Here is a 144,179-nt window from a genome sequence, read left to right as displayed (position 1 = left end):
ACAAATTAGGAACAGAAACATTAAGTCTCTTGGAGGCTACCTGTTTGATTTGTACAGAAAATTGCTGGATATTGACAAGGTGTGTATAGTTTTTGCAGTTGTAAATCATACCAAGTGTGACAATAGAATCATTTTAGGCAGGAATGTTGTTAAGCATGTCAAATCCCGAAAATAGAAGTGTTTGTAACATTTTTTTTTTCTTTTTGATTTGAATGAATGATTTTATACAGAAGCAGTCTGGACAAAAGCAGCAGCAACACTACCAAACACTTTACAAGCTGCACAGGAGTAACAGCAAAGAAGGTTCGAAAGAGCAAACCACTAAGCAATCAACCTTTACAAGGGGAACCAGCTGACACTAGACAATATTGAAGCTAGTGTCATACAAGATTGAAAGCTCTAGGCAGTAGACAATTTGGAATGTGCTATGGCAGTCGCTACAAGGTGATATATGAAATGAGATGGCCATGGATCCAGGTCAATTCTGGTTTTGGATCTCGACCAGATATCTGCATTTCTTCAGCTCTAATTTGGGATGCTTTGTCGCCTCCCAGTTGGGCTGAAGCAGACCTATGGGTTTTGTACCTTCCTCTACAATAGTAAATATAATTCGTTTTAGATGGAAGGATTACTTCTTTTGTGGATGGATCATTTTTTCTGGTTTAATTGGGATTGTATAGTAGTTTGTGTCACCAAGGTTTACGCTTGCTAGCTTGTGTTCGTAATGCATTAATAATCTGTTTATATATAAAATTTGGTTGTCCATTTCTTTCAGAAAAGGTACGGAGCTCATTGTGTTTGGCATAAACTTCAAGACTGTAATAGTGCTCTGATATTTGATTTACTTGTGTCCATTAGAGTCATGATCATCTACTTGATTATTCCCACAATTATATTGCTGAGGAGATGTGAATTCTCCAAGGGAAGGAATAAGATTACAAGACATAAAATTGAGTAACGCACAAGCCATTAATACTTTCGATCATCAATTCTTTGAAATCTCATTCAACAGAGACATGCAATGACAGGACCCGCCCTGGATTTCACCCCAAAATCCGAAGTGGCTCTGCAGGGCCCATCTTAGAAGAAATTCTACTAAAAATTTGGCGGAACTTCCCCTAAAAATAGTCTACCCAAAACTTGTAGAAAAACATTTACACTTTTAAACCATCCATCCTTATTCTCCTGGAGCCACCCTGCTCCCCATATCACAACATTCTCCAATTCACATTACACAATTCCCAACTCAATAACGTAATTCCACGGTTATCAGAGCAATTGTGAAATGAAGGGTATAACAGAATAAAAAGTAAAGAGGGTAAAGGATCAATAAATCCTACAATGCGGAAGCAGTGACAACTATGCCTCAACTCCATGTACGCCCGACCCCAACTAATCTAGCCTGCAAACTGGGCATTTGAAACCGAAGGGCCCAGGGGAAAAGTATTGAAAAAACACGTTAGTGTGAGTGGACAAAAATAAATAATTAAGATGATTTAAATGAAGCAAACTTGAATACTCTCCCACTTATTTAAATTGATAAAATTCAATGCATGCAACGTTTATAAAACATATTTCTTTAAACTCAAAATCTCGTGAAAACATACTAGCCCCGCTGGTTAAGAGAAATCGGACTAGCCCCGCTAGTCAAGTAATAAAAGGATATGGTGAAGAAATATCACCATACGGGTAAAGGAGCCCCTCAGGCTCTACCCTCGACTGCCACTCACACATAGATTGTGTGAGGAGGAGAACTAATAACCTCGACTACCACTCACGTGAGGAGGAGAATCCTCGACTGCCACTCACAAACACAAAGTAAGTGAGGAGGAGACACTAACCGAATGACCCGAGTATGGTGAGGAAAAACAATCGATAACCAGTAAATCCATAAATCCATAAAGCTTCCCCAATATCTCACGAGAAAATAAGTATATTCCAATGACGTCGCCCCGCACGCCAAAACATTCTCGAAGTCATAAACAAATAGGTGAGAAATAATAAATATAACAATCCTTACAAAAACTTCGAGTCCGATAATATGGTAGAAATCTCAAAATCGACGAATAAAATATATTACTAAATTCCGGAAATCACCTCGGAAAATAATTCGTCGAAAAATCATTATAAATCGTAAATTCAAATTCGAGCGTAGAAAACTCTCGTTCTAAAATTAGGATTTCACTTAAAATCGTATATCAGAGATAAACTATCGAAGGCTCAAAATCCGTTTCCGAAACATAATTGAAATAAATCATAATTAATCTCCGAAAAATTAACTCATATTCCCAAAAATAAATCATAAGTCCCAATCCGAGTATAAGAGTTTCATATCCAAAATTCATATGGAAAACAATGCCAAAATTATAATCCAAAGCAAAATATTATGCTCGATAAATAAAATGATAAATAAATTATTATTTCGGAAAAAAAATAATTGCATGAATCATTCTTTGAAAATAAAAGTCCACTCACAGTACTATATAGGCGACCACGCATACGAGTTTCCTTTGTCGAGCAGTAACTCGGTATAGCGCCCTATACACAATTATATTCCGTGAATAACAATTCGGTAATTAAATACGATTCCCAAAATCAATCCTCTTAAGCCAACATCTCTATTTCCTTCTCCGATTCAACCCAAACTTTACCACTAACACCATTCCATTAATTTACAAGTTCTACGCAGATTCGAGAGAAATCCGACGGTCGGATTCTCATAAATCGATAATCAAAATTCTAAATCTTCAAAAATTAGAAATCAATTCAAAACTTCTCCAATCTTCATCAAATTCACATATATAAGCTCTAGATCAAAAACAAGATTTAACTAGCTAAAACAGAACTCATAACATTGCCATACGCGCCTCCACGCACGACCTACAGTGGCCGCGCATGGGCCCCACGCGCCGTCGGCCAACTTCACCTCCGACTACCAAATTTCAGCCACAACATCTACTCAACAAGCCTAATACTTTTCTCAACTACAACAAGTTCCAATTTTACCTTGAAGTGCTCGAATTTGGCCGGTGAAAAATTTCCAGAAATTTCAAAACCCTAGAATCGGGTTTTTGCTTGATTATTCCTCTGCAATGCAAATCTATGCTTGAAGCTTGAGGGGAAATGTCAAATGGCTCGAGGCACTCCTATTGGACTTGGTTTGGTGACCGGAGATGGCCGGAATTGGAAGAATTGGCTAGAAACACCGAATTGCTTCAGTAAGGGTTTTTGCTTCGAATTGGGGTTTTCCGGCCAAATCGTCGTAACCCACGACAACTAGTGTGTAGAGGAGGGAGAGGCGCTCCTAGGATGGCCGGTTGCACACCGTTTGGTGGCCGGACAGCAGTGAATTGAAGGGAAGAAGGAAGAGGCCTCTGAGAGAGAAGTCGGGGTAGGTTTCCGGAAATGGAAACCTACCACAATAACTTTCTATATAGGGAAAATTACTGGTCCCCCCTTTAACTTTTGGTGCGTCAACAGTTCAGTCCCTGTTATTCCAATTTTAACAGATAACTCCCCAAACATTCAAATTTCACACAATTTGATCCAAAATTACCATTTTACCCCACTTATTTTTTTTTTTTTTTTTTATTCTTCTCTCTCTCTCTCTCTCTTTTATACATATGTATATATGTGTGTGTGTGTGTGTGTATTTTTTATTCTTCTCTCTCTCTTTATATATATATATATATATATATATATATGTATGTGTGTGTGTGTGTGAGTATATATGTATGTATGTATGTATGTATGTATGTATGTATATGTGTGTGTATATTTTTATTCTTCTCTCTCTCTTTTTATATATATTTATATGTATGTATGTGTGTGTGTACATATACATATGCAGATACACACACACACACACACACACACACACACACATATATATATATATATATATATATATATATGTATGTATACATATATATCTAATGTGTTTATGTATTTGGTAAGTCTATATACTATGTTTATGTTTCATATTATAAAAAAAATTCACAACTTTTATATATCTAATGTGTGTGTGTGTGTGTGTATATATATATATATATATATATGTATATGTATATGTAGATATATAAATATATGTATAATTTTATACATATGTGTGTGTATATATATAATGTATATGTGTGTGTGTGTGTGTGTGTGTGTGTGTGTGTATATGTATGTATGTATGTATATGTAGATATATGTATATATGTGTGTGCGTGTGTGAAAAAAGGAAGTGAGGGGTAAAATGGTAATTTTGGATCAAATTGTGTGAAATTTGAATGTTTGGGGAGTTATCTGTTAAAATTGGAATAACATGGACTGAACTGTCGACGCACCAAAAGTTAAAGGGGGAACCAGTAATTTCCCCTTCTATATATATAAAAAGTTACTGTGAACAGTAACTTCCACATTTTAGGCCATAACTTTCGCATGCCAACTCCGATTTTTACGTACCACATATGCACGCACTCGGTTTAACGTTCTCTACAACTTTCATGAAGAACATTTTCTCAAATTTTGACCCGAATAAAAAGTCAACTTTTAGGGCCACTAAAAGTATCAAAACAAAGTAAAAAGTGAAAGTAATTGCCGTTTACCATTCAAATGACTAGTAAACCGGTAAATTTAGGTTCGGGACGTAACATGCAAGAAGCCCTTCATCAAAGAATTCCTTCTGCGGGCCGGCCTTTTCTTGGTTAGTTCACCAATACTTTTATGATTCCCCTGCTTAAACAACTATTGCTTAGTTGTGCTTGCAACAAAAGGACCAAAAAAAGCCTAGATATGATTCACCTATTTGAGTGGAAGAGTATTCCTAAATTATTCAAAAGCAGAAAGAGTGCAAATTAACAGAGAGATAGGAATTAGATGATGATGAAACGGTAAGTTTAAAATTATTACTAAACACCTTTAGAACTCCAATATCTTTGAGATTTTTCAATTTCATTAATAGGCCACAATGCAAGGACAATTTGTACACTAGCATCACAACACACTAGGAACTCTTTTAATTTCATATAATGCTTAGTTTGTTGCACCTTCCAATCTCCTTATATTGTTTAAGATAAGCTTGCAAGCTGCTGTATAAAGTGGCAAGTCCAAAACTAAACCTGAGAAAAGATTGTCAATCATAAGCCTACTAACAGGATATCAATAGAAAATTTTTCATTTTTTTCCTCATCTATTTTCAGGTTTTGAACTCGGGTGCGGTCTGACTTTTCAGACATCTTGTAGTTCTCTAATAGAGTTAACAAAACTACTGTTGCAAAACTCGGCAGCAGGAAAGATCTATTGATTGGTGCAAACTTTGCTGATTAGAACCACTATTAGTTCTGTTCTTTTACATGACATGTCCAACTCTTTCGAGAAAAATTGACATTTCCACTAAAACATGATTACTTTTGTCACAGAATTTACACGCCTACCAGGAGTACCAGCGGTGAAGGAGTTGTCATTGCATCCAATCTATGTAATGGATACTCAGTGTATGGGTTGCCCTCCCAAGTAAAATCATTTCATTTTGGCTCATAGAACGATCTCAAATTGCAAAACCTTTTGCAACCACACTTATGGTTGCTTATGGAGTTATGGTAATATATGGTAATAAACAAAATTTCTACGGATGATCAAGTCAGTATAAACCCAGAACAGTGGGCTAAATTTGGGTAGAATTTGTTACCAGAGTTGATGCATTGCGCCTCCTTATATAAGAGATTGCATGTCGGGGTAAGATGTTCTTTCCATAATCTAACCCTGGGTAGGTTTACTTGTCCTTCAAGTATAGGAGAGTTTGAATCCTACTTTCCTTACTTAGGCTGTGTTTGGGGGAGCTTTTCAGCTCCTGTGCTTATAAGCCCCATTCAAAATGGCGTTTGGTAACTGAGCTTCGTGGCAGCTTTTTTCAGAAGCTGCTGTGGCTTCCTTAGATAAGCAGAAGTTGAAGAATGCAGCTTCCAGAAGCCACCGAAATACTGTAGCGGTAGTTACTGTAGATTAATGAAACCTCCAAAATGCCGAAAATTGCCCTTCCAAGCTGAAACAATTTCAGCTCAACCATTTTCGTCACTGTTCCCCATCTCTCTCCCTCATCACACCCGCAGCATCACAGCTCCCCTGCTCCCCCATCTCTCTCCCTCATCACAGTTCAACAAATCTATCAAGGGTACCCAGAAGTACAGAACCTCAATTTTACCTTTTGGGGTAGAATTTGCAGATGAAACCTCGATGACGAAGAACAGGAGATAGCCTAGTCAACGCCGAGTTGATCAACTCCGTCCTACAAGCTCGACCGGTAATGGAGTTCGACGTTTGCAACCCAGCAGGTTCGTGGCTTTCTACTCCAATTGTGGCCAGCTTCCTCCTACTGATGCAACCAAGCCAAAATGAAGCCGGGAAGAGCTCGGAAAGCTGCCGGCGTCGAGGAACCGCGATGGAGGCAAAAGCAAACCAGAAACAAATTCGTCAAAACTTGATTAAATCGGAAAACTAATCATACTGGGGTGTTGAGCATGACGAGTAGGTGGGTTTCCATACCAAATTCAGCTTAATCGGTCTCCGGAAGTTGCAGTGGTGGCCGGAGAAAGTTCGGGGCTTCTCGTCGTCGATTCTCCATCTCCGTTCAATGCATGAACGATCTAAGGACAGAGGGCTGCTGGCGACGGCGAGACGAAGACGATGGTGTATGAGCGCCAACCGGAGGTGACCTGACGGTGGAGCGCCAGCCGGGTCGCGGTGCGTCTCGGGCCAGAGAACTCTGGTTCTCTCCCTCTCTCGATCCTTCTAGTGTTTCCACTGATCAAGGCTCATATATATAGATTGGTGCAATTAACAATGGATGACCCTGATCAAGCGGTGGAGGAAATGGATGGCCAGGATTGCTCTAATGAAATTTATACAAATATTAATCATTTACCAAATAATTAATGCAAAATAATCTCTAATGTCCAATTTGGTCATTCCACAAATAAAAAGCACAAGCCAGTTTAGTTTACCAAACACTTTGTCATTGCTTTTGCCACTGACAGCACTTCTAAAAAGCCAGTTTACCAAACACTCAGCAGCTTTGCTTTTCAGCCACTTATTCTCAGAAATAAGCAGAAGCCAGCTTTTTCTCAAAGAACAGCCATACCAAACATAGCCTTAGGCTCTTCGAGATTCACTCAAATACCACAAGCCTTCAATTTAGGCTAAAAGAGACCCAACCCATTGATATTCTCGAGATGTCGTTCGGGGTATTAATATTGCATTTATGATTTATTTTCGCTTTCGGGTTATTGCATCCAATACTTACAGTATCCAGCCTGTGAATCCCTCTCTTTGGGCTTCCTCATAGGGGATCCTTGCTTGTCATGGGCTTTAAGCCCTTTGTGTATTCTGCTTCAAGCTACCTTCTTCATGTATATTGACCAGCCTTTGCTGGTATCCCATCTATAAAATCCATGCTCACACACACATACCACTTGAGAGCCTTCCTTGAAAGGCTTGAGTGAAACATCCGGCACAACCAAGCATCATCTTTGATCCATGCCGCCATAGCTCCTTGGTAATTTCGCACATAAGCATGGGGGCATGATCCCTTATTGTACTTCTAGAACCTCGGCATATTGAACTATTCCAGAGGATCCGCCAGCCTTTATCCTCATACACAAAGGGTCCTTCGACATCTTGGTGGCATGCTTCTTGGCTCTCTTTTTTCTTAAATCCTGCTGCACCTCCCTTACCAAGGCTGCTTGAGCGTGTCGCCATCCCCTTGGCTCCTCCTCAAGCTCCGGGGACCTCTCTGTTGAATAATAAAAAAAATACCCACAATGTACAAAGCATGTAGCTGTCGCAATTATTCAAAAAAAAAAAAAAAAAAAACAGAGAGAGATGAGGATAATGACAGCAGTTAAACAAATATTTATTTACAAATTATCTCTTTCTCAAATTCAAACAAGTTGAATGGATTGACCAAGCTTGGGCGGGGATAAGCTACGAAAAAGAAAAAGAAAAAAAAAAAACAGAAGCAGAAGAAAGCATTCAAATTGTGATTCAAATATCTCAAAGTGAGATAAGAACAAAGTGGCAGAAGGCGTCCAAGTTCAATCTCAAAGTCAAAGACGAAGTCTCCGATCAACAGCTTATCTTCGTGAGCTTCGGGAGATTCAAATTTCAAACAAATGTTTATCCAGCCCTCTAGAATCTTCACTGCCCCCTATATAAGAAACACAAGGCTGCATAAGAAAGGGGACGGAGAAAAATAGAGAGAAGAGTGAGCCAAGTTTCTGCATCAGAGTAAGGCAGCGATTAGAGGAGAAGAGAGAGTGAAAAGTTGCTACTTACCTGGAAACAACAATCCAATAACGCGAGAGCTTCATTCAGGTATCTTGCTGGTCATCTTCTTCATGGTCTTCCTCGCTACTTTTTCTTTATCATTGCTGATATCTCCATATGAGTGCAGAAAGGCTTGCTTCTTATTTCCATATAGGCTCTATAACCCCTCCTAAATAGCTCCGAAAATGAACCACTCCAACCAAATATACCAACAACAAGGCCATAGCTCACAAAACCCCAAAAACTCTACTGTTGCCCACCAGAAATCAGAAGGACAGAAAACAACAACCAGAAAACATTTTCGAAATACCTTTTATGTTGACGACAAGTGCAGGTTCAGAGAATGAAAGAAGCACGTGCAAAGAGAAGGGATTTCGACAGCTTTCTGATGGCAAAAGAAGAGAAACAAAGGGGTTCACTGCATTTGTTTTTGATGCCTGTATCGCGGTGCGTCCTGCATATGGGTGGCAAAAATGAGTGTCAAGTGAATGCCCGGGGGCTGCCAGTTCACACCAAGTACGATTCTGCGAAGTTCCCGAGTTTCACTACACTTGTCTTTGATGCCTGTATTGCGGTGCGTCCTGCATATGGGTGGCAAGGATGAGTGTCAAGTGAAAGCCTCGGGCTGTTGGTTCACGCCAAGGACAAATCTGCGAAGTTCTGTTCACAATAGTGGGGAAGCTGCTCCAAGACGATCCCTGTGCAGAGTTTCGGCCCCAAGTTATCCACCTGCATCAAAGTCATCATCAAAATGTTGCCTTGAAAGTGAAGTGGCCATCTCTCTATAAAAGGGTGCCTACCTCCAGCCACAAATCTGCAGAATGCTTGGTTTAGCTCACCTTCAATCACAAATCAGCAGCGTGTTCTACTTGGCTCACCTGTTATCACAAAACTGCAGAAAACACAAAGTGGAGGAATTATGGGAATTGTCTCATACTTACAACAAGCACATAAATGCAGAAGCATGCAAGAGTTGCTAGATCAAATTCAAGTGATCAATACAGCAAATTGTACAGGGGAAGCAGTCATGACAGCCTTGGAACATCATGGTGCTACCTTCTTCTAGGATTCCTCAGTACGCATCGAGGATTGAACTCATGTAATCAATCCTAAGACCATCTGAACCATCTGAAGGCCACCTAACAGACTGGAATGAAGCTTGGATGTTTCCTGCAAAATGTAAAACAAGGCAAAGAGATATGTGAATCTTTTCCAAGAAAAGTAATAGTCGTACTCTTGTGGTCAGATTCTCTTACCTCAAAGTCACAAGCACCAAAATACTGGGATGGTTATGTTTTCTTCAAAAGATGTGGTACCTGCAACAGTTTTGATAATTAAAGAGTCAATACCCAGATGACAAGCAAACATGTCTTGACGGTGGAAAATTAATCTATGGTGCTGGTGTAACTTTGATTGGGAATTAAAGACAAAGAGCTTTGAGATATGTGTATATATGTATATTCAAATTGTCATTGTCAAAATTTGCTGCAATTTGTTTTAGCTCTGACCATGAGTCAAACAACAAAGACCAAAAGGCTTTGGAGAATCATAAGTCTAATTATGCTTTGATTCATGTCTCTCTGTGACCTTGAAACGGTGGGATAATGGTTTAAAAATATAAGAAGACTAAAAGTGATGATCACATCTTCCATTAAAGCCTGGCGGTGGGAAACTTATCATCACACTTCAAGATAAAGTTTCTTATGCATAATTATAAGGCCATGGTGCTACTATAGCTCTGAACTAAATACAAAAAGCTCTCAAGCCATGCAACTGGTCAAACATGCAGCAATGCTCCTTTTGAAATGCAATTTAACAGAGGAGCAATCGGTGGTGTTGTCAGCAAATCATAAAGAATTAGATTAAAATTCCCTGGGATGGCAGCTGGTTACCTCGAGGAGAAGCCACGACCAGTTCAACTCGAGATGCCTGCACAAAAAAAAAAAAAAAAGCCTCAGTTTGATATCGGGGTTCATATGTGAGCTGGTAGCTACAAGACAAATGCAATCACTAGTTACCCAGTAAAAATCACAGCAGAGACAAAAGGGGGAAGAACAAGGAGGCCCCAAATTTGCGATATAGAGGGTGGATAAATTAAAGAGATTTACTACTAGAAAATTATTTCTTTGAGTCAGAGAAGCCTTACCCAATGCACGTTCTTGATGGAGAATGCAAAATCAAGTGATGGGTACTCCTATTTATACAGAACCCGGAGTCCAGACTCCTTCTCCAAAGTGAAATATAAGAACCAAGCTTCATCCTAAATGTCATCTTTATCACAAGTTGATGATCACGCCAAGATGTTATCCGAAGGATGCGAAGCTTATCAAGTTGGCCAAGAGGGGAGATTACGTCTGGCTTCTGGAATTTTAGATGGGGGAAGACACCAACTGAGTTTCAAATTGGATGAGTTCAGATCGATACTCACGATGTGAAGGCTTTTTGGGCTCTGTTGGGTGCAAAAGTAAATTAATGGGTGTCCAGATCAATCTATGCACCGCAGTTTTTGGGCTCTATTAAATCACTTGCCCACAAGTTTCGAAGCTCTACGAGGCCCACTCCAAGTCAATCCGAGTCAGCTGAGTTATCCAGCGACAAGTAAAAAGTGGCACAAAATCCAGGGCCCATTACGAAGCTCGGCACATTCGGGTGCCCAATCAGTGGACACTCTACTAAAATGGGGTGCTCACCAAAATATGCTTTCTCGACGAGTTCAAAATACATACCCGTCGAGTAAATATTGGTACAAAACCGAAAAAACCAAAACATTGAACTACAGTGGTTTGATCCCTTCACAGGGTATGTAGGCAGTCTAGATTTAACTCTGGATGCAACCGCGACCTTAACCGAATCCCTGGTTTTCTCTAGACCAAATTCACCAAATCCTTGTGACCACAAAAGTCATCCAAATTTCCTTATTCAAATGACCCTAAAGTCACCCAAACACTTAGCCAAAATTCTTTGGTGGGTCATTTACCTATCAAAGCATCCAAACCTTCCCAAAAATTTGAACTACGAGTGGCTTGATCCCTTCTGGGGTACGTAGGCAGCCTGACAAACACTCCGGGTGCAGCCGCAAAATAAAACAAACACACTCCTCTCCATGGAATTTTTGTCTTCGTTTTTTTGGAATCAAAGGGTCTTCCCTTGCAGCAAGGGATTGTAATTAAGAGATGTTCAGTCTCGAATGGGTCCGAACTTAACATAATAAGAACTCTATTTCTATTTCCGTTAATGAAATAGAGTGAGATTGTGTTGAGTATATTTATTTACTATTTTTGCTCAACACTCTCGGACCTCGAAAACCAAACTTGGTAGTCATCTATACTAGGGTTGAGGATCTCCTAGACCTTGATCGAGTATCCTCCCGATTTTGGGTGATTACTAATTTCAATCTTCTACTAGTATGCTGGCTACTCCTAATGTCACCTAGAGTCATGGGTTCCTAAATGCGTGGATCATTCGTACACTAGTGCCGAGAAAGAGACCCATCCTCAGTGCTAGGCCGGGCTCCAAACGGCTGTGTTGCCAGAGTCGTCACAAGTCTACTAGCTCTGATGGTGACATGTGCCACCAACGCCTCCATGGCAGTCTGCAACTGATCCACGGACTTCTTCAGACCTCTCATATCATGGCTTAAAGATAGCGTGCGGTCTTGAAACTAGAATTTATTATGCTTTAACTGTTGGAGTTGCTGGGCTTGGTTTTGATATCGTCTGTTTCCAAGTCCGCCAAGGTGAAGTTAACTCTTAGGTTCCAAAGGATACTTAGAGCCATGTTGGCACCGTGCTCAGTTTGGTAATCTGGGGTCTCTGCAAGGGGACCTGAGTTAGTCTCTACCCCTTACCGCCCTGTGCCGGGAGTCTCCACCATTGCGTTGTCCTCCTGATGCTTTATCAAAAGTGATTGTTCTTTATTGTTAACCTCCATCACAAGAGTTAATCTCTGAGCTCTGCTCTTAGTGAAAGCACCAATTTGTAAGAGATCAAAACTTCTTCCTCTGTAGCCGGTCACGAACAACCTGCAAAATAAATCTAGGCCAGGTGTGGTACCGGACAAAGACTCTCCGACGATCAAGTCAATATAAACTCAGAACAGTGGGCTAGAGTTGCTTAGAATTCATTACCAGAGTTGATTAAGCATGCCTCCTTATATAGGAGATTGCATGTCGAAGTAAGATGGTCTTTTTCGTAACCTAACTCTAGGTATGTTACTTGTCTTTTAAGTAAATAAAATATAGTTTGATTCTATCTTCCTTAGTTAGGCTATTCAAGATATACTCAAATACCACAAGCCTTTAATTAGCCATATAGAGGCCCAACCTATCTATATTCTCGAAGTGCCCTTCAGGGTATTAATATATTCCTGTGAGATTTTTTTCTCTTTTAGGGGCAATGTATTCAATATTTTCACAGTATCCGAGTTTCGTATCTCTCTTCAGGCTTCATTTTGTAAGGATTCTCGCCATATACGGGCTTACCCTTGGGCCTAAACCCTTTGCGTGTATTCTGCTTTACGTTACCTTCGTTAGGTATAATGATCGTCTGTGCCAATATCCCATCTATAAAAACCAAGCTTCCACACTTACCTCTTGTAAGAAAAGGCACAACCACTACACTGGGCAATATGATAGCAATTTTACTGTTATTAACTAGACTTTATACAAGATAGGAAAATAAATCCCTCTATTATATTAAGACAACTCCCCCTTATAATGGTTAAATTTAACAACTTCATATTATTCCCATACTTTATTTATTTTTAGGATTAAATACTCGTTGCTCCTCATACTTTTGCATGAAAAACAGTTTAGTCCAAATTTTTTAAATTAAACAGTTTAGTCCTTATTCGTTCTAATTCTCACACAACAGGTCCTAAAATGACTATTATACCCCTCACTTTTTATTTCTCTCTCTCTCTCTCTATACACACACACACACACACACACACACATATATATATATATGTGTGTGTGTGTGTGTGTGTGTATAGAGAGAGAGAGAGGCAGAAAAAATAAAAATAAAAAAGAGAGAAAAAAAAAAGTGAGGGGTATAATAGTCATTTTAGGACCTGTTGTGTGAGAAGTAGAAAGAATAATGGCTAAACTGTTTAATTTTAAAATTTTGGACTAAACTGTTTTTCATGCAAAAGTATGAGGAGTAACGAGTATTTAGTCCTTATTTTTATTACATAAACTACTCTTCCATGAGTCAAACTCATGACTTCCCATTTACAAAGCGGGGACTATGTAGACCAAATGGTACTGAGCACCCATAGTTTATTACTGTGCACAAAAAAAAAAATTATTATTATTATTATTTTTATTTTTGAAAGGGCGATGGCATGGTGCGGCTGCCCTCAAGTCTTGATTAATGAAATTGCATAATACAAAAGGGGGACATAGAGCCTGAACCCCAGATTACAATAAGCATAAAGAGAACATCTTGAAATAATACCAAGACTCTCAACAAAATCTATGTATTCTAGCAAGCACCAATTAGCATAGAATGCACGAACGGCTACTTCATTTGCTTTGACATAACGGTGACATACCGGAAATATCACTTTATCACGAAGAAGCATTATTACAAATAGCACAGCTTTCCCACCATGTTGCAGCACATAAATAAATCCGGTGATACTTAACTTCGTCCTGCCACTAGGAGGTTGCATCGATTTGATCAAATAAACGGTTCGCCGCCTCGCTAGGCCAGACAAGGCACATTGAGTGTGCAATCCGGGATAGAGCCCACGTCGCTCTACCAAAAAAAGGTAAGGACTTATTATCGGCATAAAGCCACGTTTAATTAAAGGTAAAAAATAATAAAACATAAAAGTAGATAAGTTTGGGCCCAGAGCCAAAGCCCAAGCCCAAACAATAATAAAACATAAAAGTAAAAAATTATTTTTATCAAAAGAGGATAAAACAGGAAAAACAATTATTGACCACAAAAGACGGGAAAAAAAAAGACATTTACATAACAAAAAGTAAATGTGAAATAGTAAATAAACAATAAAGTAACTTACCTTTTTTGTTACTTTTTATAAGTAAATATGTTTTTTTTTTCTTTTTATTATAATTTATTGTTTATTTACTATTTCACATTTGCACAACAAAAAATGAAAAATCAAATGGAGGAATGACGAAAATCCCCATCAAATTTTAGACGCAGGGTGGTAACCAGGGTCGGGGATCCCAATATTCAATTTTTGAAATCGGGGATGAGGCGGGGATGATAATCATGATATTGCAATCCCCTCCCCACCCAATCGTAATTTTTATTTTTAAATAAAATTATATATTATCTTTATTTAAATATTTAAATATTTTTTTAGAAATATGTGGATAAACAAAACCTTATTAATATATTTCAAAGTCTAATTCTTCAAAATCTAAATGTTTTAATTGTAGTTTCATTTCTAAACTCCAATTATTGTATATTAATTGGTTTTTATAAATGAATTAGCAAGACAAGTTGATGGGACTCAGGGCGGTACAAGAAATTAGTCCCCAACTGGTACGGGGATGTGGAAGTCTCAATATATTATAACAGGGATTAGAGTGGTATGGGGATAGAGAGTGACTTCGTGGACGGGAATGATATTTTGATTAGTAGCCCTTATCCTCTTGATTGTCATCCCTAGTGATATTGCACGCACCAAGTGCGAGTGAAGAGGTTAGTATCCTGTGAGCCCTGGAAATATTTAAGAATCTACAGTGAAATTGTTCGAGATTTAATTTGTAATCTTGGTAAGTGTTAAAGACACTCGGGAAATTCTTTTCTAAATTTTCAAGGAAGTGAAATCTTCAATTTAAGGGTTTAATAATAAAGTACGTGACGCAACGAGTATGAGAGAATTTTCGGTGAATTTTTCGGATACCCGAGCTATTTGTTGTGATTTTCTGAAGTTTCGGGATTATATAAATTATTTAATAGACAAGAAAAACAGAGCGATGCAATCTCACCCGTCATATTATCCAGCAGTTGATCTGGACCGTCGAATTAATTTTGAGTTTGGAGTATAAATACCCCTCAGATCAGATCGACGCATCAGATCATTCCAGAAATCTCCACAGCACGAGACCCAACTTCTCAACCCGACGACCCGCACAGAGACCCGACCCGGACTTCTCCGTCCGGCCTCCTCGAGGCGGCGCACCGACTCCGTTCCGTTTGTCTCCTCATCTTCGATGCCACTAAGGTCTTGGATTGTTCATTCTCTGATCAGGGAAAGAGAATCGAAGCTCGAAAGCTTCGATGTTTCCGGAGCTTTCGACGCGTTTTCCGGCGACTCCAGTCACCGTTGACGATGCATGAGGTATTAAACGTGAACTACTCTTTACGCTCTACATTCTTATATAATTGGTTTTTAAATTCGATCGCGTTTTGATGATTTGTGTTTTCCGGTGTCATCGGGCTTCGTCGGTGTTCATCGTTCACGGCGGCAATTTTGGTGCTTCTGGGTCCATTTCTAATGATGATTCTTGTCCTAGAGAAAGAATTGATGCTTGACTGTGTCAAATTTCTGAACTTGTGAAATGGAATGCAATCTGGGTAGCACAGTAAGAAGTTGAGCGTGAATTCGGGGAATTTGGCCAAGTTTAGTGTAGAAGCTGAAGGGAATGGGTAGAAGGATATTGAATCATGTTCGAACCGAAATCAAGGTAAGGATTCGTTCTCTTCAACTTAGCTATTCGAATTTTTGATCCTTTGATGAGATGCTGGTGCGTGTGGAATGCAGTGGCGTTGTCATTGGACCTGAGTTGAGTATGTGAAGAAGTGTTGAGCAACCACAACGTATATTACTCTGCATCCCATATCAGTTGGATAAGGAACAAGATTTGTCAAATATTGTATTAAGGTAAGCTGCAATCTATTTTAGTGGAGATGGAATTGGTATGTTGTAATTGTGGATTTGCTCATAATGGCTTGCCTTTGGTCTCACACTGTACAGTATAACAGTAAGAGTGTAAGACTATGGAAATTAGAACAAGAATAAATCATGTTTTGGATCACAACCATTGGAAGACATTTAAATTACGGTTCTGTGCATGTTAGATTCATATTCGGAAACTTCTACTGATTATTGATTATTGGATTTGTCAAGGATGAGTACTTGTTGTACTCTTAATTAATTAAGTTGAGTTCCTTGACAAAGGTACTATTCTGGTATGGACTGTTGTACAATTGTGAAGATGTTTGAGAATTAGTTCAATTACTTGTCAGAATTAGCATATGTGCTTAAACCAAATGAATGGGTACAATTGTTGAGAACAATTGATTAGTACATGCTGGGTAGTAATTGAAGCTGTTGATGGGTAGTCTAAGGTTTGGTAGAATTCCATCAATTGGATGCCAAATTTTGTATAGAACAATTAAGGAAATTGTAATATTGGTTAAAGTGAGAGTATGTTAAGTGGGTGTCCAAAGTAAAGGGAAGATCTACACCCAATTAGAAAATGATGTATTTATTTGTCGATGATCAATTGTTAATTTATAAGTTGTTGGTCTGGTGAATTTGGTTAGATTTCAATAAGCGTTGTTATGGAAAATTTTGACAATTAAATATTGTCGGACTGGGACTCCAGTTACCCAGAATGTGAAAAATGGTGGTGTTGGCCTAGAAAAGCAGATGGAGATAAAACAGTGATACTCCTGGTAGGGGATTCTAGACTCGCCTCAATTAGCTAGTGAATTTATGCATATGTTATGTTTGTAAAGATGGATACAGTCAACTTTTGATTTTTCTACGTTTTATTGTTTGATGACCTAAGAGTGAGAGGAGCATAGCAACTATTTTGGGCTTCGATTCCCTAAACCTCCGAATGGGCCGTATGGACGGATTAGTGTCTGACATCCTTTGAGGTGTGACACTACTTCCGGGCGATATGGCATAAGTCGACACTCTCGCTACACATTGCCGGTGTGAACGATATTAATCGTGGTAAGGTTGTGGTTAGCTTTATGATGGATCATTAGGTCTATTTTCTACTTCTAGGCCGTACGTGTAATTTTATAAACGACCAATAGTTGTATGGTTCTGAAACATTTTTATTGATATGCATCGTTTTTCACTCACTTTGCCAGCACCAATGTTTTAAATTGTTTTTACTCCTAGCTGGGGTAGAGTCTTATTGAGCAGCGAGGACGAAAGCTCACCCCTACAACAATTTGTGAATGTAGGTAATGTGTACGAAGACGGGACAGCCGGACGACGCAGGGTGTGGCTTAGTTGCCTTGTATTTTAAATTGTCATCGACGGAGTTAGATTTGTGTGACAGGTTTTCTCATTTCCTTTACTCCAGCATAATTTGTTTATTGAGTTTGACTTGAAACCGGACCGTTACTCATTAAAGGCTTTTTCATGTGTTTGAAGAATTTGAAATTGTTTTAAATGATTTTCAATGATTTTATAGTTTCACCTCATTTTAAATTAAACGCTTCTGCACTTGAGATTTGTAATTTACATTACAAATAAAATTATTATTTTTCTTTTGCCTTGCGGGTTCTTGGGACTTGAGTTAAGAATCTTAGCTTAGGTTTTAAGGACACGCGACATTGTAATGTACCTTGATTTGAAAGGGTGCAAATCGGGCCGTTACATATCCACCATCAGAATTTGTATTATGTGATATTTAATTTAATTAATTGTTTAATTATGCAGTTTAATTTTAAAAACTTCATTACATCAATGACTTATCTTGAAACTTGAAAAATATTATCTATAATATTATTTTGAGAGATATATTTTGTTTCCAATATTACCAAACTTTTTGGTAATACCCTTTTGATCCATGTAGAATAAAGTTATTTATTTATTTTTTTTTTCCGATGGATTACTAGTTCATTGTTTAAAGAAAACTGAAATTAGGAGAGAATTGAGTCGTACTTTCATTGATAATATGAGCCTCTTTATATAGAGGATTACAAGACATAGAATCAGAGTTGTACAAGGAAAGATAATCGTAAAATTAATCGGATATCTATGAATATCTCTGAGAATATCTCTAATTCAAAACCTTATTACAACTAAATCAAGTAACCTAGAGTTTGGGCCAGACACATACTCTGGATTTACTTGAACACTCCCCCTTGTGTCGCCCAAACATGGTGCTCATCTCGTTGCCTCATTAAAAATCTTACCGAGTAACAAAAACCCTATGCGACAAAAATAACCTCGGTCAAAGGGGAAAAAAAGCACAACACACCATTCACATTTCGAGACCATACATGTAGACATCTCCCCTTAATGACAACGGTCATGGGTGTTCGGATAACTTCCGCAAACGATGCTACCAACATGTTTCTCGAAAGTGAAATTTAGGCAATGACTTAGTGACCAAATCTGCCACATTGTCCTCAAATCGAACCTAGTTCACTTTGATCTTGAGGAGAGTCTGTTGTTGCTGATTATGCTTGATGTTGTCGCTTTTGATGTAGTCTTGCTTTATTCGTTCAAAACAAGCAGCATTATCCTAAATGCTCGTAGGCTCATTTGTGGTAGACTTCAAACCACAATTGTTCGAACATGCGTAAATATTGATCCAATCCATATACATTCACGAACCACTTCGTGAAGAGCAATAATGTCCGCATTGTTAGAAGATATTGTTTGGATCCAAAATGAACATTTTGGCCTGACAAGGCATGTGTTGGAGAAATTGAGCCAATGTCAGTGGCTCAAGCCATATATTATCGACAAGCTCGAAATATATATATTTAGAGGCTAAATAAAGCCTACTATAGAAGCATGGAAGCATGAGAAGTTAACTTTAACACATTTTCCTACTTCGGCTAGGAGAAACCGAGCTAAACAAGGAAGGAGGGGCGGAAGACTAACCAAATGAAATCTAAATGAGCTAAAACTTTCCAGATTAACATCAAAACATCTCTAAGATGATCTAAGTTCTCTCTAGAGCAATCTCTCTAAGAACAACTCCTCTCCTTCTCTTTCTCTTACCGGTGATCACACTCCTAGTCCTAGTCTTCTCAGAAGCCGACTTTCAGTGTCACTAAACCCTCTGTCAACGTACTTCGGTCCTAGTCTCCTCGAGAGCCGATTGTAGTACCACGACCAAACACCGACACCAACACACACATTCACAACATCAAAACATCTCTAAGATGATCTAAGTTCTCTCTAGAGCAACCTCTCTAAGAGCAACTCCTCTTTTTCTCTTTCTCTTACCGGTGATCACACTCCTAGTCCTAGTCTTCTCAGAAGTCGACTTTCAGTGCCACCAAACCCTCTGTCAACGTGCTTCGGTCCTAGTCTCCTCGAGAGCCGACGGTAGTGCCGCGACCACAACGGTTACAGAACCAGCCAAGCAAGGGTAACGCCCTAGCAACCCAGCCAAGCTAAAGTCACGCTTTAGCAAGTTCTCCTCACTTCCTAGTGGTTCTCGCTCTGCTCGATCTACAACATCGAGTATCGATTGTGATTTTCAAGAAGCTCAGCAAAAGTCCTCGCCACGAGGCACAAAGAATCCCACGACGAGGTTGGTGCTCTCCTCGTCTACAATCGCTTGATAGAAGTCAGGTCAAAGGACACCCCCGACGACCGCACCCGACGGTGCTGGCACGCCCGCTCAAGAAAAGAGACTGTTGACCAGCTGCAACAAAATTGGAGCCAAACATTTTGGCACGCCCAGTGGGACTACATCTGAAGTTTTTCTCTTGAAGCACATTTAACCACCGGGCTTCAAAACAAACATTTTGGCACACCTGGTGGGACTACATCTGAAGTTTTTCTCTTGAAGCACATTCAACCACCGGGCTTTAAAACAAACATTTTGGCACGCCTAGTGGGACTACACTAGAGTCTTTTTGCATTTGTTAGCCATCATTGAGATGCTAGGGGAAAATCTTTACCAAAAGAAATTCCTAAAGTAAATAGATGGTCAATGTTGCCACCAATGGCGATACTGCCATTAATGATGAGTTTATGCCTATTCCCATCCCAGAGGGGGCAAGCATTGATGAACAGCTAGCGATCATCATGGCCAACATCGAGAGGCATAAAGAAAAGCGAGCCAGGGACATGGCCAGTTTGATCGCAAAAACAAAGCAGAGGTTTCGCGATTGGGACCAACAAATTGAGCAGAACGCTCGAGAAGCTAGAGAACAATTCCATAAGCCTTTCTTGAGCAGTGACAAACAGACCACTCAACATGCTGCGAACATCACATCTGAGTTCACAACCTTACGCGACGAAGGTTCCAGCTTGGCTAATTCGCATCAAGGCGAATTCGAACGTCAAAAACCTGCACGCGAAGAGGTTGTTTTTGAGACTAACTTGCCTATAGGTGGCAATCAACCTAAGGGTCTCACTGGTGAGTCACAGCCTTACACAGAGGCTGTGCATGGAAAAGGTCATCAACAAGATTGTTCTTCTGACAATACAATTGTGTCTGAACAAATATCTAATTTCTCCACTGATCAAGCCAAATACGTGGCTACTGATCAGATGCATGAGGGGCAAGATCTGACCCATGATCATCCCTTTGATCAAGAGAAGACGGCGACAGTTGGCGACAAAGCCGATCTTGGGACACCGTCATCTCCCGAATTGCAAATGAAGATCATGCCTCGTCAACCAACAAAGATACTTGGGAGGCAAGATTACCCTTCTCACTAGCTAAATTCTTCCAAATTCTTCAACGAGAAGTATCTTTGTTCTTTTCCTACAAGCTCTCACAAGAGGGATTTTTACCCTACAAATTGTGATACATCGGAGCTTGGAACGAAGCATAGATGGCCTCCCCCGTGGTCTTCTAGAGGTTAGCCAAACGTGTCGCTGCTAGCTCCTTGCTTTATTGTTAATTTTCAGTCAGTTTTCAGTTTTATATATATATATAAAAAAAAAAAAAAAAGTTGGATTTGGTAAGCGGTTGTGAATCATAACGGAATAGGTGAAGTCTTTTTTGTTAATATTGGCCTAAACTCCTTATTGGTGCCTAGTTCAGGTCCCTTAAGGTTAAGGGCGGCTTTTATTAACACTTGTTGAATTGTCTTCACACTTATGACCTTTCTCATCTTAGTAAGTATAGCCTATGTGAAATGGTGTCTAGAAAGGGAACAATGTTCATGACAAGTTCTTGAATCTAGAAGTGCGTGCAAATGGGCCTAAACCACTATGTGGGAGTAGCTCATGCCAAAATGGATTCTGCCTCTCTTGTTCGCCCTCCCCCACCTGGCCATTTCAGTAAGGTTGCCCAAAGGATTTGAAAGAAAATTTGTGTCTAGACGACTATACTTGGGCCGCATGTCTAAACCTTGATTCACATTGTCTTATTGAATTCAACTACTTATAAGAAAAAAAAAAAAATTAGTGCAATCCATAATTACTGAGGAGTCAAAACACTGAGAGATTAATTTATTAGCTGGGCCAGTGAGTGGCCCTAGTTGATAATTAATGAGTCATTATTCCATCTTGAGAATCGCATCTAAGGCGACAGTGAAGATATTCCACCTTTTTCCTACCACCGCAGGGCCAGCATAGTGGCCTGATGTTTTTTAAATAAAACATGATTAAAACCGATGCGGTTTTAGATACTAAAGTTGCAGCAAAATATGGTGGTTTCACTTGGTCACACGTCATGATGACGATAGCCACGATCCAATCATCCTCTTTGGCATAAGACTCGTGAAGGATTAAATGAAAGCAAACAATTTGCTATTTTGCATCTTATTTCGCCAAGTACTATAGGCCTTGATCTGGCCAGGAAAGCGGCTCCAACACGTACATTTGAGAAAATCAACAGAGAGCCAGCAAACAAGGCAGATACTTGTTGCTATACACATGGCAAAGCTACCACCAAGGAAGAAAAGGATCCTCATCCGCGATCAAAAGCAGTCTCCTTCGCATGGGGGGCACGCTAAAGTTTTGATTGCCTACAACCTGCCCAAGTTTCGCTAGATCCATGGGGGGCAATAAAGCTGGCAAAGGAAGCGTCAGTTCATGACAAAGGCAATTCAGTAGTGGCATTCAAGCTTTATGACCTATTTAGAGGCCTATATGGAAACAGTCAAGCTAATACAAGTGGCTTTGGAACAACGACTTTGAAGCAACGACATTATAAGAGCGGTACTGATTCAAGACCTCTTTAGTCAAGACGAAGACCTTTGACTTCGAGGTCTGGGGGGCAATGTTTGGACCCAAAATGAGCATTTTGGCCTGACAAGGCACGTCTTGGAGAAATTGAGCTAATGTCAGTGGCTCAAGCTATATATTTTCGACAAGCTCGAAATATATATTTAGAGGCTAAATAAAGCCTACTGTGGAAGCATGGAAATGGAAAGTCAACTTTAGCACATTTTCCTACTTCGGCTAGGAGAAACTTAGCTAAACAGAAGGAGCGGCCGCCTAACCAAATGAACTCTAAATGGGCTGAAACTATGCAGATCCATTCTAGACATCCTAAGAAACATTTCTTATAAAGAGTGCAAGAGCTTTTTTTGAGTGGAAGGCCTTCAAACAATCAGTCCAATTTTCTACAGAAGCAAAACTGGAAAACTGGACCTGTAAGAGGTCCAGCAGCATTTCCGGCCCAACCGCACGGAATGAAGCTTTGAAACTTTGTCAGGATGATCTACACTCATAGTGGAACATTTTTTATGAAGAAGTCGAAGGCTCATTCTGAAGTCTTGTTAGAGAAATAATTGAAGGAATAAAGGGGCAGAAACTGACCTAAAACCAGCTCAATATTCACATGTTCATGTTTCCTACCCACATGAAGAAAGCTAGATGCTTTTCTTTTCTTCCTTGGATATATTTCTCTACTACAACCTCTTTAATAGATCATCATCACTTCCATGTTTCTGCACCTTCATGCTTTGCTTTCATTTCATCATTTCTCCATCTTTTCCATATTTTACAAATCACTTTCATACTCCACTTTCATTATTTTTCTTCCACTCATCATTTCACTCTTCTTTTTCTTCTCTATATAAACACCTTCTCCTCTCATTCTAACACACACATTCACAACATCAAAACATCTCTAAGATGATCTAAGTTCTCTCTAGAGCAACCTCTCTAAGAGCAACTCCTTTTTTTCTCTTTCTCTTACCGGTGATCACACTCCTAGTCCTAATCTTCTCAGAAGCCGACTTTCAGTACCACCAAACCCTCTGTCAACGTGCTTCGGTCCTAGTCTCCTCAGGAGTCGACGGTAGTGCCGCGACCACAACGGTTACAGAACCAGCCAAGCAAGGGTAACGCCCTAGCAACCCAGCCAAGCTAAAGTCACGCTTTAGCAAGATCTCAATACTTCCCGGTGATTTCGCTCTGCTCAATCTGCAATATTGAGTATCGACTTGTGAACAAGAAGAAACTTCAGCAAAGTCCTCACCACGAGGCACAAAGAATCCCACGACGAGGTTGGTGCTCTCATCGTCTACAATCGCTTGATAGAAGTCAGGTCAAGGGACACCCCCGACGACCGCACTCGAACGGTGCTAGCACGCCCGCGCAAATAAGAGACTGTTGACCAGCTGCAACAAAATTGGATCCAAACAGATATAGTGACTAGGGTCTGTTCTGTAAACCTCCAAGATATCACGGTCTTACCCATGGTGAACACTTAACCAGTTTGGGAATGACTTTTGTGTGGGTCAGAGAGATACCCAATATCAACAAAACCTTCCAAAACACATGTCGTTTTGGGATGGGGATAAAGGACGCAGGCCAGTGTTGGCAGCGTTCCTAGTGTGTGATGGGTCTGAATCCATCGTCTCTCTGTAGGGATAGAACAAGCCCAATCAATCGTACATCTCAATTACCGAAAGATATATTTTACACCAATCCAGTGGAGTCGCGTTGGCGTAGACCTATACCTTAGCTAACAAGTTCACTGGAAATGAAATGTCCAGTCTTCCGCATTGAGCTAAGTACAATAATTCGCCTTTTGTACTTAAGCAAGACACTTTTGCCTTTAGCACGTCTTCGTCATCATCCTTTGGACGAAGAGGATCCTTTTTAAGATCAAGACTATTGACGATCATGGGGGTGCTTGAATGTTTGACCTTGTCAAAATGCCTAAGCATCTATCAACACGATGCTCAAGTTCCAAACTGAGACATAATCGTGTTCTCCCAAAATCCTTCATCTCAAAATCGGAGTTCAAGTATTCAGCGGTTTCCTTTAACTCTTTAAGGGCTTCCAATGGAGATCATGTCCAACATGAACCACGATGGGATCCGAAACTTGTTATGGAAACGCGTGGGCATATCCCTTTCCAATCAAGTAGTCACTTTAGTGAGCGTTTCAACCTCTTTGTGAAACGTGCTCCGTGGTCTAGAGCTACTTGACTTGGATAAATGAAGTTCACCATGAACCTTCATGTATATTCCATATCTAGATCCTCATAGAGATACGTAGTGACCACATTCGTAAGCTGCATGTTCAGTTATTCGGAAACTACCAAACTGACAGGATAGTGGAGTGCAATGACATCCATTACGAGAGAATATGTCTCATCGTAGTCGATTCTAGGGCCTTTTGTGAGAAGCCTTGCGCCATAAGGCGAGATTACTACCTCTTTTTCTCATCACACTTTCTAATAAAGACCCATTAGTCAACAGGTTTTATGTCAGCAGGTGTTGACATCACTGGCTCAAAAACCTTCCTCTTCGTTAGAGAATCCAACTTAACTTGGATCACATATTTCCATTTAGGCCAAATTTCTCTACGTTGACATTCATTCATCAACGAAGCATGGTTCGATATCATCAGGGGAGAATTTTTCAAATAGTACCTGAACTAAAGGTCACTGTGAATTAACGTTCCTAACTTTACACTAATTACACTTTGGTACCTGGACTATAAATCTCGACCCACTTTTGGTACACACCGTCAGTAACTCCATTAACCTCATGTCATTATTTAATTTTGTAAAGGGTAGTTTGGTATATTCACACACACACACACACTCTTCATTGTCAATCGCCCTAGCCTCTCCAGGCCAAGCCTTGCGCGCAACCACGCCCCAGCCTCCAACCGAGCCTACCCAATTTTTCTCTCTCTTCTTCCTTCATTCCTCTTCTTCTCTCTCTCTCTCTCAAAGTTCTGATCTTCGATCCATGGTTTCTTGACCCAAAAAACTGAATTGATAGCTTGGCTAAAATTGGAGATAAACAAATGAAGAAAAGGCTGAGTCTTTGAATCTCCAAATTGATAGCTCGGCCCCTATGTACAAAACATGAACTCACTCACTGTGCATAAAACCATCATCAAAATCAACACCAAAACAATCTAACTGGGAGTAACAAAAGACTGAAGCTTTTAACAACCCAAAACGCCATCGTAGCAAGCGGAGGAGCAGCATCGAGCTCACTGCGGTTCTTGCTTGGAAGTAGCAGAAAGTTCCACTTTCTCCTTGTCTTTGTCACACTGCCGCACCTCGACAAACAGAGTCTCTCTTCGTCTCTGTCACTGGCATTGACCACCTTCCTGATGATTCTTTCTATTTCAGTCTAATCAATCCAAGCAAGAAATCAACACAGAGGTAGGAGAAGAGGACTCTCCTTAATTTCACACCGGAACTGCCTCGATCCTCACCGCTTTGCTTCTGCTCTTCCCCACCACCGTGAACGGACTCGACCCTCGAACTCGAGGCGGCGATGGCGACTTCGGGTTTGGGTTGGTGACGGACCTCATCGACTCCACAGACTCCATCGTCCTCATGAAGCGCTCCTCCCACTCCATCTCCCACAATCTCTCCTTCGTCCACCACGCCATCATCCACTCCCTCTCTCTTTCTTCCGATTCTTATTCCAATTCCAATTTGGATAAATCTTCGATCCATGGTTTCCCGACCCAAAAACTCAAAGCCAAGACATTTTATTTTCTTTTTTATTTAAAAGAAAATTAGACTTTCCAAAGGTGGATCTACGGTCAAGATCGCACCACCAATTTTTTTTTATTAAAAAAAATTAACTTTTTGAAAGTGGATAGTCAAGTGACAACTTTACCCTTCAAAATATGCGAGGTGGCATGCCAACTAACGGAGTTATTGACGGTGTGTACCAAAAGTGGGTCGAGATTTATAGTCCAGGTACCAAAGTGTAATTAGTGTAAAGTCAGGAACGTTAATTCACAGTGACCTTTAGTTCAGGTACTATTCGAAAAATTCTCCCTATCATTAGACTCAACAAACTCATGAGCAATGAAATGCGTGATTACATGATCAATTATGATGGAGTTTCTATCCCACATCTCATGTACACTAGTGTAATTTTCAAAGAGCTCTATATTCTCAGGAATAGGTTTTGACGTCCAACGATAACCATAATCCGGAAGATTCTCATGAGACGGATTTTGAGTGTCGATGATCCAAGGATTGGTTTGTGCCAAAATATCCTTTGAACCCACGGGCCTCTCACGCATCCTAGCTAGGGCCATGACCTATAACGCCAGAGTGCCACTCTCTTTGGCGTTACCTCCGTGTAGGGTGGCGCTATGTCCTCTTGTAGGGATGTTTTTCCTTGCAGGCATATTTGCAGCAGATATGTGTGATTTCGTCACTTTAACATGGATCGAGATGAGCCATAGTGGGGTCCAACCACGACAATTCCTGTCGTTCCTGCTGAACATTCGTGTTCTTATCTCCTCCTAACGACGCGAAAATTGTCTCATCAAAGTGACACTCCGCAAGACATGCGGGAAAGAGATCGCCTAGCAAGGGCATTAAGTGGCGGATGATTGTTGGAATCTCAAACCCAACGTAGTTGCCCATTCGTCTGTAAGGGCCCATCATAGTGGGCTATGGCGGCGCAATTGGCACATAAATGGCTCACTCAAATGTGCGTAAGTACAAAATACTTGTACCCAGTCACTAGCTGTAACGCAGAGATAGATTGAGTGGCGGAGGGTCGTAGACGAATTAGCATAGTTGCATGCAATATTGCATCACCCCAAACAGATATAAGGAGATTGGTGGGCATTACTAATATTCAGGCTACCATCATAGTCGTTTCCGCGAGACCATTTGGGTGTGTTAATGGGAATATGATGTCCAACATCAGTCCCATTGTAATAACCATCGAAAGTCTTCGATGTAAACTCTCTGGCATTGTTAAATCCAATTGACTGAATAAGATGATCTGGGAAGTGAGCCCGTTGTCATATGATATGTGCTAGGAGTGTAACATAAGCAGCATTACAAGTGGACAATGACACAATACGTGACCAGAGTGTTTGCGTGTCAACCAACATCATGAAATATTTAAGCGTCCGAAAGTTGGTTGAATCAATCCATAGAATCCCCATGGATTCTATGTAAGAACAGAATGAGTATTTTCATATCCTTTGCATAAGACGGTCTCAGTCCTAATTGTTTGGACCCAAAATAAACATTTTGGCCTGACAAGGCATGTGTTGGAGAAATTGAGCCAATGTCAGTGGCTCAAGCTATATATTGTCGACAAGCTCGAAATATATATTTAGAGGCTAAATAAAGCCTACTATGGAAGCATGAAAAGTTAACTTTAGCACATTTTCCTACTTCGGCTAGGAGAAACCGAGCTAAACAAGGAAGGAGAGGCGGCAGACTAACCAAATGAAGTCTAAATGAGCTGAAACTTTCCAGATTAATACTAGACATCCCAAGGATAATTTCTTATGAAGAGTGACAGAGCTAGTTTAGTTGAATACAAGGGTTTTATTTGTTTGTAATACTTCAGTGCTATATTCTCCAAAAAGGAGGTTTATAAAGAGAGAATACAAGAGTAATCCTAATAGGAAAATATCTCCTATAACTATACAGAAATCGTAATCTGTACCTACAAGGAAAGTAAATATTTACAGAATATTCTACACTCCCCCTCAAGTTGGTGCATAGATGTCGATCATGCCCAACTTGCCAATTGAGTTGTCAAACACTTTCCTTAACACTCCTTTCGTAAGAACATCTGCTAATTGATCTTCTGTATACACAAAAGGGAAACGGATAATCTTCCTGTCCAGGTTTTCCTTAATGAAATGCCGATCTACTTCCACGTGCTTAGTTCGATCATGCTGAACAGGATTACAAGCAATTTCAATAGCAGACGTGCTATCACAATGCAAGTCCATAGGTTTCTGGAGTTTAAAACCCAAATCTTTCAACACATTACGAATCCACAACATCTCACAAACTCCATGTGCCATACCTCGAAACTCAGCTTCAGCACTTGATCTAGCGACAACCTTCTGTTTCTTGCTGCGCCAAGTCACAAGGTTTCCTCCAACAAATGTAAAATACCCAGATGTGGATCGTCTGTCTGTCTTATCACCAGCCCAATCTGCATCTGTGTACCCCACAACTTCCAACTCATTCTTCTTTTCAAACAACAAACCTCTTCCAGGTGCCATCTTAAGATATCTCAAAATACGATACACTGCATCCATATGCTCTTCACTGGGACAATGCATAAACTGACTAACCACACTTACAACATATGCAATATCAGGCCTAGTATGAGAAAGATAGATAAGCCTTCCTACTAGACGTTGGTACCTTCCTTTATCAGTTGGAACCTGATCCGGATAGATGGCAAGGTTGTGGTTCATCTCAATCGGTGTCTCAATGGGGTTGCAGTCAAGCATCCCCGTCTCAGCTAACAAGTCAAGTACATACTTACGTTGGGACAAAGAAATCCCCTTCTTAGACCTTGCGACTTCAATTCCAAGAAAGTACTTCAATTGCCCAAGGTCCTTCATCTCAAATTCCTTAGAAAGATACTTCTGTAGGGCTTCCATCTCTTTTAGATCATCCCCTGTGACAATCATATCATCAACATATACTATCAGAGCGGTAATCTTACCCTGACTACGCTTGATGAACAAGGTATGATCCGAGTTGCTTTGTCTATATCCGAACATCCTCATAGACTTGGAGAATCTTCCAAACCAAGCTCTAGGAGACTGTTTCAAACCATACAGAGACTTCTTCAACTTACAAACCTTGCCGGTATCGCAAGGCATATTTTTGACTCCTGGCGGCATGTCCATATACACTTCTTCCTCCAAGATTCCATTGAGAAAGGCATTCTTCACATCAAATTGGTGTAGAGGCCAATCTTTAGTTGCTGCAAGTGAAATCAAGATTCGAACAGTATTGATCTTTGCTACAGGGGCAAATGTCTCTTCATAGTCAATTCCATAGTGATGAGTGTATCCTTTAGCAACTAATCTGGCTTTGTACCTGTCAATGCTCCCATCAGCTTTTAGTTTCACTGTAAATACCCATCGACATCCAACAGTCTTCTTTCCAGCAGGCATAGTCACAATATCCCAAGTCAAGTTTTTCTGCAAGGCCTCTAGTTCTTCATTCATCGCTTGAGTCCATTTAGGATCCGCCAAAGCCTCCTGTACACTACTAGGAATAGATACAGTGGATAATTGATCAACAACAAGTGCATGTGACCCAGACAACCTATGGTTAGACATATAATTAGCTATAGGATACTTAGCTTTGGTTTTGATGTCTGGTTCGTATTGTTTTTTAGGAATACCCTTGGTAACCCTCTGTGATTTTCTAGACTCAATATTACCTACCCCATATGATTCGTTCGAAATTAAAGGTACCTGAGGAGGAGCATTCGCAGCGGATTCTTTAGTTGATGATGTAGAGAGGGGGAAAAACTCTGATAGATGAGAACTCTGAGTAATAATTTCTTCATTAGGTGTATCATGGAGTTCAACGGGTAACTTGTCAGTTTGTGATGTTCCATACATTCCAGGACGCATTGAGGCATCATTGTCAACTTCAAGAGAAGCGTCAATTTCCTGGCGCGTAGCACCTTCTCGGTTTGACAGGTTGAAGTCACTTTGGGAATGCGCATTAAAGTCTTGGTGTGCTGCATCACTTCTTTTTGATAAATCATGACATTGGCTAGTCACATCAACACTAGTCAACTGGTAATGTTGTCGGCTGCTACAGTGTCTATCCTTGCAGAATGGGGGCCCCACTGTTCTGCTGCAGCTTTTGTCCTCACCACATGGGCCGACACCACCGACTGGGCTGTCTTGGCATGCTGCGGACCCCACTGGTCCAATTACTTCTCCACCGACCGGTCCAATTAAGTCACCTTCGCCAGATTGCTTTTCTTTTCCTACGTCCCCATTGTCTTTTCCTACGGCCCCATTGTTTGTGTCGTCTTCAACCGACAGTTGAGAATTCCCAATGCCAAATCTTAATTCCAAAGCTTCTAAATCTTCAAATTCTTCAAAGCTTTCAAATGCAAATAAATCCCGAGGATTCCCTTCACGATCTCTCTCCCCCTGAAGGGAAGACTCCAAAACTCTCCCTGAATAATAAGGGTCGGATTCACGAAACGCAACATCAAGAGAGACATGTATAGTGCCAGTAAGAGGATCATAACATCGATAACCCTTTTGGAATTCAGCATAACCAACAAAGATACACTTACGGGCACGGGGATCAAGCTTGCTGCGGTGAGGCTTGGGAATATGCACAAAGGCTATGCATCCAAACACGCGAGGCTCAAGGTTTGGGAGCGACGGAAGTGAAAGAAGTTTCTGAAGCTGCTGCTGAGGATTTTGAAATTCAATCACTCGAGAAGGAGTACGATTAATAAGGTAGGCAGCGGACTTCACAGCTTCTCCCCAATATGCACGAGGTACATGCATGCCAAACAAAGACGCACGGACAACTTCAAGTAACTGTCGATTCTTCCTTTCTGCCAATCCATTCTGTTGAGGGGTATATGAATTCGAGGTTTGATGTCGAATTCCATGAGATTGCATAAACTCCTGCATAGGACCATTAACATATTCTCCGCCATTATCCGATTGAAAAATTCGAATAGTCTGTTTGTACTGTGTAGACACCATCTTGTGAAAATCCTTGAACATGGAACACACATCACTCTTGTTCTTCAATAGAGACACCCAAGTCATACGAGTACAATCATCAATAAAAGTCACATAATATCGAGCTCCAGAAAGAGAAAGGATCTTGGCAGGACCCCAAACATCAGAATGAATTTTCATAAACGGAACCGGACTTTTATTAAAACTAGGTGAATATGAAATTCGATGACTCTTGGCCAGTTCACATACATCACAACGAAAATCTGAATCACTAACAACTGAAAACAAATGAGGTTGTAGTTTCTTAAGATAGCTAAAAGATAGATGACCCAAACGACGATGCCACAGCCACACTGTTGCCTTAGCATTCTCTACTCCGTTGACCTGATTTACTTGTCCCAACAACTGTTGCTCTCCACTTTCTGTCAGATCCAAGTAGTAGAGTTTTCCCCTTCTAACACCATAACCAAGAATCCGCCGAGTCAGAATGTCCTGAAACACACAGAAAGAGGGATAAAAGGTCACAATACATGCTAGTGCTAGAATAATTTGGCCAACAGAGAGGAGATTATATGCCAATGAAGGAACAACTAACACAGAATCAAGGGTTAATGTGTCAGAAAGGACAACAGAGCCTTCTCCAGTAACCGGAGTTGGAGTACCATCAGCCGTAGAAACAATATTTTGAGAAGAGGGTTTCAACATTTTTAAGAGGCTAGGATCGTTAGTCATATGGTCAGATGCACCTGTATCAATTATCCAAGAACTATTCATAGATATCTTACCCTTCATACCTGACTGTGCTACATTAGCAGAGGCATTAGTTGGTTGCTCTTCTTCTGTAGTAGCTATGGCGGCTTTTCCAAAGTTCTTTCGTGGTTTCTTGGTGAAATCCCACCAATCAGGGTAGCCAATCACTTCATAACACCGTTGCTTGCTATGACCCAACTCTCCACACATTGGACACTTTGTATTCGCATATGGATTTGTTTTACCTGGAGGGCGACGTTGTAAGGGAGTTGAGAAACCTGAGGAGGACCCTTGTTTGCATTGGACAACCATGGCAGAGGATTCAGAGACGTGTCCCATTGCCTGCCTCTCAGAATGCACTTTTCGAACATATGCATAGCTTTGCTCCAAGTTGAATTTCAGATCTTTGCGCAAAATCTCACCACGGACTTGATCATACTCTGAATCGAGTCCACTAAGAAACATGTGAACTCGCATTCGTGCCATGGCAGTGGTTTCTTGAACAATTGCAGCCACTGTATTGTTCTGAGAAGCCATTCGCTGGTTAATTTCCTGAAACATTCCCACCAATTCATTGTAGTAGGTAGGAAGAGTTCGGCCATTCTGTTTTGCTCCAAAGCACTTCTTGTTTAATTCAAAAATCCTGGTTTCATCAGAATCATCATAAAAGGTCTTCTCAACAGCTTCCCACACATCTTTGGCTGTTGGGAGTCGGATATACCGATTCATGAGTGATGGCTCCATAGAATCAATTAGCCAACTCTTCACTTTTTCATTCTCTATGGTCCAAATTTCAAACTCAGCAGAGTCTACATTTGGTGCTGCTCTAGCTCCAGTGAGGTAGCCAACCTTTCCTCGTGCTCCAATCCTCATCTTCATAAGAGGTGCCCATATGGTGTAGTTGGATTCATTCAAGGCAACACCAGTTGGAAACGCTGAGTTATCTTGAGCTGTGGTATGATAATGGTTGATAATTGGAGGCATATTGTGGAGTGCAAGAGTAGCAGCGTCGTCCTCCATTTAGCAGAAGTAGGGGCTTGTACGGAATCAAGACAAAAAACAGTGCAGCAGGGCGTTGCGGCTTGTCAGGCAGCCAAAACAATTATGCAAGTATGTGGTAGTATGACCTGTCCCCACGTGATGCAATTATGCAATTATGCTTGATGTGACGTTGCTATGTATGGTTGACAAAGTTGGCTGTGGCAATTTTGAAATAGTCTTGTGATGGGGTGGAAAAATAAATTTGATTTGGTGGCTGTTCTTTGAGATTCAGGTTTCGGGTTTAAGAGGAATACGGTGCAGGAATGGTGCCTGCTCTGATACCAAGTTGAATACAAGGGTTTTATTTGTTTGTAATACTTCAGTGCTATATTCTCCAAAAAGGAGGTTTATAAAGAAAGAATACAAGAGTAATCCTAATAGGAAAATATCTCCTATAACTATACAGAAATCGTAATCTGTACCTACAAGGAAAGTAAATATTTACAGAATATTCTACAAGTTTTGAGTGGAAGGCCTTCAAACAATCAGTCCAATTTTCTACAGAAGCAAAACTGGAAAACTGGACCTGTAAGAGGTCCAGCAGCATTTCTGGCCCAACCGCACGGAATGAAGCTCTGAAACTTTGTCAGGATAATCTACACTCATAGTGGAACATTTTTTATGAAGAAGTCGAAGGCTCATTCTGAAGTCTTGTTGGATAAATAATTGAAGGAATAAAGGGGCAGAAACTGACCTAAAACCAGCTCAACATTCATCATGTTCATGTTTCCTACCCACATGAAGAAAGCTAGATGCTTTTCTTTTCTTCCTTGGATATATTTCTCTACTACAATCCCTTTAATAGATCATCATCACTTCCATGTTTCTGCACCTTCATGCTTTGCTTTCATTTCATCATTTCTCTATCTTTTCCATATTTTACAAATCACTTTCATACTCCACTTTCATTATTTTTCTTCCACTCATCATTTCACTCTTCTTTTTCTTCCCTATATAAACACCTTCTCCTCTCATTCTAAAGACACACATTCACAGCATCAAAACATCTCTAAGATGATCTAAGTTCTCTCTAGAGCAACCTCTCTAAGAGCAACTCCTCTCCTTCTCTTTCTCTTACCGGTGATCACACTCCTAGTCCTAGTCTTCTCAGAAGCCGACTTTCAGTGCCACCAAACCCTCTGTCAACGTGCTTCGGTCCTAGTCTCCTCGGGAGCCGACGGTAGTGCAGCGACCACAACGGTTACAGAACCAGCCAAGCAAGGGTAACGCCCTAGCAACCCAGCCAAGCTAAAGTCACGCTTTAGCAAGTTCTCCTCACTTCCTAGTGGTTCTCGCTCTGCTCGATCTACAACATCGAGTATCGATTGTGATTTTCAAGAAGCTCAGCAAAAGTCCTCGCCACGAGGCACAAAGAATCCCACGACGAGGTTGGTGCTCTCCTCGTCTACAATCGCTTGATAGAAGTCAGGTCAAGGGACACCCCCGACGACCGCACCCGAACGATGCTGGCACGCCCGCGCAAGAAAAGAGACTGTTGACCAGCTGTAACAAAATTGGAGCCAAACACTAATTTCCCTAAGGAACATGCTTTGTAAAACGAGCGAGAAGCTTTAGAAGCAACCAATAAGGATTTTGGTTGGGCTTGAGAGTCTGAGACACTATTCGAAGCAAAGTTGGTGATTGCAGTATCACCTAGGGCGCCATCACCATGATGGACGCCATCCATGGCGTCATGGATAGGGACTATGCCAGCCCTAGGCTGGTGGTGGACGGCTGCGGCGCTAGTGGCAGCAACCGCAGTCACACTTAGTCCAGGAATCAACTTTTGATTCATGCTTCGTTTCGCTTGAGAGAATAGATATCCGTGTGAAGTCTTTAGTAGACGGATCATCATATCTTGACCAGGATGACCTATCCTGTCATGACAAAGCCAATAAGTGTCTAAATCCAAGAGATCTTCTCTTATAACTTTATTGGAATTAATAGCTCAAATGGTAACATAGAGTCTACTAGAGAGACACATAAACTTCTCTCAGATGAAATCATTAGAGGTATTGCAAAGGAACTCATTTTCGTTCTCTACATGAGTTTCTGCATGGAATCCGTTGGCTATTCATAAGTGCGATTTGCCCTAGGAGCGTAGAGAGTTTCTGTGACAATAATCAATGTGCCATTTAGCAAGGGGACCTTGGGCTATTCTATGTCCTTAAATTAATCATGATGGCCCAACCATCGTAGTCATAAAGAAATATGCTCAGAATCAAAATGGAGTCATGAAAAGAATTCGAAATTTTATTCATAAGCCAATGAAGTACATCATTGTCTCTTAACCATTAAGAGAATCTAATCCAAATGCTAGCTAATGCAAAACAAAGGTAGTCGTTTGACTTCTTTCAGTAACTCCAAAATAAATATGACTAGGTGAGTAGAGAGATGTCAGTGGAGCAAGACTCGCTTAAGTACCATTTATCTCAAAACCTTTCTAGACATCATACTCACTTTGGATGAGCCTATGTGAAGATAACTAAACCAATGACATTTACTACAGAGTATATGGCAATTGCCTATTACATCTCTTGGAAAAATAAAGACTTAAACAGAATTGGCGATCTATTGATCCCAGCCAGATTTGTAGTCTTCAACCCTTCACTCTAGATCATCTTCTTGATCTTCTTGTTCCACATAGTGAGCTTCTCTTGCTTCACAATATGCTTTGTAGGCGGTGACAATTTCTCCACAAGCTCTACAAATGTGTGCCCAATGACCGGATAATCCACATCGAGAACATACATCTCAGTGCTTAGACTCCATTGATTGAGGTGCTTTGAAAGCGTCATATGAATGGCTCTTAGTGTTGGTGGTGCCACCAACATGGCCACAGGCGTTGCCTCCCTCTCTATTTCCATGTTGACCTCTTTGGTTCTGTGTTCGCCTATTTTGGCGGTTACCTTCCTCATTAGAGCGAGAATATGGACCAGAACGTCCAGAATTGTCCCTAAATTTAGGGTTTCGCTTTCCGCTCTCCCTTAGGGGCACGACTATAATTGGACTTTGGAATATACTCTGTTCCCACGGATCTCAAATTATAGTTCTTCACAAGGATGTTGTCATGCTTTTCAGCGACATTCATAGCTCCAATGAGCTCATGAAACCTTGTGATTCGTCCTGCAGTAACATCGATTTGATAGTTCTTTACAACCATCAAAGCAGAGACGGGGAAGGTAGAGAGATTCCTCTCAATCAACATCACATCTGTGATATCTGTTCCACAGAATTCCATTAAGGATTTAATGCGAAGTGCTTCCGAATTGTAGTCAATAACTGACTTGAAATCACAGAAGTGGAGGCTATGCCATCTCACTTCTAGTTCTGGAAGCAGGGAGTCACAGATGTTGCTAAATCTTTCTTCGAGTGAGACCCACAGCTTTCTGGGGTCTTCTTCATTGATTCATTCATATACTCGTCCTGGAGTGAATCATCCATATGACGAGTCATTAGGATGATGGCTTTCGCCTTATTTGCCTCTAAGGCCACTCTATTTGATCCAAAGCTTGAGCTTGCTCAACAGTTAGCACGTCTTGGCTAGGCTCGAGAATCGTATCCAAGATTCCATCGGCTTTGAGATGTGGCGGACATCACAAACCCACTTGTGATATCCAGAGCCAGTTGTTCCTAATGGAGCGAAGTCCAGTCTATTCAGGTTACTCATCCTGAAAGAAAATAAGAAATTAGGGTTAGTTTCGGAGCTTAAAAGGCTACCACGAAAAATATATGAAATTTCTGAGCGTAGTCGCTTCCAAGAAGTTAGGAATTTCCTAGCGTAGTAGCTTCCAAGAAATTTGATTCCAAGAGGGATTGGATTAGATCGAAACAATGATGTTTGTGGTCAATCGTTTCTTCTCAACAAACTCCAAGTTTGGAGGACTCTTCAAGCTCCAAAGTTGGAGTGAGCACGAACCCCCACAGTTTGGCTTAATTAGGGCTCCCCTGTGATAAAGAAAGGGGGGTAGAAGAAGAGAGTTTGCAAGTCCTCGATAAAAAGAAGAGAAATTGAAAAAAAAAAAAAAAACTCAAAAACGAGAACTTTTAGTAAAAAATACCTCGAAATAGTTATCAAAAAGTCGCCGGAAAAGTCGCCGGAGTTGACGTGGCTCTGAAGCTGACGTGGTGTGATCTAATATGGCAGTGGGCCAGGTGCGTCAGTGGACCAGGCTCTATGGGCTTTTGGGTTGCGGGCCTCTCCTTCTCTCTTGGGCTGCGTTTTTTTTTCTTTCTTTCTTCTTCTTTTCTTCTCTCTAGCAGTTCAAGGGTGCAGCTTCTATTGGTGGCCGGTTCACATCCTTTAAGGCCGGTTTCGGGAAAAAATTTTCCGATTCCCAGATCCTGGGATTGAGGCGCTACTGTTGGAAAAATTGGTAGCAATTGGAGGTCCGGAAGGTGGTGAACCGGTGGAATATTTGCTGCGGGTGGTTTGGAGCTTCCGGTGGCCGGTTCGGTAGGTTTCGGCTCGGTTCTAGTCTTTCTGCCTCCGGTTCTGGACTCCTAGTGGAGAGGGCTTCAAGGTGTAATGCGGGGTTTGAAAGGGTTTCAAGGTTTTGTATTCGGATTTAAGGTTTTGGCTAATAGGTTTTAGGGTTAGGGCGTCGTGCTGATAACGTGTTTAAGGAAAACTGAAATTGGGAGAGAATTGAGTCGTACTTTAATTGATAATATGGGCCTCTTTATATAAAGGATTACAAGACATAAAATTAGAGTTGTGCAATGAAAGATAATCGTACAATTAATCGGATATTTATGAATATCTCCGAGAATATCTCTAGTTCAAAACCTTATTACAACTAGGTCAAGTAATCTAGAGTTTGGGCCAGACACATACTCTGGATTTACTTGAACATTCATAAAGTTATTATTAATGAGTTCATGGAATCATTGCCTTATGTTCATAAAGTTTTTTTTTTCCCCCGATGGATTACTAGTTCTTAATGTTATTACTAATAAGCTCATGGAATCATCGCCACAAATGAAGCACACACTCTTATTTTACTTATATTACAGTTATTACTAGTCTTTTAATATTTGTTCCGTACTTGTCAATTGGCTTTAATCTTTATAAAATAAAAAATTGAGAATCATGTTTATATAGGGTGTATCTCACTCCTATATTTGAGGGAACTTCTCCATATTTTGTGCAAGATATTGTTATTTATTTATTTTTAAAATTATTTACTATTGTATTCTGATTACTAATTTTGTTATTGTCAAATAGCTTATTATTAGGTGACGATATTATTGGCTTTCAAAAATTTAATCATGTTAAGGGCAATTGGCTTAGTATATAATATATATCTGTGTGTGTGTGTGTGTACATAGCCCTTTTAGTGAGGATTTTTTTTTCCCCATTTTAAGGGATCGATTATTTGACTAACTTTTTGATCATCTATCGGCATTTCTACCGTTCAGTTTTTAGGTCTATATGAGTAGATTACTTTTAAAATGTTTCAGCCAAATTGATCATCTTTAAGTTGCTCATAACTGTGATATACAATTTTAAGCATGAACAGTTCAAGTTGGACAGATTTGTTCGTCCATTGATTTAATCTAGTTTGATACCCAAACGATCATCAATTTGGATGAAAATGTACAGAAGTGATCTACTTATGAAGGCCTAAGATTTGAAGGTCGATATGTGATAAACAAAAAAAGTGGATCTCACAAGAGATCCCTTTAAATAGCCACCAAAAAAAAAAAAAAAAAAAACAAGATCACTTAGTGGAAGAGCCTGTGTGTGTATTGATTAATATCAGCATAATCACTAGTACATTGTGCAGTCCAGTGGTGTGTGTTCTAACCATGCGGTTTCTTTGTTTATTTTGAAGAGCAAACGATTTGAAGGGACCAAAATGCATATTAATTAATATCAGCATAATGTGTGTGTCTTTGTTTATCTATATGTGTGTGTGTATTAATTAATATCAGCATAATCACTAGTGCATTGTGCAGTCCAATGGTGTTGTTTTTTTTTACCAAAATAGGTCAGCCCTTTTATTAAATTCAGCAAGCAGTACAAGAACGAAACATCTCAATGGGGTCGACATAAAGCAATCGCTCCTTAGAACTAAAATAAACCTTATTCTAGACAAATAGCGTCTCATCTAATCCCTAGTACACCCACCTTTTAGGAAGTTCACGCACCATTATTCTGACAAAAACCAGAAACCTTGAAGTAGGCATAAAAGGTAAACAACTAAGGCACTGATTTTTGCGACCCAAACAACAAAACTAAACTACATCACCCATAGAAGGTGAGTCCTCACCTTCTATCTCGCCCTCTGCACCCGGGGACTCAGAATCACCTTCCCTTACTGGCATAGTTCCATACACATTAACAACCTCATTGGTTGAGTCATCCAGAGTTGACTCAAACGTCAAAGCCTTTCCCCTCCTCTTATACTTGCGGATCTTCTTCTCCTCCTATTCCTTTATAGCCTTCACCTTATTCTTGCTTCCCTTTGGACTTCCAAGCTTTTTCTTCTTAGGTGAGACCAAAAATGTCTCATTCTTGCGCTACACAATCAAGGAGGTATTCTCTCCAACTTCCATCGTCGAATCAGGCAAAGCTAGGAACTTCTTCCCAAACCTACTCAACATTGCCATAACTTTTCGTTTCCTCCCAGTTGGCATCACCGGCATAGAAGAAAACTTCAGTCACTCATTCTTGCCGACCTCAGCCGTTATGGGACTCAAGACCAACGATGCCGAAGCAACATTACGCTGGGTAAGGAGAAAAGGAACACGGGGACTCACTCCCCCTACAGCAGGCAAGTTCGCCAAAACCGGGTTCATCCTAACATGGCCTCCCAGGGTTGTGGAGCTCAATAACTCAAAATTGGTCCCTGTTGCCGTGTGGTCGACTCCACCGCTCAATGCCCCAACACCATGACCCGACGAGCCCAAACCACCCGGCAAACACCCGAGAGCAGTACTCCTCGTGCCCAACTCCGTCTCCATCACAGAGGGCACCACATCCTTCCTCGAAATCAAAGACAACCCTGCCATAGCTGCCACCGATGATCGTGCCAGAATCTCTTCCTTTTCTTTGATCAAAGCTTTATCACAACCCATCGCATCATGAACAAACAAACCACAGTCACGACAATATCCCTTAACCTTCTCATAGATGAATGTTAATTCCGGCTTCACCACCGGAGAAAATTCAATAACTTTCCAGGTACTAATTCGCCGCCTCACATCAAACACGATCTTGATCCGCTGCTCTTCTTCTTTTCTTTTCAAGGCAGTCAAATCCATTCGAACCACATGCCCTAGAGTCGTGCCCACCATAGTGAGCGCCGTCTTATTCCTTAGAGCAAGAGGAAGACCCCTCACCGCGACCCAAGTCTCCATCAAATCCAGAAACACCGTCTCTGGCGGAGCAAACCCGTCATATTCACCCACCACAAGCATCGTGTTACGATAGAACCAGGGTCCCCTATGCAAAATCTGATTACGCACAGCCTCATTCTCAAAATGAAACACGAAGCGCTCACCTGCATCTTGAATGGTCAGGCCTGATCTGATATGCCAGATAGTAGAAATTGTACCCTTCAACCCTAGAAGCCTTGCCTTCCGCGCCAACAGTCGGCCAACCATGTACCAATGATTGTCCTGGAACGCCGCGGCCCCTGCATCCCCGAGAGTCACCAACGACGAGTCCGTCTGACTCAAAGTTTCCACCGAATCATTCACAACCCCAACCATCGACAAAGAAGGAGATCAACTGGGAATAGATGAATTCGAGGAAATTTTAACGATGCGAACTTGCACCGAGAAACCCTAGCAGAGACGGCTAGGTCTATCTTTTAACACATCCCTAAATACTTAATACACATTCTAAGGTTTTTGAAGATTTGTTGTTGCTAACCCTCTGTATTATGTCCATTCAATTTTATGTTACTTTATTTTTCCCAAAAAACAAAAAAAATGGTTGCAAGTTCTCATGTCAGTCCAGTGGTGTTGTGTGTTCTAATCATGCGGAGTCTTTGTTTATTTTATTTTGAAGAGCAAATGATTTGAAGGGACTAAAGTGCCCTTGGTTAGATTTGAAAAATCTAACAGGAATGGGCTTGATCTTTTTTTTTTTTTTTTTGGCAAGGAATGGCTTGATCTTTACACATTAGCAGATAATAAAATTAATTAACAACGATATAAATTTGCGGTATGAAAATAAAAAATTTAATATTAAGGTGTGAGATTGAAAATTTTCCTATAATTCAAGGACTTATTTATAATTAATTTAAACTTATTCGATCTTTCATAACTCATAGGCATGTTCTTCTTCTTCTGTTTTGGCTAATCATGGGCATATTCAATAGCCTTCTTCTTTTTTTGGTAGATTTCAATTTTTTTTTTTTCGATGACGGTAGATTTCATCTTTCTCTTCGGTCAGAATTGCAATAAGCCAATAATTAGTCCACCAATAATGCAACTATGCAAGTCACCAATAATGCAAGTCTTGGTCATGCTGCTTATTGGCTAGTCGCTGTATGCTTTTATTAGTTTATATGACAGGAGTAAAAGCTGTATGCTTATCTCTTTCGGGGTCCAGATGGACAAGAAAAGTAGCTTTGTCTCTTGCGGGGTCAGATGGAAAAGAAAAGTTGTAAAACCCAAGACAGAAACAAGGCCCTCGACAGTAGAAGTAATCACCCCCAAAGTCTATAGTGAGATCTACATATTCTATTCACTCAAGTACTCAAGACTGACCTTTTTCACTTCCATGATCTTCATTATCCCATTCATTCTCTTCTGCTGAATCTCCATAAACTCATTCATCATCTCTTTGTTTGATTTTCTTATTTGCTCTCTGGTTGTTTCAGTCTCCTTGTTTTGGTTTTACTTCTTGTTTACATTTTTTGCTCTACTTCTCAAATTAAAAAGCCAACTCAATATCACAAGGAAAAAAGAAAAATATTAGTACGTCTTAGTAGAGTCATGCCTGCTCTGCAAATGTCATTTGCTTTTAGTTTGCATCTGTTTCCAGAAAGAACATTCTTCTGATTTTACTTCTTGTTTTCATTATTTGCTCTGTTAAAGAAAAAGAAAAAGAAAACGTATTGCATTTGAAGAGTATCCAAGAAAGAAAAAAGAAACATCCTTTTGTGTTTACTGTACTTCTAATTTCCTAGTTTGAAAAGCAAATTACATATCCTCCATTCTTTAAGCTGAGTCTAATTTACCAGATTGATTACCTTCATACTTGGGTCATTCAATTGTAAGCCAAAGGAATTTAAAGAGATAAGCTTCATTCGCAGCACTTAAGAGGTAAAGTATGTCCTTATATTTCATTGATTGATTATAGTTGCCCTGTTTTACCTGTTTCTTGTTTTTGATTTGGTTAAGTACTGAAAGTAGCATGGGGTTTGTTACTACAATTGTTGAAGGATACCTGTTTTAAGTTAGTGTACTCCTGCTTTGTAAATTGTAAATGTTATCGACTTTTACTTTTTATATGTTTCCGAAAAGCACTTTCTCTTGGTTGTTTTTCTTGTTTTAAGTTTGTTGCTTCCTTTTGCTTTTACTGAACATCTGTTTCCAATGTAAAAGAACAGAGAGAGTTGCATGTTCTCTGTTCTTTACAAGCTTAGTTTCGTTTACCAGATGGATTGCATTCTTATTTCTATGCGAGTCAAAAGCGAAGCAATTTCAAGAGCAACTAGCTTGATTTTTACTCCAAGAAGTAAACGTACGTACTTTAGCTTTAGTTTCTTTCTGTGTTTTCAATTGCCCTGTTTTTTGGATTTGGTTTATATTCAATCAACAAAACGAAGCAGATAAAGTTTGTTTTACTTCTTGTTTTGATTGTTCGTTCTGCATCTCAAAAATCATAATTGGCATCCGATTATAAGGTATTCATGACTGTTCTTACAGCCTTCTTTTGCATCTGAAGTACATATTGTAAGCTCAGTCTTCTTGAACAGATGGATTGCATTCACTGGCACTCCAAGTTAATCAGTTTGAAGAGAATCTAGCTTGATTTATAACGTACCAAAAGAGATAAGGTATGTCCTTCAATTTCCTTTATTAGTTCAATTTCCCTTTTTTCCTTGTTTGTATTGTGTTCAACAAAAGCAAGCATGTAAATGAAAAACAGAGTTGTATACTTTTTGTTCTTGAAACTTGTGTTCGTATTCCGTTTTCAGTCAACTCTAATTGAAGGAAGTACTGGTTAGAAGAGCAACCGCTTTATTCATAATCCAAAGCTGTTCAGGTGTTCAGGTATGTACTTTAATTTCCTTTACTAGCTGCTAGAGATAGATTAGTAACTAAACCCTGGCTCTAATTCATGTCGTCCCTTTTCTTTTTAACATAGCTCATCGACCGGAAAGAACAATTTCTTTTGGTTTTGCTTATAAAAAATATGTGCTCTTAATTTTTTATATCTCTATTTTTTCTTTTTTGGCTAATAAGCTTCAATTTCATTTAGCAGATGAATTATATTTGAATACTTCCCCGTCAGTCTGAAGAATTTGAACAACAATTAGCTTGATTCATAGCCAAAAGGAATACGGTGCGTCCTTCAGTATTCACAAATCATTTAGATTGCCCTGTATTCCAATTTTTTATTTTGATTTGCTTATGTTTGGGCGGGGGAAACAGGTAAATAATAGACTGAAAGTTTAATGGACTTTATTACTTCTATTGTCTCTGGAGTTATCGTAAAGATTGCTGAGACTACAGTTGTACCACTTTATCGCCAAGTGGGTTATGTTATTCACTACAAAAGCAACCTTCAAAATCTGAGGGATCAAGTGGAGAACCTAGTTTGTGCTAAAGACAGGAGGCAACACACTCTTGATGATGAAGTCAAAAGAAAAGGTAAAAGAGTTGAACGTGATGTCGAGAACTGGCTCACAAAAGTGGATGAGATTACTCAAGAGGTTGACATTTTCTTGGAAGATGAACGCCATGCAAAGACCAAGTGTTTCCATGGATTTTGTCCTAATCCAATTCTTCGATATCAGCTCAGCAGAAAATCAACAAAATTGGTGCAGAAGGTTGAATTCCATGAAAAGAGAGAATTTACCACTCTTTCATACAGTGTTCCCCCACAAGATATATGCAATATTCAATCCCGAGATTACCTAGCTTTTGAATCAAGGCTTTCGATTGTGAAAGATATCATGGAGAAACTGAGAAATCCGGATACCAACATGATTGGCGTGTATGGAATTGGTGGTGTGGGTAAGACCACACTGGCCAAAGAAGTCTATAGACAAGCTACAGAACAGAAGTTATTTGATGATGTTATTATAGTACTAGATGTAAAACTGATTCCAGACTTGGAAGGAATTCAAAAGCAAATTCTTGAAAAGTTAGGCATGAAGGTTGTTGATGGTCAAAGTATAGCTATAAGAGCGTCTCTTCTATGGGATAGGATAAAAGACAAGAAGGTTCTTATCATTTTAGACGATGTTCCAGAAAGAATTTATTTGGAGACTATGGGAGTTCTGAATGAGCCAAATTGTAATCTAATGTTCACAGCTAGAGATCGAAGAGTTTTATGCTCTGAGATGCGTACACAAGAGGATTTTCGGCTTGATGCTTTGGGAGAAATAGAAACTTGGAATTTGTTTGAGAAGGTGGCTGGTGATATTGTTAAAGAAAACCCTATAAGAACCGTAGCCAAAGAAGTTGCCAAGAAGTGTGGAGGTCTGCCAATTTTAGTGGTCGCTGTTGCAAGTGCCTTGAGAGTTGGTACTTTACATGAGTGGAAGGATGCCTTGAGAAAGTTAAAAAAGTTTGACATGAAAGAATTGGCAGAAAAAGCATGGTTAACTCTAGAGTGGAGTTACAATCAATTAGATGCTGAAGAGCTTAAACCACTCTTCCTCCTTTGTGGAATTTTTGCTTGGGGTAATTATTCGATGGATCTCAATGACTGCTTCAAATATAGTATGGGATTGGGTTTGTTGAAAAAAGTGGACACAATGGAAGAAGCACAAGCTGCATTTCATTCGTTAATTAAAAAGCTTCAAAACTATTGTTTGTTGCCAGATCAGCAAGCCGTTATTGACAATACATTTGTCAGAATGCATGAGCTTGTCCGCAATGTTGCCGTCATGATTGCACGCAGAGATCAACATGTCCTCGTAAGAGAATCTACAGAGCTGTTTAAAGAATGGCCGAATAAAGCTTTTATTGAAAAATGCACTATGATCTTTCTCCGTTTGTCCAATGTTCCCAGACTTCCTGAAGTCCCTAGTCAATGTCAAGAACTAAAACTGTTTGCCTTGGAAAGTAGGGATCAGTCGCTACAAATAGGGTCCAACTTCTTCAAAGACATGAAAGAACTCAAAGTGTTAGATTTGTCCGGGTTTCCTGTGCCATCACTTCCTGCATCTCTTCAGTTCCTAACAAATCTTCAAACGTTGTGTTTAGACCGGTGCGTGTTGGGAGACATAGCCCTAGTTGGACAACTAAGAAGTTTGAAAATTCTTAGCTTGTTGAAATCCAAACTTACACAGTTGCCCGAAGAAATAGGGCAGCTTACCAATCTACAGTTGTTGGATTTGACCGGTTGCTCAAAACTTGTACTGATTCCACCTAATGTTATAGCGAGCTTAAAAAGTCTTGAAGATTTGAGAATGGGAGGAAACAGCTTTAAGCAATGGGAGGCTGAAGGAATCGTGGGTAGCAAAAGAAGAACAAATTCTAGCCTTTCAGAGCTGAAGCAGTTGTCTAAGCTAACCGCATTAGACATCCATATTCCGGATGCTAGAGTTCTTCCATCAGGCTTGTTATTGCACTTGGAAAGATATCATGTATTCATCGGTGAAGAGTGGAAATGGCTTTCTTTTGATAATAGTTTCAACACGCTAAAGCTCAAGCTAGCAACAAGCAATCAATTGGACGGAGGTCTAGAGATGTTGGTGAAGAAATCTGAGCATTTGTACTTGGATGTAATGGAAGGTGTCAATGATATATTTCATCTATTAAATAGTGATGGTTATCAGCAACTGAAACATCTCCAAGTCCAAAACAATGCTGAGATTACATATGTCATCAATCACAACGTCTTCCAGAAATTACAATCTTTGACATTGATGAATCTACCAAAGCTTGTTAGTTTCTCCTCCAACAGCAGAACAGTTGTTGCAATTACAACGACGAATGAGCAATTGAAGACTGATGGAGAGTGTAAAGAAATCATTTTGGAGAATGAGATCGAGAGTCCTGTGCAACTTTTCAAGAATGGAGAGGTATTGCTCAATTTTGACTTCCTTTAATTTGTAGCATTAGGATTGCTTGTTTCTGACCATTTGTTTAATTATGATCAGAATGGCTATTGTAGGCATTCATTTAAAGATCCATGTAATTTTCTTTGCTTTATTTCACTCTTCAGACTTATTCAGTTTTTGTCTAGTCTAGAAAAAGATGAAATACTCCCCACCTATCTAAGATTTGTTTTTTTTTTTTTGAAATAAAAACATGATGCACTTTATCTTTTCAACTAGCCACAAGGATGGATGATAGTTAAGGGATAGGTGGGCTATTTCCTAGCCAATCATATTGATACATGCGTAGATTATGTCCACCAAAAATTTCTACGTAAATACCCAAGCCAATTACAAAATTAATGTATGTAATCTGTTCATAACTCATCCCAATTTTAATTTCCTAAACCGTTAGAGGAAAGTCTAATTATCTCATACTCTTGCCATTCTTATCATTGGTAAAATACTTTTTACTATCAAAAATCTTATATCGGATTTAAATGCAAATTTGAAACTCAGACTCTTTGCGTTTCCCAATCATATTTATCATTTTACTTCTTGTTTAAACCATTCCATCGATCCCGTTCCAATGGTCAGCTGCTGACCATGGAATTTTTGCTCACTCACCGTCCGATTGAAATCGGACGGTTCACAGCTAAGTGATGAGAGAGGAGAAGAGAATTGTGAACCGTCCGATTTCAATCGGACGGTGATTGAGCAAATGATCCCTGGTCAGTTGCTGACCAGGTGATCAGGACTGACCATTCCATTATGTTTAACATTTGTAAACCATTTTACATTTTTTACTCATTCTTTCAGCAATCACATATTGAAATAGTTCATTGAAAAAAAAAAAAAAAGCATTGCCCTTTGAAAAAAAAAAAATTCATAAGATAAATCTAGCTCAGGGTATTTCAAAATCCTAGCTTCGTCCCTGACTAGCTAATGACCACATTCAACACACCTTAGACCAATAACTAATTGGCAGTATTTTGTCCGTTCCTTTTTGTTACTGGGTGAGATTTTTTTTTGGCCCCTGTGCTTATTTTGCTCTTTGCCTGGGTCGTGTTTGTTTAGGGCATTGTCCCATTTTTTCTTAATATACAAGAATATACAAGTTTATTTACAAAAAAAGAAAAGTACGTACGTACCAAACTCTTGTAAGTAGCAGTTTAGCTTTTTGGTCTGTTGCTCTATAGCTTTTGTTTAGTGGACTTCCTTTCTGCTTCTTGTTTAGTGGACTTACATTTTATCAAATTAAAGAAAAGCTGACATGTAAAAATTTGATAAGTAATGTAAAAAATTATCTATAGTTTTTGTAATCCTCAACCAAGCTGTTTCAAGATGTTTGTTTTAGCTTCCGCCTTTCATACCACGTGTGTGTGTGTATTATACAGCTATTAACATTGAATCACCATTTTCTAATATGAATGAATGTCTACTGCAGATTGTGATGCCAAACTTAACAATCTTGATTGTGCATAAATGTGATGGTTTAAGATTCTTGCTATCATCTTCCATGGCTAAGAGTCTTGTACAACTCAAACATCTTGAGGTACACAACTGTCAAATAATGGAAGAGATTATATCAACAAAAGAATCCGGTGAAGAAATGACTACAAAGGACATCTTTTGTAAGCTGAACCATCTTCAACTACAACATCTACCACAACTCACAAGATTCTGCGTAGGAAATTATATTGAATTTCCGTCCTTGGAGATATTGCATTTAGAAGATTGTACTAAACTGGAGACTTTCATCTTTGATCATGCTATGATCAAAAGTGCAGAAACTGATTCAAAGGATAATCTTGAGACTCCTGGACCATATTTTTTGTTTGATGACAAGGTAAATTTCATCTCAAATTTCATCTCATTTCTCTTTGTTTTATGAATTGAACACAATTCTAGTTCTTTTCTAGTAGAATTTGTGGCTTTGATATCACTAATGGAATTTCATACGGAAGAGTCTAGTTGTGATGGGTTAGGACAAATTAGAACCAGAGTGTTAAGAGGAATTTTTGGGAGAAGGTATTTAGGCCAAATTGGTAGTAGGACACTAAATTTGAAATATAGGAGATGAAACAAAGCAGGCCGGAAGAGCTTTGAACTTCTAGCTTTGATTGCTTCACTTCTAGCTTAGTTCATTAACTTGCTTCTACTTTCCATTACAAGAGTTCATACTCATATATATAGGACTTGTTAACTGACTTACAACACCACTAGTACCACTGACCTTGGTTTGTGGTTAATTAACTACAAAACATTAGTTAACACTTCTCTAGACCTTACTACAACTTCTCTAGATTTTACTACATAACATAATTACATGATCATTCTAAAAATGCGCTCTTTAACTTGATCATTTTAGATCATATTCTAGATTACTCTTACTTGATGTAGAATCCTTTAGAATCACAATCAAGGGCGGATCCACTTAAGAGGCTGGTTGGGCTACAGCCTAACCCAAAATCCTTAGAATATTTTACTTACTATTAGTGCTGGTCACCATGAATGTAGGTTTGGTTTAGTTGGCGAGTACGTTGTTGTTTTGCTTCTTTCTTCAGTAAAGACTGAAGTTCGAATATTCTTGTCTCTTGTAATTTTCTCCTCTGTTTTTTTCCCCTTTAGTTACAACATTTCTACAAGTATATCTTTAAATTTTCTCCCCCTTAAAGGCAAATCTAATCTTGCATTTGCCTGTTATTTATTATTATTATTATTTGCCCTTTTCTCATTTTCTTCTTCCTTCTTTCTTTAGTTATAACTTTATCAACTGATAAAAATTTCTTCCAAAAAATCTAATCTAACATTCTTGGAAGTATTATCGACCAAAAAAAAAATTTCTTCTAAGCAAGTGTTAGATTAGCCCAACCCAACTTCATATCCTAGATCCGCCACTGATCACAATGTGCATTACTTTTCAACATTTTCCTTTTTTTCAAATATGTCCACTTCAATTCCGTGCCCAACATAAAAAATGAAAGTTGATTTTTTTTGACAAGTTCTTATGACCATATATGTGCAGGTTGGATTTCCAAGCTTGGAGAGATTGGTCATTTATGACCTTCCTAAGTTGATAACAGTATGGCACAACCAACTTTCTCAGGACTCCTTTTGCAGACTCAGAAAAGTTGACGTAGGAAGATGCCACAATCTAATAAATATCTTTGCTGCTAGTATTATGGGAAGATTGAATGCTCTGGACACCTTACAGATACGTAATTGCAAGTCAATACAGGGGGTATTTGAACTTGAAGGAATCAATGTTGAGAGACATGATGACCCATCAACTACTCAGATGAGGATGTCTTATTGTCAAAATCTCGATCTAATAGAAATAGATTCATGTGAGAGTTTGAAGAATATCCTTCCAGTATCAGTGGCCAAGGGTCTTGAGCAACTAAGGAAGCTGAGTGTGACTAATTGTGATGGAGTGGAGGCAATTGTTGCAAAGGAAGGACAAGAAACCACCCCTAACTTTGTGTTCCCGAAAGCAACGTCTGTGACATTTTATTATCTGCCCAAGATCAAGTGTTTCTATAATGGGAGGCACACTTCCAAGTGGCCGTTGCTCAAAGAATTATGGGTGAATGGATGCCGAAATGTGGATATATTTGGCTCGGAATTTTCAAGATTTCAGGAAAACCTTGGGTCTACACAGCCTTTTTTCTTAATTGAGAAGGTAAATATGCTTGATAATTGAGAAGGTTTTGTTCTTTTCTTGAGAATGAATAGATAAGATTTGATAATGATATTTTTTCTGTAGATTGGATTTATTAAATAAGTTTCTATCTCTTTTTTTTTCTTTTCTTTTTGATAAGCTATCCTATACCGAGAACATTAATTACCTTCCTTCTTTGCTATCTATTAGTTAATATTTATGGGACTACATGTGATAATGTGTTCACTTATTCAGGATTCATTCCCCAACTTGGAATATTTGACTTTGGGAGGCACGGAGATGGAGATTTGGGATGGTCCACTCCCAGCGGAGTTGTTTACCAAGCTGAAGCATCTTGACATTGCATCTTCACACTTCAAGTCATCAGATGCTTTTCTTCAAAAATTACACAACCAGCTTGAAATACTTCAGGTGAATGAATCCCTTTTGGAGGAGATATTTGTCGATCAAGGAAATGGTAGTGGAGAAATACATGCAGGTGGGACCCAGCTCCGACGTCTAAGATCTTTGAAGCTTAGAAAGCTTTCCATGTTGATGCATCTAGGGAAGGAGAACTCCCAACTAGTAGTTATTCCGAAGTTGGAAATTCTTGAAGTGGAGCATTGTGTCAGAGTACAGAACCTGAGGTCATCTGCAATATCCTTTCAGAATCTAACCACTTTGAAAGTAAATGGTTGTCACGGACTGCAATATTTGACATCTTGTTCGATAGCTCAAAGTTTAGTCCAACTCACACACATGGAAGTTAAGGATTGTCAAAACCTTATGGAAATAGTGGCAGGCAACCAAGATGATGCAGGAAGTGAGATTGCATTCACCCGTCTACAACATTTGGAACTTTCTGCTCTACCAAATCTCCGAAGATTCTGCTGTGGAAATTGCTTAGTTAAAATTCCATCCTTGGATACATTAGTTGTGACCGATTGCCTGGTCAAGTTGAGCATTTCTCCTGATCGGGTATTCCTCACTGATTTTGACCCAGAAAGGTTTCTTCAGAATTTTAATAATCTTGATAACCTTGTGCTGCATGGTGATCACAAAGAGATATTTTTCCATGAAGAAAATAGTGGCGATGAAATACATGCAGTTGTGACCCTCCCTCATTTAACATCTTTGAAACTTTCAGAAATGAACATGCTAATGCATCTAGGGAAGGAGAACTCCCAACCAATTATTCCAAATTTGGAAATTCTAGAGGTGTCACTCTGTGGGAAATTAAAGAATCTAAGCTCACCAGCAATATCCTTTCAGAATCTCAAAACTCTGAAAGCAATTGGTTGTCAAGGGCTGGAATATTTGATAACTAGCTCGATTGCCCAGAGTCTAATGCAACTCACACATTTGGAAGTTAAGGATTGTGAAGGACTGGTGCAAATAGTGGGAAGCAGCAGCGAAGATGAGGCAGGAAATGAGATTGCTTTTAACAGGTTGGAGCATTTGGAACTGTCCGGATTGCCCAGTTTGCAACGTTTTTTCTCGGCTAACATGCTTTCTCATCAATTTACAATTTGCGATGAAATTGAAGAGAGTGGTGATACGAAGGAGAATCTTGATGGTGCTGTACAATACTTTCTATTTGACAAAAAGGTGGGTTAATTGTACGTTTCCTTCTCTGTCACAATTTATTTCCAGTCTGTACCCACTTAGTAAAGTTAATTTGTAGTTACAATTTAAATAATATCATGAATACAGACGCAGGTGATTGCTTCACTTCTAGCTTAGTTCATTAACTTGCTTCTAGTACTTACAATTCCAAGAGTTCATACTCATATATACTCATTCTAGATCATATTGTAGATTACTCTTGCTTGATGCAGAATACTTTAGAGTCACAATATGCATTACTTTTCAACATTTTTTTTTCTTTTCAAATATGTCCACTTCAATTCCGTGCCCAAAATAAAAAATGAAAGTTGATCTTTTTGACAAGTTCTTATGACCATATATGTGCAGGTTGGATTTCCAAGCTTGGAGAGATTGGTCATTTATGACCTTCCTAAGTTGATAACAATATGGCACAACCAACTTCCTCAGGACTCTTTCTGCAGACTCAGAAAAGTTGACGTACAAAGATGCCACAATCTAATAAATATCTTTGCTGCTAGTATTATGGGAAGATTGAATGCTCTGGACACCTTACAGATACGTAATTGCAAGTCAATACAGGGGGTATTTGAACTTGAAGGAATCAATGTTGAGAGACATGATGACCCATCAACTACTCAGATGAGGATGTCTTATTGTCAAAATCTCGATCTAATAGAAATAGATTCATGTGAGAGTTTGAAGAATATCCTTCCAGTATCAGTGGCCAAGGGTCTTGAGCAACTAAGGAAGCTGAGTGTGACTAATTGTGATGGAGTGGAGGCAATTGTTGCAAAGGAAGGACAAGAAACCACCCCTAACTTTGTGTTCCCGAAAGCAACGTCTGTGACATTTTATTATCTGCCCAAGATCAAGTGTTTCTATAATGGGAGGCACACTTCCAAGTGGCCGTTGCTCAAAGAATTATGGGTGAATGGATGCCGAAATGTGGATATATTTGGCTCGGAATTTTCAAGATTTCAGGAAAACCTTGGGTCTACACAGCCTTTTTTCTTAATTGAGAAGGTAAATATGCTTGATAATTGAGAAGGTTTTGTTCTTTTCTTGAGAATGAATAGATAAGATTTGATAATGATATTTTTTCTGTAGATTGGATTTATTAAATAAGTTTCTATTGTTGTAGGAGAATAGAATTGTGTTTATCATTGATAATAGGAGCCCTTTAAATAGGGAGTTACAAGGTACCCAAAAAGGTAATAGAATCCGATTACAATTGAATACCTATAGCACATTCCTATTACAACTCTAAACCCTAGTTTGTAGAGGCACACATTATGTCGACATCCTTCAACACTCCCCCTTGTGCCGCTCAAACTTGGCGATGACGCTTTGATTGTTGCCTCGTTAAAAACCTTGCCAGGTAACAAAAACCCAGTGGGACAAAAATAACCCTGGTCGAAGGACAAAAAGAGCACAACACGTCCTTCACTCTTCGAGATCGAACATGTAGACATCATGCCTCCCCCTGATGTCAATATCTCCCCCTGATTGCTACAATCATGGGAGTTCGGATAACTTTCTTAATCCGATGCTCTTCACATGTTTCTCGAAGGTGGATTTTGGTAACGACTTGGTAAATAAGTCCGCTACATTATCCTCAGATCGGATTTGGTTCACTTCAATATTTAGAAGTGCCTGTTGTTGCTGATTGTAAAAGAACTTAGGCGATATATGCTTGGTGTTGTCGCCCTTGATGAAACCTAATTTCATTTGTTCAATACAAGCTGCATTATCCTCATAAATGCATGTAGGTTCATCTGTGGTAGACTTCAAACCACAAGTTCCTCGAATATGTCTAACTATAGACCTTAGCCATATGCATTCTCGCACAGCTTCATGTAGAGCAATGATCTCTGCATGATTTGAGGAAGTAGCAACAAGGGTCTGTTTTGTAGACCTCCAAGATATCGCAGTGCTTCCCATGGTAAAGACATAACCCGTTTGGGAGCGACCTTTGTGAGGATCAGAGAGATACCCTGCATCAGCAAAACCCATCAAGACATCGTTGTCATTTTGATGGAGGGGAGGAGGAGTACGGAAGGTGGCGTTTTGCCTTGTGGAGTCCGATCCCACACTTCCATTATTTCTTCTCTCTCTGTAGGGATAAAGCAAGCCCATATCAATCGTACCTCTTAAGTATCGAAAGATTGTCTTTACACCAATCCAATGGCGGCGTGTTGGCGCAGAACTGTGTCGAGCTAACAAGTTCACTGCGAATGAGATATCCGGTCTTGTGCATTGAGCTAAGTACAATAATGCGCCTATTGCACTTAGATAGGGCACTTCAGCCTCTAGTAAGTCTTCGTCCTCATCCCTTGGACGAAATGGATCTTTTCCGGGCTCAAGACTACGGCCGATCATGGGAGTACTCACAGGCTTTGCTTTATCCTCATTAAAGCGCCTTAGTAATTTTTGAGTATATGCTGACTGATGGATCATAATCCCATCACTACGGTGCTCGAGCTCTAGTCCGAGACAAAACCGTGTTTTCCCAAGATCTTTCATCTCAAATTCGGATTTCAAGTATTGGGCAGTTTCCTTTAACTCATCTAGAGTTCCAATTAGGTTCATGTCGTCGACATAAACTGCTACAATTGCAAATCCGGAACTTGTTCTTTTTATAAACACGCATGGGCATATTTCATTGTTGACATATCCCTTCCCAATCAAGTAGTCACTTAGACGGTTATACCACATCCGTCCGGATTGTTTCAATCCATATAGTGAGCGTCTCAATCTTATTGAAAACGCGCTCCGTGGTTTAGAGCCACTTGATTTGGGTAATTGAAGTCCATCTGGAATCTTCATATATATCTCTGAATCTAGATCCCCATAGAGATATGCAGTAACCACATCCATAAGCTGCATGTCAAGTTTTTCGGAAACTACCAAACTGACAAGGTAGCGGAACGTTATAACGTCCATTACGGGAGAATATGTCTCCTCGTAGTCGATTCCAGGGCGTTGTGAGAAACCTTGCGCCACAAGGCGGGCTTTGTATCTAACAACCTCATTTTTCTCATAACGCTTTCTAACAAAGACCCATTTATGGCCAACAGGCTTTATATTTGGGGGTGTCAGCGTTATAGGCCCAAATACCTGTCTCTTTGTTAGTGAATCCAATTCAACCTGGATCGCATCTTTCCATTTAGGCCAATCTGCCCTTCGTTGACATTCTTCAACAGAGCGAGGTTCGATATCATCGTGTTCTATAATTCCTTGAGCGATAGAGTATGCAAATACATCATGAAGGACAATAGAATCTCGATTCAACGTCTCATGTACACTAATGTAATTCATGGAGATCTCTCTATTCCCTGGAGTTGGTTCTAACATTGGAGCGTCCCCTAATGATGTCTCTTGGACATAACCATAATCCGGGATATCTTCATGAGACGGGTTATTTATGTCGATGATTAATGGATCTTTTTGTGCCAAACTCGCTTTCTTTCTTGGGCGAGAGTCCATCGAACCTTTGGGCCTCCCACGTTTCCTTGCTGGGAGCCCGGCCTGAGCCACATTACCATCACTATTAGTGGTGGCGGTGCCATGCCCAATACCCCTAGGGGTGGCGCCATGTCCATGATTTTTAGGGACATCAATCCTTGCAGGTACGTTTGCAGCAGGTATATGTGATCTTGTCACTTTAGCGATATCAGAAAACGCGTCAGGCATAGAGTCTGCTACGTTCTGAAGATCGAGAATTCTCCGCACTTCAATTTCGGACTGTGCGGTTCGGGGATCAAGATGAGACAAAGTGGGGACAGACCACGACAATTCCTGTCGTTCCTGTTGAACATTATTGTTCTTATCTCCCCCTAACGACGGGAAGACTGTCTCATCAAAGTGACAATCCGCAAATCTAGCGGTAAATAGATCGCCTGTCAAGGGTTCTAAGTAGCGGATAATAGTTGGAGAGTCATATCCAACATAAATGCCTAATCGTCTTTGAGGACCCATTTTGGTGCGCTGTGGCGGCGCAATTGGCACATAAACTGTACACCCAAATATGCGTAAGTGTGAGACGTTAGGCTCATATCCAGTAACCAACTGGGACGCAGAAAATGGTTGAGTGGCAGTAGGCCTCAGACGAATAAGCACAGCTGCATGCAATATTGCATATCCCCAAGCAGAAACAGGGAGATTGGTGCGCATAACCAATGCTCTAGCAACCATTTGAAGTCTTTTAATGGCAGCTTCTGCTAGACCATTTTGGGTGTGAATGTGAGGAACAGGGTGTTCAACCTCAATCCCAATGGACATGCAATAGTCATCAAAAGTTTTTGATGTAAACTCTCCAGCATTGTCAAGACGAATTGACTTAATGGGATGATCAGGGTGGTGAGCCCTTAACTTAATGATTTGTGCTAGGAGTTTAGCAAATGCAGCATTTCGTGTGGACAAAAGCATGACATATGACCAGCGTGTCGATGCATCAACCAACACCATAAAATATCTAAATGGTCCGCAAGTTGGTTGGATAGGTCCACAAATATCACCTTGGATTCTTTGTAAGAATGGTATATTTTCTTTGGTGTCCTTTGCATAGGATGGTTTAGATACTAACTTTGCTAATGAGCAGGCTTTGCAAAACGAATGATGGGCTTTGGAAGCAACCAAGGAAGAATTTGGTTGTACCACGAAGTCACAATTGACTTTAGAAGTCGAAAAAGGAACCAAGGAAGCATTAGTGGTGTCAATGCCACTGTTGGGCCGCAAGGGGTAGGCGGTTTTGGCTCTACCTTGGACCAAATTATGGTTTTGACTTCTTTTCGTTTTTAATAGGAGAATAGAATTGTGTTTATCATTGATAATAGGAGCCCTTTAAATAGGGAGTTACAAGGTACCCAAAAAGGTAATAGAATCCGATTACAATTGAATACCTATAGCACATTCCTATTACAACTCTAAACCCTAGTTTGTAGAGGCACACATTATGTCGACATCCTTCAACATCTATCTCTTTTTTTTTCTTTTCTTTTTGATAAGCTATCCTATACCGAGAACATTAATTACCTTCCTTCTTTGCTATCTATTAGTTAATATTTATGGGACTACATGTGATAATGTGTTCACTTATTCAGGATTCATTCCCCAATTTGGAATATTTGACTTTGGGAGGCACGGAGATGGAGATTTGGGATGGTCCACTCCCAGCGGAGTTGTTTACCAAGCTGAAGCATCTTGACATTGCATCTTCACACTTCAAGTCATCAGATGCTTTTCTTCAAAAATTACACAACCAGCTTGAAATACTTCAGGTGAATGAATCCCTTTTGGAGGAGATATTTGTCGATCAAGGAAATGGTAGTGGAGAAATACATGCAGGTGGGACCCAGCTCCGACGTCTAAGATCTTTGAAGCTTAGAAAGCTTTCCATGTTGATGCATCTAGGGAAGGAGAACTCCCAACTAGTAGTTATTCCGAAGTTGGAAATTCTTGAAGTGGAGCATTGTGTCAGAGTACAGAACCTGAGGTCATCTGCAATATCCTTTCAGAATCTAACCACTTTGAAAGTAAATGGTTGTCACGGACTGCAATATTTGACATCTTGTTCGATAGCTCAAAGTTTAGTCCAACTCACACACATGGAAGTTAAGGATTGTCAAAACCTTATGGAAATAGTGGCAGGCAACCAAGATGATGCAGGAAGTGAGATTGCATTCACCCGTCTACAACATTTGGAACTTTCTGCTCTACCAAGTCTCCGAAGATTCTGCTGTGGAAATTGCTTAGTTAAAATTCCATCCTTGGATACATTAGTTGTGACCGATTGCCTGGTCAAGTTGAGCATTTCTCCTGATCGGGTATTCCTCACTGATTTTGACCCAGAAAGGTTTCTTCAGAATTTTAATAATCTTGATAACCTTGTGCTGCATGGTGATCACAGAGATATTTTTCCATGAAGAAAATAGTGGCGATGAAATACATGCAGTTGTGACCCTCCCTCATTTAACATCTTTGAAACTTTCAGAAATGAACATGCTAATGCATCTAGGGAAGGAGAACTCCCAACCAATTATTCCAAATTTGGAAATTCTAGAGGTGTCACTCTGTGGGAAATTAAAGAATCTAAGCTCACCAGCAATATCCTTTCAGAATCTCAAAACTCTGAAAGCAATTGGTTGTCAAGGGCTGGAATATTTGATAACTAGCTCGATTGCCCAGAGTCTAATGCAACTCACACATTTGGAAGTTAAGGATTGTGAAGGACTGGTGCAAATAGTGGGAAGCAGCAGCGAAGATGAGGCAGGAAATGAGATTGCTTTTAACAGGTTGGAGCATTTGGAACTGTCCGGATTGCCCAGTTTGCAACGTTTTTTCTCGGCTAACATGCTTTCTCATCAATTTACAATTTGCGATGAAATTGAAGAGAGTGGTGATATGAAGGAGAATCTTAATAGTGCTGTACAATACATTCTATTTGACAAAAAGGTGGGTTAATTATACGTCTCCTTCTCTGTCACAATTTATTCCAGTCTGTACCCACTTAATAAAGTTAATTTCTATTGACAACTTAAATAATATCATGAATATAAATGCAGGTGGGATTACCTAGATTGGAAACACTGATCGTCCATGACCTACACAAGTTGATGACAATATGGCACGAACAACTTGCTCCAGACTCCTTTTGTAGGCTCAAAACAGTTGATGTTCAGAGATGCAGCAGTCTAATAAATATCTTTGGGGCCAGTATTCTGGGAAGATTGAATGTTCTCGACGCTTTGAAGCTAAGGCAGTGCCAGTCGCTACGACTGGTATTCGAACACGGAGGAATCAATGCTGAAGAAGAAGATGATACATCAATCACTCCGTCCAAATTGCCTGAATACTGTCAGAATTTGGTTTCAGTGGAAATAGATTCCTGTGAGAGTTTGAGGAATATCTTTCCAGCCTCAGTAGCCAGAGGTCTTCAGCAGCTGAGGAAGCTGAGTGTAAAGAATTGCGTTAGAGTGGAGGAAATTGTTGCGATGGAAGGACTGGGAATGACAACACCTGAGTTTGTGTTCCCAAACGCAACATCTGTGATCTTTCAAAATCTGCCACGACTTTCAAGTTTTTATCCAGGGATGCACGCTTCCGTGTGGCCTCTACTCAAGGAGTTGAGAGTGAAGTTCTGTGATAATGTGGAGATTTTTGCCGTGGGCCTTGTGGGTACAGCTATCAGGCAACCTTTGTTTCTGATCGAGAAGGTAAGTTTACATATATTCCAATTTTTCTTTGAAATTGGATATTTCTAGTTATGTATTAACTTCTCCGTTTACTTGAGGTCCGTTCTACTTTTTTGTGTTGAAACCAATGACCACGCAATTCTGCAGCTATATGTTTTAAAGACCTGAACACAAAAGACAAAAAAAATTGTAAACTAGAAACTAAATGTAGACGGAACAACTTCTCGGGAAATTCTAGTGTACTGGTGGGTATCTCATACCCACATTTACAAAAGTGAGAACAAATTTTGTTGTCAAAGTTGTAATTTGAGTCCTCTTTGTGTAATCTTAGTTCTAATAATGGTAATTACACCTCTTACGACATTTTACAAGTTTTTGAATAAATTTGTTGTCAATGTTGTAATCTTAGTTCTAATAATGGTAATTACACCTCTTACGACATTTTTACAAGCTTTTGAATAAATTCGTTGTCAATGTTATAATTTTTGTTTAACTATATGTAAATAGTGTAAATGAATATGGTAACTTTTGTTCTCAATGTTGTAATTTTGGTTCAAATACTTGTAAATTTTTGTTCAAATAGTTGTAAATGAGGGTATCTCATACCCACCAGTACACTAGCTTGTCTCCAACTTCTCTTAGCTGTGCATGTTGATCAAATTTCAGGGTTCATTCTCCAACTTGGAACTATTGCACTTTTACTCAAAGGTCGGTGCAATGAAGAATTGGTGGAGTCTACTCCCAGCAGAGTTCTTCAGCAAACTAAAATCTCTTTGGTCTCAATCTGGTGTGTTTCAATCTGGTTTCCTTCAGTATTTACCTCATCTTGAAGACCTTGTGCTTTATGGTTTTGAGAAAGAAGTATTTGTCCATGAAGGAATTAGTAGTGGGGAAATTCAGGCAGTTGGGACACTACTCCCGCACTTAAAGCGTTTGACGCTATATATAATGCCGGAGCTGATACATCTAGGGAAGGAAAACTCCCAACTAGTTATTCCAAATTTGGAGTTTCTACGGGTGACACTTTGTGGGAAATTAAAGAATCTAACATCACCTGCAGTATCCTTTCAAAATTTAAAAACTTTGAAAGTCCGTTCCTGCCACGGACTGGAATATTTGACAACTTACTCGATAGCCCAAAGCTTAACGCAACTCACACATATGGAAGTTAAGGATTGTCAAGAACTGACAGAGATAGTGGCAAGTAGCAACCAAGATGATGATGCAGTAAATGAGATTGCATTCATGAGATTACAACGTTTGGAACTTTCTGGTCTACCAAGTCTCCGAAGATTTTGCTCCGGAAATTGTTTAGTTAAAATCCCATCCTTAGGCATTTTAACCGTTACTGAATGCCTGATCGACATGAAGATTTCCCCTGATCAGGTACTCCTGAGCAATTCAAAACCAGAAAGGTTGAAGTTAATAGAGGAAGAGGCAGAATATCATGACAAATCGGTAAGTTTATATTTCGGTTTTTCCAAATTCTTCAAATGTCCTAAACCAGGACAATCGATCCACTGTATCACAATATGACCTTAATTATTTTCTTTCGGTTGCATTCTTTTTTTCTTTTTTTCTTTTTTCTTTTCTCTGCAGGAAGGATCGGGTACAACTAGAACTCAAGCTACATAAGATATGATGCACCTGTCCGAGTGGAAGAGTATTCCTAAATAACAAAACCAGAAATAGTGGAAATAACAGAATCAGATGATGACGGTGATTGATGAACTGGTAAGTTTAATTTTATGACCAAACATCTTTTGAACTCCCTACTCATCTAATAGGAATATATCCATTTTATTCTACGTAATTTAATGTTTAATTTGTTGCACCTTCAAATGTGCTTCTTGCCGCTTCAAGGCACAAATGCTGAACTAAACTTGTACTGAAGGAAGAGATTGTTAATCACAGCTTCACAGGCCTACAGCTGAAAGGTTCGGCAATCACAAGCTTTCTTCAGGTTCTGCCAGTTTGAACGCGGTCTCTTTTTTTCAGACATTTTATGGTTCTCTAATGGCGTTAGCTAAACTAACTACTGCTGTAAGCCTTGCTTTGCTTCTCTCTCACCAGCTTATTTTAGCAGAGAAAAGCACAAAAAGCCTTTTGATTGGTGCTAACTTTGCATCAGCTGGTTCTCGTTATCATGACTCTGCTGGAAAGTTGAATGTAAGATAGCATGCTAACTAGTTAAAACTCTTTCAGAATGATATGATACTTAACAGGTGTATTAATGTAGATATATCGGTGTTGCAGCGTGCAATTCCACTGTGTCAACACTCGAACACTCAGAAGGTGCACTATAAGGTGACTAAAGCCAGTGCTTCATAATGGGGGTTCATGCAATTTACCTCATTAGTCAGAACCAGTACATTAATCATCCAGAATTCTGATGTTCTCCAAATCCTATGAAAAGTTCAGTTAGGTAATTCTTCCTCACACCTTTGAAATAGATTCAAATTTGATCTTGGTTACATCGTACAGTGTGATTTTGGTTCATAGAGTGATGTCAAAATGTCAAGAATTAGCTTACTTAAATACAATGTATCAACCATATTTTGCTGTACTTCACCAGTGGTAACCGAACATTTGAAGAAGCACGAGGGAGATGGATGATAGTATTTGATCACCAAACTGGTAATTCCGCTTCATTTCATGCGGTTTGTTAGTCCTTCTTCGTGAGCTACTGTAAATGACAATAATTTAATTTCCACTTTTGCTGAATAGCAGATGCACAAGATTGAAGAATTCAGGAGAGACCCTTCACATGATGTATCACCCATATGTTGCAGTAACTCACTAGTTGTACCAAACACTGTGGGAGATGATACTATTCACAAATCTACCAGCCCCTCTTCATTTTCAACGAGTTTTCGTCATTCAATGTTAGCGTGCAACAGCTGCAACTATAGATGGTAATGACAACTGAAAATTCAAATTCCATTGTCGCTGAATAACAGACTCACGAGATTGATTGGGGACGCAATGTGGTTCCTTGATTAGCTGAGACACAGAGATCGATTAGTTACACAATTTTTTTCACTATCTATTTGACAAAATGTCAGATTGAATAGCTCATTAGTTTTATGTTTCAAATGATGATCAGGCTCATTATTAAGGTCCATGATTTGGTGCACTCAACCAATTTGGGTGCATTCTTATATGTCATGCTGTTATGCTGTCATCTTCTTCATATAGAACTGGAGACTGATTGAAGTGATCAATTAAGTCTTAGCTTGTAGCCTTCAAAGTTCATTATATCAGCATTTATCTAGCTTTGCAAAACCACTTTGGAATTAGTACATCTAGCTGAAAGCATGAATTTGTGCAAGTCAAACATCAATTGATAGCAATAGAGATGGGGAACTTTTGCAGAGGGTTTTAGTTTTTGGATTCCATGACGTTCAGTCTCAAAGGAAAACAGCATAATATATAAATGTTTACTAGGATTCATTCATCCCTTCACATGATCATCTCCTATCAGTGCCTCAGTGGTGATGCAAGGAAACAGCATACATACATGTATGTTTAGTTATGGTTTGCATACACCATAACACCTACAATAATATCACTCTGCCTAGCTTCCGATTACTTCGTTCCCTAATATGGCTGGTATACAACATCAAATACAGGTACCTCCTATCGTGCCATGAGAAATTGTCTCACCTTTCCTTGCTTCAGAAAAGTAGAAAATATGAAATCAAAAGATCCTTTGGCGTTTTAGGTGCAGTTACGCTCTCTGGCAATGTTGTTCTCACCACTTCTTTCTTGGTCATTGCTCTCGCAATTTGTATTCCTTTATTTGTTGGCGTCAAAAGAAATGGGTTTCTGATATTTTAAGCAAAACATTTCCGTGCTATCATCTATTCTTTGAGGTCCATGTCATGAGAAACTGTAGATGGTACATCTCTGAAAGCAATGCAACAGAGTTAGTCCATGAAACATTAACCACCATCAAATTGAATCTAATATTAACCAAAAATTTAGAACTACATCCCAGACATAACATTTGAATTCCAAATTCATATCACTCTTTATAAAGGCACAGGCCAGCAAGAAAATAAGCAACTATGTCAGATATGCCAAGAAAGTAGGCAACTACGTCAGATATGCAGAAATGATTTCTCAATATCTTCTGGTTTTGTTACCACTAAGCATACACCTGCCTGACTGCCGAGTATGAGCTCTCAAATTTATGATCAGAAATTAGAAGGTACCAAATTCTTGAGGTAGGACCTAATCTCTTTCTGACTCCTCCCCAGACACGTTCACAGTTCTATTCAGCTTGGGTAGAACAGGTCAAAACAATATGTTGTAAGGTAAGGTAACGTGGAAAAAGGAATAATCCATATACTACTCATCTCAATAAGGATGCAAGGACAAAATTGTTAATTCAAATCATTTCCTACAAAATGTTTTTAGTTTGACTTTTGAACTACATTAAACAGAAATCCAGCATTGAATCAAACTGATTTCTTTTTAATAAATATTCTAGCTTGTCCTACTTTTTCAGAATCTCACTGAAACATCTCTTGCGTAATCTCTCACATCCCATGGAAAATGGAAACATCTCATGTTTTACCCTATCAAATGCTCGTGTCAAACAGTGTTCACATATCCTAAATCATAGCTTTATGATATTTCATCTCTCGCCAAATTCTAAGTCAGTGCTTTATAATGTTTCCATCTCTCCTTGAAAGAATGATGCCATGGGATATCCAGATCCTTCACTAAAAAATTTGGAACTACACATGTATTCCATGGACACCTTTATTTTTCTCCCATCAACTACTTACCCAGAACATAGGACGCTAAAGGAAGTGATATAAAGTAAAATTGCTGTTAAGCCAAAAGGGAAAAAAAAAACTAAAAAAGAGGTATTGCGGGAGAAAAGCATTAAACAAAAAAGGAGAATTTACACCAAGATGTATTTGGAAACTCTTAAAAGCATTAAACGAACAAGGGCGAAAGTAAAGACGCTTAGCTTACTCAGAATGTTTGCGGCAGCAATCCAACAATCTATCGATGTTTATATTATTTTCATTCTCCTTGGCATAATCTTTTGAAGCAGTCCACTGGTTTAAAATACTGATGATCCTTCTGAGCTATAGCAAAAGTAAAGGAAAACCGAATATATTGCAAGACAGGACTTGAGAAGTGAAACAGTATTGACCTTAGATATTGCTGGAATAAGATTCAAACTGCCAACTTTATTGCATTTTAACTGCAAATTCAACAAAAAATTCACAGAACAGGATACAGCTGTAGTTCTAGCCTTTAATCCTAAGCCACCTAACTGGCAGTCAAGAAGATCATCTTCAATCACATCAGATTTGCAAACTAGAACCAAAACGTACTTCTGGAGAGTTGATGAGCTCATTTCATTTTCTGGAACTCGAACCAGTAACCTTGCAATGATGTTCCACAGTGCACTCCTTGCTTCTGAGTCATCCGCGGTAAAAGGAAACACATCAAGCAGACCCTGTAAGAAAAGCATATCTGGACGAATACAGGGCGCCACTTTCATTTCATCAAGTGTTATTAAACCAAAAGCAGATGATGCTAAAGAGAAAAAGTGGATAAAGAATTAAAACAATCTACCATGTGATAACTCTGAAGCTAGAGTAGGTACGTCTGAAAGAATATTTGCAACTAGGACTACAGCTGTAACACAAGAGTTTGCAACCTACAATAAAAAAAAAGTTGTTAACCATCTATCACTGTATCACCTTATACCTTTTTGATCTACCATCTGACGAACTGGCGAAGTATTACAAAATACAGCATCAACTTAGCATGTTTCAGTAATTTATTCTTTATGATTTTCTTGGGTTTAACAACATTTGACATCCGCAATTTGAAACACCACACCTCTCTCTAGTTCACAAAACTTTGGCTCCTACTTTGAGAAGGGATTCAGTTATCAAATGGTCATCAACTTCACTAAACATAAGCCACAAACTTTAGTATACCATTTTCTTTATTTTCAAGTACCTTATTTTCTCGTTCATACTCTTATTCAAAAAGATAAATACTGTATACAAGGTTTTTTCTTATTTTGGAAGATAACTACAAATCTTACATATTTGTGGAATCAAACATCAAAGAGAACTCATTGTTGTTGAATATCCTTTTAGAATATATTTTCAAGAAAGGGGAGCTTATAATAACTTATACAAATAGCTAAAAATGTTAATCCTGTATGTTAAAGTTGGAGTACACTATCAAGAATAAAAAAAGTTCAGCAAACTACCAATTGCCATATCATTATCTGGAAGCGCTAAAAGAAAGAGCATCATTAACAACTTCATCACTATGACATTTATAAGTTTACTCACACTTCATATTTCCAAGTGACATAAATTGTACCTCAACTTTATCAGGGAACTTGAGCAAGGCACAAACCAGCTGAAAGAGATCCTTGTCTAAACAGATGTCCTGGGAATGACCATCAATAACAGAAAGAGCTTCAATGGCACGAAGAACTACATCAAGAATTGGGTACCTGGAATTGTAGAGAAATGAATATTTATCATATCAAACTTAACAATTTTTGGGATAGGCTATAGACTTCAATTGCATTTTATATAGAAACATCCACACAAGACCATAAGTTGCTGAATCATGATCATCAAAAGTGTCTAAACTAATGCAAGAAAATGATATCATCAGTGAAAACTGGGAATATTTATTACCAATGGTTAAAATACTGATGTCAGAATATTAATGACATAAATCCAAAAAGAATTGAGACATTCAGCAAATTGCTTCGACAGTGTCTACACACCTTTCAGGAGCTCTTTCACTCATTAATTTGCTTGTTTCAATATCCAAGAGATTTATTAATAGACTTGCTAAGCCCAGCTTCATCAATGGCGGTAAAAGAATATGCGCAACATCCTGCGAACTTTCGATGATCGCTAACAATAGTTCAGCACTCTGTTGAAAGAATAGTTATAATACTATTAAGAAAAATAAATATTGAAAAAAAGGAATGAAAGAAAGTTAGTAACACAGTAAGGACCTTCAACTTCAAGAACAGAGAAGTAAAAAAGTTTGAAAGTGACTCATTTATATGTATTACAGTCTTTAGCCCTCTAATTATTACCATAAAGGAAGTGCTGTTTTCTGTACGATATAGACCCTAGCAATTTTCTTATCGGCTTCAGAATAATCTAGCTAGCTGGTGTGAAGACTTCTGGTACCCTATATTATTTAATATTATAAAAATATGCAATTCATTAAAACTGATATCAATTTCAAAACTTTACACAATTATCAAAAAAATTTTGGTCAATAGTCCATCAGTTAGACAATTTATTGTTCAAAACATCAATTACTGACCTCTGCCAAGTCAAAGAAAATAAATTGTAATAATTACTAATAACTAAAGCCAACTAAAATAACCCACTTTCCAGATTTATTCATCCATATTATGATTAGCAAGCAATCCCAAATTCCCACACCATAAAACAGACTTGGCACTTATCAACGTCATTGTGGTTTGTGAACAGTAATGTAATGGTAATTTTCCATACGCTGTTACTTTATACTCATTAAAGAGAGAAACATCACAAGTGCCAGGAGGAAATTGCAACGGTATAAAAGAAAACTGCCAAATGATTTCACATGGGCTATAAAAAGATATACGCCATTTATATGATAGCTCCTACCTTTTCTATAAGCTGTGTGTTCAAGCTATTTTCTGCAATCCATAAAATGTGGGTCAGATAATGTTCTGACTGCAATGCCTTAGCCCAAGTAACACCTTCACTACTTTGAAGACCCACAGTTAACAGTCTGCATCAATAAAATAACTGTAAGCATGGTTTGTAAGCATACCTGACAGTGAAAGTATGATACAGTACATGTTCGTACATGAAGCATATTTAAGATCTCACCTAAAAATCACTTATCATCTTGCAGGGCATGGAAAAGGTTTATAATATGACAACATGAAGAGATAAAGAGACAGAGATATCATGATCATAACACTAATTAGACCTATAAAACTGTAGACAAATAAGAGTTCACGGTATGCATTCTTAAATCAAAATAACTAGAAATGATTAAAGCATGTGACATTCAGAAGACAAAATGAAAGATAGCTTATGTTTAGTCCTTGCATACCACACAGATAATAGTTTGTAATAATATGAGAAGAAAAGAATTTCGAGGTAAAATTTCCTTGCTGAGCCAACATGTACAAGAAGACGACAGCGGAACTCTGACTATATACACAGGATACCACATAATAGAACATGGATGTATAGTACAAAATATCCAGGCCATATGCCCATTGGTACCAAAAATATAATAAATTCAACAGAAATTATAGATGAAACCTCTATATTACCTGCAGACTTCACATAAGCATTGAGCATCATCCAGAAACATCTGATCCACAATGAATTCAGTTAATCCATTAGAAGAGACTATATGTTTCATGGGAACTTCGTGACAGGCAAGGTTTCCGATGATTCCGAGACCAATTTCCTGGAATATAGCAAATACATCTTGAAAAACTGCCTAGTTATAAGTAACACTAATTTTCACTAAGAGTGGGGGGGGAGGTCGACTCAAAACACCAAAAGGATATCCTAGAAGAAGAGGAATGTGTCTAACCGTAGTACGAACGGATTGTGAAACCATAAGGTTTGCTAACAGCACTTCAAGTACAAGGTTCTGCACCTGCACAGATACGTTTATGTTCTAGCCCAATAAATACAACAGTACAAGTTTAGATAAAATAAAAATAAAAATTAACCAGATAGTTACATGTATAGCTAGGACATCAAATCTGCAATTTCGGAAAACTTAAACATTGTTGCCATTGCATATGATATTCTCTACAAATATCTATCAGTGCTGACCGAGAAGCAAGCCGGAAGCTATGCCAAAAATGATAAACTAGCAATTCACTTCATCATTAACTCGTTGTTAAGTGTCACCAAATATCATGCCATATCAAAATTCATCACTGAGACAACAAAAATTATGGTTACAGTTTCTGGTTACTTCATCTTATGAGCTTATCTTTCTATTACTCGATTCCACTTTATCACAATTGATAATATTGTATCCACAAAAATCGACATAAAAGAACAAAAGATATCAGCAAGGACGACTAAAATCCCACGCACCATGAGTTCTGCATGAGTTTTACTTGCAGAAAGATCCCATAATATGCAACCATACTCTTCCCAAGCCTCTTCTCCCACCGGCACACTATGACCAGGCTGTTCAGCTTCACTTTCTCCTTCATGGGTAGCATTTTCATTAAAATCGTCATTAATTTCCATGCTCTCAGATGTGTCCGTTGATGGGGGTGGAACACCAGAGCGAGTTAGAGCACTTTTTTCCATGTCATCAACATTTAATCCTTGCACGGGGCCACAGGAAACCTCACCGCGAGAGTTGTGATGATTACTGGCATTAGCTGGTAGAAGTTTCCGTATCAGAGAGATCACATAACTCGGATCTACTGTCGTTGAGATGTCGAATAACTGCAATGTATGCACAGAAAACATTTCGATCATTAAACTATGTTTGACGAACTATGTCTGAAATCTAGCTCTTACACAAGCATCGATGCTTTATGCTTCTATATATGTATGTATGCAGGTGCGTGCCCGCAGTATGTGGTTTTCCATCAACACATAATTTCTTGCTTAATCAAATATGACGAGATACACATCGAGACCAGGTTACATGGTAGAATCCCTTTGCCATAAACAAACACCTGGAATTCAAAAATCCACATTCCTATATCTAGTACCGGGCGATTGCTATTTAGTTGACTAAATCAGTTTCTAATCAAAGCCACTAGCTATTTAGCAGTGAACAAATCGAAAAGCCACCTACTATTTGCCCAGCTCGAAGTTTCTTAACAAATTAAACCAATTTTGGATAGCAAGAATCAAACGCCAGACCTCTAAACTAGTCCAATTCAATTTAGATTTCACGGGAACTGCACGGAGTGATTGAAATTAATAGAGAGAGCAGGAAATTTGAAAAGAAACGAGAGAGCGTGGCAGGTTACCTCATCAGGCGGAGCAGATGGGTTGTGTGAAAGTGTGTCGAGGTCTTCCGGTTGTGGTACTTCTTCTTCTTCCTGGTGTTGTAGAGGTGCTGATTTTGAGTCCGGCGCCATTACGGCCGGGTTCAGACGAGCACACAGAGGCTTCCGGCTTAGGTTTTCCGGGCTGATTGTAAGCCCGTATTTGGGTGCTGTAATTGCGGCAACGTTGTAATTGCAGTTTAAGGAATGATATTTCACCTGATTAAAAAAAAAAAAAAAAAACAACTAATTACTAATTTTGTGTGAGTCGAAACACGACATTCCACTTACAAATATGAGATTTATGTCAGTAGACCAAATGATACTGTGCAATTAGTTTAATTTGATCAGTTCATAATTTGTTAATATTTAATTGATAATTTAAATTTCACTATATGATTTTGTTTGATAAAATGATTTTTTTTTTCTTAACCTAAAGTTGACAAAATTCATTTAAAAAATCGTAAGCAAGATTAGGAGAAGCAAAATGTGGTTATTGGGCAAACAATCCTAACACCAGTTGTTGTCTTAAGCAACCAACATATATGCCAAGCAAATTGGTGACTATATAACCTATTAATTACAACACGAAAGGTGACCATAGTACAACTACTTCAAGGAGAAAGATTGTCCCTCTGTCACTGTTTCTGTGAGAGAAAACGAGAATTAAGTAAGAAGCATGATAGGGGGAGAGAGACATGTATAGTGGTTCACCTTGCCCTGTAGGCAAGGCTACGTCCACTTAGATATTTTACTATGAGTGAGGCCATGTAGCCTTTGTAGTGATACAAGTGTGGGGATCATGGATCCCCCCTATTCTAGGAAGGAGTGGTCTCTCTTTTATAGCTAAAGGAAGTGTCCTTCTATTTTACATTTCTGATGTGGGACATAATACACATTTGCTTCTCTTGAAGCCTTTTGGAGAGCATGGGAGGGTGGCCTCCCAGCTAGATACCGGCCGACCTCCACCATAGCGAGGTAGCTTGGGTGTCGGTCTACTGGATGCATGTCATAGGCGGGACTAACCATGTCACGGGGCCCACCTACGAGGTCGTTGCTTATGCTTGGCGGTATGTAATGTAAGTGGTATCAACAAGTCCCCCAAGTCCCCGAGTAAGAGGCGCTTCTTGGTTGGGGAGTTTAAATATGATGCCGCCAAGTATGAGTGACAACCTTGTTGAATGTCATACCCATCCTAGTCCCCCAACTCTGTAAGCAAGAAGGGACTCTTCGAGTCTTGCGAAGTTTCCATGACAGGTTGGTACCACGGGAGCCCATCATCGAGCTAGTACCTGCAAATAAGATATGTACAAAGAGCATATGGATTGCACTAGGGCAACCTAAGTGACAGATGAGTCAAATGCATCGAGGTGCATAAATGGTTGTATGAAATGCATGTTACACATTGTTTGGATGATGGTATTGTTGAGTGTTAATACGACGTATGAGTCTGAAATGTATGTAGTTGTGATAGCATGCAAAGTGCATATGATGCACAAATGGATGATGAACACGATGGCATGTACACAATGATATATAAATTATGATGCACATGTGTTAGGATCGGGAGTGTGGTTTACTCGCCTAGTCCCCCAAGTCACGTAGTTAGTAAAAAAAAAAATTTAGACTTGGGTTAGCCCGAAGATGCCGGTGAGGCTGAGCATAGAGCTCCGGTACCGAAGTAAATATTAGCCATACTAGCGAGACTAGGGTGTGGTCATGATAGTCCCCCAAGTACAGGTTAGAGGAAGGAATTTTAACTTGCTTAACCCGAACGTATAAGTCATAACTTGATTGTTTGGCTTATGTGCGACGGAGTGTAAGAGTTAAAGTTCGCTCATGTCGAGGGGGTGATAGGTTATGTGATTTTGTCCTATGGTCTTATTAATGAAATGTAAAAGGAATTTAATTGTTGCGATCAACAATAGGTGAAAAATTCAATATTTCCATTAATAGACCATAACACTAAACTCACACGTATTGTTAATGCATAAGTGTGATGTTTGCAGATCCCTGAAAAATATGAGCGCAAAGCTCAATGATAATCCTGGTCGGGTACTACCTCCACTTGTGATAAGTGGTACGAATAAGTCCCCCAAGTGTAGAGAACGCTTGAGAGGTGAGATGACTCAAAAGCAAGGGACTGGACCTTGACTTATGTAAAGGAGTTACCCTTTAGTGATCCTGTTAGGATACCTCATTCGAGTAGAGAATAATTTATGAGGGCTTGAGCCTCCTTGACCCAGTGGGGTCGAATGAAGGCCTGTAGGCCTCCTTTATCCAGTGGCGTGGCCCTGGATAGAATGAGGGTTTGTGCCTCGTGACCCGGTGGGGTCACGTGAGGGCTTGAGCCTCCTTAACCCAATGGGGTTGAGGGCTAGTAGGCCTCCTTTACCCGGTGGCGTGGCCCCGAATAGAATGAGGGCTTGTACCTCGTGACCCCGTTGGGGTACCTTGCCTGATTGGGGAGGATTTATGTAAGAATATGACCTTGGCTTACCCCTTGGGGGTACTGCGCTCGGGGCGAGGATTTATGAGATGCATGTTGCATTTATTTAGTGAGTTTCACATGTATATATGTAACAATTTTAATGGGTTGGCAATTAAATAAAGCATGACATAAGCACATAATTAAGCATAATGGATGTGCTACCAAAAATTAACACACTTATAGACATTGGCAATTATAGTAATCGCTATTGAAGCATGTATAGCATAACATTAGCTATAGTTGGAAGAGTATGAATGATGACTTATCTGGACCCAACTGGAAGTAACAAGGAGGATATAGATTGCAAATGTTGCAAAACCCAAATGACGTTGGAGTTGTCCAAGCATGACGCTCCATGTAATTGACTAATGGTCGATAGTTTGCTTGGCCTTTGTATGTACAAGAAGATGCCCGGTTTAGAGTGATTTTGCTTCCTCCAAAGGCAAAACAGAATAAGTGATTAGCAACTTATATGATTTAATTGATAGATCACATATATTTTGCTTGTATGCTTTGAGATGGTATGAGAGATATAATATCTATGTAAAATTGTTTTACATGTGGGCAGAGCACAAGTGATAATGCTTCCCAGAAGGTGCACTGTCATTACTCATAAAGTAAATCCTTGTGGCCTAGTAGCATGTTGCATGGGTGAAGTGATTAATTAAAAAAAAAAAAAAACCTTTTACCATGGCAGCAAGCTTAAAGAGTAGTAACTTGACATATGGTCTATGTGTATTAGAGTCAAGGTTACGTTAAAAGCGAGGCATGTGAATTCACTAATTTGAACAAGCAAGCAAGCTAAGCACATGTTAATCTCGTGATACTGTAGTTTAGTTTATAATGCCCAGAAAATATATATAGCTATTTGCAATGTGCACGGGTGCATGCACATAATGGTTACTGAGAGAAAGTAATTGATGTGTAGTAAAGAGTATTTGTGTCAGTGGGCACATGGGTTCGTGAGAACATTTCAGCATTTTGTCATTCTTCAATGTCTTTGTTACTGCCCATGTCGCTGTACTAGTCACTGGCTATGATCATGTCGCTGTACTAGTCACTGCTTATGTCACTCTCATTAACATGTGCATAACTATGTCACTGATTATGTAACTATCAAAATCACTATTAACTTCTCATTTTCTTAACTGTTTATAGGAATGAGCCAACTAAAAAGAAAACAAAGAGAGGAATCCGAAGAAGCACTATGCCAAAAAGTCCATCAGACGACAGAAGTGTTCTATCATCTGAAGGAACTGAATTCTGTTGTCTAGTACGGTGTCGTGTCTCGGGGGTATCAAACGACAGAACAATTATGTACTGACAGCACTTTTAAAAATATTATTTACCAAACACGAAACTGTTTTAATTCACAGCTGATTATTCTCACAACACAGCAGCAGCAGTTTTTTTTTTTTAAGTCACAGCAATCCCAAACTAGCCCTACGAAGGAGAGAGCGCGCGGGGTGGTGTTTGAGTGTTTAGTCATGGTCGAACTGAGTGAGGAGGAGAGAAAATGACTTGAGTGTCGAGGTCTCTATGTCAAAAAGAACAAGTCAAAATAACTTAGAAAATTTTAAAACAAGCTCCACACTTAGACAACATTTAAATGTTGTCTGAATGTCACAATATTTTCTAGTCAACTAGGGCTTGGCTATTTGAGAGGGAAAAGTACTTAATCAACTTTCGGATATCCCTCCAAATTTGAGATAGGAAATCACAATCTTCTACAACAACAAAAATATGTTGTCTGAATGTTGACCATTTTTTCAAATTTAACGAGTATGGTTTTAGTCTATATTCAGACAACATAAAAAAAAATTGTGTCGTCTAAAAAACTTAGACGACAGAAAACAATGCTTCTGTCGTCTGAAGTGTGTCGTCTGATGGATTTTTTGGCATAGTGAAGAACAATCTGAAGAACAAAGTCCAGAAGAAACAATTGGGGAAAAGTTGAAACTGATAAAATCGAAGAAAGCAAAAGAGAGAAAAAAACGAAAGCAAACAACCAAAGATGAAGAAGAATCTGATGAAAAACAAGTCCGTGGTAAGAATAAGAAGAAGAAGAAGGATAAAAAGAAGAAAACTGGAAAGGAGAAAAGAAGAAACCAGGAAGAAGAATCAACTGAAGATGAAGAAGAATCAACTGAATATGAAGAAAAATCTGATGAAAAACAAGTCCGTGGTAAGAAGAAGAAAAAGGATAAAAAGAAGAAAACTCGAAAGTAGAAAAGAAGAAACCAGGAAGGAACTGAACATGAAGAAGAATCTGATGAAGAACAAGTCCGCGGTAAGAAGAAGAATAAGGATAAAAAGGAGAAAAGAAGAAACAGGGAAGAAACTGAAGATGAAGAAGAATCTGATGAAGAAGAAGTTTGTGCCAAGAAGAAGAAGAAAATGGATAAAAGGAACACAAAAAAAGAGAGTAAAAAGAAGAAGCAAGAAATTGACGAGGAAGAAGATACAAAGGATGATGAAGAGGAAAAAGTCCCTGGGAAAAGGAAAAGATATGTAAAAGAGGGTTATGTGCAGTATCGCTGCACAATGGTCGCTTTTCTGAAAACAATTTCAGAAAACAAAAATAAGCTGACTGAAGGGACTTTAGAGCTGCTGCAGAAAACACCTTTTGCGACACTGATAGATGCATTCCATGGAGGTTCAATTAAAGAAAAGGATGCTAAGAAATCAGATGATTTAATCACGCTTCTACTACAAGCATATGACAGCGACACAGACTTTTTTGTGTTTGGGAACAGGAAATTCAAAATGTCGACAAGTGATATATCTATGATTTTAGGAGTGCCGGGATCCGGGTTATCAGTACCAAAGACCAAAGAATGGGCATACAGTTCTGAGTTCGTGACTAAATACTTTGATAAAAAGCAAAGGATCAACAAGGCGGCTGCAGAGGAAGCTTTGAAGGAGGCATTGGCAGAAACTCCAGAAACAGAGGAAGAAAAAAAGAAACGGGACAGAAATGTTGTTGTATTAGTACTCGATCTTGAACCTTTTCATCAAACTCCTATTTCCAAACTCTGGAGGAACAATATCTTGGGACTATGTAAGAGTCTGTGAAGAGGTGGAAAGTCTGGGAAAATATAGCTGGGCAAAGGAAGTTGGCGACTTCCTTAAAAAATCAATTAAAAGAAAGGCAAAAGAATCTCAAAACATGGCAAGCTGTGTGATATTGGTGATGGTAAGTTCCCGTACCTTGTTAACAATTTGTTTATGCATCATTTTGCTGTCCCATAAATAACTACGTATGCTGTTGTGAGTACAAAAACTAGATCAGTGTCATGTCATTGGTCAGGTCACTGGCCAAGTCACTGTTTATGTTACTGTTAAGTTTATGTCACTATTTATGTATTTACCTATGTCATTGGTTATCTTTGTGATATTCATATTGCTAAGCATTTGTTTGAAAAATAACTAGTTTTCTATTTTTATTTTTTATTTTCCAAACAGTACTGGTTTTGCCACAAGACGGGAGTAGTACCGCCAATCGCTAGAAGGGAAACCAAAAAACACAGAATCAGAAAGTGGCACTTAAAGACCCTGATAGAAAAAAAAAAAAAAAAAAAAAAAAAAGGGATTTCAACACCATGTGGAAGTTGAAGGTATGTTAATTTGATGTAGAAAAACTAGGTCACTGGTCTTGTCATTATTCATGTCACTATCATTCACATGTCATTGGACAAGTCAAGTTGAATGTTATTGTTGTAGCGTTCGAACTGGTTAGGTCACTGAGCATGTCATTGACTATGTCACTGCCCATGTTACTGTTATATGGTCATGTCACAGTGCATGGAACTTTCCGTGTCAATGATTGTGTTGTAGTTTTATTTGTGTAATTGCCTATGTCACTGACAAGTTTTCTAATTTTGTTTCAGAAAATCTTTTATAAAGTTTAAAAAGATGCAGAGGAAGATGATTCTGAGTCTAATACAAACACAGAAAGTCAAGAAAAACATAATGATGAGCAAGAAGAAACTATTGAAAAGAGAACCAGCGGGAACATGGAGAAGGAGAGTGGATGGAATGATAAACAGAAGAAAGAATTAGAGAGAAATCTTCAGAAAAAGGAAGAAGAGCTAAGAGATGTGGAAATAGAGAAAAAGGGCTTGGAAGAAAAAAAAAATTGGAGAAAGAAATGGAAACAAGAGATGTGAAAGAAGAAACCAATGAAAACAGAAACAGTGAGAAGATGGAACAGAGATAGGGAAGAACGATGAAGAGAAAAACGAATTACAAAGAAAGCTGGAGAGAAAGAAAGAAGAGCTATGTGCTTTGAAAAAAGAAGTTTAGGAGAAAGAAAAGGAAATTGGCAGAATAAATGAAGAGAAGGGGGATGTGTTTAGAGGAAAATGAGGTGTTGAAAATTGAGAAAGCCTCCCTGAATTCAAGAGTGAAGCAATTGGAGATCATAGTGATGGCACTTACTAAGAAGTATTAGTCGCCAATAGCACGTCCAGGTGATGACAACTACTCAACTCCTCCTCCCCCACCGCCTAGTTTCCCTCCGCCAAAATCAAAGGCCCCCTGAGGACAAGACAACTGATAGCAAGCACTCCAAAAACACAAAATCTCAAGGTGGTATTCAAGGAACTCAATCACAACCTGCCTACTCCACAGCAAGGGCACCAGAGATGACATCTACAGCACCTCACTCAATCAACCGAGGACATTAGTCACCACTTCAATGCCTTGCCCAAGCAGCTGCATAGATTCATTCACCAACCTCTCCTGAGGTTAAATTGGGAACAACAGAAGATGCTTGCACACCGAATACTGCTTGGATTAATGCATTGTTTGAGTTTCCACTTGCGGCCGCGTTACAATCGCCACCTCCACGAAAAGTCAGTTTGGAAGATATGCAAGCAAACCCGCAGAAGTATCAGATCATTATATCACCAGAGGTTCAGCCTGTTTTTGACATTGAACCAGTCAATTACATTCCTCCTACGGAATAGATGACAAGAGCTGAGTTCACCATGCCAATTTTACAGGACATATCAGGGCAGGACTTAGAATCTATTAGCCTCTATTCTTATGTAGTTAGGATGAAGAGAAAGGAGAGAGTGCAAAAAAAAAAAAAGATATTTTCTGGTGGGACGAGGTGAAAGAGAAAAGGCAGAGGGCAAAAATGACCAGAATCACAGCAGTGAAAAAGAAGAAAGGACAGACATCTGAACAGCAGCCAGAGGAGGAAGTGATACATGATTTGACGATTCATGTGGATAACGAGGAAGAAGCAGAAAAAAAAAAATGAAATTGAAGTGATAGATTGGCAAAAGCTACAACTGTACAAGCTTCTTGACAGCCCAACTAGAAGCAAATTAGAGAAGTACTGGAACAAGGCAGAACAAAGGTAATGTTTCATGTTACAGCTCACCGGCTAGTAACTTCACTAGCCATGTAGCTGGCCTAGTCACTGGCCAAGTCACTGGCAAAGTTACTGGCCAGATCATTGGCAAGTGAAAGTCACTGGCTAAGTCACTGGACTAACACTGCTCTATGTTATGCAGGGTATTATTTTGGGAGGGAAAAGAGGCTGGAAGCGAAATCACAAGGCGGATGTCAAAATGTTCATCAGCGATCAATCAATAGCAAACAACTGGATTGATTGCTATGGGGAAGTGTTGAAGGATGAATTGCAAAATGAAAATTCACAAAGTTTGGGAAGATCAACTTTTATGCATAGCATGTGTTGGGTAAGTATGACGAGCACTTTCTATAAACATTGAATGCTTATCTCTCATTCTTTGTTTATTTATAACTCGTTCTCTGTTTTGTTTATTTTTTTTTAAAATAGTATTCTACAATACATTTAACTGTGAGAAACCTGCATCAATACTTGTGTGAGCCACTATTCCAAAACCTGGGAAAATGCAGCATGCTTTTCTTCCCAATTACCCATAATGAAGAATTTCACCACACGCTCTTGGTCTTTGACAAGGACATACCGCAATGGCTGCATTTTGATTCGATGAAACCAAGAAGAGCAGGAACATGGGAGTGCTTTAAAAATATAAAAAAATTGGTAAGAAACTTCTTATTGAGCATGTAACTAACCATGTAACTATCACTCACTAACCTGTACTGAACAGAGACATAACCAGTGACTACACTGGCAAGCGAGGTCACTGGCAATGTCACTTCGTTTTATCTCTATAATTAATTCAAAGAAAAGGCATTATGCTCATAATGTTGGCCTGTTGAAATGGTAGAGCTGTGGATGAGAGCAGTCAAAGATCAAGCAGACAATATGTTGCGGCAAGGCTGCAGAATGCAATTTGACAAGAAGCAAACCACTCACACAAAATTGAAAATGGTTGAAAGTATTTTGAGTGATGACGAGATAAAAACAATAAGTTGGATAAAGGAAAATTATGAGGGTGGAAGGGTCCCTTTGAACCACGCCAGAATCTACCCCCAACAACAGGAAGGATCATAAGTCTATATTCAAAAATTTAAAATGATAACTTTATTGTTACTAAGTTGGTCAAAATCATTAACTTGAAATTTTTATTTGCCAACAGATTAGATTGCGGACCTTTTGTAATGTATTACTTGGATAGAATGGCGAAAGAGGAGAAGATGCCAAACAAAGTCACCAAAGCTCAGATGCTGAAATTCAAAGCTCAAAGATTCAAAAAATTTGCCGAACATAAGCAGAGTTGGAACTCGGCAAATTAAGAATTTTAGAAATTTGTTTGTTTAGTTCAGAATTTTAGAAATTTGTTGTTTAGTTCAGAATTCAGAATTTTAATTAATGAAACATGACTTGTATGGATCTTTTTATTCAAGTTTAATGCATCTTCTGAATTCATAGGCCAAGTCACTACTGTAAGACTTATGTAACTGCTTAAGTCACTGGCCAAGTAACAGGAAAACTGAATGTCATTGGCCAAGTCACTATGCAAGTTACAGTAAAACTCAAGTAACTGACCAAGTCACTGTAAAAATCAAGTAAAGTTACTGGCCAAGAAACTTTAAAACTCTAAGTCACTAGAGAAGTCACAGCCAAAATGATATTTCTATTTTAGTTTGCAGCGTGCCGCTGCCCATTAACCAACCAAATTTTTTGAGGATACTTCTTTTTTTATTTTTCATTAACATTTGCAGCGTGCCGCTGCACCGCAACGGCAGCGTTCCGCTGCTAATGACCAAATCAATATGTAGCCATCCAACTACAAGTCATTGAACAAATCACTGCCAATATGACTAAAAACTAATGTCAATGGACAAGTCAATGTAAATCTAAAGAAAATGGTTATGTCATTGTACATGTAACTGTTAAAAACCTATAGACACAAAGAATACTGAATGATTTATAAAAGAAGGAAGCAGATACACTGTCTCATAGTAAAAAAAAAAAAATTCCAATGAGTAAGCACCTCTCATTATTTATTGAAAACAAAACAAAATTTCAAACTGTATTGGAGTCACTTGCTATGTCGCTGTGTATTTCACTTGCCATGTCACTGTTAAAGCAATGTAGGCAGACTTGAAACTATATCGGGGCTGTACAACTCTTTCTGTTGTGACCATCACATTTTCCACACCTACCACACTTGATCACCCTGGTTTTCTCACTCCTTTTTCTGAACCTCTTCTTTCATGGCCTTCCAAGTGGTCTTCTAGTCAAAGGCGGCTGCAATATCACCACATCTCTACCAAAATCATGCACTGGCTTTGAAATAGAGGGAAGAGGATTAATTGGGAAAGAATAAGTTTCTCGGTATTTCTCCACCTTGTACAGCTCATTGACATACGAATAGGGAGAAGAACCATGTTGTTGGATCACTACAAGGGCATGGGAACATAGGAAGCCGTACAGCTGTCATTCTCCACACGAACAGAAGCGAGTTTTCAAATTTACCATGCTATTGTACTTCTGGCAGTCGATGTTAATGTTTAAGATTGAGGCAGGGGACAGGTTGAGGTAAGGCACAAGTCGGCGGGATATACTTACCAACGGCACGCGTCAACCGCAGGTCGACCAGCAACTCCCACCCGGTAAGTAGGCGGGATATACTTACCATGTCACTGTAAATGTCACTGACCATGTCGCTGACATAACTGCACATTACTTGACAATGACATAGCCAGGGACATGTCATTCAAATCACAGGACATTTAAGTCACTGAACATGTCACTGACCATGTCAGTAGCTATGAAACTGACCATGTCACTTACATTACAAAAAACAGAACATGGCAGGAAATAGAGAAACAAGAAAAATACAAAACTAGAAATAATGAAGGGGATTCAACCTTGATTGGCGTCCTTTGCCGATGCAGCCATGATCTGCCCCTTGTACTTGTTGGTAATGAATGTAGCATCAATGAAAAGAATAGGTCTACAAGATTGAAAACCCTTCATCCATGCACCATAGGTCACAAACATACGCTGAAACCTGTGTGTTTCTCAATGAAACTCAATCACTATTCTAGAGTCGGGGTTTGACTTCATAACACACTCACTGAACCAAAATAGCTGAGCATAAGAATCAGCTTCATCACCATGTAGGGCTGTTTTTGCCAACTCAGTACCATACCAAACTGTACGATAAGCAACATCCAAACCATAATCACTCTTGATCTCATCAGCTATCCTGTGTGTTTCTCAATGAAACTCAATCACTATTCTAGAGTCGGGGTTTGACTTCATAACACACTCACTGAACCAAAATAGCTGAGCATAAGAATCAGCTTCATCACCATGTAGGGCTGTTTTTGCAACTCAGTACCATACCAAACTGTACGATAAGCAACATCCAAACCATAATCACTCTTGATCTCATCAGCTATATCAATTGCCTTTTTGTTTGGATTGGCACAAATTTTATCAAGAACAATAGACTTGACAACCTTGGATCCCATCATCTTACTCTTCTGCAAACAAATCACACCATGACATGTGTGAACATTAACCAACCTTTTAATCATAAAGAAACCATTAGCCCTGCCTTCACAAGCCAATTGCAGCCCTGAGAATGTTTCTTAGAACACTGAGCAATAACACGAACCTTGTCATTTCTAACAAACTCATATGAAAAGCCAATTTCTATGGCATACTTACGCAGCTTATCCCTAAATTTAACAACCCCACCCTCAAACTTTTGGCCTTCATAATGAATATAACTCTTCCAACCTTTCGTCATATAACTCTTCGGTGCCTCTGCCCTATAACACCCCAAATAATCATTCTCCTCAAGCATGGTATTACAATCCTCACACACTGTATTACTCACCACACTTTCACTACTCGAAGGCAAATCAGTCACAAACACTTCAACAAAACCAGAATTGTAACGAACCAAATTCCTAAAAATCATTCTCATATCAACTTCACTCTCTAGGAAGCATGAAGTAGAATCCGGAGGAATAATGTACCTCAACATGAACTTGCCTTGAATCAAATCTGGAAAACGAGAGCGTATGGAATTGCATAGGTCAAGAAACGACCAATTTTGCAACAATGGAACTGTCGCTGCTTCACCAGAATAAATAAACTTGACAACATAGCTAATATCCATAACAACTGCACAAACATAAAACAAATCACTAGCCATGTCACTACTAAGGAAATCAACAAAATCAACACAAAAAAGTCACTGCCAAAGTAACTGTTAATGCCTGAACAGAAGAACAATATTAAATGTGTTACTAGCAAAATCACTGATAATTCCTGAACAAAAAAACAATATTATAAATGTAACTGGCCATGTCACTACTAAGGAATCAACAGAATAACACAAACAGATCACTGCCAAAGTCACTGTTAATGCCTGAACAGAAGAACAACATCATACTCGCAAAATCAATGATAATTCCTGAACAAAACAGCAGTATTAAAAATGTAACTAGCCATGTAACTCATAAAAGAATCAAAGTATAGAACACATATAGTAACGCAATAGCATAAAACATCATCAACATAGAAGTTAACACAAACAACAACAATAACTGCAAAATCCAAAACGAACAAATTCACAGAGAGAAGGCTAACCGATCAAATCAGAGAAAACCACAGAGAGGAAGAAAGAGAGAGAGACTGTAACTAAGGACTGAGTCGACGAAGAAGAAGAAGACAGTAATGTGATCAAGACGAAGAGCGACGAAGCCAAAGATCGAGAAAAAGAGAAGAGAGCTGCGGAAGCTCCAAAACCACTCAAAAGTGAGATTTCAGATCGTCGCAGGGGCACAAAGCGAAATCGGAAGTTGCCGGCGGAGAAGAAAGAAACTCGGAAAGAGAAGGCAGCGAAGAAAGAAACTCAGAAAGAGATCTCCGATCAAATCCAATCGGAAGCTTTCTGATCAGAAGAGAGAGAAAATTTGAGCTTGCAGATTTTGAAATGGAAGGTTTAATAGTTTATTACCTTAGGGGCAGAATCAGAATCAAAAAAATTAAAAACTGACCTTTTTTTAACATCACCTGATTAATCATAAGAACTAAATTAATATTAATAACAATTCACAATGGACCTTTTTATCAAGTGGGAAACTAGGTGACCTTTTTATCATTTCACTCTCTAAAGTGACATTTTCCATCATTTCCCTAAGATTTACTCCTAGTTTTACACTTGCTGAAAATAATATTCATAACTTTACTAACATTATTCCTCCTATTATTACATAGACTAACAACCATTCCCTACTAACTCCGATTTCTGAAACTGAAATCCATCAAACTGTTCTTCAAATTGGTGCTCTAAAAGCACCAGGCCCTGATGGCTTACATGCACTTTTTTATCATACTTACTGGCTTAGGTTAAGTTTCAGGTAGTGAATTTTGTTCTTGATTTTTTCTCAAATAATTCTAATCTTGACTCTATAAGTTACACTAGTATAGCACTTGTTCCAAAAATAGACTCCCCTGATCAGGTGAATCATTTTTGTCCCATTAGTCTGTGCAATGTTAGCTATAAGATTATTTCTAAAATTCTAGTTCATCGCCTCAAGCCTCTGCTTAAGAAATGTATTTATGAAACTCAAAGGGCTTTTGCTCCAAGCCGTTCAAATTATGATAAAATTCTGATAGCTCATGAGTTATTCCATAATATTGCCAAGAAAAAGAACAAAACTCCATATATGGCTTTAAAAATAGACCTTGAAAAAGCTTATGACTTTCTGGATTGGAACTATATAAGACTGCTTGCTAAATTTTGGTTTTTGTTCTCGGTGGGTTGATATCATAATGAATTGTATTAGCACAGTGAATTTTTCAGTTCTAGCTAGTTAATGGTAAGGCTACTACTTCCTTCAAACCTTTACGTGGAATCCACCAAGGTGATCCTCTCTCACCCTATTTATTTATTCTTTGTTTAGAACCTTTAATTAGACATTTCAATCTTATGGCTTCTAATTCAAAAAATTATATTTGGAATTTTATCCTCCTTAAAGGGCGTCAAAATCTCTAACCTCTTTTTTGTAGATGATTGTCTACTATTTGGTAACGCTTCTCCTACTGCAGCCATTATTCCTTTGCTTACTAGCTTTTCCACAGCTTTAGGACAGCAAATTAATTTTAATAAATCTACTATTTTCATTTCTTGCAATGTTCCCTTTGCCTCTAGACACTCTATTTCCCAGATTCTTGAAGTTCAACACAAGAACACTATTGGCAGCTATCTTGGTGTTAATAATATTGCATGTTTGAAAGATCCCTAAATACTAAAGATATTGTGCAAAAGGTTCACAAGAAGCTAGTTGGCTGGAAATCAAACTCAACCTTGGTCCATTGGAAGCGCCTTGGGACGTAGATGATGCTCCCCAAACCTTTTACAGCGATTTGACGCGAGAAGGAAGAATCGAAGGTTTGAAATTCTGGGTCACTATTCACGAATCGGGTTCAACCTTCTCCTTAATTGTTGAGATACTTCTACTCATTTTCTGACTTTGTCTCAGTTGAGAAAGTTGTTGGGTCTGTTGAGTACGTACTGCTACCAAAGTTTGGTGGCCATCGGAGCTGGTGGCGGTGGCGGCGCCGCCGCCACTGTGGGCGGCGGCTGCGGCGCGTAGGGAAGCTTTTTAATTTTGATTTTTCACCCAATTAAATCCTATATTTGTTGTAGAAGTTGAATATGTGATTTTGGTGAATTTTGGAGATGTTAGACAAGGATTGTGAATTTTCGAAGTTTGGAGTTTTAGATGTTGATTTGTGGAAATCCGACCTTCAGATTTCCCTTATTCCGCTATGGAATGCTTTAATCGACGGATTAATATTAGTAGTGAAGTTTGGCTTGAATCTGGAAAGAATTGGAGATGTTGATTTACGTGGGGTTTTCGGGTTTCGGTTTAGAATCGTATTAAGTGTCGAATGGTTGTTTACGGAATATAATTTTGTACAGGACGAAGTACCCACCCATCGCTCGACGAGGATCCTTACGCTTGGGTGCCACGTTAGCCGTATACTGTGAGTGGACTTTTGATTTTAAGTGATGCATGCAATATTGTTTCGTAATTAATTATTACGTTTATTTATTTAAGAATATAAATTGGTTTATTGATTTGGATTTCGGATTTTGAATTTGATCATGATTTACCTTGGTTATAATTTCAGAATGACTTTTGGCTCTAAGTTTTAAAGGGATATTGCGAATTTCGAAATAAAGTATGATTTGTGATTTATATTGAATTTCGACGAAGTATTTTCCGAGGTGATTTCCGGAATTATTTATATTTTCATTCGACGATTCTGAGATTCTGAAAGGTTTTCGAGAGAATTTTATTCATCTATTATTCCTCGCCTATTGGTTTATGAATTCGAGAATATTTTGGCGTGCGGGGCCACGGTGTTGGAATATGTATTTTTCTATTGAGATATTGGGGAAGCCTTACTGATTTTCAATTTTCGTATGATTTTAACCCACCATACCTGGGTCGTCATATTTATTGCTAGCTAGCCTATTAGTACTCCTCCCTGCTTACTATGTGTTCGTGGGTGAGTAGAGCAGAGCATGGGACGCTCCAGAGTGTGGGACACTCCGACCCGAGCCTGGGAGGCTCCCTTATTTGTATGGTGAGAACATCTTCCCCATATTTGATTGATACCTTCAGCTAGCGGGGCTAGCTCGATTTCTTTTGACCAGCGGGGCTGGAATGTTTTCACGAATTTTCGTGTTGCGAGAAATATGTTTTATCCACGTTGCATGCATCAAGTTTTTTTTAAAAGATGAACATGTGGGAAAGTATTAAAGCTTTACTTTCATTCGAATTATCTTATTTATTTATTTTTGTCCACTCACTCTAACGTGTTTTAAATTACTTTCCCTTGGGCCATTCGGTTTCAAATGCCCAGTTTGCAGGCGAATTAGTGGAGGTCGGGCGTACATGGCATTTGAGGCATAATTGTCACTACTTCCGCATTGTAGGATCCCTTGATCCTTTACTCTTCTTTTTATATCCTTGTGTATTAGTATTGCTCTGATAACCTTTGGGATTAATATTGTTAAGTTGAGTTTTGTGTTTTGTGATAGTGGGGTTGTTGTGATTTGGGGAGCAGGGCGGCTCCAGAAGAATAAAGATGAGTTATTAGAAGTGTGAATGTGTTTTCACAGGTTTTGGGTAGTCCATTTTAGGGGTGACTCTGTCGAAAATTTGGTAGAGTTAGTTCTAAGGTGGGCCCCACAGGGCCACCTCGGATTTCAGGGTGAAATTCGGGGCGGGTCCTGTCAATTTGGTATCAGAGCATTAGGTTGTCAGATTCTGTAGACTTGTTACCGTATATGCTTGATGTTACTCAGTGTCTCACGAGTGATGGCCCGACTGCAGCGGTTCCCCGTCATATACTCTTCGGTACTGTTGTACTCATCAAGTGTGTACGGTACATGTCTAGTTGGTTTTCCTTTAGGTTTTATGCCTCTTGTACGTCGACCTCATAGGGATTTTACTGCGTATCGGATTGTGCACATGTCTTGCACCTTTCCCTGGTAATGGTAGAGTAAGACTACTCTACAGGTTCGAGTTGTGCTACGAAAGGTGATTTGAGGGAATGTTGTGGTTATCTTTTCCTCGATGCCAACAAGGTTGTTGGGGTAGGGTTTAAGGTGCGAAACCAGAGTTCGATTTTGTGCTTGATTGTTTGAGATGAGCGACCATAGTTTTGGGCTATCTCTGGATACTATAGTTGGTTCGGAATCAGGATTGTTGTTGGAAGTAGAACTAGTAGTAGTGGTGGTTCTGACTTTGAACTGGGTTTCGGGAGATGTGTTACATGACGTGAGCGGTTATGTAAGCGACCCTTAAGACATTGTTGGCAGTCGTTGGAGATTACTTGGAGAGATCGTCCCCAGCGTTAGACGAGGGATGTGACGTGCTATCAGTGTGGACATCAGGGTCATTATAGGAGGGATTGCCCTACGTTGACTCAGGGTGTTACTCCAGATGTCAGTCAGGGTTCTAGTCACGCATTGGGGGGGTTCTTCCAGCGACACAAACGAGACTTCATGCCATGTTGCAGCAGGAGGATCACGTTCCTCCAGATACTCTCGACGGTACGATATTCTTTCCCTTGAGTTTTTCTTATATTGTTTCACCGGGGGACGCGTATCCGGTATAGTTGGTTTAGTTAAGCCTTTAGTCGTTTGTGTGAATTTCGAGGGCGAAATTTTTTTAAGGAGGGGAGATTGTAACGTCCCGTATCTTAATTTGCCCGTTTACTAGTCATTTGGACGGTAAACGACAACTACTTTCACTTTTTACGTTGTTTCGATACTTTTAGTGGCCCTAAAAGTTGACTTTTTGTTCGGGTCAAAATTTGAGAAAATTTCCTTCATGAAAGTTGTAGAGGACGTTAAACCGAGCGCGTGCATATGTGGTACGTAAAAATCGGAGTTCTTATGCGAAAGTTATAAGCGAAAAGGTAAAATTACTGTTCATGGTAGATAGTATAAATTTGAAAAAGTTACTGTGGCCGGTAAGTTTTCATTTTCTTCTTCTCTCTCCTTCCTCCCGCGTTTTCTCTCTCTCCTCGGCACTCTCTGCAACTCCGGCACTCTCATTCTTCCGGCCACCTAGTGGCGCAAGGCTAGTACTATTGGACTCGTCTCCTCCTCCTCTCAGCGCTGGCGGTGGTTTCTCACGGCGGCCTGGCCGGAAAATGACGCATCGAGCCTTGAAAGTTTACTGTAGCATTTTGAGTCAACGTCGATTTCTCTCGATTCCGGCCACCTCCGGCCACAAACCTTGGTCCATTGGAAGTGCCTTGGGACGTAGATGATGCTCCCCGAACCTTTTACAGCGATTTGACGCGAGAAGGAAGAATCGAAGGTTTGAAATTCTGGGTCACTATTCACGAATCGGGTTCAACCTTCTCCTTAATTGTTGAGGTACTTCTACTCATTTTCTGACTTTGTCTCGTTGAGAAAGTTGTTGGGTCTGTTGAGTAGGTGCTGCTACCAAAGTTTGGTGGCCAACGGAGCTGGTGGCGGTGCGTAGGGCAGCTTTTTAATTTCGATTTTTCACCCAATTAAATCCTATATTTGTTGTAGAAGTTGAATATGTGATTTTGGTGAATTTTGGAGATGTTAGACATGGATTGTGAATTTTCGAAGTTTGGAGTTTCAGATGTCGATTTGTGGAAATCCGACCTTCGAATTTCCCTTATTCCGCTATGGAATGCTTTAATCGATGGATTAATATTAGTAGTGAAGTTTGGCTTGAATCTGAAAAGAATTGGAGATGTTGATTTACGTGGGGTTTTCGGGTTTCGGTTTAGAATCGTTTTAAGTGTCGAATGGTTGTTTACGGAATATAATTTTGTACAGGACGAAGTACCGACCCATCGCTCGACGAGGATCCTTACGCTTGGGTGCCACGTTAGCCGTATACTGTGAGTGGACTTTTGATTTTAAGTGATGCATGCAATATTGTTTCGTAATTAATTATTACGTTTATTTATTTAAGAATATAAATTGGTTTATTGATTTGGATTTCGGATTTTGAATTTGATCATGATTTACCTAGGTTATAATTTCAGAATGACTTTTGGCTCTAAGTTTTAAAGGGATATTGCGAATTTCGAAATAAAGTATGATTTGTGATTTATATTGAATTTCGATGAAGTATTTTCCGATGTGATTTCCAGAATTATTTATATTTTCATTCGACGATTCTGAGATTCTGAAAGGTTTTCGTGAGAATTTTATTCATCTATTATTCCTCGCCTATTGGTTTATGAATTCGAGAATATTTTGGCGTGCGGGGCCACGTCGATGGAATATGTATTTTTCTATTGAGATATTGGGGAAGCCTTACTGATTTTCGATTTTCGTATGAATTTAACCCACCATTCCTGGGTCGTCATATTTATTGCTAGCTAGCCTATTAGTACTCCTCCCTGCTTACTATGTGTTCGTGGGTGAGTAGAGCAGAGCATGAGACTCTCCAGAGTGTGGGACACTCCGACCCGAGCCTGGGAGGCTCCCTTATTTGTATGGTGAGAACTTCTTCCCCATATTTGATTGATACCTTCAGCTAGTGGGGCTAGCTCGATTTCTTTTGACCAACGGGGCTGGAATGTTTTCACGAATTTTCATGTTGCGAGAAATATGTTTTATCCACGTTGCATGCATCAAGTTTTTTTTAAAAGATGAACATGTGGGAAAGTATTAAAGCTTTACTTTCATTCGAATTATCTTATTGTACATGGCATTTGAGGTATAATTGTCACTACTTCCGTATTGTAGGATCCCTTGATCCTTTACTCTTCTTTTTAGATCCTTGTGTATTAGTATTGCTCTGATAACCTTTGGGATTAGTATTGTTAAGTTGAGTTTTGTGTTTTGTGAAAGTGGAGTTGTTGTGATTTGGGGAGCAGGGCGGCTCCAGAAGAATAAGGATGAGTTATTAGAAGTGTGAATGTGTTTTCACAGGTTTTGGGTAGTCCATTTTAGGGGTGACTCTGTCGAAAATTTGGTAGAGTTATTTCTAAGGTGGGCCCCACAGGGCCACCTCGGATTTCAGGGTGAAATTCGGGGTGGGTCCTGTCACCCTCACTGTTCACCTCTCTCTCTCTCTCTCTCTCTCTCTCATTCTCTATTTGCAATTATGTTTATGTTGAGACTTTAATTCATAAACCTAGACATGTCAAGCATTCATCACCAACTATTTTGATGTCAATCGGAGTCAAAATGAATTTTTGAAAAATTTGTCAAATTGATAGAATGCTGCTAGAATTTTAAGAAAACAGTACAGTTTTTCATCCATCTTTTCCTGTACTTCCCGAACTCCAATTTGCTTGAAATTTTAGTATGTTTTACCTTAACATGTCAACTTTGGATCTGGAAAGTTTTAAGTTCATTGCTCTTAAATTGAATTTTTACTAATTTTCTAAACTTGAGCTGTTCGTACCCTTATATAGCACTTTACCATGTGTTCTTTGATAGTCCTTGATTCTGTTGAATTGGTTTCCTATGGTGAACACCAGTCACCCCATTTAACTCATCTCTCTCCCTTGAAAACAGAACACCGCCACCACTCATTACCATCTTTCAACCTCCCCCATTTTTTCCCTTCTACCTAAACCCAAATCTTTGAGGAAATGATGAAATTTGAGTGAGGAATGAGGATGAATAAATGATAGAAAAGTGAGGGATGAAGAGGTGGTGGTGTGTTCGAAGCTAGAGAGAATGAGAGTGAGGAAGAGGTTTGTTCGCTACTGTTTTTGTGATGGAAGAAAATGGGTGTGGTGAGATGGCTGCACAGAGAATAGGTGAACGAGAAAGATAGGTAATGAAATGACCCAATTACCCTTCATGGTTTGCCACGTGGCTTGAGACTTAACGCCGTTATGGACGGTGTGTACTATTCTTGGGGCGGGCTTCAAACTTGGGGTACCAAAGTGATAGTTTTGCATATCGGGTACTGAAGTTAAGAGTGAGCCTTAGTTCAAATATTATTTGTATAATTTTCTCAACTCATAAGCATATTCTTTTTTTTTTTGGCTAATTACAAGGGTATAATCAGAAGAAGAAATCACCTGTCCCGATTTCCCTATCCTTATTCTGTCACAACCATAATATTTTGACACCCGTCCCTTCCACAAACTTAACTCTGTTAGTTTTCATTCTATTTCAAAAACAACCAAGAGATAGGGAAAAATGCACAGTCAGTGTCTGGAGACTCTGAGGACTGTCAAAATGATATATAAACTTTCAAACGTATCAATGTGATATCTAGACTTATATTTTCTTGTCAACGTAGTAACTACATCAACTTTCCGTCACAGTTCCGTCAATTCGAGTCACGTGTGATGCATGTGAGGTTGAAAATGAGAGCAAAATGGACTTTTTACTCACATCAGCCCCAAAACTCGATTAAAACTTCAAGTCTTGATGTTCATCTTCTTAAAACCAGCAAAAACGCAAAAACAAAAAAAAATCTCAGCAATTGTTCATGTTCTTGAACCCATTCAGTTCAATGAACATCGGTCATCTTCTTGGACTCGACAAACCCATTTTGGAAGAGAAATGGAAGATTCCAAGCCTGCTCTGTTCTCCTCCCACCGCCGCTGGTACACCTCCAAGCCAGTAATGAAGAATCTGGCACAATGGCTTCTGCCTCAACACAAAATATGAATTTCAATTACCCAACAAAAACCCAGAAAGAGAAAACCTTTTCAAGTTCATATTTGAAACAGACAAACCTGAGCTGAAACCATTAGTGGCATCTGAAATTTCTTCAAAGGAGAAGCATTTCCATGTGCGTCTTGGAGAAAGCTCTATTGCTTCAACATTCTTGAGGCTTTCAATGCTCTCTTCAACATTGTAGCACACACTTGGTGGGCTTGCAACTTCTTCCAAGCTTCTGCGTTTTGAGTGAGAATAGCCTTTTCAAGCTTCTACTCATCTCTCCCTCACTGATGGCCGATGGACCCAAAATACCAATTCCTCCAACACTTAACCGAAATTCGAAAATGAACACATAATCGTATAGAACTTGAAGAGTAGATCAGACCTCTTACCTTGGTCTTTGCCGATTGCGACCAAATTCGCTGGAAATTGCAGAAAACCCACCAACAGCTTCGAAGCTTCCAAGATTCGATTCTCTCTCCAGAGTTGACGATCTGAAAAGAAAACACCATATGATCTTCACCTCACCGAGACGAAGCTAACTCTATTAGTCTCGCCAGCAGTCGTGGTCGAAGTCGAAAAATCCGACCGGAAACCGCTATGCACAGTCGAAACTTTCGAGCCTCAGCTTGCCGTCACAGATCGCCCTGTTTGAACCAAAGGGGACAAAGCCCCGCTTCGCGCCGCCTAGACGATTCAAACGTCACTAGTCCGCCGAACAGAGCCCAGAGAATTGAGAGTGAACTCGGAGGCCGAATCGATTATGAAGAACGAGAGAGAAGAATAAATTTATTTAATTCTTCCTTTATTTTTCTTTCTTAATTATGAAATTCATTTAAATTAATTATTTTATTTAATTAAATCATGCTAAGACAAAAAAGCAATTTGAGGGCACATCAGTCATTTTGCCCTCATTTTCAGCCTCAAATGCGTCACACATGACTCGAACTGACGGAGCCGTGAAGGAAAGTTGATGTAGGTACTACGTTGACAAGAAAATATAAGTCCAGATATCACATTGATACATTTGAAAGTTCATGTATCATTTTAAAAGTCCTCAGAGTCTTCAGACACTGACTGTGCATTTTTCCCTAAGAGATAACACCAGTGATTAACCTTTTTTTTTTTCTGGGATCATAGCCATATTCATCTTCTCTCTCATCAACTCATACTAGCCTTCGGAGATTTGCAAATGCCTAATCTATGACCTCTCGCACCATGAAAGAATTTGTCACATTTAATTATACTAACGGTCATTGATAAGAGAAATTAGATCAAAACAATACTCATCACTCGTCTTCTCTTTCTTCGCAAACGCTGGTTGTGGAAAACGAGAGACGGTGGGACGAAACAACAGGAATGAGAAGTGGTGGTGATTGTCAGAAATTGAGAGGAGAGAGGAGAGGCCATGGGACTATGGGAGTCTTGTGCAGAGGTAGAAGGTTCTATCTTAGTTGAATTCTTCTCATCCACACGCGGTTCATCTCCGTGGCCATTTCTCACGCCAATGGTACCTGATGAATTGATCAGAGAGAAGATGAGCATGGCTATGAGCCCAGGAAAAAAAAAATAATAATAATAATTAATCTCATTATCGAAAATTTTGGCTGTTTCTGAAATAGAAGGTAATGAAAACTAACGGTTTCTGTAAGTGAAAGGTTATTGTGGATATGTGACAGAATAGAGATAGGGAAGACGGGGACAGGTGATCTCCTCCCTATAGTATAATCAGCCTTTTTTGTTTTTTTTTTGGGTAGGTGTTTCATGTTTCTGCTAATAAATGCTCCACCAATAACGCAAGTTGGTCCCCTAAAAAAATAACGCGAGTCTTGGTTAAGCTGCTTATTGATTAGTTGCATAGCTGTATATGCTTTATGTCTTGGGGTGTCCAGATGGAAAATAATAGAAAAACCCAAGACAGAACCTAGGCCCTCAACAGCAGAAGTCGTCGCTCTCAAAGTCTCTACTCTCCAGTGAGATCTACATCTTCTATTCGCTCAACACTGACCTGTTTCACATCCATGATTTTCATTCTCTTGTGCTGAATCTCCACAAACTCATTCATCATCTCTTTGTCTGATTTTCTCATTTGCTCTCTCATTGTTTTAGTCTCCTTGTTTTGGGTTTACTTCTCGTTTACATTTTTTGCTCTACTTCTCAAATTAAAAAGCCAACTCAAAATATCACAAGGAAAAAAAAACAAAAATATTAGTCTTAGTAGAGTCATTCCAGCTTTGCAAGTGTCATTTGCTTTTAGTTTGCATCTGTTTCCAGAAAGAACCTTCTTCTGATTTTATTTCTTGATTTCATTATTTGCTTTGCTAAAGAAAAAGAACAAAAAAAAAAAAAAGCGTATTGCATTTGAAGAGTATCCAAGAAAGAAAAAAGAAATACCCTTTAAGATTTCTTGTTTCAGAGTTGTGATTTTAGCCTTCCTTTTGTGTTTATTGTACTTCTAATTTCCTCGTTTGAAAGGCAAGTTACACATCCTCCATTCTTTAAGCTGAGTCTCATTTACCAGACTGATTACCTTCATGCTTGGGTCATTCAATTGTAAGCCAAAGGAATTTAAAGAGACAAGCTTCATTCACAGCACTTAAGAGGTAAAGTTTGTCCTTTTATTTAACTGTTTGATAATAGTTGCCCTGTATGTACCTTTATCATGTTCTTGATTCCGGTACTGAAAGCATGGAGTTTGTTACTACAATTGTTGAAGGATACCAGTTTTAAATTATTGTACTCCTGCTTTGTAATTGTCATCTCTACTTTTACTTTGTATTTGTTTCCTGAAAAAATTCTGTTTGGTTGTGTTTCTTGTTTTCAATTTGTTGCTTACTTCTTAAATAGTGCAGAAGACCCGTTTAGATTTCCTGTACTCATGCTTTGAAATAGTTATATCAAGCCTTCCTTTTGCTTTTACTGAACATCTGTTTCCACCGTAAAAGAACAAAAAGAGTTTCTGTTCTCTCTTCTTTACAAGCTTTAGTTTCTTTCTATGTATTCAATTGCCCTGTTTTTTCAATGTTCCTGATTTTTGGTTTTGGTTTATATTCAATCAACAAAATGAACCAGATAGAGTTTGTTTTACTTCTTGTTTTGATTGTTTTCTCTGCTTCTCAAAAATCATAATTGGCATCCCATTAACCATACCAAAAAAGAAACGATATAACGTATTTGTATTTCTTCGGATGTCCCGTACACATGACTATTCTTTTAGGAGCTTCTTTTAGCTTCCTTTGCATCTGAAGTACATATTGTAATTCACCAAAAAAAGAAGTACATATTGTAAGATAAGTCTTATGTAACAGACGGATTGCATTCCTGGGTACTCCAAGTCGATCAATCTAAGTGAAGGAATTCCAATCAAGCTTGATTCATAACCTACCAAAAAGAGATGAGGTATGTCCGTCATTATTTCAATTTCCCTTTTTGTCCTTATTTGTTTTGTATTCAACAAAAACAAGCATGTAAAGGGAAAACAGAGTTGTATAGCTTTATCTCATTTACTGAAGGACGTGTAATTTGTCTTCATATTCCCTTTTCAGTCAACTCTAAGCAAAGGAATTACTGATTGGACTATTGGAGGAGCAACCAGCTTAATTCATAAATCAAAACGGTTCAGGTGTCCATGTATGTACATTAATTTCCTTCATTAATTGTTATTGCCCTGTTTTAAAGTTTTTTTTTGTTTTTGATTTGGTTTATATGTACTCAATAAGGCAGCATGGAGGTTTTGTCTGCAATTGTGTCTGGGGTTGTAACAAAACTTGTCGAGTACGCAGTTGCACCAGTTGGACGCCAAGTGGGATATGTGATTCAATACAACAGCAATCTTCATAATCTAAGGACTAAAGTGCAAAACTTAAAAGACCGCAGGCAACATATCGTTGATGTAAATAGGTTGACACAGGAAGTGGATGAGCTCACTGGAGAGGTGGACACATTCTTGGAAAATGAAGGCCATGCAAAGACCAAGTGTTTCCACGGGTTTTGTCCTAATCCGGTTCTTTATTATCAGCTAAGCAAGAAAGCAAAAGAGATGGTGCAGAAGATTGAACCCTATGAAAAAACTGAATTTCCCCCACAAGAGATATGTAGTGTACCTTCCCAAGACCACCTGGCTTTTGGATCAAGGATTTCAGTTGTGAAGGAAATCATGAAGGAACTGAGGAATACCAATACCAAGAAGATTGGGGTATGGGGAGTTGGTGGCGTGGGGAAGACCACACTAGCCAAAGAAGTTTACCGACAAGCCAATGAAGAGAAGTTGTTTGCTGGTGTTGTTATTTTAGTAGATGTGAAAAATTATTCCGACTCGGAAAGGATTCAAAAGGAAAAGTACATTGAAAGGATTCAAAATGAAATTGCTGAAAAGTTAGATATTGACATTAGTGAACGTCGAACTGAAAAAGGAAGAGCACGTCATCTTTGGGACAAGTTGAAAGAGAAGAAGATTCTTGTAATTTTAGATGATGTTTGGGAAAGAATTGAATTGGAGGTGGTGGGAATTCCGCCAACATGTAATATATTGTTTACATCTAGAAGTCGAGAAGTGTTATTCTCTAAGATGGATATACAAAAGGAGTTTTGTCTTCATACTTTGCGTCAGGAAGAAAGTTGGATTTTGTTTGAAAAGATGGCAGGTGGTGTGGTTAAAGAAGCGCTTATACGAGAAAAAGCAATCCAACTGTCGAAGAAGTGTGGAGGTTTGCCTATTTTAATTGTCACAGTTGCCAGGGCTTTGAGAAATAGTAGTAGTTTACATGAGTGGAAAGATGCTTTACGACGGCTAAAAAAGCTTGACATGAAAAATTCGGAAGAAAAGCCATTGTTAACTCTAGAGTGGAGCTACAATCAATTGGATAGTGAGGAGCTCAAGTCGCTGTTCCTGGTTTGTGGAATTCTTGCAATGTTAATGTGGCATAATGTTGTACATTTGGATTATTGCTTCAAATATAGTATGGGATTGGGTCTCCTGAAAAACGTGGATACAATGGAAGAAGCACAAGATGCATTTCATTCATTGATAAAAAAACTTCAAAACTATTGTTTGTTAGAGCATCTCGATGGTAAGAACTATGTCAGAATGCATGAGCTTCTCTGCAATGTTGCTATTAGGATTGCACGCAGAGACAAACACGCCCTCTTAAGTGCAGATGAAGAGGAGTTTAAAACATGGCCCGGTAAGGATTTCTTTAGAAAATGCACCCTCATTTGTCTTCGTCAATCCAAAATGCCCAAACTTCCTCAAGTACCTTGGGAATGCAGAGAACTGAAACTGCTGATTTTTGATTGTTATCATGATTCGGTGGCACTGCCATGCAATTTTTTTGAAGATATGAAAAAACTCAGAGTATTGGATTTATCAGCACTCCCAATTCCGTCACTACCATCATCTCTTCAATTCCTAACAAATCTTCAAACTTTGTGTTTAGATCGGTGTGCTTTGGGAGACATATCTCTAGTTGCACAACTAAGAAACTTGGAAATTCTTAGCATTCTGGAGTCCAAAATTAAACAGCTGCCTGAAGAAATAGGGCAATTGACTCATCTAAGATTGTTGGATTTGACGGGCTGCTCAGAACTAGTACTGATTCCACCTAATGTTTTATCAAGCTTGAAAAGTCTTGAAGATCTAAGAATGGGAGGAAACAGCTTTAGGCAATGGGAGGCTGAAGGAATAGATGGTAGCAAAAGAACAACAAATGCTAGCCTTTCAGAGCTGGAGCAGTTGTCTAAGCTAACCGCATTAGACATCCATATTCCAGATGCTAGAGTTCTTCAATCAGGCTTGTTCTTGCACTTGGAAAGATATCATGTATTCATCGGTGAAGAGTGGAAATGGCTTTCTTTTGATAATAGTTTCAACACGCTAAAGCTCAAGCTAGCAACAAGCAATCAATTGGACAGTGGTCTAGAAATGTTGGTGAATAGATCTGAGCATTTGTACTTGGATGTGTTGGAAGGTGTTGATGATATATTTCATCTATTAAATAGTGATGGTTATCAGCAACTGAAACATCTCGAAGTCCAAAACAATGCTGAGATTACATATGTCATCAATCACAACGTCTTCCAGAAATTACAATCTTTGACATTGATGAATCTACCAAAGCTTGTTAGGTTCTCCTCCAACAGCAGAACAGTTGTTGCAACTACACCGACGGATGAGCAATTGAAGACTGATGGAGAGTATAAAGAAATCATTTTGGAGAATGAGATCGGGAGTCCTGTGCAACTTTTCAAGAATGGAGAGGTATTGCTCAATTTTGACTTCCTTTAATTTGTAGCATTAGGGATTGCTTGTTTCTGACCCATTTGTTTAATTATGAGTAGAATGGCTATTGTAGGGATTCATTTAAAGATCCATGTAATTTTCTTCGCTTTATTTTCACTCTTCAGACTTACTCAGTTTTTCTCTAGTCAAGAAAAGATGCAATACTCCCAAGCATCTAAGATTTTATTTATTTATTTTTGAAGCTATGTTTTTGTTATCTTTTAGTTTACTTTTTTTTTTTTTGAAAGGTCTTTTATTTTTGTTTTAGAGAAATTTTAAATACACACCCCTAATTACTTAATACACATCCCTATTATTTTATATTTCAAATCAAATTTTATATATAGGTTAAATGTCCAAAACAGACATCTATATATTAGAAGAAAAAAAAAATTGAATCACGCCTATATTCTTTTTTACGTCTCTTCTTCTAAACCCTAGACGCTGTAATACATCTTTTTTCTCCACACTTCATCATATCAATTTCGACCATTGACATGGATTCTTAAGACCTCGCTCAACAATCTTCAAGTATGTTATGTTTGGATGAAATAATTATTAGCTCTTGAGAAATTTTAAAACGATGGAATCTACCACTCCATGATCTCCATCAATTAGAATTCCGTAAATTGCAATTTCCATTGTTTGGTTGTATTTATTCAGAATTTGGAATGTGTAATAAATTAAGAAGATTTCAAACAAGTTAAAATATTGAAAACGAAAATGACTTTGCTTTGGAAACTAATAAAGTAAGAAAAGTAAACTTTTGTAAGGAAATTCGAAATTATACATATTTTGATAGAAATTGAAGTGAAGAATTCGGACAATCAATTCATTCATTTCTTTCCATAGAGAAATTCATAATTTCCAATTATAGAATGTCGAACGAGATAATTCATATTAAGAAGTTATGAACTGCTTATTTTCATTTTAAATATCATCTCTTTTTCCTTCATCCAAACACACTGTTGAGTGTGTATTCTTCATCTTGTTTATAATTCTCATGTTTAAAGATTTGAAGGGAACGGTAATAAATCTTTAAGGATTTCCCAATATTTAACACAAGTAATCAATATGGGCATTTACAAAACGTCAACCTATACTGATCATACTAAATAGTAGCCTTAATATAGTCAAATAATAGAATATTTCATGATTTTTGAGATTAAGGGTATTTTCGATATTTTGGGTTGTGTATTTAGTGAAATTAGAATAATAAATTAAATGAGTGGTGTATTGAGAATGGGGTGTGTATTAAGTAATTGGGGGTGTGTATTTAAAATTTCTCTTAATTTTATCTTGTCAGGGAGTATTCAACTAGCCTACGAGGACGGATGATAGTTAATGGCTAGGTGGGCTATTTCCTAGCCAATCATATTGATACATGTGTAAATACCCAAGCCAATAAGAAAATTTTGTAAAATAATGTATGTAATTTGTTCATAACTCATCCCTTTAGTTAAAATATTAATTTTAATTTCCTAAACCGTTAGAGGAAAGTCTAATTATCTCACTCTTGCTATTCTTATCATCGGTAAAATATTTTTTACTATCAAATATCTTATATCGGATTTAAATGCAAATTTGGAACTTGGACTCTTTGCGTTTCCCGATCATATTTATCATTTTACTTCTTGTTTAAACCATTCCATTATGTTTAACATTTGTAAACCATTTTACAGTTTTTTACTCATTATTTCACCAATCACATATTGAAATAGTTCAATGGAAAAAAAAAAAAAAACAAGCATTGCCCTTTGAAAAAAAAAATCATAAGATAAATTTAGCCCAGGGTATTTCAAAATCGTGGCTCCGTCCCTGACTAGCTAATGACCTCATTCAACACACTTAGACCAATGACTAATTGGCAGTATTTTGTCGGTTCCTTTTTGTTGCTGGGTGAGATTTTTTTTGCCCCTGTGCATATTTTGCTCTTTGCCTGGGTTGTGTTTGTTTAGGGCTTTGTCCCCTTTTTTTCTTAATATACAAGAATATACAAGTTTATTTACGAAAAAAGAAAAGTGAATATGTCAGTTAGTGACCTTGATATTAATAGTACGTACCAAGCTCTTGTAAGTAGCAGTTGAGCTTTTTGGTCTGTTGTTGCTCTATAGCTTTTGTTTAGTTCCTTTCTGCTTCTTGTTTAGTGGTTACAGCTATTAACATTGAATCATCATTTCCTAATATGAATGAATGTCTACTGCAGATTGTGATGCCAAACTTAACAATCTTGATTGTGCATAAATGTGATGGTTTAAGATTCTTGCTATCATCTTCCATGGCTAAGAGTCTTGTACAACTCAAACATCTTGAGGTACACAACTGTCAAATAATGGAAGAGATTGTATCAACAAAAGAATCCGGTGAAGAAATGACTACAGATGACATCTTTTGTAAGCTGAACCATCTTCAACTACAACATCTACCACAACTCACAAGATTCTGCGTAGGAAATTATATTGAATTCCCGTCCTTGGAGATATTGCATTTAGAAGATTGTACTAAACTGGAGACTTTCATCTTTGATCATGCTATGATCAAAAGTGCAGAAACTGATTCAAAGGATAATCTTGAGACTCCTGGACCATATTTTTTGTTTGATGACAAGGTAAATTTCATCTCATTTCTCTTTGTTTTATGAATTGAACACAATTCTAGTTCTTTTCTAGTAGAATTTGTGGCTTTGATATCACTAATGGAATTTCATAAGGAAGGGTCTAGTTGTGATGGGTTAGGACAAATTAGAACTAGAGTGTTAAGAGGAATTTTTGGGAGAAGGTATTTAGGCCAAATTGGTAGTAGGACACTAAATTTGAAATATAGGAGATGAAACAAAGCAGGCTGGAAGAGCTTTGAACTTCTAGCTTTGATTGCTTCACTTCTAGCTTAGTTCATTAACTTGCTCTACTTTCAATTACAAGAGTTCATACTCATATATATTGGACTTGTTAACTGACTTACAACACCACTAGTACCACTGACCTTGGTTTGTGGTTAATTAACTACAAAACATCAGTTAACACTTCTAGACCTTACTACAACTTCTCTAGATTTTACTACATAACATAATTACTTGATCATTTTAGATCATATTCTAGATTCCTCTTACTTGATGTAGAATCCTTTAGAATCACAATGTGCATTACTTTTCAACATTTTTCTTTTTTTCAAATATGTCCACTTCAATTCCATGCCCAAAATAAAAAACGAAAGTTGAATTTTTTGACAAGTTCTTAACACCATATATGTGCAGGTTGGATTTCCAAGGTTGGAGAGATTGATCATTTATGCCCTTCCTAAGTTGATAACAATATGGCACAACCAACTTCCTCAGGACTCTTTTTGCAGACTCAGAAAAGTTGACGTACAAAGATGCCACAATCTAATAAATATCTTTGCTGCTAGTATTATGAAAAGATTGAATGCTCTGGACACCTTACAGATATGTAATTGCAAGTCAATACAAGTGGTATTTGAACTTGGAGGAATCAATGTTGAGAGACATGATGACCCATCAACTACTCAGATGAGGATGTCTTATTGTCAAAATCTCGATCTAATAGAAATAGATTCATGTGAGAGTTTGAAGAATATCCTTCCAGTATCAGTGGCCAAGGGTCTTGAGCAACTAAGGAAGCTGAGTGTGACTAATTGTGATGGAGTGGAGGCAATTGTTGCAAAGGAAGGACAAGAAACCACCCCTAACTTAGTGTTCCCGAAAGCAACGTCTGTGACATTTTATAGTCTGCTCCAGATCAAGTGTTTCTATAATGGGAGGCACACTTCCAAGTGGCCGTTGCTCAAAGAATTATGGGTGAATGCATGCCCAAATGTGGATATATTTGCCTCGGAATTTTCAAGATTTCAGGAAAACCTTGGGTCTACACAGCCTTTTTTCTTAATTGAGAAGGTAAATATGCTAGATAATTGAGAAGGTTTTGTTCTTTTCTTGAGAATGAATAGATAAGATTTGATAATGATATTTTTTCTATAGATTGGATTTATTAAATAAGTTTCTATCAACTACGTGTGACCTTCTTCCTTTTCTTTTTTTTTCTTTTCTTTTTGATAAGCTATCCTATACCAAGAACATTACCTTCTTTCTTTGCTATCTATTAGTTACTATTTATGGGACTACATGTGATAATATGTTCAATTATTCAGAATTCATTCCCCAATTTGGAATATTTGGGTTTGGGAGGCACGAAGTTGGAGATTTGGGATGGTCCACTGCCAGCGGAGTTGTTTACCAAGCTGAAGCATCTTGCCATTGCATCTTCACACTTCAAGTCATCAGATGCTTTTCTTCAAAAATTACACAACCAGCTTGAAATACTTGAGGTGGAGGAAACCTTTTTGGGGGAAATACATGCAGTTGGGACCCAGCTCCGACGTCTAAGATCTTTGAAGCTTTTTGGGGGAAAGCTTTCCATGTTGATGCATCTAGGGAAGGAGAACTCCCAACTAGTGGTTATTCCGAAGTTGGAAATTCTTGAAGTGGAGCATTGTGTCAGACTACAGAACCTGAGGTCATCTGCAATATCCTTTCAGAATCTAACCACTTTGAAAGTAAATGGTTGTCACGGACTGCAATATTTGACATCTTGTTCGATAGCTCAAAGTTTAGTCCAACTCACACACATGGAAGTTAAGGATTGTCAAAACCTTATGGAAATAGTGGCAGGCAACCAAGATGATGCAGGAAGTGAGATTGCATTCACCCGTCTACAACATTTGGAACTTTCTGCTCTACCAAGTCTCCAAAGATTCTGCTGTGGAAATTGCCTAGTTAAAGTCCCATCCTTGGATACATTAGTCGTGGCTGACTGCCTGGTCAAGTTGAGCATTTCTCCTGATCGGGTACTCCTAACTGATTTTAACCCAGAAAGGTTTCTTCAGAATTTTAATAATCTTGATAACCTTGTGCTGCATGGTGATCACAAAGAGATATTTTTCCATGAAGAAAATAGTGGCGATGAAATACATGCAGTTGTGACCCTCCCGCATTTAACATCTTTGAAACTTTCAGAAATGAACATGCTAATGCATCTAGGGAAGGAGAACTCCCAACCAATTATTCCAAATTTGGAAATTCTAGAGGTGTCACTCTGTGGGAAATTAAAGAATCTAAGCTCACCAGCAATATCCTTTCAGAATCTCAAAACTCTGAAAGCAATTGGTTGTCAAGGGCTGGAATATTTGATAACTAGCTCGATTGCCCGGAGTCTAATGCAACTCACACATTTGGAAGTTAAGGATTGTGAAAGACTGGTGCAAATAGTGGGAAGCAGCAGCGAAGATGAGGCAAGAAATGAGATTGCTTTTAACAAGTTGGAGCATTTGGAACTTTCAGGATTGCCCAGTTTGCAATGTTTTTTCTCGGGTGCCATGCTTTCTCATCAATTTACAATTTGCGATGAAATTGAAGAGAGTGGTGATACGAAGGAGAATCTTGATGGTGCTGTACAATACTTTCTATTTGACAAAAAGGTGGGTTAATTGTACGTTTCCTTCCCTGTCACAATTTATTTCCAGTCTGTACCCACTTAGTAAAGTTAATTTCTATTGACAATTTAAATAATATCATGAATACAAACGCAGGTGGGATTACCTAGATTGGAAACACTGATCGTCCATGACCTACATAAGTTGATGAGAATATGGCACGAACAACTCGCTCCAGACTCCTTTTGTAGACTCAAAACAGTTGATGTTCAGAGATGCAGCAGTCTAATAAATATCTTTGGGGCCAGTATTCTGGGAAGATTGAATGCTCTCGACACTTTAAAGCTAAGGCAGTGCCAGTCGCTACGACTGGTATTCGAACACGTAGGAATCAATGCTGAAGAAGAAGATGATACATCAATCACTCCGTCCAAATTGCCTGAATACTGTCAGAATTTGGTTTCAGTGAAAATAGATTCCTGTGAGAGTTTGAGGAATATCTTTCCAGCCTCAGTAGCCAGAGGTCTTCAGCAGCTGAGGAAGCTGAGTGTAGAGAATTGCGTTAGAGTGGAGGACATTGTTGCGATGGAAGGACTGGGAATGACAACACCTGAGTTTGTGTTCCCAAACGCAACATCTGTGATATTTCAAAATCTGCCACGACTTTCAAGTTTTTATCCAGGGATGCACGCTTCCGTGTGGCCTCTACTCAAGGAGTTGAGAGTGATGTCCTGTGACAATGTGGAGATTTTTGCCCTGTGCTTTGTGGGTACAGCTATCAGGCAACCTTTGTTTCTAATCGAGAAGGTAAGTTTACATCTATTCCAATTTTTTCTTTGAAATTGGATATTTCTAGTTAAGTATTAACTTCTCCGTTTATTGAGGTCCATTCTACTTTTTTGTGTTAGAAACCAATGACTGCGATTTGAGAAGATATATGTTTTAAGACCTGAACACAAAAGACAAAAAAAATTGTAAACTAGAAAGTAAATGTGGACGGAACAACTTCTCTTAGCAGAGTTGTTCAGCAAATTAAATGTTGATCAAATTTCAGGGTTCATTCTCCAACTTGGAAATATTGCACTTTTACTCAAAGGTCGGTACAATGAAGAATTGGTGGAGTCGACTCCCAGCAGAGTTCTTCAGCAAATTAAATTCTCTTGGGTCTCAATCTGCTGTGTTTCAATCTGGTTTCCTTCAGAATTTACCTCATCTTGAATACCTTACGCTTTATGGTTTTGAGAAAGAAGTATTTGTCCATGAAGGAATTAGTAGTGGGCAAATTCAGGCAGTTGGAACACTACTCCCGCACTTAAAAAGTTTGTGGGTATTTGATATGCCCGAGCTGATGCATCTAGGGAAGGAAAACTGCCAATCAGTTATTCCAAATTTGGAGTTTCTGGATGTGTGGAAGTGTGAAAAATTAAAGAATCTAAGGTCATCCGCAATATCCTTTCAGAATCTAAAAACTTTGAAAGTCGAGAAATGCCACGGTCTGGAATATTTGACAACTTACTCAATAGCCCAAAGCTTAACGCAACTCGAAGAGATGGAAGTTAAGGATTGTGAAGGACTGATAGAGATAGTGGCTAGCAATCAAGATGATGATGATGCAGTAAATGAGATTTTATTCATGAGATTACAACGTTTGGAACTTTCTGGTCTACCAAGTCTGCAAGGCTTTTGCTCTGGAAAGTGCATTGTTAATATCCCATTCTTGGACACTTTGACCGTTACTGAATGCCTGATTGAGTTGAAGATTTCTCCTGAAAAGGTACTCCTGAGCAATTCAAAACCGGAAAGGTTGAAGTTAATAGAGGAAGAGGCAAAAGATCATGACAAACCGGTAAGTATAAATTTCGGTTTTTCCAAGTTCTTCAAGTGTCCTAAACCAGGACAATCGATCCACTGTATCACAATATGACCTTAATTATTTTCTTTCGGTTGCATTCTTTTTTTCTTTTTTCTTTTCTCTGCAGGAAGGATCGGGTACAACTAGAACTCAAGCTACATAAGATATGATCCACCTGTCCGAGTGGAAGAGTATTCCTAAATAACAAAACCAGAAATAGTGGAAATAACAGAGGAAGAGGAATCAGATGATGACGGTGATTGATGAACTGGTAAGTTTAATTTTATGACCAAACATCTTTTGAACTCCCTACTCATCTAATAGGAATATATCCATTTTATTCTACGTAATTTAATGTTTAATTTGTTGCACCTTCAAATGTGCTTCTTGCCGCTTCAAGGCACAAATGCTGAACTAAACTTGTACTGAAGGAAGAGATTGTTAATCACAGCTTCACAGGCCTACAGCTGAAAGGTTCGGCAATCACAAGCTTTCTTCAGGTTCTGCCAGTTTGAACGCGGTCTCTTTTTTTCAGACATTTTATGGTTCTCTAATGGCGTTAGCTAAACTAACTACTGCTGTAAACCTTGGTTTGCTTCTCTCTCACCAGCTTATTTTAGCAGAAAAGCACAAAAAGCCTTTTGATTGGTGCTAACTTTGCATCAGCTGGTTCTCGTTATCATGACTCTGCTGGAAAGTTGAATGTAAGATAGCATGCTAACTAGTTAAAACTCTCTTTCAGAATGATATGATACTTAACAGGTGTATTAATGTAGATATCTCGGTGTTGCAGCGTGCAATTCCACTGTGTCAACACTCGAACACTCAGAAGGTGCACTATAAGGTGACTAAAGCCAGTGCTTCATAATGGGGGTTCATGCAATTTACCTCATTAGTCAGAACCAGTACATTAATCATCCAGAATTCTGATGTTCTCCAAATCCTATGAAAAGTTCAGTTAGGTAATTCTTCCTCACACCTTTGAAATAGATTCAAATTTGATCTTGGTTACATCGTACAGTGTGATTTTGGTTCATAGAGTGATGTCAAAATGTCAAGAATTAGCTTACTTAAATACAATGTATCAACCATATTTTGCTGTACTTCACCAGTGGTAACCGAACATTTGAAGAAGCACGAGGGAGATGGATGATAGTATTTGATCACCAAACTGGTAATTCCGCTTCATTTCATGCGGTTTGTTAGTCCTTCTTCGTGAGCTACTGTAAATGACAATAATTTAATTTCCACTTTTGCTGAATAGCAGATGCACAAGATTGAAGAATTCAGGAGAGACCCTTCACATGATGTATCACCCATATGTTGCAGTAACTCACTAGTTGTACCAAACACTGTGGGAGATGATACTATTCACAAATCTACCAGCCCCTCTTCATTTTCAACGAGTTTTCGTCATTCAATGTTAGCGTGCAACAGCTGCAACTATAGATGGTAATGACAACTGAATTCAAATTCCATTGTCGCTGAATAACAGACTCACAAGATTGATTGGGGACGCAATGTGGTTCCTTGATTAGCTGAGACACAGAGATCGATTAGTTACACAATTTTTTTCACTATCTATTTGACAAAATGTCAGATTGAATAGCTCATTAGTTTTATGTTTCGAATGATGATCAGGCTCATTATTAAGGTCCATGATTTGGTGCCCTCAACCAATTTGGGTGCATTATTATATGTCATGCTGTTATGCTGTCATCTTCTTCATATAGAACTGGAGACTGATTGAAGTGATTAATTAAGTCTTAGCTTGTAGCCTTCAAAGTTCATTATATCAGCATTTATCTAGCTTTGCAAAACCACTTTGGAATTGGTACATATGGCTGAAAGCATGGATTTGTGCAAGTCAAACATCAATTGATAGCAATAGAGATGGGGGAACTTTTGCAAAGGGTTTTAGTTTTTGGATTCCATGACGTTCAGTCTCAAAGGAAAACAGCATAATATATAAATGTTTACTAGGATTCATTCATCCCTTCACATGATCATCTCCTATCAGTGCCTCAGTGGTGATGCAAGGAAACAGCATGCATACATGTATGTTTAGTTACGGTTTGCATACACCATAACACCTACAATAATATCACTCTGCCTAGCTTCGATTACTTCGTTCCCTAATATGGCTGGTATACAACATCAGATACAGGTACCTCCTATCATGCCATGAGAAATTGTCTCACCTTTCCTTGCTTCAGAAAAGTAGAAAATATGAAATCAAAAGATCCTTTGGCGTTTGAGGTGCAGTTACGCTCTCTGGCAATGTTGTTCTCACCACTTCTTTCATGGTCATTGCTCTCGCAATTTGTATTCCTTTATTTGCTGGCGTCAAAAGAAATGGGTTTCTGATATTTTAAGCAAAACATCTCCCTGCTATCATCTATTCTTTGAGGTCCATGTCATGAGAAACTGTAGATGGTACATCTCTGAAAGCAATGCAACAGAGTCCATGAAACATTAACCACCATCAAATTGAATCTAATATTAACCAAAAATTTAGAACTACATCCCAGACATAACATTTGAATTCCAAATTCATATCACTCTTTATAAAGGCAAACAGGCCAGCAAGAAAGTAAGCAACTATGTCAGATATGCCAAGAAAGTAGGCAACTACGTCGGATATGCAGAAAATGATTTCTCAATATCTTCTGGTTTTGTTACCACTAAGCATACACCTGCCTGACTGCCAAGTATGAGCTCTCAAATATTATGATCAGAAATTAGAAGGTATCAAATTCTTGAGGTAGGACCTAATCTCTTTCTGACTCCTCCCCAGACATGTTCACAATTCTATTCAGCTTGGGTAGAACAAGTCAAAACAATAGGTTGTAAGGTAAGGTAACGTGGAAAAAGGAATAATCCATATGCTACTCGTCTCACTAAGGATGCAAGGACAAAATTGTTAATTCAAATCATTTCCTACAAAATGTTTTAGTTTGACTTTTGAACTACATTAAACAGAAATCCAACATTGAATCAAACTGATTTCTTTTTAATAAATATTCTAGCTTGTCCTACTATTTCAGAATCTCACTGAAACATCTCTTGCGTAATCTCTCACATCCCATGGAAAATGGAAACATCTCATGCTTTACCATATCAAATGCTCGTGTAAAACAAGTGTTCACAAATCCTAAATCATAGCTTTATAATATTTCATCTCTCGCCAAATTCTAAGTCAGTGCTTTATAATGTTTACATCTCTCCTTGAAAGAATGATGCCATGGGATATCCAGATCCTTCACTAAAAAATTTGGATCTACACATATATTCCATGGACACCTTTATTTTTCTCCCATCAACTACTTACCCAGAACATAGGACGCCAAAGGAAGTGATATAAAGTAAAATTGCTGTTAAGCCAAAAGGGAAAAAAAATTAAAAAAGAGGTATTGCGGGAGAAAAGCATTAAACAAAAAAGGAGAATTTACACCAAGATGTATTTCGAAACTCTTAAAAGCATTAAACAAACAAGGGCGAAAGTAAAGACGCTTAGCTTACTCAGAATGTTTGCGGCAGCAATCCAACAATCTATCGATGTTTATATTATTTTCATTCTCCTTGGCATAATCTTTTGAAGCAGTCCACTGGTTTAAAATACTGATGATCCTTCTGAGCTGTTGCAAAAGTAAAGGAAAACCGAATATATTGCAAGACAGGACTTGAGAAGTGAAACAGTATTGACCTCAGATATTGCTGGAAAAAGATTCAAACTGCCAACTTTATTGCATTTTAACTGCAAGTTCAACAAAAAATTCACAGAACAGGATACAGCTGTAGTTCTAGCCTTTAATCCTAAGCCACCTAACTGGCAGTCAAGAAGATCATCTTCAATCACATCAGATTTGCTAACTAGAACCAAAACGTACTTCTGGAGAGTTGATGAGCTCATTTCATTTTCTGGAACTCGAACCAGTAACCTTGCAATGATGTTCCACAGTGCACTCCTTGCTTCTGAGTCATCCGCGGTAAAAGGAAACACATCAAGCAGACCCTGTAAGAAGAGCATATCTGGACGAATACAGAGCGTCACTTTCATTTCATCAAGTGTTATCAAACCAAAAGCAGATGATGCTAAAGAGAAAAAGTAGATAAAGAATTAAAACAATTTACCATGTGATAACTCTGAAGCTAGAGTAGGTACGTCTGAAAGAATATTTGCAACTAGAACTACAGCTGTAACACAAGAGTTTGCAACCTACAATAAAAAAAAAATTGTTAACCGTCTATCACTGTATCACCTTATACCTTTTTGATCTACCATCTGACGAACTGGTGAAGTAATAGAAAATACAGCATCAACTTAGCATGTTTCGGTAATTTATTCTTTATGATTTTCTTGGTTTAACAACATTTGACATCCGCAATTTGAAACACCACACCTCTCTCTAGTTCACAAAACTTTGGCTCCTACTTTGAGAAGGGATTCAGTTATCAAATGATCATCAACTTCACCAAACATAAGCCAGAATCTTTAGTGTACCATTTTCTTGGTTTAACAACATTTGACATCCGCAATTTGAAACACCACACCTCTCTCTAGTTCACAAAACTTTGGCTCCTACTTTGAGAAGGGATTCAGTTATCAAATGATCATCAACTTCACCAAACATAAGCCAGAATCTTTAGTGTACCATTTTCTTTATTTTCAAGTACCTTATTTTCTCGTTCATACTCTTATTCAAAAAGATAAATACTGTATACAAGGTTTTTTCTTATTTTGGAAGATAACTACAAATCTTACACATTTGTGGAATCAAACATCAAAGAGAACTCATTGTTGTTGAATATCCTTTTAGAATATATTTTCAAGAAAGGGGAGCTTATAATAACTTATACAAATAGCTAAAAATGTTAATCCTGTATGTTAAAGTTGGAGTACACTATCAAGAATAAAAAAAGTTCAGCAAACTACCAATTGCCATATCATTATCTGGAAGCGCTAAAAGAAACAGCATCACTAACAACTTCATCACTATGACATTTATAAGTTTACTCACACTTCATATTTCTGAGTGACATAAATTGTACCTCAACTTTATCAGGGAACTTAAGCAAGGCACAAACCAGCTGAAAGAGATCCTTGTCTAAACAGATGTCCTGGGAATGACCATCAATAACAGAAAGAGCTTCAATGGCACGAAGAACTACATCAAGAATTGGGTACCTGGAATTGTAGAGAAATGAATATTTATCATATCAAACTTAACAATTTTTGGGATAGGCTATAGACTTCAATTACATTTTATATAGAAACATCCACAAAAGACCATAAGTTGCTGAATCATGATCATCAAAAGTGTCTAAACTAATGCAAGACAATGATATCATCAGTGAAAACTGGGAATATTTATTACCAATGGTCAAAATATGTCAGAATATTAATGACATAAATCCAAAAACAATTGAGACATTCAGCAAATTGCTTCGACAGTGTCTACACACCTTTCAGGAGCTCTTTCACTCATTAATTTGCTTGTTTCAATATCCAAGAGATTTATTAATAGACTTGCTAAGCCCAGCTTCATCAATGGTGGTAAGAGAATATGCGCAACATCCTGCGAACTTTCGATGATCGCTAACAATAGTTCAGCACTCTGTTGAAAGAATAGTTATAATAATATTAAGAAAAATAAACATTGAAAAAAAGGAATGAATGAAAGTTAGTAACACAGTAATGACTTTCAACTTCCAGAACAGAGAAGTAAAAAGTTTGAAAGTGACTCATTTATATGCATTACAGTCTTTAGCCCTCTAATTATTACCATAGAGGAAGTGCTGTTTTCTGTACGATATAGACCCTAGAAATTTTCTCATCGGCTTCAGAATAATCTAGCTAGCTGGTGTGAAGACTTCTGGTACCCTATACTAATTAATATTATAAAAATATGCAATTCATTAAAACTGGTATCAATTTCAAAACTTTACACAATTATCAAAAATTGTTTGGTCAATAGTCCATCAGTTAGACAATTTATTGTTCAAAACATCAATTACTGAGCTCTACTAAGTAAAAGAAAATAAATTATAATAATTACTAATAACTAAAGCTAACTAAAATAACCCACTTTCCAGATTTATTCATCCATATTGTGATTAACAAGCAATCCCAAATTCCCACACCATAAAACAGACTTGGCACTTATCAACGTCATTGTGGTTTGTGAACAGTAATGTAATGGTAATCTTCCATACACTGTTACTTTATACTCATTAGAAAGAGAGAAACATCACAAGTGCCAGGAGGAAATTGCAACGGTATAAAAGAAAACGGCCAAATGATTTCACATGGGCTATAAAAAGATATACGCAATTTATATGATAGTTCCTACCTTTTCTATAAGGTGTGTGTTCAAGCTATTTTCTGCAATCCATAAAATGTGAGTCAGATAATGTTCTGACTGCAATGCCTCAGCCCAAGTAACACCTTCACTACTTTGAAGACCCACAGTTAACAGTCTGCATCAATAAAATAACTGTAAGCATACCTGACAGTGAAAGTATGATACAGTACATGTTCGTACATGAAGCATATTTAAGATCTCACCTAAAAAATCACTTATCATCTTGCAAGGCATGGAAATGGTTTATAAAATGACAACATGAAGACAGAGATATCACGATCATAACGCTAATTAGACCTATAAAACTGTAGACAAATAAGAGTTCACGGTATGCATTCTTAGATCAAAATAACTAGAAATAATTAAAGCATGTAACATTCACAAGATGAAATGAAAGATAGCTTATGTTTAGTCCTTGCATACCACACAGATAATAGTTTGTAATACTATGAGAAGAAATGAATTTTGAGGTAAAATTTCCTTGCTGAGCCAACAAGTACCAGAAGACAACAGCGGAACTCTGACTATATACACAGGACACCACATAATAGAACATGGATGTGTAGTACAAAATATCCAGGCCACATGCCCATTGGTACCAAAAATATAATAAATTCAATAGAAATTATAGAAGAAACCTCTATATTACCTGCAGACTTCACATAAGCATTGAGCATCATCCAGAAACATCTGATCCACAATGAATTCAATTAATCCATTAGTAGAGACTATATGTTTCATGGGAACTTCGTGACAGGCAAGGTTTCCGATGATTCCGAGACCAATTTCCTGGAATAAAGCAAATACATCTTGAAAAACTGCCTAGTTATAAGTAACACTAATTTTCACAAAGAGTGAGGGGGAGGTAGACTCAAAACACCAAAAGGATACCCTAGAAGAAGAGAAGAGGAATGTGTCTAACCGTAGTACGAACGGATTGTGAAACCATAAGGTTTGCTAACAGCACTTCAAGTACAAGGTTCTGCACCTGCACAGATACGTTTATGTTCTAGCCCAATAAATAGAACAGTACAAGTTTAGATAAAAATAAAAATTAACCAGATAGTTACATGTATAGCTAGGACGTCAAATCTGCAATTTCAGAAAACTTAAACATTGTTGCCATTGCATATGATATTCTCTACAAATATCTATCAGTGCTGACCGATAAGCAAGCCGGAAGCTATGCCAAAAATGATAAACTAGCAATTGACTTCATCATTAACTCGTTGTTAAGTGTCACCAAATATCATGCCATATCAAGATTCATCACTGAGACAACAAAAATTAAGGTTACAGTTTCTGGTTATTTCATCTGATGAGCTTATCTTCTATTACTAGATTCCACTTTATCACAATTGATAATATTGTATCCACAAAAATAGACAAAAAAGAACAAAAGATATCAGCAAGGACGACTAAAATCCCACGCACCATGAGTTCTGCATGAGTTTTACTTGCAGAAAGATCCCATAATATGCAACCGTACTCTTCCCAAGCGTCTTCTCCCACCGGCACACTATGACCAGGCTGTTCAGCTTCACCTTCTCCTTCATGGGTAGCATTTTCATTAAAATCGTCATTAATTTCCATGCTCTCAGATGTGTCCGTTGATGGGGGTGGAACACCAGAGCGAGTTAGAGCACTTTTTTCCATGTCATCAACATCTAATCCTTGCACGGGACCACAGGAAACCTCACCGCGAGAGTTGTGATGATTACTGGCATTAGCTGGTAGAAGTTTCCGTATCAGAGAGATCACATAACTCGGATCTACTGTCGTTGAGATGTCGAATAACTGCAATGTATGCACAGAAAACATTTCGATCATTAAACTATGTTTGACGAACTATGTCTGAAATCTAGCTCTTACACAAGCATCGATGCTTTATGCTTCTATATATGTATGTATGCAGGTGCGTGCCCGCAGTATGTGGTTTTCCATCAACACATAATTTCTTGCTTAATCAAATATGACGAGATACACATCGAGACCAGGTTACATGGTAGAATCCCTTTGCCATAAACAAACACCTGGAATTCAAAAATCCACATTCCTATATCTAGTACCGGGCGATTGCTATTTAGTTGACTAAATCAGTTTCTAATCAAAGCCACTAGCTATTTAGCAGTGAACAAATCGAAAAGCCACCTACTATTTGCCCAGCTCGAAGTTTCTTAACAAATTAAACCAATTTTGGATAACAAGAATCAAACGCCAGACCTCTAAACTAGTCCAATTCAATTTAGATTTCACAGGAACTGCACGTAGTGATTCAAATTGAGAGAGAGAGAGAGAGAGAGAGAGAGAGAGAGCGAGAAAATTGAAATGAAACAAGGGGGGTGACAGGTTACCTCATCAGGCGGAGCAGAAGGGTTGTGTGAAAGTGTGTCGAGGTCTTCCGGTTGTGGTTCTTCTTCTTCCTGGTGTTGTAGGGGTGCTGATTTTGAGTCCGGCGCCATTACGGCCGGGTTCAGACGAGCACGCAGAGGTTTCCCTCTTTTTTCAAAATGTTTTGGGGATGATTCTTTTTTAAATACATAGTTTTTCTTGAGTCGAAGCACGACCGCCTCTCATTTATAAACGAGAGACTTTTATATCGGTAGATCAAATGATACTAGATAAGTAAATTAATTTGATCATATTCATAATTTGTTGATAATTAACTGATAATTCAAATTTCATGATATGATTTTGTTTGATAAAATAAGTTTTTTTTTTTTTTCCTTAACTTAAGGATGACAAAATTCATTGAAAAATTTTAAACAAGATTAGGAGAAGCAAAATGTAGTTATTGGGCAAAGAACCCCAACACCAATTGCTGTCTTAAGCAACCTAACATGAATGCCTAGCAAATTGGTGATAAAATAACCAATTAAATCCAACACGAAAACTAGCCATAATAAAACTACTCTAAGTACAAAGATTGTCCCTTTGCATATCAAACCAAATGTTATCCCTCTGCATGTCAAACCAAATTATCATGGCTCATCAAACCAAATGACCATGCCAGAGCCAACTGTGGTTCAAAGACCAAACATTTAGCAACGAGATGAGCTCACGACCATTTGGCAAAGCCAGTAACTCGGTGTAGTTCAGCAGGTTGGTTTGTTTATAAGGACATTATTTTGTGATTTTAGTTTATAGTAGTGGAACAAAATGATGTTGGAGAATGCCACTCCACTGCTATGTGGACTTCAATAAGAAGCTGGAAAAAATTAAAGTGCTACTCACTTTAGATTCATTCAATTATGGTAAGCTAGTATAATCAACGGCCTATTTCTTATCTTTGTTTTGGATCCTTATAGAACATAGTATTACTGTTCTGCTACTTAATGCCTTGTACTTAATGCAAAAGTGAATAGCTTGATCAATGGTGGACGTAGGATTATACATGTGAGGGGGCGAAATTTTGTTTCACACACAATGAAATTTTAATGAATGTCAATATTATAGTATGCATACGTCTTATGTCGTATGAATACTTTCTCGCCAAAAACAACATCCATAGATACCCAAAAGCAAAATAAATAAAATTTTCCAAGCAAAAAGGGAAAAATATAAATGAAAATCTTCTATGATATAGCCAATCAACAAACCGTGACAACTAATCTTCAAAAAAAATTTAGCTAATGTAAGTCAATAACTATAGAGATTGTTTAATATATGTGGGCCAAAATTTTGTTTGAGCCTATAGACTTTCATATACAAAGGTCCGCACTTGAATAGAGCTCTAGAGTTAGGGCTTATTATATTGCCTTAAAGTGGGGGCAAGTTATAACTAGAAGTCCAAAACAGTATCAATATTCAGCTAATTTGTTTTTTTAATTGTAGTTTATTTTCTGCTTTCAATAAGTTCCGAACACTACATTGTTTGGAGATGTGGGCTTTGTCCCGGCCTGTGCACCTTGCGTGCCATGTCTGCTCTAGGTAGGTGGCGAGTTCCTTGCTTTGTCAAATGGTCGCAGCCTCCTAGTGGCAGAATGAAACTTAGTGTCACCGGGTTATATTTCCGGTGACAACATACTGGGAAAGCTGATAATATTAGTAACTTATGGCTCCACGTGAGCATTGTCTTTCCAGTTTGTCACCACAATTGTAAAGCGAATGGAGTAGCCTATGGTGCACTCTTTGCTAAATGGTGCATATTATAATGCATTTCCTTAGGTGAGACGACTGTTATTATTTCAGGTGATTCTCTTGGTGATTATTGTAATTTGGGGTTAAGGCACTATGTCCCCCTCATGTATTCTATGGTTTCATTAATGGATAAGGCGTAAGGGCAGACGCACCAACCCTTTTAAAAAAAAAAAAACAAAAAAAACAGTATCAATATGTAAAGAATGTGAAGCTGGTATATCAAAACTAAAAATTACACTTGGGGCAATGACCCTCACTAGGCCTTCACTGCGTCTGCCAGTGAGCTAGCTTGCTCATAAGTGTGAATCTGTAGTGGTTCTAGTATATTAGCTCACTATTTTTGCATTAGTTCTTTAGTATACAATTGTAGAAAGGCAAGCAATATGGGGAAAAAGTCACAAAGAGTGCCTCAACTTAAACTCATTAATTCTACACTTTGGTACCTCATCTTCTAAATAAATCACTTTGGTACCTCTACTTATTACTTCTATATAACATTCATACACGCCGTTACTAACACTGTTAACTCAAATGCCACATGACTTTTTGAGCCTTTTTCTATGGGTGTTTTCGTCTATTTACATTTTCCCCTACCCTTATCTATTAGTCAGTTATTGCTTGGCAACATTCCGAATCATGATTGCAGACTTGCAGTCAATGTAATTTGGAGGGTACAAAATTGTGACCACCACCACTGTTCTGATCCAAATTAAAATGGGAAATGTACATGTTAATTCATTGTTGTTAATTTCATGCTCCATTTTTTTCAAGGTTACCTTCGAGCAATCAAACCAATTTATACATACATTTCCATAACTTTGCACATGTAAAACGTGGAATGAAACATTTGATAGAGAGACATGAGTACATAATCAGAATGTTCCTCTTGTCCAAAATTCTTCCTGATCTAGTGAAAGCTATGAGATTTTTAGAGGGAAAACATTAAAGGACAAAAACACCCATGACAAAAGGTCACATGACACTAGAGTTATCGGTGTTAGTAACGACGTGTATGAATGTTATATAGAAGTAATAAGTTGAGGTACCAAAATGATTTATTTAGAAGATGAGGTACCAAAGTGTAGAATGAGTTTAAGTTAGGGTACTTTTTGTGACTTTTTCCCAGCAATATGCTCAATACTACCATAAGAACTGGACAAATAATAACATAGAATAGTACAATCGAACTGAAAATCGTCAATACATTTATTATAATTTACCATTATGAACATAAATAGTTCCAAATTGCACATATTTAGTTCGTTTAATGATTTACTTTAATATCTTAATAATTTCCAATTTAGCTGAAATTTGTAAAAATAATTTATTAATGGAGATTTAAAAACCTAATAGTCGAAATGCAGATATATAATCGAGATGCTCATTTATCAAATTATGGCATTCAAATCCATCTCAATTTTTTACCCACTACCACCAAAAGATTATAGCAAAGAGAGACTTTAACTCCTAAGGAAATATTGCTTCTAAATTTCTTACCCACTTCCGCCCAAGATTATAGTGACAAGAGATTTAATTAACTCAGGAAACATTGCTTCTGACCAAAATCATAAACCAAAATACACTAATGTAGAGGTGTCATACGAAAACTATCAACATTTAGGTTGTAAACGAAAATATATAAAAAGTAAACCTCCTATATATAAGATACATACCTAAAATCAAATTAACTAGAAAAATTATTATAAGGATCAGGTACCTTATTTACACAAATCTTTTAGGTTGTAATTGAAAATTGTTTGGCTCCAATTTTGTTGCAGCTGGTCAACAGTCTCTTTTCTTGCGCGGGCGTGCCAGCACCGTTCGGGTGCGGTCGTCGGGGGTGTCCCTTGACCTGACTTCTATCAAGCGATTGTAGACGAGGAGAGCACCAACCTCGTCGCGGGATTCTTTATGCCTCGTGGCGAGGACTTTTGCTGAGCTTCTTGAAAATCACAATCGATACTCGATGTTGTAGATCGAGCAGAGCGAGAACCACCGGGAAGTGAGGAGAACTTGCTAAAGCGTGACTTTAGCTTGGCTGGGTTGCTAGGGCGTTATCCTTGCTTGGCTGGTTCTGTAACCGTTGTGGTCGCGGCACTACCGTCAGCTCCTGAGGAGACTAGGACCGAAGCACGTTGACAGAGGGTTTGGTGGCACTGAAAGTCGGCTTCTGAGAAGACTAGGACTAGGAGTGTGATCACCGGTAAGAGAAAGAGAAGGAGAGGAGTTGCTCTTAGAGAGGTTTGCTCTAGAGAGAATTTAGACCATCTTAGAGATGTTGTTGTTGAATGTGAATGTGTGTTTTAGAATGAGAGGAGAAGGTGTTTATATAGGGAAGAAAAAGAAGAGTGAAATGATGAGTGGAAGAAAAATAATGAAAGTGGAGTATGAAAGTGATTTGTAAAATATGGAAAAGATAGAGAAATGATGAAATGAAAGCAAGGCATGAAGGTGCAAAAACATGGAAGTGATGATGATCTATTAAAAAGATTGTAGTAGGAAAATATATCCAAGGAAAAAAAAGAAAAGCATCTAGCTTTCTTCATGTGGGTAGGAAACATGAACATGTGAATATTGAGCTGGTTTTAGGTCAGTTTCTGCCCCTTTATTCCTTCAATTATTTCTCCAACAAGCCTTCAGAATGAGCCTTCGACTTCTTCATAAAAAATGTTCCACTATGATTGTAGATCATCCTGACAAATTTTCAGAGCTTTATTCCATGCGGTTGGGCTGGAAATGCTGCTGGACCTCTTACAGGTCCAGTTTTCCAGTTTTGCTTCTGTAGAAAATTGGACTGATTGTTTGAAGGCCTTCCACTCAAATCTAGCTCTGGCACTCTTCATAAGAAATGATCCTTGGGCTTTCTAGAATTAATCTGGAAAGTTTTAGCTCATTTAGATTTCATTTGGTTAGTCTGCCGCCCCTACTTCCTTGTTTAGCTCGGTTTCTCCTAGCTGAAGTAGGAAAATGTGCTAAAGTTGACTTTTCATGCTTCCATAGTAGGCTTTATTTAGCCTCTAAATATATATTTCGAGCTTGTCGACAATATATAGCTTGAGCCACTGACATTGGCTCAATTTCTCCAACACATGCCTTGTCAGGCCAAAATGTTCATTTTGGGTCCAAACAAAAATAACATGCGTACCTTATTTATAGAATAAATATATATAGGTTAATTAAGTTTCGTGTAATCTAAAAATACCTAGCCGTCTTTCCTAGGGTTGAGAAACACAATTTGTTAAAACTAGGGTTTCGTGCAACATCGTCTTCGATCTGTGATGGCGGAGGACATGGCTTCAAGGTTGGCGGCTGCATTGGCTCTGACGGAGGACGTGGTAGTTGATTTCAGGGCAGTGGGCTCGATGCTGGTGGCGGACGACTACCATTTCTTGGTTGGTCGTCTGATTCAAAGGAAGGAGAGTGATGACAAGGGTCTCCCTGGTACCCTTTCTGCTATTTGGGGTCTGGGAGACCGCCTAGCTATATCGGCGGCTGGAGGAGGTCATTTTCTGTTCCAAATTCAATGCAAGGAAGAGTGCAATAAGATTCTGATAGGGGTCCTTGGTTTTTCAATGGTCATATGGTCCTCCTAGGGGAGTACGACGGTTTGTCTAAGATTGATGGAATCCAGTTGCAATATTTGGAAACTTGGGTGACAGTACAGCCTTTGTCGCCGCATTTACAGATGAATGAATCGCTGATCCTAATTGGATCATCGATGGGTCGTTTCCTCCGCTCTGATCAGACTACCCTGCAACGCTCTTCCCCTGTGCAGTGGTTCCGGGTGCTCCTTTGACCTGGCAATCTGCACAAAAGTTTGTGCTCAATTTAAAACCCTATCAATGTAGTAAGAGCAAGTAGGGTATCGTTCTCAACCGGGGATTAGGGACTTTATTAATTCCTGCAAAATAAAATGTTCGACAAAATAAAACAAAGAATATATACATTATTTACGATTTACATAGAATGGGGATTTTAGGATTTTAAATTTCTAAATTAACAACTAACTATATACATGTGACACATCAAAACACATAATCAAGTAGAATTATATGGATAGAACGAAATTAGATAGAATTAACTACTATTAACACGCTGGCAAGGTTTCAAAGTCCAAATCACGAATCAAAACATGTTATAGCAAGGAACCGATCAAGAACAAAGATGAATGCATACAAAGTCCTTTTTACTTCCCTTAATTAAATTAACTAGATGAACGCACCATAGTTAACCCTATTAAGCATGCAATTACTAGTGGTAGCTAGCTAGCTAATCACTAACAAGAACACAATCAACGCATTAAGCACATATGGAAGTTTGACCAATTCAAGCCAAGAACACAAGTTGGAACACCATACAAGCATGCAAGACTCATTGTTGATTTACCTAAGGAACTATAGGTTTTCCACTTTAATTATTAAGACCTACAACTCTAGCATATCTTAATATGGATTCAATTACATGCTCATCAATCAAAGTATGCATCCAAAGATCAATAAACAAGTAAATGAAGGGATTGAAGCACAAAATCAACAAACATGCATAACATCAATGAAATCGTAAATAACACTTTGAAAACCTAAAACATGCTTCATAGTATTCGAAAACTACATATCTAAAATCAAAACTTCATCCTCACATGAAATCGCAACAACCATAAAACAAAAACAAAAACCAAAATCGAAATTGATATAGAATTTGTTTTACAAAGTATCAAAACCGAAAACAATAAAAAGGTGTTCATGGTTACACTTTGAATTCTTCAAGGACGCAAGAAGCTTCAAATGTGGTGGAATGGATGAGGAACATAGCAAGGATGCCTGAATGGAGAGGATGATGCTTCACGGTCTTGAACTTTGAAGAATGGAAGAGTTGCCGAAATAATGAGAGAAGAAGGGGAACGAATTGTGACTTTGATTTTGAATTTTGTGGTGTGTTGAAACGTCTCACAATAGTCCCTTTATATATTGCATGGCTAATCAAAGTATCAAGGTCGAAATCTACTTCAATGACATCATTCAACCAATCAAAATATTCCGTGAGAAGTAGAGAACAATCTTGAATCTTCTTTATAATCTTCATTGCCGAAATTATCATGCATCTTCCCTAAAAATGGTCTTCATTCAACTCGCACGTAATCAGGAAACCTATCTCAATATTTATTCATTTTATTTTCTTTTCCATAATTCACACGAAGTAGATATTCTCCAAAACTCTCTCCCAAATTAATGTTTGCCGAAATCTTTTAGATATTCCTTGTATTTCTCACCGCAAAAAGCAATAAATATGGGACAAGGACTCCTCTTGACGTCAATGATGCTTCTAGAAACTCACATGCAAGTCACATGCTTCAATCTTTGGGCCAGGCTTCTTCTCTTGGACAATTTCGAAGCATATCTTCATATGTGACACAAACTTGGACATTCTAGAACATTCTTGAGTCATCTTGAAGCTACAGCATCTCCTAGCCTTCCCATGTATCCTAATATCATCAGGACTCTTAATGCAATCAGGTTTCCTAATCCAATTAAGACTCTTCATTTTCTAGATGTTCTGGAACCTTTCTGAGCTCTCCTAGTGCAACAGGGACTCCTAGTCATGTTATGTTTCCTTTCCCTAGCAGGAATGGGTTTCCTTGTCTAACTGGGATTCTGTCATTTCTCATTTCTGATCATCATTTCCACGAGCTCATTCCTAGTTGGCTTAGGATTCCTACTTCAACTGGGATTCCTTCTTCTTGTAGGATTGAGAAAACTTCATTTCTCCATTTCTTGTCATTTCTGCGCAAATAACTCCTTGCCTTCCATTTTTTGACTCAAAGCTACCTAAAAACAAAAAATAGGTTAGAAATGTTAATGTTAAGAGAATAACTAAATAAAATGTAGAGAGAATAACATTAAAAACATAGCAAATATTGCTCTCATCATTCTTGACCTGAAGCAACGCTTGTGGTCATCGAGAACATTCAGGTTTATGGCTAGAATTACAGTTGATGTGGATTTGGGGTATGATAGGATCAAGGGCCTCTATAAGGGTTGTGGCTGGCTATTTCATGGAGTGGAAGGGTGCGGTCTGTTCATGACGGTGCAGGCAGAAAAATCTAGGGGGTTGGAGGTGCCTACGGTTTCAGCGCCACTGGGACCAGGTCTGGCTATTTTAAAGAAAGTCGATGCAGTACTACGTGGTCCTAAGGTTTCTGGAAACCCTAATGTTCTTTCTGTAGGGGCTGGAGACAAGGTGGTCTTACCGGCAGTGCTGCATGGCAACAAGGATAAGGGTCTGAAGGTTCTGGGATCAGAGCTTCCACTGATGCATGATCTGACGAAGCGTAAGAAGTCTCAGGGTAGGGACAATACTCTTCGTACTGAACCGGGCTGCTCTTATGCAGTAGCCCAATTTCCTTGGGGCGACTCTCTTCTTTGTGAAGCATAGCAACCTTTCAGGTAACACCACTGAAGCCTCACCAGCTCTTACCTCATTAATCAAAATGGCTGGGTTCTTGTTATCTGATCTGTAGGCAATCCCTAGCTGGGAATCACCAGCTGAGAGACAATGGGCAAATCTTTGGAAGTTTCAAGTAAATTGGAAGTGCGACAAACCCCTCCTTTTGAGTTGATCTGAGCCGGGAAAAAGGCCAAGACGGACACCATGCTGCTTGACAATTCCTTAGAGGTGGATGGTGACTTTGATTTACCTAATGAGAATGGAGTGATTCATATCTCTCCAACAAAGAAGAGAGGAAGACTGAAAGGAAGCAAGAACAAATATAAGCCTAAGGGTCCTAAACCTAGGAGGACTAGGTTTCCAAAAGTGACTGGGAAAGCTGGGACCAATGGTTTGGCAATGGTTGAGTGTGCCAACGAACCTGCAGAGGGGTCTAAGGTTGTAAGTGATACTGAAGATGTGTTCGCAAATGCTATGGAGGAGGTGGATGAGGGAAGTGACATTATGCTAATAGCAAATGAACCTTCCTCACCTATTGCTTGAGATATGACGCCAAGGACGTTCGGTTCATCTGTGCCTCTTTGATTTTCCATGGAAGAATTAAAACTTTTTTGGATGAGCTTCATTGTTGTTTTAAAAGGTTGAATTGTTTAGGTAATGGCTTTTTTGTCAGCCCCACTTCTTAAATCGTTATGTATGATTCCGCTGATCAATAAAAGAGTTGTCATATTTCATCAAAAAAATAGAACAAATATATAGTAATTAAGTTAGTAAACTATCTTTGCCTTCCATTCATGTGTTATGTATGAAAATAATAACCTACCTTATATATAAAATAAGGGAGAATTTTTCGAACAGTACATGAACTAAAGGCCACTGTGAATTAACGTTCCTCACTTTACACTAATTACACTTTGGTACCTGGACTATAAAACATGTCGTTAATAACACCGTTAATCTTGTGTCATTTTTCATTTTTCAAAGGGCAGTTTGGTATTTTCACTCTCTCTCTCTCTCTCTCTCTCTCTCTCTCCCCCTCTCTCTCAACCTCTTCTTCTCCTCCTCGTTCTTATTGCCACGACTGATCACACCACCATCTCCCTCTCCTCCAATTTCTGCAACACCCCAAATCACAGAGATCTAACTCAACCAATCACAATCCACAAAACCTAAATCCCCAGAAACGAGATAAGAAAATTCGAGGGACTCACAAGGCATCCAGATCGTTATGGATAGGGGAATCAATGACGCCGGAGAAGTGATTAAGGTTCCTGGCGGACCACAGGAGCATGACAGTGCCGGTGAACATTGACCAGAATGCCACCAATGCCCAGAACTTGTACCTGCCTTTCCCGAGTACTAGGCTCGAATCAGAGCTGTCCTTCGTGCCGGCAGCCATCATCGTCAAAAGGCCATCATCATCCTTCATTTCCAGATCGGATATCTTCCTTGATTATTTAAGATCCTTAATTTCTTTTTTAAGTGGATGAACCTATTTCTGGACCCGATTCGTGCTTCTGCTCGTCACCGCTTACCATGTGCTTTCTGGGCTTTTTGGCTCGTCCTAGACCCACCACTTGCCCAGGAACTTGGAGAAGATGCAATCTCTGCCGCCTCTGGTCCAGCTTGGCGAGATCACCGCCGATAAGCTGAAGTAGTATGATGGCTCCGATCCCAAGAAGCCTCTGCTCATGGCCATCAAGTCTCAAATCTATGATATGTCTCAGAGCAAGTGTTGAATCAAAATTTCAATTTGGGGTTTATAGGGTTTAGCTTCTGGGGTTGTGATTGTTGTGATTAACAAGGTGGTTGCTTTTTGTTTCAGCGCTTGATGAGAAACTGTTTCTATCTAGCTAGAAAAAAGAAGAAGAAGAAGAGAACAGATGAAGAAGACGTACAGAACAGTCGGGGAGAGAGAGAGACATAGAGCGCTGGGTGCCCAAGGTAGGGGAGAGAGAGAGAGAGATGGGTGCATAGAGTAAAAAGATGAAGAGACAACTTTACCCTTGAAAATATGCCAGGTGGCATGCCAACTAACGGAGTCATTAACGGCATGTATTTAAATGTAGTCGGGTTTTATAGTCCAGGTACTAAAGTGTAATTAGTTTAAAGTGAGGAACGTTAATTCACAGTGGCCTTTAGTTCATGTACTGTTCGAAAAATTCTCCCATAAAATAAATAGATAAAAAAAAATTATATATATATCAGTATTCTAAAAAATCCCTCTAGGCAGCCGCCAAGGCCCTGCCTAGGCACTAAAAGGTGACCAGCCGCATAAGCTCCGTGGAAAAATGTATTATAGTAATACATATAATTTAGATATATCATGTGCTATATGGTTAATAGTTGACATGAACTATATGGCTAATTGTATCTAATTAGTATCATATGCATAATCTATCATATGCTAATCTGCCCACTATGTAATAAACTACTATACCCTAAAATATAGTATTACGATATATTATCAATATATTATTGGACTCGGATAATGTATACATACTAGTATACTATGAGAAATTTTAAATACACACCCCATTTTCAATACACTACTCATTTAATTTACTATTCTAATATTTTACTAAATACACAACCCAAAGTACCTAAAATACCCTTAATCTCAAAAATCATGAAATATTCTATTATTTGACTATATTAAGGCTACTATTTAGTATGATCAGTATAGGTTGACGTTTTGTAAATGCCCATATTGATTACTTGTGTTAAATATTGGGAAATCCTTAAAGATTTATTACAGTTCCCTTCAAATCCCTTCAAATCTTTAAACATGAGAATAATAAACAAGATGAAGAACACACACCTTAACAGTGTGTTTGGATGAAAGGAAAAAAAGATGATATTTAAAATGAAAATAAGCAGTTCATAACTTCTTAACTTGAATTATCTCATTTGACATTCTATACTTGGAAATTATGAATTTCTCTATGGAAAGAAACAAATGAATTGATTGTCTGAATTCTTCACTTCAATTTCCATCAAAATATGTATCATTTCGTATTTCCTTACAAAATTTTACTTTTCTTACTTTATTAGTTTCCAAAACAAGGTCATTTCGTTTTCAATATTTTAACTTGTTTTAAATATTCTTAATTTATTACACATTTCAAATTCTGAATAAATTCAACCAAACAATGGAAATTGCAATTTATGGAATTCTAATTGATGGAGTGGTAGATTTCATCGTTTTAAAATTTCTCAAGAATTTATAATTATTTCATCCAAACACGACATAATTGAAGATTGTTGAGCGAGGTCTTAAGAATCCATGTCAATGGTCGAAATTGATATGATGAAGTGTGGAGAAGAAAGATGTATTACAGCGTCCAGGGTTTAGAAGAAGAGACGTAAAAAAGAATATAGGCGTGATTCAATTTTTTTTTCTTCTAATATATAGATGTCCGTTTTGGACATTTAACCTACCTATAAAATTTGATTTGAAATATAAAATAATAGGGATGTGTATTAAGTAATTAGGGGTGTGTATTTAAAATTTCTCGTATACTATTAGTGAATATATATAGTTAATTGTTTGGTAACTAGTCAACATATACACTAATGCAAAAAGGATAAGTCCCGAAAGGTCTATAAAGGCTTTAGTTTGATGAAGTTTGTTACAGTCTCAAGCAGTAGATTAGGAATTCCCATCAGTTTGCAGGTAGCATGGCTTATGAGAGATGAGGTATTCCTCATTACATTTGTATAAAAATCATGTGCAATTGATTCATGTGGATAATGGTGGCAATTTGTATAGCAGCCAGCATGGCTTACGAGAGATGAGGTATTCCTCATTACATTTGTATAAAAATCATGTGCAATTGATTCATGTGGATAATGGTGAAAAAATCTAATATTGTTCATTATAATTTATATTATAAAGAAATACTTGTTAAAACGTCACCATTACCTACACTTCTCATAGAATGGAAGACTTTTTTGGACCAATCTTTACTATTGATCTTTGTTTCTCCAAAATCTTAGTTGTCGGAAAATCACTCTTTGACCGTCCATGATCGACTGAAGATGATGACCACCAGCGCATTCGATGAGCTCTTGTCAACATGAAATAGCTCATTACTGAATTAAGCGTTTAATGAAAGGCTGCAACTTTCTTGATGTGCTCCACACTGATTTTATCTCTAAGTCTTTCACTACCCATTTTGCTAAATTCTTTGTTTAAATTAGTAAGAAAATCTCCAACAGTTTCCCTATATCTTGTTTTTTCTCTATTTTAGGGAAAAACAAGCCTTTATTTTGCTCCAACAGCTTGCCTACACTTATCTCCATTTTAGAGAAAGTGGAGAGAGAAAACAAAAATATCTATATTTACAGCAAACTTAAAAATTATAGGGAATATCTTTTAGGATGTTTTTACTCTTTATACTCTTTTTTTTTTTTTTTTTTTTTTAAAAAAAAAAAAAAAAAAAAAAACCCCACCCCATTCCCACCATTGATGGGGCTCAAACTCCTGACCTCTTATATATGAGACCAAAGCCTTACCACCCCACCAAACACACACACCCATTTTACTCTTTATACTCTTCTCTCTTCAAATTATATTTATTTTGCATCATTAATTATTTTATAAAAGTTCTAAAATTTTGAAAATATTATTATATTTAAGGAAAAAATATAGTTTTAGTCACTCAACTTTCGCTTGATTGACACTTTGGTCACTCATGTTTATAAAATCTCACTTTAGTCACTCAAATTTAACTCCGACTATCATTTTAGTCCACCGGTGAATTTTTCCAATAAAAAAAGTCACATGACGCCTCTCATGCCATTTTTCAATGGTTATTTTAAGATGTTGAAAAGATGTGAGACCTTTGGTTTGAATATAGGTTGAAATTTTCTGAAATTATAGGATGAAAATAATCCTTAAAAAATGGCATGTTAGGTGTCATGTGACTTTTTTTATCGAAAAAATTCACTGGTGGACTAAAGTGATAGTCGGAAAAAATTCACTGGTGGACTAAAGTGATAGTCGGAGTAAAAGTTGGGTGACTAAAGTGAGATTTTATAAACATGAGTGACCAAAGTGTCAATCAAGCGAAAGTTGAGTGACTAAAACGATATTTTTTCCTATATTTAATCATGGATAATAAATTACGAAAATATCATAAAGAAGCTATTAGAATTGTGGAAGAAAACTTATAGAGATTTTAAATTTTTAACTTTTAACTCACATAATAGAGATTTTATAGGGAAACTGTTGGAGATGCTCTAATATTTTGGTTTGGTGTTTGCATTTATAGGAAGCTTGAGAATGGTGGGTGGTGGGTGGTGGATGACAAATTATAAGGATATCCCTAGACCTTTTCTTTGTTTTGGCCACTTATAAATATATATATATATATATATATATATATATATATATATATATATATATATATATATATATATAACTGTGGCAGTCCCTGGCCACAGTACCAAGGAATTCTCTGGATTCAAAATGTGATGATCTTGAGATGGAAGAAGAGTGGGGTGCTCACATGACTGATGATTTTGTGACTGAGCAAGCTTGTTTTGGCCACACTGCCCAAGGACTTTCCATGGATTCATAATGTGATGAGATGGAAGAAAAGTGGGGAGCTTGCATGACTGATGATAACGAGTGGGGAGCTCACATGACTGATGATTTTGTGACTGATGATAATGAGTGGGATGCTTGCATGACCAAATCAAGCATGGTTCCTCTTGTGACAAGAAAATATGAATTCATTCATGAATATGTGATGATATCAAATGAAGGGGATGTAAAGCTGAAGATGCACCGTAAACACGACAATCTGTAAACCAATAAGAAACAGACACGTGTACAAAATAATAATTTTATTAATATTTAAAAGTGCAGGTTACAATCTTTGTAAGTAGATCCTCTGATTCTTTCTCCGGACTTGTGTTTGATTCAAGGGTGGCGAGCACTTGATCTTGAATCGAACGGTTGTAGTATGAACTTCTTGTTATGTTGACGATTTGGGGAAAACGGTTGACCAAGGGTCGTAGAGGCTTGATCTTGATCGGATTTAGGTCACGAGTGGTGTCACGTGGTGAGTGTTCTTCCTTTGGTAGAGGATGAACCGACATGTGTGTTTGGTGCTTGTTGATTCTCTACGAGCTTGGTAACTTGGCAGAAGATTTGCTTTGTTGACGACTTAAAGACGACGGTTGATCAAGGGCAGCAGAGGCTTGATTTTGATCAGATTTGAACCACGAGAGGTGTCATGTGGAAAGTATGGCTTTGATGGCGGATGAATCGACACATGTGAATGCTTGTTGATTTTCCACAAGTTTGACGACTTTTGAGCTTGTAGGTGATGTCCCTTGTTTGTCGGAAGTTGGTGAGGTGAAGGGGCCGACTATTTGGCAGATTGATGGTTCTTCACGAGCTTGGGAATCTCCTGAGCTTTGGAGAGGTTTCTTCCATCTGTCTGAAGTCCCCTTTTCTAACTTGAACTGGGGTATTTATAGGGTTTGTGAACAACTCACCCTATTTTGTAACTCCCGAGCATTGATTCAGGTCTTGATTTGGCTTTAATTGGATTAACAAACGTTTCCACATAATTAAATCCTTATTGATTATGGAATAAAGCCAATTAATTTTAGCCTCATTGACTTAATCAAAATTTAATTTAAATTGCTCGATAATCACGTTTAATTGACCCGTTTATTTGGCCTAATTTAATATTTAAATCAGAACCAATTACCAATAATCAATGCTCTCTTTGTTGGACTTATGCCAAAGGCTTACATTTTCCGACGTGTGTCACCTTCGTGGACTACTCTAATTCAACGACATAGAGTTCACATGTAGTTTCGGGAATTTACTAACTTTATTAATTTTCTTGTGTCTACAGCAAGTATCTTTGCCAGATGACTATGTTGAGAAGCATAATTCGCAGAAGAATGGAAATGAGGATGAGTCTGATATGGAATTTCCTGAAGTCAAAGACTATGAGCATAGAAAAATGCTTGGAGATGAGGTTTTTCTTCCAGCAAACATTGTAAACTTAGGAGCTCATGTGCTGAGTAAAATATCCCTATACAAGAATCTATTATGCAATCCACTAAGAGACATGGATGGTATTGTTATAAGGGTCGAGGATGAAATCCGAATAGACTAAAGTTCTTTCCTGGAATAATCATTTTTCTGATTATCGCTTCCTTTTATATTTGAAATGTATTTGTAGCCGGCGACCGAAAATGAAATAAAGTATTGTTTGTTTAGTCTATTGGGGTTCATTCAAAAAAAAAAAAAAAAGGCCAATGTCGCTGAAATGTATGTGTGAGGTCGTTGTTGTCAAAATTAATACACGAGATCGGTGTTGCCTAAATTTATGTGTGAGGCTGTTGTTGCCAAAATGAATACATGAGGATGTGTTGCAGAAATGTTTGTTAGGCCATGTTGCCTAAATGAATACATGAGGCTATTGTTGCCAATATGTACATGTAAGGGTAGTGTTGCCGAAATGAATACATGAGGCCGGTGTTGCCGAAATATATGTATGAGGCCAGTGTTGCCAAAATGAATACAAGAGGGCATTGCGTGAGGCCTGTGGCCAAAATAAACAAAATGTTGTGTATCAGACTCCAAGAGAAATGGGGGCAACTCTACGTCTCATGCGGAAAACGACTCTTCGCCTTACCCTTGAGAACGAACAGGAATGACCTATGGAGAAGAATAATCACATATGCAAAGAAAAACAAGGGAAACAAGATAAAGAAGTGAAAAAGCGGTTAAAAGATCTTTTTGACTTTGCAACTGTGTCAAACGCTCAAGAAGGCCGGCGCTCAAAGACTCCAGTGCTCAATGATGTCAATTCTCAAGGAGGTGAGTGCTCGAGGAGGTAGTAGCCTCATCGAAATGACAAACTGTCAAGATGACAACCCCACCTCCAGGTTAGAGTATACGATAGTTGATACTTGATATGCTCAATTATTAAAGGTATACATTGGTAAAGCATTAAGCGTCACACCATTGAGACTTGAGGTGACATCCCCATAGAGAGTTGACTCAGTTGAGCGAGAAGGAGACAATTTGGCATCAGAAGAGATGGAAAATCTGAGCCGAGCTTAGGTCAGAGTTGGGCTTTAGAAATTTCTTCTTAGGATATATAAGTGTCCGATGAGAAAATTTGGGGCATTGTAGGGGTGGTCAATAACCTTTGAACCCACAATTATGACAAAGGACCAGCAATAAATAGGATAATGATTAATTAGCATGATTCAAGGAATAAGCGGAAGCGCGCCATTCAGTCGAGAGGAGTGGAGCAAGACCCAAGGAAGTCTCGAAGTCTATGGCGTAAGTTACTAGTTCAAGACTTGTAGCCCAAGTTATGAGCTCGAAACTTACTGCTCAAGTTTAAGAGGTTAGTACTTAGAGCCCAAGAAACAGTTCACCCATAAATAGAAGGCTTGATGGCCAGATAACACATCTCATTTAAACTCATTTTATTATAATCAACTAAAGAAAATGTTGACTTAGGCATAGAGGGTTTTCTGTAAATACTTCGAGACAACAGTTAAACTTCGAGTCAATGGTCCCGATTGTTATTGGTCAGCTCCCGCTCCAGTCCATATTTATCGGTGAGTCAAAGTCCAATAGGAATCTTCATCACCAACAGGAAACTTAATATGCCTCTTAAGATCAAAATTTTTGCTTGGAATTTAATCAAAGGTAGACTCAAGACTAGAGATCGTTTATTTTTATATAATCCTAATATATCTCCACTTTGTCCCTTTTTTTCATCAACATATAGAATCAACTGATCACCCTTTTTTTTTTTAAGTTTTTTTTTTTTTTATCAAAAAAACCCTAGGAGAGTTTTCCTCTCAACCTAGTATCCTACGGCGCCCTAGCCTCCTTCCTCTAGTCTCTCGTTATCTCTTCCTCCTTGTCTCTTCATCCCTCCATGGCCTCCATCGATGTTGTCATAGCAAGCTTTGTTGCTTCTCTTGTCCTCGCTGCTGGTGGTAGCGCCCAGGATCTGGGAAAGATTGGTGGTGGTCCGGTGCGCAAGTCATCTCAATCTTTTCTACTTGGCAAATCTCTGACCCGCAAGCCGGTGGATCCTTAAGCGTTCAAGGTTCACTTCCATCTTACCTGGATGGTGGATAAGGATTTTAGGGTTCAGGAAAAGGCTGGAGATGTGAACCTGTTCTCCTTTGAATCGGTTCGTGATCGTAACAAGATACTTCGAGGAGGGGTTTGGTCCTTTGATCGAGCTCCAGTTTGTTTTGAAGAATATGATGGCGTAAAGCCGTTGCATGAAGCCCAATTCAAGCATCTTCATGTGTGGGTTAGGGTTTCAGGGATCCCTCCTTTGTATGAAGAACTTGAGAATTTTACTCTTATTGGTAATCTCTTGGGTGGTTTCTTAGACTATGATAAGAAGGAATTCAAGAAGGGTGTGATTCGGATCTTCTTTACCCATGATATCTCCAAACCGTTCTTACTTGAGCGGAAAGTTTTTTTGGATGTCGGTGTCGAACCTGTGCTACAATTTCAGTTTGAGCATCTGAAAGAGAGATGCTCACAGTGTGGACTAGTCACACATGCTGGGATTCCATGTGAGGAGCTGAACACTACAATCTCGACGCCTAGGGTTTTGAGTTTTCCGGGATCATCAACCTCAGGAGGCTCGTTTTCTTTCTCGGCTCAGAACAAGCGTGAGATTTTCACTGCTTCCTCTTTTATCCCCAAGAAGAAGAAGCCAACTATTCGTCAAGTTGAGCGTCCTATTCCCCCATCTACTTCGCCTTCGGGATCGCCTACTGGTTCGGACCCGGATGCTAGCAATGGTGAGAATTGTTTCGGCGGTGGAACATGGGTTGGAGCAGAACTAGAGTTCGGTGCTGGTCCCTGATATTGTGACTGGTACTGCAACAGTTGAAGCTGCAGGCATGATGCAGGTTGTGCAACAGGATGTGGTGGCTTCTAAGAAAATGGATAGGAGTGATGGTTGCAATCCCTCTCCAAAGAAGTTCAAGACCATTTTAGATGTGGGTGGGCGCGGTGCGGTTCGGTTCGGTTTGAGGCTCAAACCGCAACCAAACCGCTTTTTTTGGTTGGCCTATATATCAAACCGTGACCGCATTACAAAAGGGCTGAATCGATTATTTCGGTTACACCTTTTTTCGGTGCGGTGCGGGTCGGTTTCGGTTTGGAGCGATTTATTAATTTCAACTAGAAAGAGAGGGCCAAATCAGGCTTATTTTTACTTAACAATTTCAATAAGGCATAAATAAATTTTGAATGCATTTAGAGTCCACACAAATTAGCAAATGTCACCCAAATATCAAGCAACTTGCAGAAAGACCATAGCAACTTATTACACACACACACACACACACAGATATATATATATATATATATATATATATATATATATATATATATATATATCAATGATCAAGCAAACATAGCAACTTATTACAAACTGAAAACCTAATAAAAAATGGATTTCTTATATATTGAAAACCAACATTCCATCAATAGAGAAATAATAAATAAATAAAATGTCATTAAAATAAATTCGGTGTGGGTCGGTTTAAATCGGGCGGTTTATGACCCGAAACCGCAACCGAACCGCTTTTATACGGTTCGGTGCGGTGTGATCATAAAACGACACCGTTTTAGTTCGGTGCAGTTGCCGAACCGTTTTTCCGATGCGGTTCGGTTCGGTAACCGCATTTTCGGTACAAAATGTCCACCCCTAATTTTGGATGGTAAGATCCCAACCTTGCAGGCTAATGCTTTGGGACTGATTGAAGATGACAATGATACTCCTCTTGTCACTCTAAAGAAGAAGATGGGTAGGCCGCTTGGTAGCAAGAATAAGAGCCAACGCTCTGGTAAGAAGTCGGGTGTTACCTCTCTGAGACTCACCTATCCTGCAGTTGGTGTTTCTGTTTCTAGCCCTAGAGATAAGGGCAAAGGAAAGTTTTAGGCTTTCCTGGTTCCTTTGCCTATTACTAGAAATTGGGTTTTCTAATACTTTCTTCTTAGTTTACTCTAGTTGTACACCAATTGAGATCTCTAGGCGACTAGGTTTACTGTTCAAAGAGAGGTTAGTAGTGAGAATTTGATTTCTTTGTTTTTAGGTTCAATAAGTGAGCGTATGTGTTAAAAGTGAGGGTCACTTGTCTTTTGCTTGACAGCTTGTGCCATCTAGATTTTCGGTATGAGACAGCTGTCACGCCCCGAATTTTGAATGATAAATTCAAAATCGAAACGTGAATAATAACAACTACAAATAACGTCCTGAATTTTTTTCTCAAAAACAACCACACTTCACACCTCTCAATATTACAATAAACCAAATCCTCAAGTTATTTATTACAGCACACTCTCACTAAATCAAATTGTGAGGCTCAAATGAGCTTAACTCACCTCACTATTACAATTGCTGTAAAACTATTACAATGCTCTAACCGCACAATCACCGCCCTGATTCTCCTGTCCTGTAGGATTACCCGCTACACAATTTGAATAGTGTACCGGGATTGCAACAACACAAAACCTGGTAAGCTTTTGACAGCTCGTATGAGTAAACAAGGAATTGCACAGTTTAAAAAAACAAGAACAACCACTCAAGAATTCTTAACACAATTTCACAATCAATTTCAATTTTCAAAAGTATATTCATGATAGCGAGTACACTAACTCATTGCTTTCATGTTTTAAGGTGTATTCATGTTCACGAGTACACTAACTCGCTACTCTTCATGTCATACTATGGCAGATAGACTAGAGCTCTAACTGAATCGTAACCTGCCACCTGGGCCAAGGTTCAGTCTTACGATAATCACCGACACAACAATGATTTTTTTTATGCCACAATCATCGACACAACGATGATTTTATCATCAACACAACGATGATTTTACTCAACTTTAATAAACAATTGGTCCACACAACTCAAATATCACACTTTACTCAACAACAAAATCAACTCAACAATAAACAACAATTTATGTTTTTGTAAGAGTAATACTTGGAATTGTAAATCAATCACATCAATTCCGCACTTTCCCAAATACCACACCATCCAATATATATTTCACGTAAATATATATATACGTAGTCACCCTCACAGGAATGACCACTAATACTAACTATAGTTCACATGCATTTAAAAATCGATAAATTCATTTTTATACTTTAAATACATTTTACTTACCTATGGACTGTAGTCGATCAAGTCCATATAATTTAAAACAAATATAGATTTTCTTAAAACAGTTTTCACAAAATTACTATAGAATTCAATCACTGAATTTCGGTTCGTAAATGAACCATGTGTGATTTTACTCACCTCGATATTCTCGCTGCGTCTTCAATTCAACACAATACACACCGAAATCGTTCACCCAAGGGAGACTGTCAATCACCTAATCACACATGACCTTAACTTAGCCAATAGCTCAAAAACATACTCAAACGACAATCCAACGGTCGGATCGAAATTAAATGATGATCCAACGGTCGGATCCTCACGGATCGCCTTTAGGATCACCCTCCAAAAATCATCACGAAGATCCAACGGTCAGATCTTCCTGAATCGTCCTTACTAACATCTTCACAAATTTATACGAAAATTCGACGGACGGATTCTCACGAATCGCCTCCCTAATCACTGTTTTGCATTTATACGAAGATCCAACGGTCGGATCTTCGCCCATGACCACACAAAGCCACTGGGACAGTCATAAGATCATCATATCAAAACTACAAGTCCATCTGACGGTCCTAACTTCACAGATCACAAATCTAACGATCGAAATCGATCGAAACTTAAGAATTCATAACTTAATCATACGATATCCAAAAATTGCGTATAATATATCGAAATGATCGTATTGAAATATAGAATCTAAAAATGCACAGAAACTATATTTTTGACCTCCGGAGTTGGCCGGAAATGGCCGCCGGAGTTAGTGGCAGAGCCGCCGCCGACCACCACCAATGGTGTCGGGGTCAGGCTGCTCCTCTTCATCTCAACAAGCTTAACAACTTTCCTAACTAGCATGTAAGCTGGAAATGACCGGAAGGGGTCGAAATTACCTAGTACAGTCGATGTGGCCGGAATTTTTCCAGAAACCGGCGAAATTTGCAGAATCCGGCAAGGCTTGATTTCGACGTCAAAACTTCAATTTCAGGCTTCTATTCCTTCTGGAGAGTTGTTAAGGAAATCAAGCCGAACTCACTGGTTCAAGAATCACAGAAAAATATGGTCTGTAGCTCGAGATATATCGATTAAAGGGTTGGTTTTCAATCACAACAGGTCGAGCTCCGATGAACGTAAAATGATCTACCCAGGTCTGGTCTTTTCTGGAGCTTGATCAGAAGGTTGATGCGAGTCCAATGAGCCAAGAATAAAGAGAATTGGTAGCCTGTAGCTCAAGATATCAAGATCGAACCAAAACGAGCTCAAAATGGGACTGCGTCCTCCGCCGCCGCCGCCGGCCGTGTTGTGGTGGAAGGCTGCCACTGGAAGCTGCGCAAGGACGAGGCGAAAGCGTGGGATGTGGTCTGGTGGCTTGAGGTGGCTTGAGGTGGAAGAGATGAGTTGATGAAGATTTGCTCTGTTTTTGGTTTTGTTTCGGCCGAGAGAGAGAGAGAGAGAGAGAGAGAGAGCCTTTGCTCTGTTCTGGTGTCGGTCGAGTGAGAGGGAGAGAGAGATAATGATGCTTTCGGACGAGAGAGAGATAAATGATGGCATGGTCTGCTGCAATCATGAGATCCTCCCCACGAGGATCGTATTATTCCTCCAACGAGGTCGTACTGCAATCATGAGATCCTCCCTACGAGAATCGTATTATTCTTCTAACGAGGTTATTACAACAGCATCTGATGTACGTGCCTTCTGACTTTGGATAAGTAATGAAGTTATCTATTTTCTCAAAAATACTGATCACCTTTTTTAAAAAATTTATTTTACTTCTGAAGTTTGGTTCTTAACTTTTAACATGCCTACTCCAATTCAGTGGTAGGATAATTTGGTGAACTGGCTACAATTTCTGTATGATACCTCTTTTGCTTATGAAGACAGAATCTTTATCATCATCTGTTGGTCTATTTGGTATACAAGGAATAAATTAGTTTTTCAACAACTAGTTCTCTCCCTTTCTCAGACCTTGTATGGGGCTGCTGTTATGGGAACTACTTACTGCCAACCTAATTTGAAATTTACTTAGTCTAAAGTCTCCAAGTATTTTCATATTAAATGACAACCTCCTGACCATAATTTTGTTAACCTTAACTCTGATGGTTCAGTTCGAAATGGTTTGGCTACTATTGGTTTTGTTATTAGAAATAGGGATCTAACCTTCTTTTTGCAGCTGCTAAGAGGTTAGGACATACACAGGTTTTAATAGCTGAAGCTACTGCTCTTCGACATGGTCTGCAAGTTGCCTTGTTAGAGTATCTCCAACAGCTTCCCTATAATTTCTCTATTATAGGGAAGCAAAAATTAAAATCTCCAAAAAAAATTCTGCTCCAACTCCAACAGATTCTCTATTTTACAGATTCCATAATTCTTTCCTAAATTATTCCCTAAAATTTTACAAATTGCTGTAAATATAAGAAATTTTGTTTTCTCTCTCATCACTATCTCTATTTTAGGGATAATTATAGGAATCTGTTTGAGCAAAATAGCCAATTTTTTTCCTAAAATGGAGAAAAAATCAAGATATAGGGAAGCTGTTGGAGTTGTTCTTATACAATTATACTCATCTCCTTGTGGAAGAAGATTCTAAGCTTCTAATTGTCAGCATTTTTGCAAAAGTTGATGTTCCTTATACAATTATACTCATCTCCTACTCTAGTAGCTGATATCAAAACCTTATCTTCCTTTTTTTTTTTTTTTATCTTTAGATTTTTTTTTTTTTTTGTATCTTTAGATATGTTTTTAGAGAGACCAATTTTATTGCAAATCGTCAGAGTTGGATCAAAAAATAAAATAAAAGAACTGACAGTCCATTATTTCATAACCAGAAAACCTAACACCAATCGTAACGAATAAAAAAGAAATAAAATTTTTACCCAATGAGGATAATTCAAAATATCTTAAACAATCCACCTGTCATTCCTTAGATCCAACCCCGCCCAACCAACTGCACTCCCTTCTCCCCATGATCACAACCAGAGCTCCAATGGCTCTCACCCCATGCCCTCACCTCTTCCACCTCCCACTTCACTCTTCATCCTCTTCCTCTTCCTCTTCCTCTCACCTCTTCTTCTACTCCCAATCGCCGTCTTCTCCGCCGCCGATTGCGCTGCGAACTACCGATGTCTCCGCCGCGTTCTCTCCGGCGAAGCTCTCGTCGGCGAGAGCCAAGTGCTTCAAATCCGCGACCGAGGAGGACCGCTTCGGCGAGCCGGAGACCGTCTCCGACGACGAAGCTGGAGATCGCGATAATGTTAAGACCGCGTCGACGGCGACCGGTGGATCGTTGAACGTTACGACGTCGTTCACCGGTGACTCTCTGTCTCTCGGGATTCGCGAGCCGGTCTACGAGGTCTGTTCTGTTGCAAGCAAAATTCGTATTAGTGTGATTAATCCACGTAATTAGTCCACTGATGCATGTAATTAGTAAACCGATAATATTTATTAATTGTTTATAGGTGGAAGAAGTGAAGGCTAATGGGACGATATCTATTAGAAAAATTAACAGGCGTCAGCTACTGAAGTCAAGTGGTGCGTAAAACTTAACCTTCTCTATAATTTTAATTTCTGTTAATTATGGAAAATTATATATATATATATGAATTCGCTTATTCATGAAGGTTTGTTTCATTGTTCATTGTTTATTGTTCATTGCCATTAAAATTTGTAGCAGCATGATGTGGATTCTTTCTCTTTGTGTATTTCATCGGAGTGTTTTTGATCCTCAGGTCTTCGTCCACGTGATATCCGAAGTGTTGATCCTTCATTGTTTTTGACAAATTCGATGCCTTCTTTGCTGGTATGATGCCGGCTTCAGTTTAGTATTTCATGCTAGTTCTTGTATGTTGTAATGCTGCTGTGTGTTATCACACCTTCTATTCGAAATTTAGCCATGGGATGTGAACATTCTGTAACTATAGGTGTCATTTCTTTCCCTGAGTATAGATGCTATTATAAGCCTAATGTTTTTTCTTTCCTTAAAATTTTGATATCATATTTACAAGCTAGTTTCGATTCACCTCCTAGGTCCGCGAGCATGCTCTTCTGTTAAATTTGGGGTCATTACGTGCAATTGCAATGCAAGAGCGTGTCCTTATATTTGACTACAACCGGTGAGCTTTGTCTTTCGAGCAGTGAAAGTTAATTTAAGGACTTCCACGTTTTGCTTAGGCTGTTCAAAGAAACTAAAATTGGAAAAATTGTTGCATGTGTAGTAAAGGAGGAAAAGCTTTCATAGAAGCACTGCTGCCTCGACTGAACCCCAAAAATATGAATGGAGGACCATCTATGCCATTTGAACTTGAGGTTAGTATTTCAATCACCTTTATTTCTTCACTACTTCCTGATCTGATCTCTCTCCCTCTCTTTATCACTCTGTCTCACTCTCTAACTACACAACATAGTGGCTCTTTTTACTATTTGAACAAAAAGAAAAGTAGAAAATATTTTGTATTTTTTATCCACTAGCCGCTTGACACACACTCCGTGCGTGCCATTTGGCTTTTCATTTTTTGTTATGGAAATGTGTAATAGTAAATTAACAATGAATAAAAAGATCATTACTCTTATGCCCGAACCCTAGAGAGACCGCCGCGTCTCTGCAACTTCCTCCATCTCCGATGGAGCAAAATTCCGGCACTTCCCCTGGTGTCGCAGCTATCGAGCACGGTCCAGGCCGTCTCCCCCTTTTTCTCTGCTCTTCTCCAGAAGTCGAGGTCCTCGACCCGTGTTGAAGCGAGGTCGTTCACTCCTCCTCAGATTGATTCGATCTGGGCTTTGTGGTCGCCTTCTGGTTGGCGTGATATTGCTCGTCCTCCGGCAGGTTCGAGAAGGAGAATCCTTTGCGGATCTGTGGATCCAAATCGCATTTGGGATCCAGGCTCTCTTTTTCCGGTATGCTCTCTGGCTAGTAGGGTTGATGTCGTGTGGTTTCGACGTTGGTTGGAGTCACGGCGATCAGACCATCTCCGGCGGCGGCGATTTGACCTCTGGTGGATAAAGGCAATGAGTTCAGGTTTGTTCGACGAGAGGCATCTCGATCAGGCCATCTGGTTGCAGTGTTCTCGGGTTAGTCGCTGCCATGCTACCTTGAAGGCGCGGCGGTCTGTCTCGGCGGCCCGGCTGTGAGGCTCGGCGGCGTGGAGGAGTGGCTCAGGAAGGGTGCCCAGCCGCTCGGGTGCCTAGAGTGTTTTCGTATGGGCTTGGTTTTGTGGCTGTTTCAATTGGGCCAGGATGTTGGTCATGTTTGCTTTGGCAGACTTGATTTTGGATTCAGGTCGGATTTGGATCCGCATTTGGGACCCGGGTGTTTCCCTAATTCGGATTTTGAATCCGAAACAGCTGCTCATTTTGTTCTGGTATTGGTTCTGGTTCTTAAGAGTTCGTCTGCCTAAATCCGAGGTTCTGGTATTGGTACCCTTGGTCGCTTTCGATCGCTTGGTGAGCGAATCGCCTCTCCTAGGTGGTCCTATCATCCGTTACAGTTTCGGTTACTCTCCTAATTACACTGCTTCAGTGACATATGCAGTGCAACAATGCCTTACGGCATTAAGTCACATGGTTACCTGGTTACCTTTTATTCTTGATGCGATTGTGCATCTAATTATGTTTTATTGTTTTTCCTTCATTATAGATGCGTTTGTGCATCTCGTTATGTTTATTACGTTCTTTCGATGTTTTGTGCATCGCTCCATGTACTCCTCAATTTTCACTTAATATAGTTTGTCGTTTTCCTTTCAAAAAAAAAAAAAAACAATGAATAAAAAGAGATTTTCTAATAAATTTTTTTCTTCCATGTTTTGTAGCAAATGACAGTTTTTCCTGTTTTTAAAATGCTTTTCTTCTACATATTCATCGACCATGGGCATTATAGAAAGTTCAAAATTTTATTATTCTAAAAGGTGTTTGCTTAATATAATAGATATGCATGATCCCTTATAAACCCCTTGTCATTTCATGTTATGTGTTTGACTTCTCATTCTCAAAAATTTAGTATCAGAGTGAGAAACAGTAAAGATCTTTGTGGTACTTTCAGGTTGTTGAAGCAGCATTGCTCTCAAGAATACAGCGCTTGGAACGAAGATTAATGGATTTAGAACCTCGTGTGAGTATGAGAACATAGTGAGTATTATACAGTTTATACTATTTTGGCTATGTAAATCTCACTCAATCTTATATCTTCTCTTTGTATAAACTTGCAACGCAACAACAAACTATCTTTTGGTTCACAATTCTAAACATTTCATGTACTTTTTTCTATGGAATCTACTCGTTATAGTATTGTGGATACGTTGGTGAAAAATGCTTCACAGAATTGTTTCATTAGAATTGCCATAGAAATAGGAAAGAGAAACGAAAAGGTTGATCAAACAATATAATACTTCTGTCTATAGTTTGCCAATAATAGACGTCTTTCCCTCCGCAAAATCACTGGTTCCACTGGACATATGATTAACTTCTTCAATTTGTTTAGGTTCAAAATATTCTAGCGGTTTTGCCCAACAAGTTAACAGCTGACATACTGGAGCAACTTCGTATCAGCAAGCAAACCTTGGTATAGTAACAGTTCTGATTCAAGTGGTATACCTGTTTCTAGTGGCATTGAAATCCCTAATCTTACACTTCTTTTTTCTTTTTTTTAATACAGGTTGAATTGGGTTCAAGGGCAGGGGCCCTTAGACAAATGTTGTTTGATCTTTTGGAGGACCCTGAAGAAATACGCCGTATATGTATTATGGGAAGAAACTGCATACTCAGGAAGGGAAGTGATGTTGTTGAATGCTCTGTTCCTTTAGAGAAGCAGATTGCTGAGGGTACGTTGAAGTTGTAGTACTTCTAATTTACTTTAGAATTGTTGCAATTGCACAATATAAGCAGTCAAGGAGTATTATATTTTATTTTGATAAAATGCAGAAGAAGAGGAAGAAATTGAAATGCTTTTGGAAAATTATCTTCAAAGGTTAGTCCCGACCATACACCACCAGATGAGAAAAGACAAAAAAAAAAAAAAAGCATCTGGTATAGTTGTTCATCATGGAAGTTGAACTTGCCTGTTGCATTTGCAGATGTGAATCTTGCCATGGCCAGGCTGAAAGGCTTCTTGATTCTGCTAAAGAAATGGAAGATTCGATAGCTGTTAACTTGAGGTTTGAATGTTGTTCTGTTGTGTGTTGTCATGTTATATAGAGAATCTCTGAACAGAAGAAAAGAAAAGTTGTTTAGTTCCTGGTCTACAGATTTACTTTTCTCACAGTCAACACCAATTTTAACTTCATTTATCAGTTCTCGGAGGCTTGAGGTTAGCAGAGTGGAATTGCTCCTTCAGGTTGGTACCTTTTGTGTGGCACTGGGTGCTCTGGTTGCAGGTATGTCCTAAACCTGTTAATATGTATATTTAATGCTTCAGTCATATGTAATACTTCTGCAAGTGGTTTCTTTACCAATGTGTATGAGGTTTTATAGTCTGGCACATCATCTTACCATCTAGGAACTTGCCATGTACTTTAATCTCCATGATAAGTAGGTATGCTTAGCTAGATAGCAAAACCACTTTAGCCACCCCATAGCTAGATATATCTATAACTATCTATCTATATATCTTATGATCTCCTCAAGTTTCAATCAATTACAACGTCCGGCGCGGCTGCGCCTCCGCGGGGGTGGGGGTTGGGGTGGTGAACTAGATGTCATTTGCATAAGTTGATAACAAGATCAAGATGACAGATGACTTATTAAGATTAAGTAACTATAAAAGATAGTACTAAAGATCTCTTGACATAAATTATCTCTCTTGTAGGAATTTAGGCACGTTGTCCATCTTTTGAACTTACAAATGGAAATAACCAAATAGCTAGAAGATGGATGAAAATTAAAACATGCATATTAGGTTTTGAAATCCTATTAAGGTTCGGTACATCACAGTTACAACCTTTCATCATCACTACAATAATTAAGGTTGAATTCTTGAAGTAGTCCAGTTTTATTCACCACCAAATTTGTCTTTTGAATTCTAAGTCGATATTATTGGTACTCCGTTATGGGGCTATGTCAAGTCTTTTGTTTTCTTTCAAATTGCAGGTATATTTGGCATGAACTTAAGATCCTATCTTGAAGAACATGTGGTATGTTACTTGCTGAAGCCAACTTGATGCAATTCACCTACATTCTCATTTAGTTTATGAAGCTAATGTGCACAGTGTTCTTATTGCTTGACTTGGTGCAGTTCGCATTTTGGTTTACGACAGCTGGGATAATTGTTGGTGCTGTTGTGGGATTTTATCTAATGTATTCATATCTCAAGACGCGAAAAATATTGTAACTAGAAAGGGATTCAAAAACAGGTAAAAGTAAAACTTTTTGAATTTAGAATTGCTGAATCTTTTGGTTGTATGATTGTACCTTGTGAAACTTGGTATGCAATGGTGAATTTTGTTACTTTGGAGTCTGGAGTGTGTTGGTCCTGAAACTTCCAACTAAAATCAAAGGGATTGATGTATAACTTAAATGACATCTCATCCATTTTACAGGTAAATTCAGAGGTCAAAAACATTCTTCTGCCAACGAAATTGGGATGGTACCAAGTTCTCTGTGCACTATAATTCTTATGAACGCGTACTCAGTATGGCAGCCTGTCAACACAAGCAAATTATTTAGACTTAGCCACTTGGCTTGAATATCTATACGCAACAAGCGTCCTGTTCTACTTTCTAGACAACAAGTACTTGTAGCCCTGTATATTTGGGCCACGATGAAAGCTGGAGCGTATTCTTGAAAGCAGTTCAGAAGTTGAACAAATTTCATTCTTGAAGTAATAATTTGCTCTGTATTAGAAGTCTTAACTCATGTGTGGACTTTGCCTTCAGCTTTGGCCGCGGTGTAACAAATAATATCATCTGCTCTTGTAAAGATGGAATACGTTATGAACAGAATTAAAGAAACTTTGGAATGAGGCCTTAGAGGCAAGTTCTTTTTTTTTTTTTTTTTTTTTAAATACTACAAACCTCCAGTAATAGAAGAGAACCTCCAGTTTGTTTCTTTATTTTTTTTATTTGGGGGTGATTTTCAGTGTTACCTTGTTTCATTTTTCACTTGCACTTTGAGAAGCGTGTAGAAATGTCTGAGTCTGAAAATCACTCCTCTTCTAATTACTCTAGATTACAGTTTTTCTAATTTTTATTTTTGCGAAAGATTATCTTGCCAGTATTACTTTAAGATCATTCTGCTCCTGTTTCCTAATTCTAATATCCCTCTTTCCTTTTGGCATATACATATGGCATTCCTGAAAAAGAGAAATTAGAAGTGATGCCAAGGTGAGACTGTAAGAGCCATCGGAAGATGTGAAATGAGTAAAGCTCTGCCAGAGAATAAAGAAACAAGTCACCATTACATGGCAACATTTTCGAACTGGTAAAATGTACAATCAAACAAACCTGGCGAACAAAAAGTAAAATAAGTGAACTCTTGCAAAGAACAAACAATGATTAGGTGTGTGTTCCAAAACTGCGCAGACAATTTGCATTACAACTGGTTAGCATTGATAAAAGATACACATCACCGGGGCAAAAAAAATGAACTGTGGAAAGCAAAGAAAACTCTATGCTGGAAAAAGAAAACAAGTGGCAAGAAAACAACATAGTATAACACCTGAATCCACCTGTTATGCCTGTTGTCAAGAATTTGGTACACGTTGGGATTCTTTAACAGGTTTTGAAGAGTCATCAATCGCTATATCCTCCATTCCAACCACCAATGCTTCCACCTCATCCTTCTCCCTCATCTCCGAAATACTCCCATTTCCAGCCATGGAAGGCTCAAGAAGCCGAGGACCTGCATTTATCCATGGATGGCTGAGGCACTGGGCAGCTGTTGGCCTCTTTTCAGGGACATAATCAAGTATGGGAACTAGAAAGTTAGTCATGTCATTTGCATCTTGCTCACTGAAATTGTACTTCTCCATTAGAACCTTATTAAGAGGCCAGAAACGCAATTGCCGGATATGTTTCAAATCCCCAGATCGGTTAAAGAAGTCTCGGGAATGGCGACCACCTAATGCAATCTGGACAAAAAATTATTATGAAAATTTACCCAGTCTTACTGGCAAATAATGAAATCTCATACTACTTTTTGGGACATCTGATTCTTGATTTGCATGAAAAATAAAAATAATAAAAAAAGAATAGCAGTGCAAGTATTCCATATGAATATCATTTCTTTCAAAGAGCCAAGTATTGTGCTCTCACCTTTTTCGGAATTTTTCCTAGAAGTTCCATCATCAATGCCAGGTGGTCCTGCAAAGTTTAAAATAGTCAATCCATGGAACTTGAATTATGACAGGGTGCATAAACGAAAACAAGGCGTCATTTATGAATCTTTATAAGCATGCTCAAAATTACAAGAACAATTTCAACGTCATCCTGAACGGTTTGTTTGAAGAGAAAAGATATATCAGATAACAAGGATTCCAAATCATCATAAACTACAGTCCAGTCCCTTCATTCTAGAATCAATCAGGACACTGCCCCATCAAAGTAACTATTGATTTAATACCCAAACATATTAGTAATAACTCGGCATAAAAGAAGTTATATTAGTTTGATGGTGCTTATGATTTTATCAACCAAAAAAATAAAATAAAAATAAAAAAATCAGACAATACCACTTAAGAGAATGTACAGAAAGAGAGAAAATCAATATAACAATAATAACTTCTAATAGCACCAGGCTCATACCAGCCTAACATAAAGAATGCAAGTCATCTGACAGGGAGATGAACTAAAAAAGACAATTGTATACTTGTAACTGCAATTCTGGAACTACATTAGGTGGGAAGCAGGTAAATCCAGTGATGCAATAATGATCAAGAACCATATGACATACAGAAAGATTCACCATAAGGTGTAGGTGTAGGTTTTATTATTCCATGTACTGTTTGAATTAAGGGTTGTTCCAATTTGAAACGCCAAAGTTCCACAATCTGCCCCATCTTTATCTTAAAATACTTAACCCCACTTCACCATCTAAATAACGATAAAATTCATCTCTTATCTCCCCTACATCTCTCCACACAAAGATGACAAAAGTGCCCATTGGGTATCCACAACTATCAACTTCCTTCCCTCCTCCCTCTCTTCCACCCTATGAGGAGGAAAATGGGAGATTGATGGTCGCTGGCAGGTATACAGTTTTTTTTTTTTTTCCATCTCTACCCCACTCACTCAGTTGGTCATTTTCCTTGCAAGATTCCAGAGCTTGGTGGCACTGCTACCACCCTGGCTTTACGTTTAAGTCATTAAAAGTATAACTAAATATGTGTAATTACATGAATATGCAACGTAATAAAATACAAATGCTAAATAAAAAATAAAAAAAAGGCGGGTAAGTTGATAAATTCAGGGTTCAAATAGAATAACCATTGGATGTCATTTAATTGTGTGAGCTATGGAGATTATGAACATCCGAACACAGATAATGAGACAATAGCAACACGCATAAAGTTAACCATTATGAAAACTAAAATATTGGTGGCTGTTTAAATATATACATAGTCGCGTGTGTATCTGACGTATATTCAGAAAAATTTCAGTATCCACAAAATATGAGATCAGAACAATCAGGCAATGAAGTACCGCAGACGGTCAAAATTTCTTTAACAATTATAAAGGACATGATCAAGAAACTGCACTTACCTCATCTTTGTCATATTTGTCACCGCTGTGTGGATC

The 144,179-nt window shown here is 38.5% G+C and overlaps 6 protein-coding genes and 1 long non-coding RNA gene across 15 annotated transcripts in view; 3 read left to right on the top strand and 4 right to left on the bottom strand.

Annotated features, from left to right (window-relative positions):
- Positions 1 to 7,794: 7,794 nt before the first annotated feature.
- Positions 7,795 to 10,726, bottom strand: LOC133732142 (uncharacterized). Of its 3 annotated transcripts, XR_009856958.1 has the most exons (5): positions 10,454 to 10,726; positions 10,200 to 10,297; positions 9,564 to 9,623; positions 8,317 to 9,477; positions 7,795 to 8,207 (listed from the first exon to the last, which is right to left on the bottom strand). It is a non-coding gene; the product is annotated as an uncharacterized LOC133732142 (long non-coding RNA). The 3 variants fall into 3 exon arrangements; XR_009856957.1 differs by having other exon boundaries at positions 7,795 to 8,188; positions 8,317 to 9,623; XR_009856959.1 differs by having other exon boundaries at positions 8,317 to 9,623; positions 10,200 to 10,236.
- A 30,823-nt stretch (positions 10,727 to 41,549) lies between these two features.
- LOC133732843 (uncharacterized) lies at positions 41,550 to 61,879 on the top strand. The gene is made up of 20 exons (XM_062160436.1): positions 41,550 to 42,198; positions 42,855 to 42,935; positions 43,077 to 43,152; positions 43,364 to 43,444; positions 43,534 to 46,136; positions 47,599 to 48,000; positions 49,180 to 49,836; positions 50,071 to 50,314; positions 50,924 to 51,423; positions 51,790 to 52,446; positions 56,526 to 56,769; positions 57,377 to 57,876; positions 57,987 to 58,637; positions 59,283 to 60,074; positions 60,216 to 60,350; positions 60,480 to 60,579; positions 60,690 to 60,785; positions 60,873 to 61,041; positions 61,192 to 61,253; positions 61,347 to 61,879. Exons 5-15 carry the CDS (start codon positions 43,557 to 43,559, stop codon positions 60,249 to 60,251), a joined length of 7,263 nt encoding a protein of 2,420 aa, XP_062016420.1. The 5' UTR covers positions 41,550 to 42,198; positions 42,855 to 42,935; positions 43,077 to 43,152; positions 43,364 to 43,444; positions 43,534 to 43,556; the 3' UTR covers positions 60,252 to 60,350; positions 60,480 to 60,579; positions 60,690 to 60,785; positions 60,873 to 61,041; positions 61,192 to 61,253; positions 61,347 to 61,879.
- Positions 61,880 to 62,019: 140 nt separating this feature from the next.
- LOC133732847 (uncharacterized) lies at positions 62,020 to 68,881 on the bottom strand. Its single transcript, XM_062160445.1, has 11 exons — positions 68,659 to 68,881; positions 67,760 to 68,122; positions 67,242 to 67,307; positions 66,973 to 67,112; positions 66,290 to 66,416; positions 65,404 to 65,555; positions 64,986 to 65,121; positions 64,218 to 64,302; positions 63,877 to 64,115; positions 63,606 to 63,721; positions 62,020 to 62,525 (listed from the first exon to the last, which is right to left on the bottom strand). Exons 1-11 carry the CDS (start codon positions 68,767 to 68,769, stop codon positions 62,480 to 62,482), a joined length of 1,581 nt encoding a protein of 526 aa, XP_062016429.1. The 5' UTR covers positions 68,770 to 68,881; the 3' UTR covers positions 62,020 to 62,479.
- Positions 68,882 to 91,624: 22,743 nt separating this feature from the next.
- Positions 91,625 to 105,126, top strand: LOC133732844 (uncharacterized). Of its 5 annotated transcripts, none has more exons than XM_062160441.1 (15): positions 91,625 to 92,348; positions 93,054 to 93,144; positions 93,291 to 93,375; positions 93,469 to 96,001; positions 98,229 to 98,630; positions 99,276 to 99,932; positions 100,187 to 101,512; positions 101,624 to 102,274; positions 102,522 to 103,313; positions 103,447 to 103,590; positions 103,771 to 103,819; positions 103,930 to 104,023; positions 104,113 to 104,281; positions 104,432 to 104,493; positions 104,587 to 105,126. In XM_062160441.1, exons 4-10 carry the CDS (start codon positions 93,470 to 93,472, stop codon positions 103,480 to 103,482), a joined length of 6,396 nt encoding a protein of 2,131 aa, XP_062016425.1. In that variant the 5' UTR covers positions 91,625 to 92,348; positions 93,054 to 93,144; positions 93,291 to 93,375; position 93,469; the 3' UTR covers positions 103,483 to 103,590; positions 103,771 to 103,819; positions 103,930 to 104,023; positions 104,113 to 104,281; positions 104,432 to 104,493; positions 104,587 to 105,126. The 5 variants fall into 5 exon arrangements, with proteins under 5 accessions (XP_062016425.1, XP_062016421.1, XP_062016424.1 ...); XM_062160437.1 differs by having other exon boundaries at positions 103,720 to 103,819; XM_062160440.1 differs by having other exon boundaries at positions 103,720 to 103,819; positions 104,584 to 105,126.
- Positions 105,127 to 105,265: 139 nt separating this feature from the next.
- On the bottom strand, positions 105,266 to 112,251 carry LOC133732846 (uncharacterized). 3 transcript variants are annotated; one of them, XR_009857354.1, is made up of 11 exons: positions 112,039 to 112,251; positions 111,119 to 111,481; positions 110,607 to 110,693; positions 110,334 to 110,473; positions 109,673 to 109,799; positions 108,786 to 108,937; positions 108,372 to 108,507; positions 107,454 to 107,538; positions 107,210 to 107,351; positions 106,842 to 106,957; positions 105,266 to 105,763 (listed from the first exon to the last, which is right to left on the bottom strand). XR_009857354.1 is itself a non-coding variant. In XM_062160442.1 (11 exons), the coding sequence occupies exons 1-11, from the start codon at positions 112,144 to 112,146 to the stop codon at positions 105,718 to 105,720; spliced, it is 1,599 nt and encodes a 532-aa protein (XP_062016426.1). In that variant the 5' UTR covers positions 112,147 to 112,250; the 3' UTR covers positions 105,266 to 105,717. The 3 variants fall into 3 exon arrangements, 2 of the variants coding, with proteins under 2 accessions (XP_062016426.1, XP_062016428.1); XM_062160442.1 differs by having other exon boundaries at positions 107,113 to 107,351; positions 112,039 to 112,250; XM_062160444.1 differs by having other exon boundaries at positions 107,113 to 107,351; positions 110,607 to 110,672; positions 112,039 to 112,249.
- A 23,111-nt stretch (positions 112,252 to 135,362) lies between these two features.
- Positions 135,363 to 141,528, top strand: LOC133732413 (magnesium transporter MRS2-11, chloroplastic). The gene is made up of 14 exons (XM_062159955.1): positions 135,363 to 135,811; positions 135,918 to 135,990; positions 136,188 to 136,258; positions 136,486 to 136,571; positions 136,674 to 136,764; positions 138,494 to 138,562; positions 138,932 to 139,012; positions 139,106 to 139,271; positions 139,372 to 139,417; positions 139,524 to 139,604; positions 139,741 to 139,823; positions 140,536 to 140,579; positions 140,681 to 140,798; positions 140,985 to 141,528. Exons 1-13 carry the CDS (start codon positions 135,425 to 135,427, stop codon positions 140,774 to 140,776), a joined length of 1,374 nt encoding a protein of 457 aa, XP_062015939.1. The 5' UTR covers positions 135,363 to 135,424; the 3' UTR covers positions 140,777 to 140,798; positions 140,985 to 141,528.
- A 365-nt stretch (positions 141,529 to 141,893) lies between these two features.
- Positions 141,894 to 144,179, bottom strand: part of LOC133729326 (uncharacterized) — a 3,744-nt gene continuing 1,458 nt past the window's right edge. Inside the window, exons 2-4 of the mRNA XM_062156829.1 lie at positions 144,144 to 144,179; positions 142,698 to 142,745; positions 141,894 to 142,513 (exon numbers count right to left, since the gene is read on the bottom strand). The exon at positions 144,144 to 144,179 is cut by the window's right edge and continues 948 nt beyond it. Of these exons, the coding sequence (XP_062012813.1) occupies positions 142,127 to 142,513; positions 142,698 to 142,745; positions 144,144 to 144,179 (471 nt within the window). The 3' untranslated portion in view covers positions 141,894 to 142,126. The remainder of the gene's footprint in view (positions 142,514 to 142,697; positions 142,746 to 144,143) is intronic.

This window comes from Rosa rugosa, chromosome 2 (genome assembly GCF_958449725.1).
Source record: "Rosa rugosa chromosome 2, drRosRugo1.1, whole genome shotgun sequence".
In the NCBI taxonomy this organism is placed as follows: Eukaryota; Viridiplantae; Streptophyta; class Magnoliopsida; order Rosales; family Rosaceae; genus Rosa; species Rosa rugosa.
Note: the sequence above shows the minus strand (reverse complement) of the source record. Positions and strands in the feature narration are given on the sequence as shown.

What these genes read in the sequence shown, in the direction of transcription:
- LOC133732843 (XM_062160436.1), top strand. Translation starts at nt 43,557, where the DNA reads ATGGACTTTATTACTTCTATTGTCTCTGGAGTTATCGTAAAGATTGCT. An exon ending in CTTTTTTCTTAATTGAGAAG is followed by an intron (nt 49,837 to 50,070) that starts GTAAATATGCTT and finishes TCACTTATTCAG; the next exon opens with GATTCATTCCCCAACTTGGA. An exon ending in ACATTCTATTTGACAAAAAG is followed by an intron (nt 57,877 to 57,986) that starts GTGGGTTAATTA and finishes ATATAAATGCAG; the next exon opens with GTGGGATTACCTAGATTGGA.
- LOC133732847 (XM_062160445.1), bottom strand. Translation starts at nt 68,769, where the DNA reads ATGGCGCCGGACTCAAAATCAGCACCTCTACAACACCAGGAAGAAGAA. An exon ending in AGTTCCCTGATAAAGTTGAG is followed by an intron (nt 64,303 to 64,985) that starts GTACAATTTATG and finishes TTTTTATTGTAG; the next exon opens with GTTGCAAACTCTTGTGTTAC. An exon ending in AGCTTCAGAGTTATCACATG is followed by an intron (nt 64,116 to 64,217) that starts GTAGATTGTTTT and finishes GTATTCGTCCAG; the next exon opens with ATATGCTTTTCTTACAGGGT.
- LOC133732844 (XM_062160441.1), top strand. Translation starts at nt 93,470, where the DNA reads ATGGAGGTTTTGTCTGCAATTGTGTCTGGGGTTGTAACAAAACTTGTC. An exon ending in AACTTTTCAAGAATGGAGAG is followed by an intron (nt 96,002 to 98,228) that starts GTATTGCTCAAT and finishes TGTCTACTGCAG; the next exon opens with ATTGTGATGCCAAACTTAAC. An exon ending in CTTTTTTCTTAATTGAGAAG is followed by an intron (nt 99,933 to 100,186) that starts GTAAATATGCTA and finishes TCAATTATTCAG; the next exon opens with AATTCATTCCCCAATTTGGA.
- LOC133732846 (XM_062160442.1), bottom strand. Translation starts at nt 112,146, where the DNA reads ATGGCGCCGGACTCAAAATCAGCACCCCTACAACACCAGGAAGAAGAA. An exon ending in ACACACACCTTATAGAAAAG is followed by an intron (nt 108,938 to 109,672) that starts GTAGGAACTATC and finishes TTCTTTCAACAG; the next exon opens with AGTGCTGAACTATTGTTAGC. An exon ending in TAAAGGCTAGAACTACAGCT is followed by an intron (nt 106,958 to 107,112) that starts GTATCCTGTTCT and finishes CTTTTGCAACAG; the next exon opens with CTCAGAAGGATCATCAGTAT.
- LOC133732413 (XM_062159955.1), top strand. Translation starts at nt 135,425, where the DNA reads ATGATCACAACCAGAGCTCCAATGGCTCTCACCCCATGCCCTCACCTC. An exon ending in TAATGGATTTAGAACCTCGT is followed by an intron (nt 138,563 to 138,931) that starts GTGAGTATGAGA and finishes CAATTTGTTTAG; the next exon opens with GTTCAAAATATTCTAGCGGT. An exon ending in AGAGAAGCAGATTGCTGAGG is followed by an intron (nt 139,272 to 139,371) that starts GTACGTTGAAGT and finishes GATAAAATGCAG; the next exon opens with AAGAAGAGGAAGAAATTGAA.